The sequence below is a fragment of the Cryptomeria japonica genome, chromosome 8, assembly GCF_030272615.1.
Source record: "Cryptomeria japonica chromosome 8, Sugi_1.0, whole genome shotgun sequence".
Taxonomy (NCBI): domain Eukaryota; kingdom Viridiplantae; phylum Streptophyta; class Pinopsida; order Cupressales; family Cupressaceae; genus Cryptomeria; species Cryptomeria japonica.
The window spans coordinates 381926038-382070216 of NC_081412.1; the positions used below are offsets into that span (position 1 = coordinate 381926038).

The 144179-nt window shown below is 36.1% G+C and overlaps 1 protein-coding gene and 1 long non-coding RNA gene across 3 annotated transcripts; both read right to left on the bottom strand.

Annotated features, from left to right (window-relative positions):
• Positions 1-19877: 19877 nt before the first annotated feature.
• LOC131066857 (uncharacterized) lies at positions 19878-24475 on the bottom strand. Its single transcript, XR_009111738.2, has 2 exons — positions 24219-24475; positions 19878-20124 (listed from the first exon to the last, which is right to left on the bottom strand). It is a non-coding gene; the product is annotated as an uncharacterized LOC131066857 (long non-coding RNA).
• Positions 24476-34299: 9824 nt separating this feature from the next.
• LOC131066856 (nuclear poly(A) polymerase 3) lies at positions 34300-95267 on the bottom strand. Of its 2 annotated transcripts, XM_058001729.2 has the most exons (11): positions 94976-95266; positions 94500-94797; positions 94338-94412; positions 82941-83048; positions 69812-69874; positions 69563-69724; positions 51145-51258; positions 35783-35845; positions 35389-35688; positions 35109-35291; positions 34300-35003 (listed from the first exon to the last, which is right to left on the bottom strand). In XM_058001729.2, the coding sequence occupies exons 2-11, from the start codon at positions 94707-94709 to the stop codon at positions 34635-34637; spliced, it is 1647 nt and encodes a 548-aa protein (XP_057857712.1). In that variant the 5' UTR covers positions 94710-94797; positions 94976-95266; the 3' UTR covers positions 34300-34634. The 2 variants fall into 2 exon arrangements, with proteins under 2 accessions (XP_057857712.1, XP_059065629.1); XM_059209646.1 differs by lacking the exon at positions 35389-35688 and having other exon boundaries at positions 94976-95267.
• Positions 95268-144179: the final 48912 nt, after the last annotated feature.

The window sequence follows — 144179 nt, forward strand, 5'->3', positions numbered from 1 at the left end:
AAGGATCATGACCCATTTTGCCAATCTTCTGGTAAGTGTTTCTTTGCTAAGAAGATATTTTAGCAGATCAATTTTAGCCACCAACTTGACTGAATGTGCTAACATGTAGTGTCTCAATTTTTGTGATGCAGAGACTAATGCCAAGCATGCTTTTTCTATTATAGTGTTGTTCATTTCATAAGACACCAATGTTCAACTGATGTAATAGATAGCTCGTTCCTTTTTATTTTCATCCTGTTGTGCCAGAAGTGCCCCCAATGATGAGTTAGTTGTTGATATGTATAAGATTAATGGTTTACCCTGAATAGGTGGCAACAATATTGGTGGATTGGACAAGTACTCTTTGATTTGTTGAAGATGTTGTTCACATTCATGATCCCATTTGTATATTACTCCTTTCCTCAATACTTTTGTGAAAGGTTGAGCTTTGTCTGCTAGCTGAGAAATGAATCGTCTGATGGATTGGAGACATCCCTGTAAGCTTCTCATTTGACTAATGTTCTTTGGAGGTGGGATGTCCATTATGGATTGTACCTTCTCAAGATCAACCTTGATTCCCTTCTTTGAAATGATGTAGCCAAGTACTTTACCAGATGTCACTCCAAATGCACACTTTTTTGGATTTAACCAGAGTTTGAACTTTTCCATTATGTCTAGTATAGGACCTAGCTCTTGAATATGTGTTGATCTCTTCATAGTCTTCACTAAAGTGTCATCAACATAAACTTCCATATTCTTGTGCATCATGTCATGAAAAATAGTAGTGACTTCTCTTTGGTATGTTCCTCCTATGTTCTTTATCCCAAATGGCAAGACATTCTAGCAAAAGGTTCCCCATGCACAGGTGAAAGTTGTCTTTTCTTGATCTCCAAGAGCTATTTTGATTTGATTATAGCCAGACAATCCATCCATTAGTGAGTACATCTCATACCCAACAGTCATGGCGACTATCATATCAATGTTTGGTAATGGAAAGTTGTCGTTTGGACAAGCTTTGTTAAGATCTCTGAAGTCTGTGCAAACTCTAATCGATTTGTCTGCCTTTGACATAGGTACTATGTTTGAAATCCATTTGGCATAGTCTATAGCTCTGATAAATCCAGCTTTGAGTAGTTTTTCTAGTTCAACTTTGACTAGTAGTGCCACATGAGGGTGCATCTTACGGAGTTTTTGCTTGACTGGTTTAACTCCTGGTGAGATTGAAAGATGGTGCATGATGAGATTGGGATCCAGGCCTGGCATATCAGAGTATGTCCATGCAAAGTTGATCTTTTTTTTTTCTGAAAACAGATGAGTGAAATCGTTCAATTCTTCTGCTGATAGTGATTGAGCTACATGAATGATGTGTGGTGTCTCTTGACTCCCAATGTTCACTGGCTGAGTTGGCTCAATCAATATGGAAGACCTTTCCTGAAAATGACTTTGCAGTATATCAGGTATCTCACTTTCAGGCGCCTCAGAGAGGTTTTCACCCTTAGGTAGATTCTGACACCGCCACAATGTGGTTTTCATCATCAGATCTTTTATTTTTATTTTTCTTATTTTTGCGACTAAGATACTTGATATCTCCTTCAGTCATGTTTTCACTCTATTCACTGGTGGAAGCATCCATAGGTTCAACTGCATTGAGATAATAGACTAATGTATAGTCATTGGAAAAAGTAGGTATACTCATTGGCTGGTTTTGTAAAGTGTAGTCAATTAGTTCTGGGTGTACTAAGGATAAATTTTGGATAGGTTTGAGAGTGTTCACTGTATTGTCATCATAACTGCGGATCGAAAAGTTGAGTTCTATAAGGATGCCTTGCGTAAGTGTCTCAAGACCAGGAAGAGTCAGATCATGATTATTAAAGTTCATGTTAATATTTAGTAGACCTAATCCAATAGATAGGCTTGTAGTGTCATTCGCTACCCCAGACTGGACTTCATATCGTGGTTTGACAACAATAAGATCAATAGACAGGTTTTCATTATTTTCATCAGATGATTCAGAATTTGATGCTGAGTAGATACTGTCCTGAATAGGAATGTTGTTAGATCCGTCAGAGTCATCAAATGAAGTTTTTGAGCCTTCTTCAAGTGATTTAGTGAGTATATGTATGGTATCAACACCAACATCTTTAATGCTACAAGTTCCTTCAAGCTCTAGCTCACTTGTCATTTGTATCTGACACACTTGTTGACATGATCTTGATGTTTCTATGATTTCCTGTCGTCTACTCCATTCAGTTTCCTCTGGACTGATGACTGGTTCTTTTTTTGTAGCTTCCAACTCTTCTTGTGTAGTGCTATACCTGATTTGTTATGTCTTAGTATAGGGGTACATAGATGAAAAGTGTTTTGGTATTCTTCCTTCTGTCAACGCTTGATCATAGTTGGCTTGTCTCTTTTGTCTGATTTCCTATATTTCTTTTTCTAGTTTTATGTGCATTAGCTCTTGAGTATCATCTGTGATGGTAGTAGACTCTGCTAGATTTTCTATATTGGGTGTGTCTCAGAGGTGATCTGAACCCCATTCATACTCATTTGAGTTAGTCTCTGAATCTTCTACCTGTTGTCTACTAGTGTATGTGACTAGGATTTTCAATGGTGTAAACATTTCCCTGAACCTTTCTACTTCCTCTTTCATATCTTCTAAGACCTCTACCTCTTGTAGTCTTGTAGTTGATACCATCGGGACTTGGGCAATGACTGCCTCTTCTCTGTTGATTGTTGGTTCCTCTTGTTCTATTTCATAGGTATCTTGAAGTTTTTGTTGAGTGTTTACCTCTTGTAATGTTAAAGGCAGTTTCTTTTTCTTCCATTTAATCTTAGAAGCATGTTTTTGATCTGATGTTTTTCCTGGAGTGTATCCTAGTCCGGCCTTATCATTTGTGGATTTTGTTTGCAGCTGAATTGGTTCAATAATACCTCCCTTTTGTTTGCCCAGATGACCAGTACCAGAATATCCCATGCGCTGAATCATTTTGTAACCAGGACCATATTGGGTTGGAGAAATCTCACAGTGTCGTACTTCCTCATTTTGACTATCTTCCTTAAAAATCCAGTTAAGAACTACATCCTCTTCTATTTCATCTGCCAGGGAAGTAGAAGACTATACAAAAGGACCATCATATATAACATTTGGAGTTGAAGTATGTGTTCTCATAGCCTCTGATGGTTTTCCCAACTGTTTTGGTGATGGAGGGAGAGAGACTAATGAAAGTATTGGTTCTATTTTGTAGCCATCCATGCCGGTATTTGTGATCTTCAATCTCTTTTCTAAGTCTTTCATCAAAGCTTCTAGATTTTCATTTGTCTAGGCTACCCTATTATGAGGCACAAAAGTATCTGCACCTTTTGTCAATGCATTACAGACGATATTTGTATCAGCAGGAATACTGACTTCAACTCCGTTATAGGGAAATTTTAATCATTGATGGTATGTTGATGGAACTGCCTTCATCTCATGAATCCATGGCCTACCCAGTAAGATATTGTATGAAAAAGGAAGATCAAGTACCTGGAAAAGGACATCTCTTTCTACAGGTCCCACTCTGATTGGTAATGATACCAGACCTTTAGGTGTCCTTTCTTCTTCATCATAGGCTTTAATTGTTATCTTCTTGGTGGGATCAATGACATTTTCAGAGAATCCTAGTTGTGTAAGTAGACTGTAAGTATAGATATTCAACCCCGCGCCTCCATCTATCAAAACATGTTTGACTCTGCGTTTATGGATCATGGCTTCGATATGAAATGGTTGATTATGTGGATGATTTAGCGAGTTGTCATCTTCTTCAGAGAAGGTCAAATAGTGAGGTGAAGTTAGGTGACCCATCATAGACTGAAACTGATCAATGTCTAAATCCTTCGAAACATTAGCGGCGAGCAATGCTTTGTCCAGGATCTCTTTGTGAGCAGCGAAGATTTTTAGCAATTCAAATATTGAGATTTGAGAATTTGTCCTTTTCAATTTTTCAACGACGTTATATCCAGAGGATGATGTTGAAGTTAGCCTTTTAAATTTATCCAAGGTTGATTCTTTTTGTTTGTTTGACGGGGATGGTAAGTCTAATGTTGCTTGAGCTAGGTTGGAAGAACTAGCCCCTTGGAGAGTGACTTTCTTTTGAGAACGGGTCAGAGCTCTTGCATATCATGATTCGTTTGGTTTATCTTGGACTATAATCACATTGTTGTATTCCGATTGCAAAGGCTCAATTATTTTGATAACATTGTCATTGCCGGTATAAGTATAATTTACTTTGGCACCACCTTTGGTCTTTAGGAATCACCTTGTTCGTAAACAAGTAAGCGGTCTTTAAATTATTTGTGATCGGCATTGGTCGGATGATTCTTGACAATGATTTTACCAGCGTCTATGAGATGTCAAATGTTGTATGAGTACTGTTGTAAGAATAGTTGGATTAGTTCTTCAAACGTTTTTATTCCTTTAGGTAGACTTGAGAACCATTCCATGGCTTGTCCTCCCAAACTCCTCGGGAAAAGGCGCATGATATACATTTGGTCATGCATGAACTCCATACAAGTGGCACAAAACTCTCTGACATGATCTTGAGGATCTGAAGTACCATTATATTTGTCAAATTTTGGGATCTCAACTCGTGAAGGAAATTGAGGCATGTATAGATTTTTGTCAAATGGAAATGGGCATATTGTCTCCAGAGAATATTGTTTCGGGGACTTATACTTATTCTTCAATTCTATGATCTCAGTTTGTAAGGTTTGTAATCATCTATGTATTGCAAGTATAGGTGATTCTTCCTTTTTAGTAATGAGTGTCTGAACATCATATCCAATAGGACGTTTGGCACCTTGTTTTGCTAGTTCTAAGAAATAGTCTTCCTTCTCTCTAGCCAGGATAGCTTTCATCATTTTTCTAAAGTCTTTGTCCTTTTGACAATCACAGATTTCTTTTTCTGGAGGTTCAGTGTCTTCTTCAGCTTCACTTGATGAGGAATCATTATCGGTTTCATGAATACTGATGTTGTCTTTGTCATTGTGTTATGTCTCATACCTAGTGGGAGATTCAGGTTCATCAAAAACTGGTCTTCCTGATGACGAAGGTTTGTCAATGAGCAGGTCCTCCATGTAATATGGGTTATCTTGATATGTCAAGGATTGTCCTTTGCCTTTGGCCTCTTTCTTACGAGAAATCCTGGTTTGAATAGGCATTTTTATGGATTAGTGTGACCTGAAGCTTTTTGTGATGCAGAGGTCAAGATCAATTTCAGAGCTAGTTGTTCAGTTAACGTATTGTTTGAGAGAAACAACTAAGATTTAGTTTGGTTTCAGGAAAGATCTATCTTGTATAAGACGTTTATCTAAGTTATTTCAAGCGTAGTGACTAAGATTCGGTATGGTTTCAAGAATGATCTATCCTGTGTAAGACATTTATCTAAGTGACTTAAGTTTGATACGTAGTTGATTGAACTAGCTGAAGGATGATCGACCAAATCGTGCAACACAAATGGTAGAGGTACACTGTCTTGATTTGTTTATGCTTAGGATGATGATAACCAGTATTATGTTCATTGTAGACTGTTTTAGGCAAGTTTGACTATTCTGTACTGACAAAATCAAAGATTCATACAACAGGATTTTATTAGCCGGATGACAATAGAATAGTTCCAGGATGACAACAGTTATGTTTCGTACAAGTTGCTTCCTAGTACCGTACGACAAATGGGTATGTCTTGGATGACACAAGATTCAATGCAATTATGTATCATACGACATAGGATTTAGCTTCAGACAACAGACTACTAGGTTTTGTACGATAGAGGATTGAGCTCAGACAAAAAATTATCAAACTCGTATGACACAGGCAATAGAGCAGGACGATAAATGATCAGTTTTGTACGATTGTTAACAGGACAGAGACTAAAAATTCTGATTTTTTCAATAGCTGAGTATGACCAATTCTGAGATGGATTGATTTTTTATTAGGATAGACTAATTTTGGACATAATTTCAACTTAGGATAGACTAGTTCTGACACGGATAGAGTTTTTGATCACTGAGTTATTTCTTGCTTTCTCCAGTTTTGGTATTCCAGTTTTTGTTTGAGGGATGAAAACATAGAAAACACATAGTATGAATAGTAACTCCAATCACAGCATGCAAACCCTAAGGAATTTGGTGAGGAAAGAAAACCTTTGCTTGTAGACTCAGGTACACACCCAATAGCTAATCAGAATATGGCTGCTGAGTCTCACGTAATGGATTCTCAATAGCGTATTATCTGACTCCAAACGCTAATGGGGGCATGAAATGACAAGTATCTTGGGAGAGTTACTATCTCTTGCACAAATATTATCCACCTTCCAGAGATGAACCGGGTAGCTTCTAATTTTAATTGGATCTAGTAAGGGTTCCGTTCGGCACGTCGAGGTATAAACTCAATTAAGAGGTCTCCTAGCCTTGAAAACCAAGGTTCAATATACCTGAAGGTACTAAGGAGAGCTATTCCCGAGCACTACCATTGACTTGATTTTCATCAAATCATGTTTATTTTATAGTGGGTTTGAGTACTTGGCATCTAGTTGTTCCCACTTAGGTCGTTCCCCTCACACTGGTCGTAAAGGCTTTAAGAGTTTTTAAGCTCCTTGGGAGGGCAAGCCTACTAAAGATGTACAAATCTCAAATAAAGAAAACGCCTCAAGGGTCTGGATTTCTGATTGTCTAGAAAAAGACAAGAGCATACTCTCCTACCTCTCAGAATTTTCTAAAAACACAAAAGACAGATTTGTTCATTAACCAGATAGCAAGTTAGGTGCCTAAAAATAAAATTAAAGAATACACGATGTTTAGTCGATTCTTCTCAGGCAACCTGCAAAGACAACGAATCAGTAGTCATATTGGCTTTGTGCGACAAGCATACTCTTCGACAAGAGTTCTACAAAAACTGATTAGGCTATGAAAAAATCTAAGATAGACACATAAACAACCAAGGTCAGTTGTCAAAATAATAAATTTGAACAGAAAACCAAAATCATGAAATTTTCTTTTTTATCTTTTTAACCAAAAAAAATACAGTATCATACGATAGGGTTTACCAGATCGTACGACACAGGATCCCTGCTTGTATGAAACCTGCAGTTTGTCATTTCATCCTGTGTAAAATGTCATACGATATGACGTAGAGGTTGTACGGATGAAAATACGAAAAGTCAAATATTTGAAAAAAAATAAATAAATAAAAATAAAAAGTCAGTCTTGGAGGCCGAAAAATGTAGTCTTCTGCCCCACGGTGGGCGCCAAAAATGTGTGTGTGAAAAAGTGGAATAAGAATTTGTATCTGTTCAATTAAGTCCTTACATGTATGGTTAGACAGATATAAGCATGAATAATAAAACCATAACAAATCAACTAATTGCCTTCTAAAATATGCGAGTATAAGATTGCTCTCAAATTTGTATAAGCAATACCAGTGACTAGACTACACCAAGATGAAGGATTTAATCTATATGAGCATGATATTAAGCTAAATGGATGCAAGATGGATGAAAGATTCAAGCAATAATAAATTCAAGCAATATGGATTCAAGCAAGATGGATAAAACTAAATATGGATGCAAATAATCTAAAAAGGCAAGCACAATATATTCAATGACTCTAGAGCAAAATCAGCATAATAATAATCTCCAAGCGTATTATCAAAAATCTCTGGGGTGTTTAGAATGAGAGCTGAAGACTGAATTTATAGAGAATTCTCAAGAGAGATGATGAAAAAGATCAATTTAGGATTAATTGAAATAATTGAGAAATCAGGTTCAGTTAACCTGGAGATAGATTCCAATTATAGTTTAATTGAAATGCATTCAAATAAGAAGTTCAAGTTTCCATAATAAATAATATTTAATTAATTCCATGCACTTGTGATAAAAATAAATAATTCTTTGATTTATTCAAGAAAAGAGTCTTTTCAATGCAACTGAACTTCTTTTTCTGAAAAGCTTTGAGTTCCAATTTTAGAGAATAATCAAATTAATTCAATTAATTGCTTTTCTGATTTCAAGTTCTAAATTTAGAAAAAGAAATAATATCTCAAGTTTGATTTCTCTCTCAATTCAATTCTTTTGTTTTATTTTCAATTCAACTCTTGCTTTGTGATTAATTCCTCTTTTGTAATAAATTAATTCCTTTTTTGCATGATTAAATGACAAATTTATTAATTAATCAAATATGCTAGGATATTTAATAAATTAAAATAGGATAATTGATCAAAATGATTTACTTGGAATGATTCAATTAATTAAATAAATATTTAATTAATATTGAGTAATTGATTTGCCATGTGACATTTGATAATTGGAGAATTAATTATGTGCTCAAGATTGATTTAATTGCCTTTGGTTAGGACCTTGGTGATGTTGTCAAGATTAGGGGCCCATGGTTTAGATGACCATTTTTAGGGTATTACACTACCTGGTGCTAAGCACCTATCACCTCTTCAAAAATGGGACCCAAGCCTCTTGGAACTAGTAGCTACCAAGCCACATCTCTCTCTCCCATGGTAGTTTAACAACATTTGCCTCTATCCTCCTCATCCATCCTCCACATCTCCTCCACCATCTGTTTAATGGCTCCCCCATTCTTGGCTTCCTCTAACAACTCTGAGGTAGTCTCTGCATCTGTCCTAAAACTATCTCACTTAGAGATAATGGCCTCCAAGTCCCTGCAAAGAGCATCAACCTCCTCCCTAATCTGACCCAACTCTCCTCATAGGATATTTGCCCTAGTCCTCTCCTGATCAGACTTTGCCTCTCAACCACCAACTGATCCTATAAACTCTATGCCCTATCCCTCTTCATGTCCCTCTCCAAAATGGTCTGATCTAAAATGGTTTGAGGTACCTGCTTGGCTACCTGCTACCCCTCCACTCCTTCCCCTACAAGGATGTTTGTTATCTTTACTCCTACCACCTCCTCCTAATGGGGTGCCCCTATCTACCCTAATGGTGCCTAAACTTGTAAAGGTACCTCTGCACATGGTACTGTCTCCTCCTACCTACCCTTTGCACATGTGGCCGAACTCTAGCTCCTCCTACTACCTCCCCCTTTCTGACCCCATCTCGCTCTCCCCCCACTATAACATCCATGGATAGTGTAATCTCATCCTCCTGCAACACCTCTAGTCTACTCAGATGAACCAACCTATGAGCCTCCCACCATGTTGTATAAGCCCCCGTGCATCTGGCATCATCTATCTTTGGCCTCTCCTCCCTTACCATCATCACTACTCCTATACAACTGAAACACATGTTGAATGGTCCAATGGTATCCCCCCAGGTGGTTGTCTCCCTAGTAATCTGTGGGTGTGTCTTCTCATGACCCACTATATCCTACCGCTACCCAAACTTCTTCATCACTCGATGGGAGAGGTACTAATCTATAATGTGTATGGTCCTGCGAATAGCCAACACTCTCTTTGTACCCAAGCTAGCATATAGTCCCTCCACCACTGCTTGATATCTCTGAAAGGTCGCAATGAGAACTCTCTGATCTCATAAAAAATCAATCTCTAGAACCATTAGGAACCAACTCTGGTATAGTGTAGTAGACCCTTCTACTTATCCATGTAAGGCTATCTAATCCACTGGTCTTTTTCTCCAATTGGAATTTAAGTATAAATTCATAGAAAGACAAGCCTTTGCCATTGTCAAAGGATTGAAAAAGTTTCAGCATTTGATTTCCTGTAACAAAACTATAGTTTATGCCGCACACCCCAACATGCATGAAAAATATCATAGAGGGAGAAATAACTAAGAAAAGAGAAAAGTGGATTACCAAAATCTTGGAGTATGATATTAAAGTCAAGCTTGCCAAGGCAGTCTAGGGATGTTGGCTCAGGAACTCCCATCTGGAGAAACAGTGGAGTAACTTGGCCATGTCCTGATTAATGAAGAGGAATCAAAGTATTGTTGGATCCAAGATAGGATTACATTCATGCAAACTAGAAAATACCCTCTTGATCTTCCCCCTACAAAAGAATATTCTATAGGCTACAACCACAACTATACACTGGTAGGAGGTGTGTAGTGTCTCACCCTGACTCATACTTCTCCTTGTACATTTATAGATCCTATTGACGTAGTTTAGTTTACCTTATGGTAATATTTGATGGATAAAACTATGTGCTAACTCTATTTATATTTCAGATACTTAAAATAATACTTGGTATTGATGATCATGGGATGATGGATTTACACTAACAGTCTCTGTAATACCCTAAAAATGGTCATCTAAACCATGGGCCCCTAATCTCAACAACATCACCAAGGTCCTAACCAAAGGCAATTAAATCAATCTTGAGCACATAATTAATTCTTTAATCATTAAATGTCACATGGCAAGTGAATTATTCTATATTAATTAAATATTTATTTAATTAATTAAATCATTCCAAGTAAATAATTTTGATATATTATCCTATTTAATTTATTAAATATCCTAGCATATTTAATTAATTAATAAATTTGCCATTTAATCATGCAAAAAAGGAATTAATTTATTACAAAAGAGGAATTAATCACAAAGCAAGAGTTGAATTGAAAATAAAAGAAAAGAATTGAATTGAGAGAGAAATCAAACTTGAGATATTATTTCTTCTTCTAAATTGAGAACTTGAAATTAGAAAAGCAATTAATTGAATTATTGATCATTCTCAAAAATTGGAACTCAAAGCTTTTCACAAAAAGAAATTCGGTTGCATTGAAAAGACTCTTTTCTTCAATAAATCAAAGAATTATCTATTTTTATCACAAATGCATGGAATTAATTAAATCTTATTTTCAATGCAACTTGAACTTCTTATTTAAATGCATTTCAATTAAACTATAATTGTAATCTATCTCAAGGTTAACTGAATCTGATTTTTCAATTATTTTAATTAATCCTAAATTGTGTTTTTTCTTGATCTCTCTTCTAATTCTCTATAAATTCAACCTTCAACTCTCATTCAAATCACCCTAGAGGTATTTGAGAAACACTCTGGAGATTTGTTATTATACAGTTTTTGCTCTAGATTCATTGAATATATTGTGCTTGCTTTTTGAGATTATTGCATCTTAGTTTAGCTTTTTGCATATTTAGTTTTATCCATGATTGCTTAAATCCATATTGCTTGAATTCGTTATTGCTTGAATATTTCATCCATCTTGCATCGATTTATCTTAATATCATTCTCATATAGATTAAATCCTTTGTCTCGGTGTAGTCTAGTCACTGGTATTGCTGATACAAATCTAAGAGCAATCTTATACTCACATCTTTTAAAAGGTAATTAGTCGATTTGTTATGGTTTTATTATTCATGTTTATATCTGTCTAACCATACATGTAATGACTTAATTGAAGTGTTGTTTCTTGCAGCTTACAGACTTATTTCACTTTTTCACACACACATTTATGGCGCCCACCGTGGGGCTTAAGACTACATTTTTTGGCCTCCAAGACTAACTTTTTTTTCTTCAGATTTTTTACTTTTCAGATTTTCGTCCGTACAGTTTCTGTGAATTGTCGTACAACATTTCCCATACGCCCAAATGACAAATTGTAGGTGTCGTACGATCTGGTATGGATTATCGTATGATCTGGTAAGAATTGTCGTATGATTCTGTATTTTCCTGGTTAAAAAAAAAAAGCAAATTTCATTATTCTGGTTCTATCCAAATTGATTGTACTGACGCTAACCCTGGCTGGTTATCTATTTATTTCAAGAATTTTCACAGCCTAATCAGTTTTTTATAGGACGCTTGTCAAAGAATATGCTTGTCGCACAAAGACAATATGACAACCGATTTGTTGTCTTTACAGGTTGCCTGAGAAGAATTGACCAAACATTGTATATTCTTTAAATTCATTTTTAGGCACCTAAATTGCTATCTAGTTAAAGAACAAATCTGTATTTTGTGTTTTAAGTAAATTCTGAGAGGTAGGAGAGTATGCTCTTGTCTTTATAGACAATCAAAAATCCAGACCCTTGAGGCATTTTCTTTATGTTTTGAGATTTGTACATCTTTAGTGGGCCTGCCCTCCTGAGGAGCTAATAACTCTTTAGCCATTATGGCCGATGAGAGGGGAACGACCCAAGTGGGAATGGCTAAACGCCAAGTACTCCAACCCACTATAAAATAAACATGATTTGATAAAAATCAAGTCAACGGTAGTGCTTGGGAATAGCTCTCCTCTATACCTTTGGGTATATTAAACCTTGATTTTCAAGGCTGGGAGACCTCTTAATTGAGTTTATATCTCGACATACCGAACAGAACCCTTACTAGTTCCAATTAAAATTAGAAGCTACCTAGTTCACCTTCGAAAGGGGGATAATATTTGTGCAAGAGAGATAGTAACTCTCCCAAGATACTTGTCATTTCGTGCCCCCATTAGCATTTGGAGTCGGCTAATATGGCATTGAGAATCCATTGTGTGAGACTTAGCGGCTATATCTGATTAGCTATTGGGTGTGTACCTGAGTCTACAAGCAAAGGTTTTCTTCTCTCACCAAATTCCGTAGGGTTTGCATGTTGTGATTGGAGTTATTATTCATATTATGTGTTTTCTGTGTTTTCATCCCTCAAACAAAGACTGAAATACCAAAACTGGAGAAAACAAGAAACAACTCAATGATCAAAAACTTTGTCCATGTCAAAACTAGTCTATCCTAAGTTGAAACTCTATCCAAAACTAGTCTATCCTAAGTCAAAATTCTGTCAAAAACTAGTCTATCCTAGTCAAAACTCAGTCCATCTCAAAATTGGTCATACTCAGCCATTGAAAACTCAAAATTTAGTCTATGTCTAGTGAACAGTTGTACAAGTCTGTTTATTTATCGTCCTACTACATACCTTCTATCGTACGAGATTCCATCAATCCTAACAGTCTGTCTTTTAAGCCTGCATTATGTGTCGTACGATCCCTGATTGTCCGTTGTCTGATTCTGAGAATTGTCGTTTGAGGCTGAATCCTGTGTTGTACGATAAATCATTGCACTAAATAGTCTATCGTTCCAGATATACCCATATGTCGTACGATATTAGGTAGCAACTCGTACAAAACACTATTGTTGTCATCCTTAAGCTTTTAAACTGTCGTCTGGCTCAGTAAAACCTATCATACGAATCTCTGATTTTATCAGTCTAGAACAGTCAAACTTTCCTAAAATATTCTATAGTGAGCATAATATTGGTTATCATCATCCTAAGCATAAACAGATCAAGACAGTGTACCTCTGCCATTTGTGTTGCACGATTTGGTCAATCATCTTTCAGCTAGTTCAATCAACTACTTATCAAACTTAAGTCACTGAGATAATGTCTTATATAGGATAGATCATTCCTGAAACCAGACTGAATCTTAGTCACTATTCTCGAATCAACTTAGATAAACATCTTATATAGGATATATCTTTCTTGAAACCAGACTAAATCTTAGTTGCTTCTCTCAAACAATACGTTAACCGAACAACTAGCTCTGAATTTGATCTTGACTTCTGTATCACAAACAACTTTAGGTCACACCAATCAATAAAGATGCCTATTCAAACCAGGAGTTCTCATAAGAAAGATGCCAAAGGAAAAGGACAATCCTTCACATATCAAGATAACCCATTTTACGTAAAGGACCCGCTCACTGATAAACCTTCATCATCAGAGATACCAGTTTATGATGAACCTGTATCTCCCACTATACATGGGACAGAACAAAATGACGAAGACAACTTTAGTATTCATGAAACCGACAATGATTCCTCATCAAGTGAAGCTGAAGATTCTGAACCTCCAGAAAAAGATATTCATAAATGTCAGAAGGATAAAGATTTCCGAAAAATGATGAAGGCTATCATGACTAGAGAAAAAGAAGACTATTTCTTAGAACTAGCAAAACAAAGTGCCAAACTTCCTACTGGATATGACATTCAGACGCTTGTTACTAAAAAAGAAGAATCACCTATAATAATGGTACATAGACAATTAAAAGCCTTACGGACTGAGATCACATAATTGAAAAATAAGGATAAGTCCCCAAAACAATATTCTCTGGAGACAATATGCCCATTTCCATTTGACAAAAATCTATACATGCCTCCATTTCCTTCACGAGTTGAGATCCTAAAATTTGACAAATATGATGGTACCTCAGATCCTCAAGATCATGTCAAAGAATTATGTGCTTCCGACATGGATTTCATGCACGATCAAATGTATCTCATGCGCCTTTTTTCGAGGAGTTGGGAGGACAAGCTATGGAATGGTTCTCAAGTCTACCTAAATGAATAAAAACTTTTGAAGAACTAATCCAGCTATTTTTACAACAATACTCCTATAACATTCGACATCCCGTGACTATGATCAAGCTTTGCAATACCAAACAGAAAACAAGGGAGCCTTTTCTTACTTTCCTCCAACGTTGGAGAAAGATGTTCTCTAGGTATTCACGGCCTATCCCAGATTCTGAGAAAATGGATATATTCGTCAACAACTTGATCCATGAATTGAAATATAGTATCCAAATGCAAGTACACCCATCATTTAACAAAATGGTAGATAATTATATTTGAATGGGTGATGTGCTTATAAAGAAAGGAGATATCTCACCTTGGAAAGAAACACAACTAGGATCTACCTCTAAAGAAAAGAACAAGTATTGGAAATATGACAAAGACAACAACAAGAACATTGTTAATGACGAAGTAATAGACACTGTTAAAACCAACTCAAAGCCCATGATATTCAACTTGGCTAGTGGTACATAAGCACTCAAAGCAGCTGAAACTGCAGCAAAAAATCCTCTGAAGAAAGCAAAAGAGTGGTTCAAAGAGAAACCTTGGTTTTCCAAACCTAAACGTGACTTTACTCCTCTCAAATAATCATACGAATTCTCTTTCAAAACTCTATTGGCAAACAACCTGATAACGTTACCAGATAATTCTAGGCCATGTGATATAGAAGTCAAACCAAAATGGTGGAGAGAAAATGAATAATGCAACTACCATCAGAATAAAGGTCATAACACAAACAACTGCATGAAGCTCAAGCATGAGATTTAATATATCATAGACACTGGTAAAATTATTGTCGGGAATCACCCGACCAATGCTGATCACAAAGAATTTAAGGACCCTTTACCTGTTTACAAACAAGGTGATTCCTCAAAGACCAAAGGAGGTGCCAAAGTAAATTATACTTATACCAGCAATGACAACGTCAACAACATGACTCGGCCTTCCCAATTTGAATATTACAATGTGATTATAATCCAAGATAAACAAAATGAATCACGATATGCAAAGGCTATGACCCGTTCTCAAAAGAAAGTCACTCTCCAAGGAGCTAGTTCTTCAACTCCGGCTCAAGCAACATCAAACCTACCAGCCTCATCAAAAAAACAAAAAGAATCAACATTTGATAAATTTAAAAGGCCAACTTCAACATCATCCTCTGGATATAGCATTATTGAATAGTTGAAAAGGACAAATGCTCAAATCTCAATCTTTGAATTGCTAAAAATATCTTCTGCTCACAAAGAGATCCTGGAAAAAGCGTTGCTCACCACTATTGTTCCAAAAGATTTAGATATTGATCGGTTTCAGTCTATGGTGGGTCATCTAACTTCACCTCACTATTTGACCTTTTCTGAAGAAGATGACAACTCGTTAAATCATCCACATAACCAACCATTGCATATTGAAGCCATGATCCATAAACACAAAGTTAAACATGTTTTGATAGATGAAGGCACGGGGTTGAATATCTATACTTACAGTCTGCTTACACAACTAGGATTTCCTAAAAATTTCATTGATCCCACCAAGAAAATAACAATTAAAGCCTATGATGAAGAAGAAAGGACCTCTAAAGGTCTGGTATCATTACCAATCAGGGTGGGACCTATAGAAAGAGATGTCATTTTCTAGGTACTTGATCTTCCTCTGTCATACAATATCTTATAGGGCAGGGCGTGTATTCATGAAATAAAGGCAGTTCCATCAACATACCATCAATGCTTAAAATTTCCTTATAACGGAGTTGAAGTCAATATTCCTGCTGACTCAAATCTCCACTGTAATGCATTAACAAATGGTGCTGATACTTTTGTGCCTCATAATAGGGCAACCTCTACAAATGAAAATCCAAAAGCTCTGATGAAGGACTTAGAAAAGAAATTGAAGATTACAAATACCGGCATGGATGGGTACAAGATAGAACCGATACTTTCATTAGTCTCTCTCCCTCCATCACCAAAATAGTTGGGCAAACCATCAGAGGCTATGAGAACACAGACTTCAACTCCGAATATCATATATGATGGTCTTTTTGTATAGTCTTCTACTTCCCTGGTAGATGAAATAGAAGAGGATGATGTTCTTAAATGGCTTTTCAAGGAAGAGAGTCAAAATGAGGAAGTACGACATTGTGAGATTTCTCCAACCCAATATGGTCCTGGCTACAAAATGATTCAATGCAAGGGATATTCAAGTACTGGTCCTTTGGGCAAACATCAAGAGGGTATTATTGAATCGATTCAGCTGCAAACAAAGTCTACAAATGATAAAGTTGGACTGGGATACAATCCAAGAAAAACATCAAACCAAAAACATGCTTTAAAGACTAAGTGGAAGAAAAAGACACCGCCTTCAACATTACAGGAAGTAAACACTCAACAAATTCAAGAAGGCTATGAAAAAGAACAAGAGGAACTAGAAATCAAGAGAGAAGAAATAGTCAATACTCAAGTTCTGATGGTATTAGCTACAATACTACAAGAAGTAGAAGTCATGGAAGATATGAAAGAGGAAGTAGAAAGAATCAAGGAATTGTTTACACCGCTAAAAATTCCAGTCACATACACTGGTAGGCAACAAACGGAAGATTTAGAGACTGACTCAAATGAGTATGAATGAGGTTCAAATCACCTCTTAGATACATCCATTATAGAAACTCCAGAAGAGTCTACTGGTATCACAGATGATACTCAAGAGCTGATGCGCATAAAACTAGAAAATGAGATACAGGAAATTAGACTAAAAAGACAAGCAAACTATGAACAAGGGTTGAAGGAAGGAAGAATACCAGAAAGTTTTTAATCTATTATATACCCTTCTACTAAGAAAGAAAAAATTAGGTATAGCACTACACAAGAAGAATTGGAAGCTACAAAAGAAGAACCAGTCATTAGTCCAGAGGAAGCTGAACGGAGTAGACGACAGGGAGTCACAGAAACATCAAGATCATGTCAACAGGTGTGTCAGATACAAATGATAAATGAGCACAGTATTAAAGATGTTGGTGTTGATACCATACATATATTCACTAAATCACTTGAAGAAGACTCAGAAACTTCATCCGATGACTCTAATGACTCTAACAACAGTCCTATTTATACAATATCTACTCAGCATCAAACTCTGAATCATCTGATGTAAATGGTGAAAATCAGTCTATTGATCTTATTGCTATCAAACCACGATATGAAGTCCAGTTGGGAATGGAAAACGACACTACAAGTAGGTATATTGGATTAGGTCAACTAAATATTAACATGCACTTTAATAATCATGTTCAGACTCTTCCTGGTCTCAATACATTTATGCAAGGTATCCTTCTGGAACTCGACTTTTCGATCTGCAATTGTGATGACAATACCATGAACTCCCTCAAACCTGTCCAAAATTTATCCTTAGTACATCCAAAACTAATTGACTGTACTTTACAAGACCAGCCCATGAATGTACCTACTTTTGCCAATGACTATATGTTAGCCTATTACCTCAATGCAGTTGAACCTATGGACTCTTCCACCAGTGAACAGAGTGAAAACATGACTGAAGAAGATATCAAGTATCTTAGTCGCAAAAATCAAAAAAATAAAAAATAAAAGAGCTAATGGCGAAAATCACATTGTGGCGGTGTCAAAATCTAAAAAAGAAAAAATAAAGGACGTACCTAAGGGTAAAAACCTCTCTGAGGTGCCCAAAGGTGAGATACTTGATATACTGCCAAGTTACTTCTAGGAAAGGTCTTCTATATTGATTGAGCCAACTCAGCCAGTGAACATTTGGAGTCAAGATACACCACACATCATTCACTTAGCTCAATCACTATCAGCAGAAGAATTGAAAGATTTCACTCATCTATTCTCAGAAAAGAAGATCAATTTTGCATGGACGTACTCTGATATGCCAGGCCTGGATCCTAATCTTATCATGTACCATCTTTCTATCACACAAGGAGTTAAACCAGTCAAGCAAAAACTCTGTAAAATGCACCCTCATGTGGCACTTCTAGTCAAGGTTGAGCTAGAAAAACTGCTAAAAGTTGGGTTTATCAGAGCTATAGACTATGTTGAATGGATTTCAAACATAGTACCTATGTCAAAGGCAGACAAATCTATTAGGGTTTGCACAGACTTCAGAGATATCAACAAAGCTTGTTTGAAGGATGACTTTTCATTACCAAACATTGATATGATAGTCGATATGATTGTTGCGTATGAGATGTACTCACTAATGGATGGATTCTCTAGCTATAATCAAATCAAAATAGCCCCTGGAGATCAAGAAAAGACAGCTTTCACCTGTGCATGGGGAACCTTTTGCTGGAATGTCATGCCATTTGGGCTAAAGAACACAAGAGCAACCTACCAAAGAGCAATAACTACTATCTTTCATGACATGATGCATAAGAATATGGAATATTATGTTGATGACACTTTAGTGAAGACTATGAAGAGATCCACACATATTCAAGAGCTAGGCCCTATACTAGATAGAATGGAAAAATTCAAACTTCGGTTAAATCCAAAAAAGTGTGCATTCAGAGTGACATCTGGGAAATTACTTGGCTACATCATTTCAAAGAAGGGAATCGAGGTTGATCCTGAGAAGGTCCAAGCTATAATGGAAATGCCACCTCTGAAGAACATTAGTCAAATGAGAAGTTTATAGGGACGTCTCCAATCAATCAGACGCTTTATTTCTCAACTAGCAGACAAAGCTCAACCTTTCACAAAAGTATTGATGGGATAGATTAAAGAACTGGTAGCCATACCAAGTTTGAGGGATGGTCCATATGTTATCACATAATGCAAATAGAATAATGCATTCTAGCTTTCTAAGTTGGATGGAGAGGTGTTTCCAATCCCTATCAATGAGATTCACCTCAAACTGTGTTATTAAGTACTAGCAGTTTGCATATGTACATAGTATAGTAGAGTAGTTCCAATTTTGTTTTCAGTAGTTTGTCAGGCCCAACTATAAGTCGAGTTGGATTAGTTTGATTTAAATAAGTGTTGTTCAACACTCTGCAGTTTCAGTTTTTCTATTTTGAGTGTTGACTTTTAAATTTCAGCAAGTTTTAGTTCAATAAGCACTTTCAACACTTTGTTGTTTTCAGTTTCAGTGTCAGAGCTCAGTTGTATGTAGAGCCTTTGTAGTTTCATTTTCAATTTTCTTTAAGTGTTGGGTTGAAGTTCTAGATTTTCAAAAGGGAAGATTTGACTCAATGCCCAATGGATATGCTAGGCTACTGGATTCTACTTGTTTAGCAGCAAAACACCCCTGAGAAGTCACCAAAAATGTTATCAATTTTTTATCACACCTAAATTTGGTTACCTCTTACAGGCCTCATATATTGCAGTTAAAAGAGGTGCAAAAAAAAATTAGTTTCTCCATCTTTACATCATAGTTTGAAAGCCAAAAGTATGTTTCAAGATATACAATAATTTTAATTAAGTAACATCAAGATTGCATTGGAGAGAAGTGGAAATATATAAATTTATTATTGCATTCATAAATAAACATGTATGTTATACAAAGAATTCATTTTCAAATGTTCAATTGTTTAAACCAAATAAGAGATATTCAAGTTCAGCATTGCATAAAATACATTTTTATTTATGAAAACAAATTGTTTACAAGATCCCACACAAGTCATGGGAATAGCTGAGAAAAGATCTCATTGATCATAGAAACGTAAACACAAAAGAAATAAAAGAATGTATGAAAAAGGAAAAGAAAGAAAGAACACATCATTGCCTAGATAGGTTGATTAGTTCTGAAGAAGATTCTTTCGATCAGCTTCATTGATCCAAACATCTTGCTATCCACTCCATATGATGACCTGAAAGAGAGAGATAAAATAGTTTTGTTAAAGCTTTGGGTTATTCCTTTCACTCCTACATACACAATGATACTCCTAGTGTGCCTACACTACACTGCTATAATCAAATTGAGAACATAAGAGAAATGGTACAAATATGATGCCATGAGGTCTGCAAGAACCATGTTTGTATCTAACTTGTTTGTTTCATGTGCAGAGATAGGTTTCCATTTCATGAATGTCAAGTATGTGGGTTAAAATGGGCTCCCAGAAGGGTTGAGCTCAGCATACCGATCATCACTCATGAGGTGACTCTAATCATCTCTTTAAACAAGGAATACAACAATATCCACGGTCCCATGTATTCCACTCAATGATAATATAAACTGCCATTCAATGACAGCACATACAACAATGAATAAGACTGCATTCAATATTTAACAAGTGACTAAAGCCATCACAAAAGTGTGAAAGAACAACAAAGTAACAATGGATAGAGAACACAGTCATAACATTGTACTAATAGATGATAGTCATAATCATAAGCAGTGAATGCACCAAAATTCATGTAGTCCTAGAACAACTACAACACTCTGATAGAAGGTCAATGGATAGAAAGGACAGTCAAAGTGTATTCAAAGAAGCATCTTCAAATATTAAAGATAGTCCTCATTGCATTCACATGGGCAATCATAAGCAAAAGGTCACAATAGAGCTCACTATCAAAAGGTCAAAAGAATCCAAATCAGGTATGAAAAACAAAAAAGAAAAGGTGTGGTTATAGTTTTCAAAAGTCGTCACATAAGCCACAGTGAATAGCTAAAAGCGTCATAATCCATTCATGAAGTAAGAGGTGACTTTCAGACTCTAAACAGTGAGAGAACAACTCCTTTAACAGTGAATCCATGCTCCAATGATAGACACATAGCATACATCATAATCAATGAAGGATCCCTTAGCAATCATTCAACAGACAAAGCAAAATCATGGTTATGACAGTTAGAGGATTTATCAAACTTTGCAAAGATTTCACAAGCAAGATAAATTAGAAGTTTTTGATAAGTGACAAGACAATCCATGAAATGAACAGTGATAGTGATTAGTAGAAGTGGTGAGGGTAAGGATGTTGTTAAAGAGCTTCACAGGAAATATAAACAGCTAGATCCAACAATAAAATATCATGTGAGTTTTGTGCCTTCAAACCCTTTAGGGTTATCTCAGAAAAAAGAGAAACAATATTGTTATAAAAATCTCATCACTGTCAACAGTAACCAAAGACTGTCATGGAATACAAAGAGTATCAAACTCAGACAATAAGTTGTCATAGCAGAGTGTAATCTAATACAATAACAAAGAAAAACCCTTTGGAGGAGTAAACATTGATTCAAGAGATCACAAACATTATATAAGATAGTATCTTGAACACTATTCAAAGACTTTACAAAACATCTACAATTGATAAGGAATGTTGATCTAAAAGATAACAATATACAATCTTTATTGGTAATAAGACATTGCTAGCATAGCCACTTATCAATATTAGAGGACAGTATAAGGAGTATGGAGGTGTAATGGAATGAATGTTAGTCTTATTATGTATTAAATTATTCATGACAGTCTTCATGGTATCAACCACAACCAATCAAAAGAGCTCAAAGGTAAGATACAATCATAAGTCTTACCAGCCATAACACCATAATGAAAATATGACATACATGATTGTTATTTCCTAACAAATCTTCAAGAGGGCAATGACTAGTAAAACAGATTAGGTACAGTCTAATTCACAGTGACAATGAGATGATTGAAACAAGCGATAGTCTTAAGAGAATTTGAATATAGTGAACAGCTACAGCATAGATAATCTTGATTGTCATAAACTTTATAGAGGCACAGTTAACAGCCAAGTTAGTTCACAAAAGCAATGACAATCACCAGTCACATAGTCTCCAACACTATCCAAATACCCCAATTATAGCAACAAAGAAAACTCACAAAGATACTCTTCTTATTATAAGAATGTAGTCAAAATGATATTGTACTACAGTTAGGTCATCCAAGGCAAAGATGCATCATAGTGCCAAGCTACACAGTCAATAATAGTGAATCACAGTCACCTATAGGCTTTATAGCAGCCCAAAAGACTAATATAATTTATCAGAGGTCTAAGGCAAAATCAAAGATTTCGACTATCATATAAGTAATAAGGGCAGTATAGCAGTAAGTAGAGTCATGAATAATGGGAGCACATGGAAGGATATGGTTAATCCCCTAGAGCACAAAGTTTCACAGAGAAAACTTTCTTGTAGAGAAGGCATAGATTTCATAGTCAATATAGATCTTCCATTCGGTTAAGCCATGTTGAGAGTCGCCCAAGAGTTTAAGTGGTGATTTGAGCAAGATATGAAGAAACATTTGAAGGACATAGCTACAGTCCATGGAAAAGTATTTAATAGTGTCATTTATTATGATAATACTAGAAAATTGAATCGGGACTACAATCCAAGTAAATACCACAAAGCGGTACTCAATGGTGAACAACTCATTTAAGATAGTTATGTGGTGATGCAAGCATAAAAATATAGTAGCTACAAGATCCAAACATGTGAATATGATAAAGATTCATAATAAACAGAGGTCAGAGATGTTAATGAATATATGACAATCAAAGAGACTGTTAAAAGAGTGATATTCCTCAAGCAATAATCATTCATTGTAAAGCAAAGTTTTAAGTTATAGTGGTATAGCCCTGAAAATAGCAGTCCTGACTAAGATAAGTTGCAACAAAAGTATGAGAAATATATGATAGCCCTCTGTCCAAAATATGGTGATCTTGCAAGCTAAAGATCAGAGAAGCTATATAGAGACAAAGTGCAGCGATAAACCTGCTAAAAGTGTTGTAGTTAGCAACATTTTCAAACTTCACAGTTACTGTCAAAAAAAGATAAAATAGCATAACAACATTGATGGCCTTTATTGCAATCAAGGTGCAGCTCATAAAGAAAAAAATTCTATAGTAATATGAAACTTTCTCTGCCATAAACAAATCATAAAATCTTACTCACTGAAAGAGGTACTGAGCAGCATATAAATCAAGAGAATAAACCTCTCCAATCAGGGATATGAATCAGAGACAGTATGAAGTCATTGCACAGAGAATAAATAATCACAGATGCATAAATTCAATGTCAAAAAATAGTCCATAATATTCATAGATGTAATGTCTAATGTACCAAGTAGGAAACCAAGGAGACAAGGATTCCAAAGCTGCAAATACAGTGGTTACAATCAAAAGTGATAACCTCTAGAAGTTAAAGGACAATCATTTCTTTAAGAGTTTCAATGAATAAATAAAAGTTATACGGAGCATGACAAAACATAAGACACAGTTTTTAGCAATGAAATGAATCTATGAATATACAAAGACCTTGCAAATATAAAGCCACGGGATGGAGTTAGATGGTAAGAAGCAACAAACATCACTATCATCACTTTGATAAAGGTAGTAATATGATTTCTATTAATAATTTGTGTGTATTGTTATGCTAACAATGTAATCACAATGAATATTCAAGAGTATAGGTTTAGAATTTTCTTTTAGACATGCTAGATATAGAGATATGAGATTAAAAAAGGAAAATAGCAGAGCAGTGATGTTCAATATAGGCTATAAAGACACCCTGATGATGAATAGACAGTCAAGAAGCCTTAAATTCAATGCGTGGATAAGGTAATGAATATAGTGGTACCACTGGGTTCACATGACTAAGATGCATCGAATATCAAACATTGAAAAGTGCAAACTTGCACTACAAAAGCAGTCCACAGTATATTAATAGTACTTTTCAAAGAGATGATAAGAGATTTGTAAGTTCTAACAAATCGTCAAAGGCATCACGATCACAGTGCAAATCATGAAGCTATGGGTATAAACAAGTTCAGAACAATAGTCACAGTGAACGATTTATAGATGCACAAGTCTAAGATTGCAACCAAGAATCAAATCATGGTTAACAACAACATGCAACCTCTTTGTGTTAACCTCCATGACAAAGCAAAGTATATTACCAAAACCCTAGTTCAGCCCGAAAGAGAGGGATAAAAATAAAGTATACCGTTCTTTTACCGAGCCTTTAAGACTAAGTGGATGCCTCAAGAATTTTTCTCAAAAGCCTTCAAACCATTATTCGAGCTTCATCAAACAACAAATATAATGCATATGGCGGCCAACAAAGAGCTCCTCCAGCAGTTTCCAGAAAGATGAAAAGATGAAATGTGCCAAAATTAGGGTTCAAAGTTATGTTGCATGCCCTAAAATGGGCTTTGTATTTTTTTATTTTTTTTTGTAGAAACAAACATCGCATGTAATATGGTGTGGGGTCATGACTTAAATGTCATAAGACCTAGTTCTTCATTGTATTTGCCCACGTGCCAAGGGCTAAGAACCTTGTGTTCTATATTTTCCTTTTGTTCATTGCATATTATAATTTAATGCATGTTAATTAAGATCTAAATCTTTTCAAAATCTTAATTAATATGTATTAAATTATAATAAGAGTTTAAAGTTTTCATCATGCTTAAATTATAATTATAATTAATATATATTTATTAAGATTCATCTTAATAAAATCTTAATAAGTTTATATTAAATTATAAGAATAATACAAAAGGGATTAATGATTTTATTTTAAATAAAACAAATTATTTTATTTAAAAAAGACTTATTATAAAGAAGAAAGGAAGGCATGCAGTTTTAGCAAAGGGGATGTTTTTCTTCAGCAGCATGTAATATCATGAAGGGGGTTTGTTTGTTTCTTCTCAGCTATATTTGGCAGTGATCATGCAGTTTTCACTGGAAGGAGTTTTCTTTTTCTCAGAGCTATATTTAGCAAGGGTAACATGCAGTTTCAGCAGAGGGGATGTTTTTTCAGTTCATGACCTATTTTTGGCAGCATGATCATGCATAGTTTTTGAACACGGAGTTTACTTTTTCATGGGAGTTATATTTAGCAGCTCGGAACATGTAGAATTTTCAGAGGTTAATGCTTTTTCAAATGAGCTATTTTTGGCAACAGAGGTGACAGTTCTATTTTTAGCACAGGGGTCTTTTTCATGTAGTATCAGTGGAAGACCTATTTTGAACATTGTAGGCTATTTTCGGTAGGGTTATGCATGAGTTTTTAAGGCTATTTTGGGCAAATTCACCCAAGGCTTTTTCTCATGTAGATTTTTTTTTAGGGTTTTTTTAAGGAGTCTTCTATATATTCATTTCTCCTCCTTTTTTCCCTCTGGTTCTTTCTTTTTGCTTACACATACAGCAAAAAGCATTGTATCTCAGTACTTATCAGTTTTTCAGTTATTGTAATAGAGTTATATTTTATTCAATTTTGTAATACAAAGTTATTTCCTTATCAGTATTTCTTGCTTTCTCATTGTCAGGTGAGCGATTTGACAGATTTATTGTGATTTTTACAAGCCTTTTCTTTGTCTCACTTTTGCTTTGCAGGAGTAGGATAATTTCACAGTGATTCAGGTTGTGGGTTGTGTTCACTTGGTTTCCAATTCCTTCCATGTTGTGAAAATTCACTTTTCCTACATGCAGAAGTTGGATAGCTTCGAACCTTTTCACGAATTGTTTATGAATTCGGTGGTCTAATTTATTTGTGAAGTGTTTTCATTTTGTATTGCAATTGTTATAGTTTTAGTGCAGAAATTTAAAACTCCATAATTTTGGTGTATCACCTCCATTAGGATAGGTTTTTCATCACATGCAAGCCTTTTACCCTTTTCTCATAAAAATTTAGTTGAAGGAGATCCATCAAGACAGGAAGTCGGCCTGGTCTCCGGAGGTCTACTTTCAAGATAGGCAACCCACAGGCATAAAAGTATTCCCATGTTTCACAAGATTGCTAGGTTTCACACTTAGCGTTTTCAGGTGCAATCCTTCATGACAACAGGAACAATGAACAATACCTCTCAAGTAGTAAACTACTAAGTAGACCAAGAGTGGGTATGAGAATCATCATCAAGCTATCCAAGTCATCATGACTCAAACTAAGAGAAATATCCTCTCAAGTCTATACCAAGTGAATTCTCCTTGGTCTTCCTATTGAAACCATCAACCATCTCAATGCATGTCTCTAATAACAAGTGAATACCAGCATCACCTATGTCTTCAAGTATCCATGAGTAACTTTAACCAATAAATCCATGCCAAACTCTAAATGCAACATAGCATCACCATGAAGTAATGGTGCAAGAGCATCCTTACAACCTAATATGCCTACAAGAGGAAAAGTTAATATTTTTTCTTTTTTTGGTGTTGTTTAATATTTTTAAGGTCATTTCTGACCATTCATGATCATTTTGGATCATTATGTCAAGTTTTGAGTCGTTTGGATAAAAATTGTAAAAGTTGCTCAAAAGTTGTCAAAATTGTCATGACAACTTTTTTAAAGTTTGTTAAAAGTTGTTTATGCGTAGTTGTAGATTATTTGGGTAGTTGAATATGATGAAAATTGTATAAATTTTGTTCACAAACTTGAATTTGGAGGTTAGAGAAGGTTGGAGAAGGACGGAATAAAGAAGGAAGTTATTTTTGTAGCATCCTTACATTGCTTTCTGAAGTTTTTTATAATTTACAGTCTGAAACATGCCATTGTACGACATTTTTATGGCCTCATATTGAAGAGTGTAATATATAGATGTAAATATATTTGTTTCTCATTTCCAAATATTTTTGTCTCATTAAATTTGATTGAATTTTGTGTAAGATATGGCGATTTTGGTGAAGGCTATCTTGAATGACTGATTTTTCTATAATAAACTGAAAGAAATGTATGGTATGGATGGGTAAGATATAATAATGGGTTGAAACCAATATGAAAATGTGGATAAATGATTCTAGTTTCATTTCCTTTTGATCTTATCCAATTTTATTAAGTTTTGAATGAGTTATGATATTTTTGGTGAGAGAAGGTTTATGATAAAATTAGGGTTTCTAGCAAGCATTAAGAAAACTATATCTTTGTAATGCATCATATCAAAAGGCTCAAACTTGTTGAGATTCTTCTTTAAATTTTTGCACAAGTCTCTTACAAATTTATTTGGTTTATTTGATCATTTGGGAAAGATATGGATGTTTGTGTGTGTCTTTTCATAGTAAATATTATCATGAGGGTTTAATAAAATAATACATTGTTGAGATGTTTGATGTAATGATGACTTGTGTGCCATAAAAATCCATAGTGAGAGGCCATGATCAGGCCAATATTATATTCCCTTGCTGAAGTTTAGATGATATGTGTGAAACAGACCAAAGAAGCATTTTATCCAAGTGGTGTAATTGGAATGCACCTTGAATTCATTTAAGTATAACTTGTATGTTGATTGATGTTACTACCAAGATCAATGTCAAAGCTCCAATCACAGAATCATGAGAATAACATGAAAACATGAGCTAACCATCCCCTCCAAAGAGATAACGTGATCCATATGAACATATCAAATAACCATATCATGCCAAAACTCTAAACTAGTATCAAGATTTCACCATGACATAATATCAACCATCCTCTCAAACAAAGATAACATGTCAAATGAAAGCATAAAACCACACCTCAACCAAGGACTCCTTGAGCCCTCAAGATGTCAACATTCTCAAGTATCATGAAAATAACCATCTCCTACAAATGTACCTACAAATGTGAAAGACCCTTTTGCAACAACGGGATCTAAGGCATCCTCCAACATCTACACACTAAGAAGATCATCCACCATCCAATGGTGAATACACATCACTGCCATAAGCTCCCACGGAATCGTGATATAAAGCTCTCCATAGCATCGTGATAACAATCTCCTAAATGAAGATCATCCAGGTCTACACACATATACTTGAAAGTCAATAACATCAAGTAAACCATGAACTCCAAACCAAGAAGATACAAAACCCTCAAAAAATAATCAAGAACCAATCCTATATCGCCACATCATCACTATCAAAATCTCCTACTAAAAGTGTAATTAAGCTATCCATGATATCATGATAAAACCATCCTCTAACATAAGAATCAACCAAAGCCATCTAATAATCAAAGAACTCAAGGTTAGCATCATGAGCTCCCAAAAGCCAAAGTAGCCATGATCCTCAAATAAAAAGATGCATCGTCATAACCAATCAAGAATCCAAATCAAATCATCACCTATCAACAAATCCAATCGTGTCATCCCAAAGTCCCTAAACACAAGGAACAACCATGGAATCATGATCACCTCCACAAAACAAGCATCCAACTCCCATTGTATCCAACTTGTCAGCATCACATAGTCAACACCATAGGTCCTCCATCATGATTGTACCTGGTAACAACATCTCTCCTCAACATGACAATAAAATCAACATACCATATGACTAAACTAAGCCACCAATCTGAATATGCATCATCAATGAAAGGTCTATGTCCATAGACAACCCATATCCAAGCCATAAATGCAATCATGTAAGTATAGACCATCTACAACACTGCACAACTTGTAGACCCAACAATGTAACATACATACTCAAACCAAAACTAATAACCATGTCAATATGTAAGCAATTTGAGATACAATACTTAGTGTACAATGACATAAACTCCAAATCTCCAATATGTGACATGTCATAAACTTATAATGTCACCACAGTCAAAAAACCCCATAAGCAGCTCAGGTCAAAATATCAGCAATTAAATCATATCAAACTCACTCCAAACCTGAACCAAAGTGTAGCTCTCTCCAAGAGCTTTCCATCGACTATTTGAAGTCCAAAATTTGACTTTATATGCCCAAGTTATGACCTCTCGAAGCCATAAAGGTAATTGTCACTTCTAGATGACATTTCACTACCCAAACAACAAAATTTAAAAAGATTGATCATATAAACATGAAGTACACTAAACCATCTTTCCAACAACAATAAGAAATCAAAAATCTGACACCATACACCCAAGTTATGCTCCGTGGAAGAAATACAACCTATCACGCTATATGCAAGCATGGACTCCAAAACTTTTGCCAATATGCCTCAAAAAATATTTTCCAATTTTTCCCAATATGCCATAAATTCCTTTTTCATAAAAAACAAATCAGCCCTTGGCTAGACGTATCCACATATCAAACATAGAATATAAAAGAATACATGGCGTTTAATAATTTCATTGGCGACAATTACAAAAGTTTTTTATATAAAAAACTTTATAAAAACAAATATAATTTTTTTATTAAAAAGTCATGGCGAACATTTCTTATTTTTGTTTTGGCGAGGGTTTAAACCCCACCGCCAGGGTTTCCCCACAAACAAGGGCCCCTATCGTTAGCACGTGGTGGTGCCACTATAAGCAGGGCCGACAGTAGGTACCGATAGTGGTACCAGCCATTGTCGGCCTACACTTGTTGCAAGGTTGTGGGTCGTGAGGGATCTGCGGACCCCCACCCCACAATATGTTTTTTTTTCTCTCCTTACGCCTTTTTCATTTTTATTTTTTTTTCTAATATTTTTTCCAAAAACAAAAAAGTCGATGAGTTTAGCAGGAAATATAATATATTTTTTCTGATGACACCATTATGTAGGCACGGTCGTACCATCTAAAAAAAATTCAAACTCAAGCCTCTGTCACCAAAATGGGGTAAATTATACATCAAAATTCATCTCTCCGCCTCCCTGATCACAGCCATGGGGTCCATTTTGTCCCATGGGGTCAAATGTGAACTTCATCCCCAAAACCCCCAAAATGCAAATCCATGAAAACCCATTTTGAAACAAATTTTTATAACACCAGATCTACAACAAATGCGCACAAATATACAACCCCACAACCTACAACAAACCCTCATATCTTGCATTGTCTAACATTCTTTCATGCATTCATAGAATCAACCTAGGGTTATAACACCATAAAACCATAGCTCTAATACCACTTGTAAGGAAACTTGTAGCCAACTTTATGTCAATTTTCACATAACCCAATTGAGATTTCAACAAAATAAACTCATAGAATCCACATGCAAAGAATAAACAACATACCCATCAAAGATGACACAAGATATACCCTGGGAAAACCCTCATGAGGGAAAAACTCAGCCTCCAAAAGCATCCATGTATATTTCAGCAATGCAACATTACAATACATCCATGAAAGCTTCTAAAACGCCAACCATCAACAAGAAATCCATGTGAACAAGCATGTAGCCACACATCCCATGAAATGCTTCCAACCTCCACAAATACTAAACCCGGCTCACTGGCTTACTGGTTAACCCAAACAACTACCCTTGTGGTTGCTTTTATAGACACAAGCTCCCACAAAACCACCAAGCAGTATTACATCAAAACCATGTGCAAATACCATGGGCTAACTACCCCATTGACCCCACATCTAATATTGGGTACTTTATTAATTTACATTCCCTAATATTAAATAAATATAATATACAATACAACTTATCAAATAGTCCTAAGAATATTCCCAATGAATCTCTACATGTTACAAGTCCATGTGCAACATCAGATAAATAAATATCACATTACATGGTAATGGGAAACTCACATAATAAATAAATATTACAATTACAAGCATTATTATGCAAGGTGTACAACACCTATTTTTCCAACATCCCTTTGCTAACTATATTATCATTTATGGGGACCTTTTCTCGACCTCTCAAATTGAGATCGCTAATGGGATTAATTCCATTGTAAACTCTATGTAATATCTTTTTTTATCAATATAGGGATCTACCCTCATAATGGTAGTACTTAACTAAAAAAAAAAGTCTTTAATTTATTTAATTATTCATTCTTTTAAACATAGTTTCACTAAAAATTAATAAAAAATTTATTTTATTTATTTATTCTTCACATGCACTCAGTTAAATATTTTTTAATTATTTACTATTGGTTATATCTTCACTTCCATCTCTCAACTAACACTAAGTTCAACTGATTAATTAATTTAAATTTTTAAATCATGCAATTAGCTATGTCTCAATCAATTCATCTCATTGAATTTCATCCATTGATCTTAATTCATTCTCATCAGATCTCCATCGTTTATCAATATCAAAAATCTATAAAAGCAATCTTCATCATCAATCATGAACAACCAGTCTTTGAGTTTATGTATGATCATGTTGCTAAAATAGTACTTGTAGTGTCATAAAATTGTGACCCTTGCAATTTGCGACCACACTAGGGTCCTCACGTTGGCGATTCGAATCCCCAAGCTTGATCGGAGACCCGAGACTTGCTCAACCCCTAGAAATTGTCTTGTTCTACCCTTCGCACTGCCTAAACCTGCTTCATGTCCTGAGACAAGGGCAAGACAGGGGCGTGGCCCCTAAGACAGGGGTGTGGCGCCCCTGTCCTCCTAGGACGAGGGCGTGGCACCATGGTCCTTGCCCTATTTTGGGGGCCCCTTTGTCCTATCTTTGCATTGGACTTTGCATAAAGCGGGAAAAACTTTCCCTGTGTCGGCCTGTGACGGAAAATCAGTCAATTAACCCTAATTGACAAGTATATATACCACATTTGTCCTTCCCATTTGTATAATTAAAAATTTGGATAAGTCAGATACATGAGATCACGCATTCAAGCATTCAAGAGCATTCAAGCATTCAAGCATTCTTTTCTATCATTGAGCATTCTCAAGTCTCCCTTCAAGGCTAGGTGTTGCATTCAAGTCAAGGATTCAACCAGGAGATCCCTTTCAACATTCAATTTCATACAAGAAAATCTACCTACATTCTATCTACAACCTCCCTTGAGGTGACTTTCATTTCAGTCTTTCATTTACATTTACTTGCAAGTACTTTCTTTCATCATTTGGTTAATTCCAAAACTGGGGTTTGACCTGAAAGCAAACCCCCCAATCCCAACCCCTTTTCCTCTCTTTTCTGTGTGTAAGTTGCAGGTGTGCATCTATGTTTGCAGATTCGGACTCCATTTGCAGAGGCAGAAAAACCCTTTTCGTTTCGTGGATTTTTCGAAGGACCATGGACACTTTCAGCATAGTCCTAACAACTTTTCCTCATTCGCAGGGCAACTTCGTCTTGACATATTATAGCCAGATCCAGGTGCACAACTTCATCTTGCGCTTCTATCTCGAGTTATAATCAATTCTTTGCTACTTTTACACTTAGTTCTACAACACATAATTCAAACATCTTCCATTCTAAAAGAGGGGTTAGCTTATCATTTTTATCCCATTATCAATTCATTTAGTATTCAATCTCTACCCTAAGAGATTGGATCTAGTGAATTCCCCCCTCTTTTAAATGTAACGTGAATAAGGTGTTTGAAGGGAAATCCACAATGAAACTTTCATCTCTCCTCGGAGGGAAGAAAAGCTTTCCTCTTGATCGCTCCATCATTCACCCTTTTTCACCATTACAGTACTAAGAGGCAATTCTCACAGCAACATTATCATAGATCACGAAAGTCAAGAAGAGCAATGGAAGTAACACTGATGCATGCTTGAAATGCATTATTGCTTTTTTTCATTTGATTCATTGCATTGCATTTAGATATTTCTCTAATTATTTTGTGACTTAGAGCAATTGTGTGTTTCCTAAGGTTTTTAGTTACCCATTGATGTTCACATTGATTCCCATTTATGATAAAAGCATTTACTCATTATAACAATTAATAAAATCTTAAACTATTATTAAAAAATAATAATTTATTAATTATTAATAAAGGTAATTTTTGAAAGAGTATATTAGCTAATTTTTTTAATATGTTATCATCCATTCTAAGTTCTCAAACATATTGTCGCAAAAGGAGTATTAAAAAGAATTTAAAAATTTGTACGAGAAAATTAAAGTTTATGAAAGTGTGGTGAAACATATACTTAGATTTAATCTATCATTGACGAATTATTGAAATGTTTTTAATAGTAAAATTTGTATTTATATAATTTTTTCTTAGCAATAATTTCACATAAATTGATTACTTTACAAATTCATATTTAATTTATCTTCATTTTATTTAACATTTAAACTTTAAATTAATATTTATATTATAATGATTATAAAACTTAAATATCAATGGCTTTTATAGTATAAACAATTCCAAAATCCATTACTAGGATGGGATGCTAATAACTTCTTTAATTTCTTAGCCATATAGATTTATGCAATTTACAAAGTGAGGCCTATACAAAAACAAAATCTCAAAAAAGAGGACATGCCGAAATTGGAGACAAAAAGAGCAACCTTTGAGTTCAAATTTTAAAAAAAAAATCTCATGAACAATTGATTCCAAGGCAATCTATTCAATAGATCATACCAAAAATGACCTTAAGAAAAAAAGTCTTTTAATTTTCCTATATACAAAAAAAAATCTCAAAATTGCCTTGTGATGAAACATGGTCATCTATTCTAAGAACTTTTCATGGGCAACCCACAAGTTCTATACCATACGAATTGGGAATTAGATTTTCACCATCTGCATTAACTTTGTGCATTAAATCCATTCAAAAATGCAAGAAAATTTGGTTTTTAAGTTGTAAGAACATTAGTTCATTTAATATCAAAACTTTGAAATGTTAAAATCAAGCCCCTTGAAAATAAAATCATGTTGTGGTAAAATCTGAGCGAACTGCTATTTGCACTTTTGTTTCATTGTCCACAAAAGGGGATAAATAATAGAATTTTTCACTTTTGTCGATGCATACATGTGTAGATTTATATAAATACATCTCTATATATAATCTATTTAATGTATATATGCATTTGTGTTTATAGACATAAATATATATACAAATGAATATGCGTTCATATGAACATGTATGTACATGTATTTGCACATTTTCATACATTAAAAAAAGTGCTCATGTACATGTACACATACATTTTGTATATGTATGCATATATAGATTCTTGGGTATACATATATGCTTGTATGTGTTATATGTTGGTATATATGTTCATACATATGTTCATGTTCATTGATGTATATATTAATGTGTATGTAATATATACATACATCTATATATTGATACATGAACAATATCATGTGTGTATAAATTATTTATTTTAATTAAGCACATAAAAAAATTGAAAAATCTTTAAAATGAATCGTCAATTGCAATTACACAAGCATACTGAACTGTATAAATCTCAGAATCTTGAAGAACATTGTGTCTTTCCCCTATACAATTTTCCAAAAAAAAAGCTTCATATAGTCAATTGCAAGTACACAAGCATACTGAACTGTATAAATCTCAGAATCTTGAAGAACATTGTGTCTTCCCCTATACAATTTTCAAAAAAAAAGCTTCAGTTTACTTTCAAGTAAGAAACCGAGCATCACTATCTCATTTGACTGACATTTACAATTCAGATTACAAGATTCGATTGGATTGCAAACTATATTGCATTATATTCACTCCTATATGCATGCCGAAATTTCTGTGTTTATTCACTTCACAAATCAAATTACTCCAGCTCTGAAATGTAATTACTCAAGTCCGTAAGTTACAAATTTCAATTTTCTAATTTGCAGTGTGCAATGGAACGTAGTCAAGAACGTAGGTTGGTAAATATTGCAAAGTTCCATTGTATTGGTTATAGTTTTCATTGGTCCAGTATGGTTGCGAGCGCTGTCTACGTTCCGACGATTTGGAATAAGCAAATGATGGTAACTGAAAGCGATTGAGTAAGGTCAAATAAACATCACATCCAGGCCGACCTTCATATCCATTGCTGAGATATACCCTGAACCCTTCCTCCAAAGCAGCCATATCCACACAAAGATTTTTCGTGAATATCAAACCCCAGAAAAAATAACAGTGAGGCTCCCTCCCATTCTCATCAAAATATGGAGCTGGACTTGGATCACAATATGCTGGCAGCTTTTCAAACTGCATGCCAACAGGCACAAATTATGTCTGTTTTGCGAAGACTGGTATTCTTAAAATCAACAAGACATGATGCAAAAAATTAAAAAGGTAAAGAATACAATGTACCTTCAAGAGAAGATGGCGGAAGCGCGATTCAGCCCAGCCCCTCCAATTTCGCAAGTCATCCACATCTGAAGCTGTTAGATATATTTGAACAAAATACTCATAGCTCGAGAGGAAAGGAAACGGTTCAAAAAGACCCTCCCACTCGGCACTATTTGGTAAAGATCCCCAATTTCTCTCAATGCTCTGCAGAAGAATTAGAAAAAATTACACGCGCATACATACATATAATGAAAAGCTCTTTTTATATTATCGGCAAGCAAACTAATAGGAAAAGGCCCACCCTGATTATCTCCCGACCACGCAAAAATTCTGACACGAGCTTGGAAAATGTGCTTCTTGTAACATTGTAACTGCAGCAGGTATAAGGGTGCACTGGTATGATAATTGGCATTTGATGATATCGATCACTATCTGATTGTTCGCGTTGGACATCAACCAATGTCACTGGATTTGGCCATGGCCAACATGCATACAACTCAAAAAACCTGGACACCAACATACTGACAGAGGCATATCGGAACATCTGGCAAACACGTGCAACTAGAACAGCATAGTGTACTCCTCCAAGAAACCCAAAAGTCTAAAAACAATTACAAAATACAATTAATAAATGAGAACTGGCTTTGAAGATCTTTATGGATTATTTTCATCAGAATAGCTGAGTTGTATCTTACATGTGAATATACTCCTCTCCTCTTAGCCCAGAACTTGATACATCGCAGGGTTGAACGGAAGGTCTGCAAATCCGATGATATACGTTGTCACATAGCTGTAAATGCATAACCACCCTAGAGAGGAAGATATAGAACAGACTCAAACTTTTATACTGCTGAACAATATATAGCTACTCGAAACATGCATACTGTGCTATGATTATTGATACTTTTTTGAAACAACCAATATGCTGCCAATAAGAGAGAAATATAGCTATTACTTCTTCATTTGAATGTGGCAAATATATTGTTAAAATGGACACTCCACATTTATTGAGGACATTTTAGTAGCAGAAGCAATTCTGATACACTTTTTTTAAGGCATGTCCAATTAGAGAAGAAAGCGAATTTTTTAGGAGCTTGTCAGAAGAAATTTTTTTAATTCTTCAGCCACATAAGAGGAGAGTGGTAGCTAAATACGCAAGCATACTGATCTGCAATCAATTAACCATTATATCAACCAGGGCCACTTCCATTGTGGCATCATCCTCATTGGCATAAGGATCATGGTAGATTGGACTATGTTTGTTGCTACAGACCAAGCCTTGAACCAGTGTTGGATTAATTTTTTGGATGTAGATATGAGAATTTTTTAATCATAAAAACAAAAATAAAACACTCTTTTTTACGTGAGAGACTTTTAGAAAAAGAAATCTGAGTTTTTTTAGAAGCATGTAAGAGTAGTTTTTTTTTTCATCACAGAAGAGGTGAGAGGAGACTAAGCAAGCAAACATACTCATTTACTACCAATCAACCATCACACCCATTGCAACAATGATGATGGAACCAATGTGGAATTAATATATCCAACTTGAGGGTATAGATATTTTATAAGCTTGAAGAAAGTGGAGAAAATATAATTCAGTCACAAAAAAGATGGGGGAGGCCAAGCAAGCAAACATACCCATCCACATTTTCACATTTTTTTATTTTTTTTTTTGGCAAAAGGCCTAAGCCTATAATATATTAAAGATAATAAAGTAGAAACATTACAATGTGTATAATATAAAATGGAAGGGAAAGATGACACCCTCGACAAAAGATCCAAGCTTTGAATCAATGCCAAATTATTTTTTTGGACTATAGATATAGACTTTCTTAGAAGCAAGTTGCAAGACATTTTTTTTAAAGGCATATCCAATTTGAGGGTCCCTTTGAGTTACCAACACATATATTATACCATTGGCTCTTGTCGGCTTTACTTGCATATTTGAATGTGCCTTCTAAACATAGCTTGTATCTATATTTAGTTAGGGCCCTCATGGGTCATCACTCCCATACATACTCTTTTAATGGTGTACACTGTATATGCCTCGCACCATATCAAGGGACCTTCAATATGTACTTTCATTTTTCATGTTCTATATTAAGTGAAACCAATATGTCTCTTCGTATAATTATGAAGTCCGTTTTATTTGAATATGGATTTATGTCACTACTCTCATATGGCATCAGATGACATGTCTCTTTCCACTTACGGTTGGCTCCCAGCGCAATTCATATATAAGGGTGTATTAAGTTATTAACACCACCCAAAAATATATTAATTAATAAAATATCTAATATATATTAAACAATAAAATAATAAATATAAAATAATTAGTAAAATAAAATAAATAAAACAAATTCAAATTCTCAGTTTTGGAGCCCAACTTAGGGCCTAGGATTCCATTCTACGGTCAGCTATTAAACCTATCCAAGGCCCCATTTAAAGATATTTTCGAAAATTGATTTTGTTTGGCTCTTGTAAGATAGCTTTGGTGCCTGGGCTAGATTTAATAGCCTTATCCACAGCCTACAGCACAGACTTTGCAACCCTGCTGCCACATCACGCATTCACAAAATCAAGGCATCTCTTTTCGAAACACCTTTTAACACAGCTGGAGATTGCGATTGTAATCTAGTATATGAAGACAGATCCAAGCACCTGTTCAGGTCAGATCTATATTAATAACCAGGTCGTAGGAGTTCTACTCTTTTTAGAAACAGTTCGCTGCTGAAAATGGGGGTTTCAGGTCTTATGGGTGTATTGATTGAAAGGAGAATTAGTTTTGCAAGAGATAAATGTCCAATGTAATCAGTCCTCCTATTACAGGAGACTAGTAAGACTTATTTCAAACTCTGTATATATGTTTATCAGAAATTAAATCAGTTTTTTTTTGTATTGGGCTCTGCCACTCGCAGTTTGAATTATCTGTGAAATTTCTAAGCAGCCTACAGTGTTTTAGTGTTGGAGATTTTGCTTGATATGCAAGGGTTTATTTGAATCTGTGGTCTGAAATTGATTAAGTTAGATTGTAAAACCCTAAGGATCTTACATCAGAGCTTATGATCTAAAACATGCCTAGTTTTTGGTCCTTTGCTACTGCAAAAGAGTGATGATATCTTATTGTATATTAACAAATTCAAACATTAACAAAACCAAGTAAAACTCACATAAGAACAGGGTGTCAAGGGAATGAAGGCAACAATGAGAAGAGTTTTTCAAGATTATCTCTAAAGGTGCACATATTCGCGCCCAATTTGAACAGTTTGCTTCTGGATCATGCAGCTTCATAAATATTATTGGACCTGAAAATCTAGAAATAGAGAAGTTGTAACTCATTGCCATAACAACACTAAAATGAGTTGCTGGTTCTTCAACTACACATCGGAACTAGAAAATGGGTAGCTTCATTAACTCAATGTACAATAGACTGGATTCAAGGTATGCATTATCTTAGTATCTATTGTGAGTTTTATTTTAAAATATATACAGTCGATGACTTCCATGTAACTTTAGAGGTTTTAACAAATAGGTCTATGTAAAATTGTGAATACTAAGGCAATGTGGTACTTTTGTGATTTCTAAAATTTGGAACGTTCGCAATTCAAAAACCTATAAAAACAACTATACATGTCAATATCATTGTGGCCTGGATGCATTATCTTAGTATCTATTGTGAGTTTTGTTTTAAAATATATACAGTCGATGAGTTCCATGTAACTTTAGAGGTTTTAACAAATAGGTCTATGTAAAATTGTGAATACTAAGGCAATGTGGTACTTTTGTGATTTCTAAAATTTGGACCGTTCGCTATTCAAGAACCTATAAAAACAACTATACATGTCAATATCATTGTGGCCTAGCCTCAAAGGAAATCCTGAACCTCACATTCTTTATGCATGTATGAATATACACAAAGGGGTAACTGTAAGACCAATTTATAGCCTTTATTTGAGAAAATATACATGTATATAACTATATTTAGAAAACACTAAACATATTCTTATTTTCATTGGTTCATAGTACCTCACAAATCCCTAGCTATATCGAGGATGAAACAATTATGCAATATGCTCAGAGATTGATCTAATACAGAAGCTGCAGCAGAAATTGCTTCTGCCAAGGATTCACATCACTGATTTCAATTGTGGGTACTTTTGACAAACTTCTCTATATCTCAGAAAAATTTTAAATTTGCAAGCTTACCAAGGATAGTAATTGAAAAATGTTTGTTAGCATCCTTCCTAGGCAATATAAAGATACTAGTCATTTGATGGGCCATTATGCGACTCGATGATTTTATTAAATGTTGTTTGCTTGTGTGTGTGCATGTACATGAATGTGTGTTCCTTTTGCAATAAGTCACCATAGATCTCCTTGTTGGCCTGGCAAGCTCATATGAGGTAACACGATGACATTATTCCCAAATATTCACTGTGTCAACTTGGCAAACACAAGAATGCTTAGAGGATCAAGAGCTGTTCATAAACCATGCTTCATGTCCAAATCAATCTAATGGGGTGTATTGGTTTGTTAACTAAGTTGGATTTGATTTGGACTTGATGTTGGTCCACTTAGAATACGAGCTAGTCGGGTGGATTGGTTTGTTAACTAAGTTGCATTTGATTAATCCAAACCAAATATATGCCTTATGTGGCAGTGTCTGTGTTACTCTGTAGACTTGAAGATGAAGGTCATGATAATGAGAGCGCTTTATTGCAAAAATGATCATCTACAGCATTATGTATCTCTTCCTGTGCTCTGACTGAAATACTTACAACAATTGAAGATCTTTCCCAATGCTCTCCACTATGTTCAACATTATCAAGTTTACCCATACAGGCTGGCTGTACCCCAATCTATCATGGGAGACTGTTTGAGCCATGCAATACTGTTTAATCATCCCAATAATTATTCTGGATCCCCTTTAATAAATAACTTTATGAGATATTTACTTATAAAATGAACTAATTGTGTTATGAGCTCCACAAAACTAGTGGTTTAGACTTTGATCCACTGATGATAGCATAGGAAGGCTTCACTTTCACTATCTATTATCATGTCTCCACAGCCTGCAGAAACTACGCTGTTTTTAAAAGCTTAATCAAAGCTTCACATATAGTACCCTTGTGGGATAGGATGCACTTGGACTTTGATCCAGTGCAATTTATATTGGAATAGAAAGTTCCACTCACAGGCAATTTGGCATCCAGTATGTTAGTAAGTCCAAAATACCTTGCGTATTGGTCTCGTGAAAAAGATCTGTGCTTTTTGATTAACCTTTGGTCTGTCAAATGATTTGAACCAACGGCTGTGGTATTGTTCAAAACTCAATTGCAATTTTTTTGGTAACAGGTGTCATACCATCACCATAGATTAATCTAACAATATACAATTCAGCAAATAATCCATTCCATTTTATACTCTTCTAGGGTACAAAGTCAAGTGATGATTTTCTGGATCAATGTGAGAAGTGGGAGATTGATGGCCAAACTTCTCATCCATTCGTTGCTGCATATATTAGTCTAACATAAATGAAACCATCCCTCAAGCAATCAGGACATATAGCAGGGCCTACCTAGCATGTCTTTTGTATATTGTAGACTATGAGGAATTTTCCACAAAGCAGCCACAGTGTAATGTCCCAAATGTCTTTTGTATATTGTAGACTATGAGGAATTTTCCACAAAGCAGCCACAGTGTAATGTCCCCTTTTGGGGATATACGTGATTTTGCCGAAAACAACAAATTCCCACAATACAATTTATATACAAATAGTATTCTAGCACATAATTTGCAATTCAAATTTGAGAAATTTGTAATCAATTAATATCAAGGATTTATGATCACATATACAAATAATTCCTATTGAAAACATAGTATCCTAAATGCATTGAATCCAATTCTTAGCATATTTCCAACTGCCAGCCATATAGAGGAATTTAATGAGAAGGCCCGGAAGGATACCCGGAGACTGTTCCTCACAACTAAGCCCAAGAGTGCGGAACAACCAAGCAAGTTAATTCGACCTCTTGGCCCACAAGCTCACCAGCTTGGGGTGGGCTACTTATTTGAAGGAAACTGGTACTGCTGCACCTCCCTACCCTATTTCACATTGATTCCAAACATGATTGCTGGTAGAAATTAAGTAGTCAATTACGTATCTTATATTTCTTGATGGATTTGCAATCAGTAACTTCAAACAAACTTATTTAATGATTCTTGAGAAACTTGCTAGAATTATACATGTATATGTATATTGATGGTTCTTCAGACTTTCCCAATTAAATGGACAATCCTCTTGACTGAAACTTTATCAATGATCTGAAGTACTGATCTGTTCTTATTCTCATTCCCTGTCTTGCATATTAATTTCTTATTTCCTTTATACCTTCATATCTTATTGGGGAGACAGATCTTCTTTGTAAGAAGCTGTTCATTTAGAGGATCATGTCTCCTGATTGATGCCTTATTATTCAAGTCAGATCTGTTTTTTCTGATTATAGATCAAATGCCTATTTCCATTCCTTACCTCCTCTTTCAAATGATGCTCCCTTCCCTTTATACCCATTATGGTGGAAAGGGACATACCTTTGTGTCATGAAAAGAGACACCAGTTTTCATTGAAATGATACACCTGTTTTGCAATTGCTGTCCTTTCACTTTACAACTGCTGCCTTTTAATGATCGCAGCTATTAAAGAAAGATAAAAGATATTTAATATTAATCAAGGGAAATAGCCGACCAGCAATGACTAATATTCCTTTCTTTAGGCACTGCTAGTGACATGTTTTAATATTCATATTCTTAGGGCCGGCCCCTCTTGGGATTGCCACCTTGTAAATATTTTATTTTTAAACCAGTCGGCCCTTTTGGAATTCGCTGCTTAGGAATTATTTAATATTTATCCTAGCCGGCCTCCTATGTTATTATATCCTCAGTTTGATATTTGCGATCTGATTTAGGGGCATGACACAAGAAAGCCCAGATTTTATGCTGACAGTTACTGCCAAATGTTTTGGCAATCGTAAAGGCTTTGGATGAACATGTATTGAACTTTGACAACAATGTTGGATCTATCAGCAGTTTATGGCACGCTATAGCAGCCACTAGGCTTCACATTTGTGCAACAACTCTATCTGCACACTTCATCATCCACTGCCCACATACTTCATCAACCACTTTGTCAGCCACTGCCCACACACTTTGTTAGCGACTGACAACACACTTCATTAGCCACTCTGCCTGCACACCTCAACAGCCATTGCCTGCATCTTTCAATAGCAAAGGAATTGGACAGCTGGTGATAAATAAAGCTTGTTAACATGTATCCAGCAAGACAGCTAGCAACATCTTAGCTGAGTTGGCACAATATATTAAGTCATCTTTTAAGCTAATTGGATTTTCTATCCTTGAAAAGAATATCTTGTATCGCTAAACAGCCTAAACTTTTTCCCTAAGTTTAAGGGATCGATAAAACTCTTTTATGCTATTATTGTATGGGGTTTTCATTATAAATACAGCTAAATAGCCATGTAAAACATATAAAATGATAATAATATAATTGTCCATGGTGGTCTCTAAGAAGTATTTCTTGTTTCTGTTCATTGATGCTACGCAAGAGGCGGTTTTGTTGGAGAGAGCCAATTCAATGGCTGAGCCAGTCCTTGGATTCCTCTTAGTTTTTTAAATATTTATTCATATCATTCAATGTGGTTTACTTATGATTTGGAATAGACTGTTCAAATACTTAAGTGGCTGAGTTTGTTTGACTGCTAAGTTGTTTAGAAAAAAAGAACATTCTTCCTTTGTTGATTATTCCCACATGCTTTAGTTATAAGCATTCTTCTATCCTTGCACCTTATTTCATTAAAGAACTGCATTTTCATCTAGGCTTCTAAACTGAATACATATTGCTCCCAGCATAGAATTATCATGACACTGACATCAATTTACATCCCCAAGGTTCAACATTGTGTTAAGAAGCGTTTAGTCTTTAAGTTTTGAAATTTTCATTCAAATTGCATTTTGATTAGTTAAATCAGAGGTGTAGGGAGACACATCTCTGACCCCTTCGAACGCATATCAGGGACTTGGATGTGTTTATAGTACCAGAAATGCATATGGAGATGTCCCTACCTGCAGAAGACATCCCACCAACATTTCCCTAATTTTTCGTCAAAAAAAAAAAAAATCTAAAGAAATATAGGTTTTCTTTTTTTGAAAAGAAAACAGAATCAAAAAAACTGGACAACATTGCACAAGGTTGTTTTGCAAGGTTTTGAGAAGATATAATGTGGCATGAGGTCATTTTGTAGAGTTCTGGGCACATGTTATGTAGCGTGAGGTCATTTTGCAAAGATATCAATTAGTAGACACGATTCTTTCCGAAATTGTTGTTAATTCAAATAAATAGTAACTACACAGAAATCAGTTATGTATTGCAAACAAATTGTAGTAGTTACAACAATACAAACTATTTCCAAACAAATCATCATTTCCATTCATTGTCATTGCTAGAAATTAAAAGCCTAAGCAATTTGCAAATAAAATTTCGAAGTTTCAATGTTCCTCGTCAGGTCAATTTTGGCATGTCATTCCATCTTACCATGTCCTAATGTCTTCCATCTTACTAGTCTTAATGATTTCCATCTTCTCATCTTTACTCCTTTGGTAGTTAAACTTTAAATTATAATAAAACCTGAATCTGTAAAATATTGTTCAATGTCCAATATATTTTAAATTTAGAATTTTTGAATTTTTGATTGAATTGGTTGTTTTTTATATTTAAATTAATAATTGTATTCGTTTTCCATTTAGAATGTCAGGTGGAAAAAACAAGGCTTGTACTGATTGTGAATGTATTGCAATCTTGTTCCAAGGCCAAAGGGTACGTGTGGAACAGCTAGCATCACATGTAAAATTTATTTAATGTCATGGCAAGGTACTTACACGAGGGTGAAGGCTCATTTCCTTCACATACCTGGAAAACGTGTTGGTCCTTGTCAAAATGAGATGAACGATATAATGTTGTTAAGGATCAAGAAAGGGCTGACGGGAAAGTGTCTAATTTGAGCTCTCATGCTTCAATAACAAGGGCATTGTTGAAACTCAAAATCAAAATAGAGAGTCATGAGGTGGATGTATCTTCTAGAGAAGTTCATGTGAGAACAAAAGATGTAGCAATAGAATATTCTCGCAAAAGATCACACAATGGCAGTTCAAACCCCATTGGAAGATTATTTGAGGTGCAAGGTTGAGAAGCGATTGATGCAGTGATTGCACACTTCTTTTATGCAAATGAATTACCGTTTAATGTTGCTCGCTCACCTTTCTATGGAGAGATGGTCCGAGCTACCAATAATGGACCAACTGGGCATAAACCACCTGGGTATGGCAAGCTTCACACTACTCTAATTGATAAAAAAAAAGTTTGATTAGAGCAACAAACTGCACCGATGAAAAGAGTGTGGTCTGCAGTATTGTAATGGATGAGTGGATAGATGCTAGAAATCACCCACTACTTTATATCATGGTAACATGCAACAAAGGGCCTTATTTTTTGAAGGCAATAGATTGTTTAGGTAAAGGAAAAAATGCAAAGGTCCTTCATAAACAGCTGTGACAACATTGAGGAGATGGGGACATCACATGCAGTCCAAGTTGTTAGAAATGTTGCCCCTGCTTGTAAGGCAGCAGACATGTTGGTCTAAAAAAAGTACAGGCATATATTATGGACACCATGTGTGTGCATTTGTTGAATAATGCACTCAAAGATATTGGCAAGTTCAAGTGGATTTCAAATCCCATTGAAAATGGCAGAAAAATACAGATGTTCATACATAACAATCACCACGCACAAGCCATTTATCGAAATTTGCAAAGGTGGAACTTCTCAAACCTGCTAGTACACGTTTTGTGTCTTATCTTATTCTTCTTGAGTGTCTCTGTTAAGTCACAGGAGCTTTGTGTTCAGTAGTAGTTAGTGATGCATGGACCGCTTGGAGATAATCTACATCAAATACTTCAGTTGGGGTGAGAGCTATGGTCCTTGATGGCCATTTTTGGGTTGATGTTAAATTTGTTGTGCACTTTATTAAGCCTATATGTGAGGTGATCAAAATTGCTAATTCAGACAAGCCATGTTTGAGAGATTTGTGAAGAAATAGATTCCATGTGTGAAAGAGCTTAAAAAAATAGCAGATGCAAGAGATCTTTCTCTATATCGTTCGATAGAAGAAAAGATACATGGAAGATGGAACAAACTTAACACACATTAAATCCTAAAAGGTGTGATATATGCGTGACCAATAAGAGGGCTCCATATGAAGATAGAGAGGTAATGAAAGGGTTTAAGGAATTTATGTTGTTTTTATGCAAGTGAACTTAACACACTAGGACTCTGTGAAACATTTAATAAAATCATCATAAAGTAAAACAATGCAATCTAGTCTTTCATTACAAATAACAATTCGGAAGTTGATCTGTCGCTTGTCCTCAGACACTATTAAGCTATGCTTATATAGTCAGGCATAATATTTCCACAGTCCATGCAATTGAAATCATGAATGCTTCCGGATGCAATTGTCTTGGTGTTTTACATTAGCATTGAAATTGATAGCCACAAAAAAAACACATGTTTATCTGAGTTTGTAGGAAGAGGGGATGTGTTTCCCCAACAGTTAAAGAAATTCTGAATTTTGGGAAAAACAAAGGTAAAGCTTGATGATGGTGAATTCTCTTTATTATAATGCAAGAAAATTATTTTGAAAAAAACATAACTAAATAATTTATGTCTTAAATATTGCATAACTAAATTGTTACACAGCATTAAACATTCTGAAAAAATGAAATTCAAATAGCATTAACAGATTCAACATTCAGCACTGACCATTATAAACTGAACTCAAAATTTATGTAAGCATAGAAATACAAGTAGGAAATTATCAGTCACATGAATATTTGATTGTTTGAAATTTTGAATGTTAACAATGATTATGATGTGTCTTCCCCTTTTGCTTTTCAAATTTTACAATTATGTTACTTTTACTGCCTTTTTAACAATTAATGTCTTAGGGATATTTCCAGCAGATTGTTAGCACCCTTCAATGTCTTGCAATTTAAGGACATGCTCATGTACCCCAACTAAAACAAGAAATATCCTTGGGATGCTGTTGTGACGTTTTCACACATCGCCCCATTGCAAATGGGGACCCATTTTTTTTATTTTTTTTTTTGCTTTTTAGGGTTTGTCTTTTTAGGTCTTTTAGGGTTTTGTTAGTTAGCCTTTGAATTTTGAGTGCTGTCGGAGAGATCAATAGGGTAGCAAGTCCGGCTTGAGTGAGGTCCTGATCCTGAAATTTGGCTAAGTCTGGAATGTCCTGATCCTGAAATTTGACTAAGTCTGGAAACTGAAAAACCTCAAAAAACTAGATTTTGCAATATAACTCCTGGAGGTCTGAAACCACTCTCAAACATCCTGAAAGTATATATGGAATATAAAAATTATCCTGATAGAGAGTTCGAAAAGCCAAATTTCGCTCCTGTCCTTCACTGAGGATCCAGAGCGAATTTCGCTCCTGTCCCTCTCAGGAGGACCAAGGCGAAGCGCTCCTGTCCCTCACCAAGGGACCAGAGCGAAAATGCTTAGTAGAGTCATTCCTGACCTTGTTTGGACGAATTGAGACATCAAAGGCATGGTGAAGGACGAAATGAGCATGATAGAGCACCCAGACTTGATCAAAAACAATGAAATGATGAAGTTTTTGCCTAGAAGGTCAAATTCGCTCCTGTCCCTCACTGAAGGACCAGAGCGATTTTCTTTATATGCACATTTTTAGACCTTTTTTGGACATTAACTTTTATTCATAGCATGAGGCAGGATGATATCTTCCCTAGCAAAGACATTTCATGGTGAAAAGTGAAGCATTTGGGCCTGGAGGACAAAAATCGCTCCTATCCCTCACTGAAGGACCGGAGCTTGAAATCCAAAATTTCCTTGTCCTTGAAAGATTTGAACGATTTTGCAAATTGAGAAGATCAAAGGAGATACATTTTATCAGTTGAATATAACTTGAAAGCGCAATCATGAGGAAAATTGACCCTAGAAGCAAAATCGCTCCTGTCCCTCAGCCAGGGACCAGGGCGAATTCAGTCTTAGCTCCCGTCCCTCTCCCAGGGACCAGAGCGAAATTCCTCATAGGGCATATTTTGGGCAAAGATCAAGTGGATTTTGAGCTTGAGGCAAACAAAGAAGGTGAAATGAACCCGTTGAAGACAAATTGAAGATTGCAAGATGCATAATGAGACCCATATTGGCCTAGGCGCTCCTGTCCCTCAGTCAGGGACCAGAGCGATGTTTGTCTTAGATGAATTTCTTGCCAAGTTTGAATGATTTCCAAGCCAAAGATGAATAAAATGGGGCACAACAAGACTATTGAAGATAATTTTTGAAGGTGGCAAAGTGTAGTTGAGCTTGAAAGTACAAATTCGCTCCTGTCCCTCAGTCAGGGACCAGGGCGATTCTCACAAGATCCTTCATTTTCCTTCAAATGCATGTTAATGCAAGGTCACACAAGATCGAGGACACCATTTGGAAGGCGATGATCAAAGAACAAAGGTTGAAAGATGGCGAATTTTGGCTAGAACTTCAGGATCGCTCCTGTCCCTCACCAAGGGACCAGGGCGATATTTGCCAAATCACTTGTTATCCTTCGAAGATCATGTCAAAACAAAGATGCGAAGGGTTTAAAACGCCGTTTGGAAAGCAATGAACGAGGAGTTAAAATCAAGAACGAAGAATTTCAAGCTAGAGCACTAAGATCGCCCCTGTCCCTCTCCAAGGGACTAGGGCGATAATCCTTCCAACGTCTAAATGCCTTGTAGAAGTCAAGAAAGACAAGCGTGGAATGAAGAAACAATGTTATTATTCGCCTTATGATGGAGATTGGAGATCGAAGATACGAGATCAAGGCTAAAACATCTAGTTCGCTCCTGTCCCTCTCCAAGGGACCAGGGCGATTTCACATCTAAAGGGCATTCATTTGCGAGGACAAGTTTGTCAAGTTCGAAATATCTAGCTAAAATGCCGATTCAAACGTAAGGATGAAGATGTTGAACGTCAAAAGTGCAAGGATCAAGACCAAGTTGATGGATCGCTCCTGTCCCTCAGTCAGGGACCAGGGCGATGAGGTTTGTACTTTTCCATTCTCCAATTTTGGCGCTCAAACAATTTTTTTTGAATTTATTTAAATGCCAAAAATCGATAACTTTGAAAATTCAATTAAATTGGCATTTAAAATTTGCGCAAAATTTTAATTAATTGATTATTTTTGCCTTGTAAAAAATCGAATTTATTAATAAAAAACGATGGCATTTAATAATTAATTATTAATCAATTAAAAAATTAAATGGAGCGCTTGGTTTATGAAGGTCGGCCCTTGTTATTTATTTTAAAATCGTTTTAATTGCTATATTTTGCAAAAGTCGGCCTAGAGGGATGAGTGGTATGAGCGCTTATAAAGGGAGGTGAAGATTTTTATTTTCACATTATCATTTTACCATCTTCATTCAAGTGCGAATTGTGTTTGAAGAGTGCGAATTTCATTTCAAGCAAGGGAAGGCGCGAAGTATTATCTAAGGAGGTGCGAACTTGAAATTTGAATTAAGGCGAACTTGCCAAAGACTACGTCAAAGACATCTCCAAAAGGTGGCGAAGTCGTTAGCTTGAGAGATCACGTTGAAGGCCATCTAATTTCAAATTTTGTCTAGGCGAATTCCTCTATTTTGCATTTTAGTGTTAGCTCTCTATTGAGGTATGGCGATATTGGTTTTATTGTTTTAAATTTTGTACATTGATCGTCATAGCTTAAATTTTGAAATTTTGAATTTTGATTTCCCCTAGCTCAATCGTTTTTTAGGAAATGATAACTCTAAGACTTATCATGATGTTTCCTAAAATTATTCTTTAATCTAGTTATTCATTGCAAAATCATGTTACTAATTTTGAAATGTTGTGTAGGCATCAAATGGAGATCTCATCAAGGAAAATCAAGCCGGATCAAGGACAGTCTTCGCCGGGACGATCAAGCCAGAACATGGGCGACCTCTTTCAATCCAGCGTTCCAAGGCGAGGTACATCATCATCCTGCACATCAAGGACACAAGGAGTTAGAACAAGGGCTCGTTGAAGAAGTAAATAGTTCCAGATGAATTAATTAAAGCAAGCTTCTCAACAACATCAAGTTGAATATCTACTAAGTTACAAGTGTCAGACGAGGTGGCATCCTAGTCATCACGTCTCCAATCAGTGAGGTACACTTCAGCATGTCCAGATTCAATGTACTTAACTCATGGAAGGTGGCACAAACTCCGATGTACCTACCCCGGCTATCCATTGGTCGATTTTTCTAGAGGGGACATGTGTCCAAGCAATACAATTTTATCATTGGTCAAACATTAAATGTTATGTAATGGTTGTAACAAACCCTAATTAGGGTTTTCATTGTAAAATCTTGGCCATTGATCTCGAATCGATCTAAGCCATCAAATTGTATTGTGGGCACTATATATAAGCCCTGACATTTCATTTTGTAAGGGGGAATGATAATTAGAGATAGTATAGAAATAGTTGAAAGCAGTTAGTAGATAGAGAGTAGTTAGAAATTGATAGAATAGCAATTAGAGTAGAATAGGAGGACAAGGCAAGAAATTGTTGCCATTGATTGTAAACAAACTCCATTTTCATTGAAGTAATGGTGAAATATGTCGTTTTCTTGCAATTTGCATGGTTTCTTGTTGAGTCTTCAATCCTAGATGGTAGATGATTAGATGAATGGAGGAAATGTGCTTGATTGATGGTGAAATTTGTATATCCATACTACTAGCAGTTTGTTGATTGCAGACTTGCCTTGCGTAGTCAACTGGATTTATTCAGCTTAAGCTCAATTTCAATTTGTCGCTTCTTCATTGTTATGCATCAACTTGATGGTGTCTATGCCTGCAGTGATGATTTGAACATCATAAAGCTTCCCTTAGAAGATCGCACTAGCCTTGTGGAGATGGTCCATTGATGTCAAAACAAGACCTAGTTAGAGTTTCATCAAAAAAATCAATCATTGTTCCTACATTCTTAGTATTAGGATTAGATACTCTCTTCGCCCTCATCCTTTTTTCCTTTTTTCAAATCTAAGCTAGTAAGAGTCTGTGTTCCAGCAAAGCAGATCGGAAGTTCAATCATCAAATGTAAGTCCCCTTGTGATTCCAGCAAATCACATCATACCACTGGAGCTTATCCACACGTAGAGACCCTACATACAGGAACCTTGAAGTCATCCCGATTGATCCTTTTTGCGACATCTTCAGCATTCGGAGACTTTATTCAAGAGAGGATAAGGTACCCTTGGGTATTTTATTCTATGTTAGGCAGTGTACAAAATACACGTCAACAGATGCCAAAACAAATCTGAAACAACTTGGGGCTTGAAAAAATAAAGCAAAATAAATTGAGTTGCAGGATATCAATCCTTCCAGAGCAGCCCTAAACAGCAGGGAACATGTCCCCAAGCTATTGAAGTTTATCTTTTCTTTTGTGTCAATCTAGCATATAGGAAATTGATAACACATACCGACCAATATTATCTTCTAACAAGATAGACATTTACTGCAATCCTCCTTGTCCTTTGTTACAGTACATATCTCCAAGTATCAACAATAATACAGGTCGTCAATATGATATAGTCTTTATATTTAAACAACTAAATGTTTTCAACTCATTTTCATGTAATATATTATATTACTAGAGACTAACAAAGTTATGGGCAATATGTTATATTCCTGGACACCAACAAACTTATGGAATATATGAAAAATGTTAGATAGAAACAAGAAGATTATGTTCATTACGTAAGTCTATTCTTGCGTTTCAAAGGTTCTATTATAAAATGATTCTCTGTAAACCAGTAACAGATTCACTTTTGAATAGCAAGTGCAGCACTTCTTGTCATATACTCTTTGACATTTGTAAGTCATTCAAATAAAGAAAAACCATAACAGTTACCTCAAGATTGGGTACAAGCTGTTGAATCCGTGCAGTACCTATGCGTCCTCTCAAACTCTTCATACTTGTGTCATCAAGATTCTCCATCAGCCTTTCATCCAAAATTTCTATATCCTGTACCATATCACATGATATTAGGTTCTTCCAGAAAAATAGAATGAGACTTCTGATGCATATTAAATATAATCTAATTGTTATAAAAATTGCAACCAAATATTGGTTTTAAAGAACTGATTCTAAATTTGCTTTGACAGCAAATAATTGAATGGTTGTACATTAGTACCTTCTAATAAAATTACCAAAAAATCAGAAACACTTCCATCCATAAAAAATGAGTAAAAAGAACTAAATCCCACTCATGCAAATGCTTTTCCATGCCATAGTACATCTACAGTCAAAAAATGAAATTTCAAAAACCAGGCCTGATAGAAGAGTTTGACAAATGGCTAACATCAGATAATACAAAAACAATTCCATAAACTTACAATCATAGTTCGCATACAAAGACTCCACAAACAAAAATTTCCCAACTCTACAAAACACAACTTAAAAAATACTTAAGTTTCTTAAAATAATTTTTTACGCAAAACATTATATCAAATGAGTCAGGTGTGGGTTTGGGGATAGCACCCCTAGCAGAGGTCTATGGGCAATGCCCCCAATGGAGTCAAATGGCAACACCTCTAACAATGCCCCCGATGGAATCAGGTGGCAACACCCCTTGCAGGGATCTAGGGCCAACACACCGGGTGGGGTCAAGGGGTGTCATGCCTAGAACATCACAACCCCACCACCAAGCCCAAATGAAGGATTTCAAGACCAGACAAACCTTCATAACACATGCCATTTTCATAATTTCTAAAAAGAGAAAAAATCATGTTTTTTGGGTATGAAAATCGAATTTCCACACTGTGCCAAGTTTCTGCGAATACTCACTGCCTTTTTTCCCTATGACTGACCAAAACTCATCCTCCAAGAGCTGCTAGTTAACTTCAAGAGTACCTGCCTACGGAAAAAATCCACGAGTACTCACTAAGTTTGTATACTATTCTTACAATGATAAAACTTGATGAGATTTAAATCATTATTATCGTTATTAATTTGTATTTACATCCATCTTAGTCCATAGATCAAACACTTGCTAGAAATGCACATAATTACCCATTTACTCATAGGTGAGTCTCAACAAGTAGCAAGCTCAAACTCACAATATACTCATGAACTGTAAACTAGGCGTAGCGACCCACCCATTTTCTCACAAGCACATCTAGATGAGTTGCATGCTTGAACTTGTGGCAAGTTTGAGTCTACAACCTGTCCCTACATTTGAAACGCGTTTTGCACACAATAACGTACTAAAAATGTGATTTTGTCTTTACAAGCCCTTGAAACCCTCACTTCCTTCTCATATAGAAACCCTTTGCCATTAAGCTCTACTCATGGTAATGTTAGGCAATTGTGGAATCGAAATATAGAAGATTTGAAGATCTTTTAGCTATGTTGTTGTTTTACATTTCTGAATTTTTCAAAGCATATAGATATATAATTTCACACATAAATTCATGTTTTACATGCATTTGAAATAATCTATGAAAGTTTGGGTTCTATTTTTCTGAACTTTGTGCCTTTTTTCAAATCCATATTCTACAACTTGCTAATTTTTCAATGCTAGGGTTTGCAGCAACTAAATTTGTTTTTTATTTTTCAATGCCAGGGTGTGTACTTTGCATCAAATGGTAACAGGAAGTTGAAATAGATGCAGAAGCATTGGAAGAAAGGATGTTGTTAGAAGCATGTCACACAAAAGCCAACCTTTGGATTGATCATTTACAAGTTTGCAACTATTGTGGGTTGAAAAGGATTGGAGGCATCAATCACCTTAAATACCTCCTTGCACCAATTATTGGCCACAACATTAAATGGTATCCAAACATTCAATCTGAGTATTGTTGTGCGTTGCACACACTCCCTGTCGCCGACAGGGCCTCCTCTTTTTGGTTGTCAGCCTTCGTCCTAGTGAGTTCTGCGCGGAGAGTCTCACGTCATTTTTTTTGAGTGCCCAAAATCAGTCTAAAGACAATGTTGTCATAAGCGTAGACCTGGAATCTGCAAGATGAGTTTAACGCTTAAGGTTCAAAACTTGCAGAATGTCCTTTTTCACCAAAATCGCCTAAGCTAAGCTAAAAGTTTAAACTTTGCAAAAGCTCTATTTTCGCCGAAATTGGCAAGTAAAGGGTAAAATGTCAAAATGTGAAAACTTTGCAAAAGCTCTATTTTCGCCGAAATTGGCAAGTAAAGGGTAAAATGTCAAAATGTGAAAACTTTGCAAAAGCTCTATTTTCGCCGAAATTGGCAAGTAAACGGTAAAATGTCAAAATGTGAAATCTTTGCAAAAGCTCTATTTTCGCCGAAATTGGCAAGTAAAGGGTAAAATGTCAAAATGTGAAAACTTTGCAAAAGTTCCATTTTCACCGAAATTGGGAAATAAAGGAGAAATCCTAAACTTCAGCAGATATTAAGTAAAATCGCAAAAAGTTTAAACTTTGCAAAGGCTCTATTTTCGCCGAAATTGGCAGATACAAGATGAACTTAGAAAAAGTCAAACTTGGCAAATAAAGGAGAAATCCCGAATTTCGGCACATAGGGGAAGAATGTTAAAAAGTTAAAACTTTGTGAAAGTGGTTATAATGCCGAACTTCGGCGTTAAACATGTAAAATGCAAAAGCGTTTAAAAACTTTGAAATCTCGCTCAACCCCCCGAACTTCGGTGATGCAAGTTAAAATGCCAAAATGTTAAAGTTTGCAAACAAGCCGTAGAAACCCGAGCTTCGGCGAATGCAAGTTAAAATGCCAAAACGTTAAACTTTGCAAAGTCACGTTGAAGCCCGAACTTCGGCGTTACAAGGTTAAACGTTAAAATACCAAAAGTTTGCGAATGCCCCGAAAATCCCGTATTTGGGAGTTAGGAGGTTGAATGCAAAAGCATTTAAACTTGCAAAAGTTGGAAAAACCTCGAAGTTCGGCGACAACAAAGGGAAAAGCGTGAAGCCTAAAAGGGTTTGTATAATATCCATGTCGCCTAAAGTTCGGCGGATAAGGGTAAAGCGCCAAAGAGCAAAATCTGCAAAAGAAAGTTAAAGGCTGAAGTTTGCAAAACCTTTCGATTTCGACCTCCCAAAGCTGGTTTTTGCCAGAATGATGAAGCGTTGAGCTTTAATGTTTGCGAAGAAGGCTCATAACCCCAAAACCCCCAAAACTTAGGTCAAATCGCTAAGGGAAGGCTCTTCTTAAACGTCTCCCTCAGTTGAAAGGAAGTCACACAAGGAGAATCGTCAATCCGCAGTTTGCAAAACCTTGCTTTTCCCCAAAAATCGCCCCTATCCCGAAATTTCAAGGATCACACTTTGCTGAAGGTCATTTTCGGCCGAGGATCATATCGTGTTGGGCAGTCCGTCAACTAGGGTTTGATTCTCTCCTTCTAATCGTTAATTTAGGCAAAATTGGTCATGATTTTTGAAAGTATCAAGCGTAGCATGCAATAACAAAACCGGCTAGGAAAATTAAATCAGGAATGCAAATTTCAGACTTGGGAAATTTTGAACCTCATTCATTTTTTAAAACTGAACTTAAAGACTTTGAGTGCAAATTTAGCGATCATTAAACACCCAAGCCCTTGAACTGCAGCCGAGTAGTAAATTTTAAAACGGAGAGCTTAATAACATTTCATGTCCAAATTAATCAGGGTCTTTTACTGAAGCATCGTGCTTTCTTCAAATTTCGGTTTTCCATTGATCCTTATGTGCTAACGTATCCTTTTTAACTAACCTGTTTTGTTTCCTTCGTCTTGTCTCGTAATCCGCATCTGATTGTGCAGGATAGATGCCTAAATCTGCGGTAGAATCCTCAAAGACGCTTGGTGCAGCCAGAACATCTTGGGCTTCTAAATCGGACATCCCTCGCAAAGCGAGAAGATGAAATACCCGTATTAGAGAGGAGGACTGAGGGAGTCAAAGATCCAGAGCATATGGGAAAACATAGGCGATACTGACTTGGACCACATAGACATTTAAGACTTCAGAGACAGGGTATATTCCCCTAACGCCTATGGCAGGCCTAGGCGGATGATGGAAAGTGGTATCGCCCAAGCAGCAGGATTTCCTCCATCAGTGCAGAATTATGAGCTAGTAGTTGAGGCTGCCCAACATTATCAGCCAGAGACCAGATTAGTGGTTCTGGAAAATGTGGTCCTAGCTGACTTCACTCCTTAGGCCATTGGCGACGCATTCGACATCCCGTTCCCGGATAACCCCATTGCGACAACCATAGATGAAGCACAAGTTGCATACGACATGAACCCTGCTAAATGCAGGACATTGATAAACGAGGAATGGTATAAGGAGAGAAGACCTCCGAATATTAGAATTGGGAAAAAGACCCCCAGAAGTGACTTTCACAATGAGCATGGAGATATGGTCACCTTGCTTAGCCAGGTTATGGGACTCCCCCAGTCTAACTTTTTTGAAGAATGGATGTTCTACTTTACGGAGCAGGTCTTTGCCAGGAAATCTAAGTTCGACTGGGCCCAGATCATCAGTGATAATATCCATACCTAGTTGGTCGAACTTGAAGAGAAAAAGTACTTCACCATGACCTCTTACCTAGTTTATATGTTCGCCCGACACCAGCCATTGACATGGTTGATCAAGAAGGGTGAAATCGAGAACGGGCCCAATCAGGTAAAGGTGTACGACTGCTATCCTCAGCTACATTACTAGGATATAGCTCAGAGGGAAAAGAACAACCCTGCTTATGCTATTGGTCAGTATGAGCGTCAATGACGCCTTCACAATGTGCCTAGTCAGGCTAATGCATGGGGGGATTACACATAAGGCTCTCAGAGAAGGCTACCATTTTGGTACAAAGGTACGACACCTGGTTTATTCAATTCCCTAGGTTCTCCTATATCCGGATAGCCGGCTTTGAAGGTGCTCCGTTTCGACTTCCACACTATCCAACAGACAAAGTAATTCTTCTGGAAGTTGCAAGGCAAGCACGTCCGGCGGGCAACTTACTCAGAGACAAGAAGCAGTCCAAATTCACCTTCCCTATGATTTTGGGTAGCCTCAATGTGCATTTAAAGAATGCAGCGCATGTCGATGAGTCACTTGCTAAATTAGCCTCTTACAGCCTACAGGAACATTTCCCAAGGAAATGTTTTGGTCATGACAATTTAGCAAAAAGAGCCTATGGCAGGCATTACAGAGCAAAGGAACCAATTGAAGACTATTGGAAAAATTGTTCTGATGACTATGAGGTCCGACGGCATAAATATTCAAGGTTAAGTGTGCAGCAAATGCGACTTTATGAATACTATCGGGTCCCGGATCAAGTGACAGATTCTGGAGATTGCTTGCAGGTTCTGGAGTTTGAGGCAGTAAGGCACCTCTTGCCGGGCATTGATTGGTCTCAGGATCCAATTACTAATTTTGAGGCAGTTATGGCGGCCCCGGGAAGGTACACCGATCATTGGTTACACCAGCAGATTGAGCGACTAATCCGTAAGGGAGTTCAACTCACATACCATATGATGGGTAGTCTTGATTCTCAATCCTCGGAAGATGGGGGAACCTCAAGTGCACCAAAAGAAGAGGTTGAGAAACCCGAAAAGAGGAAGAAAGCCAGAGCTAATAGAGGGACTCGGACGTCAAAAAGGACTAGGAGGGAGAAGATCCCTATTAGAAGACCAGAAGTCACTTCATCATCCAAGGACCCCAGTTCCGATGATGATGTAGTTGAACTTGATTATATACCTGCTCTGCCCTCCCAGAGCGATGTTGATGCATTCAAGGCTAATAATCCTCCAACAAAAAACGAGCTAAATACAGAGGTGAGGATCATTGATTCTAGCGAACCTGAAAATCAAGTTGAGGAAGGAGAAATTTTGTCCAATCAAGAGGCTGATGTACATGAACTCAACCAGGGGAGTCGGCACGAGTTGCAACTGCATAGTACCGGCAAAGATGACACCACCATCGAAGGAGAACGAAGGGCGGATGAGACCCATGGGCCCGACAGAACTAAGGAGCAACCATCACATGGGGATACCCGACAGTTGTTCAGTGAGGTAGGGGAGAACTCAACTATAAGCAAAGGGCTGGATACTGCCTTTGCTCCTATGACAAATTAATTGTAGATATGCAATGAACCAGCTAAAACCTCTAAGGAGCAAAGTGGAAATTTGGCCATTACATCCGAGCAAACCATACCTCAAGACTGGTTAGTTGCTCATGCACAACGAAAGGCAGCCACCAAGCCACCTATCGACTTGGAGGATATTTTCTCTCGCATAGGGGAAACAAAGTCCAAAGGAAGAAAAAGCCTAAGACCTACTCCCGGATCACCAAGGATGAGCAAAGGAACCACATCATCCATATCGCTACCCCGCCTGTCAATAAGCTAGCAGATCAAATTGCATTGGCCGATTATAGCATTACAACTGTCCCGATAGGGCGAGCCACCAAAGAACAAAAAAGGGAGGAGTTCAAGGACTCTATGCAAAATATGCTCAGGCAACTCGACGAGATAACTACTGAGAGAAATATGTACCAAGTTCGTGTTGAGCAGGTCGAGGGGTACGTTGATCACTTGCTTAGGCCATTGCATCATGCCCCCGAATCCCATGTTCCTCCGTCAGCATTGGCGCAAAGGACTACAACAGAGTTCGAAGGAGTATGGGATACCGCCAAGGCTGTCAAGGAATGGATTTGAGACATTAAGGAAAGGGGAGAGCTGATCATTGAAGATGTAAAGGAAATGGCCCACCACCGAGAGACCATTTTGGTCAAATTGTTCGAGGTAAAGAGGGAGTGCCTCAAGGTTCATGAGGTCGTTGCTACAACTCTTCCCCTCATGAGGGCTCTTTTCTGGACCCATGCGCAGATTCTTACATTGTCTGCCATCCTAGATCCCTATGACATTAGCATTTTTAAAGAATGGTACTGGACCGCCACCATGAAGAGTGAAACAAAAGATACCATTAATAAAGAGCACGCAAAATGCGAGGAAATCTTGAAAGACATGAGGGACCTTGGTGGGAGGATCCTCCGATCAATGGTTTTGGGCTGGAAAAATAGTTTGTCCGATGACATAGTACAGCCGAACTGGGAGGATAGATTGAGAATGGATAGGGTCGCCTACTCCACGGAGGACCTGGATTTTGCCAGTAGATTGCATTCATATATTTTGTGTTTTGAGGCTCATCGGTCCGATTGGAAAGATGGGTTAAAGCATGTAGATCGTCATTTGGAGGGCATGCAATATAAGATACGTCATCCTCCTATGCCTCAGTTCATGGTGTTGTTCCAGCTGTGCATCAGATTTCAAGAGTATGTTTGGGCAGAACATGCGGCAGGTCGGGACCTCTAGAAAGAATATTTGCATGCCGAGGATGAATTTCTAGAAAAGGGGTCTACAGCAGAAAAAGAAAAAGTGCCTTCATAAAGTGCATAATTCTTTTAAAATCTAAAAGGGCACTTTTTGGCCATAAAGTTCATGTCTAACTGCCAAGTCAGCTGTAAATTTTGAGCTCCGTGTATGTGCACTTTTTGAGTTGCTTTTTGGTAGTTATTAATTGCCTTTTTAGGTAGTTATTATTCCTCCTTGGGTGGTTGTTGATATTTTGCCTCCTATTTATGGGCATGGGTACTATGATTGTATGGATGAATCTGGGCCAATTGTTTTGTTTTGATCTTGGCCATTCATCTAATTTTGAAACTCTATTTAAAGGGGTTGGTTTTCCCTTATTTTGTAAGAAGTCTAAGATTGTTACCGAAACTCTGGCGAAATTCATACAGAATTAATGGAAATTCAAGTTGTTTCATTTCTTTGTGAGTGCATGGTCTCCTTCTTCACCATTTAATATTCTTGTTATGCATTTTGTTTTCAGATAGTATTTTTTAGGATAATATTTGATAGAAGCCTTGGTGTTCATACCATTAAGGATTGGATGATTGCCACTCCCCTTGCATGGTTAGTCTAAACCCATTTGTGTGCTTAGTTCGATTGTTAAACATCAAGTGAATGGATGTCAAATTCTACATTTATGTTTAATAGCATGAAAATTCAGCTCCCTTTGAAGATTGCGCTAGATTTTACTACATTGTGCTTTATTAGTTGATAATGCTAAATCTGGTTTTTTTGAGGTTTCTGTCTGTTTTCCTGAATATGTTATCTTAGATAAATTAATTAGATTTTCTCCATCTCTTTTCCCCTTTCCTTTTTCCCCCCCTTTTTTTAATCAAGAAGAAACCATACAGTCAAGCTGAGATAATATCAATCCAAGTGAAATCAAATGATATAGGACTGTTAAACTTTAGGGAACTCGCTCGAAGCCGTCCGTCTAACCTTAAGTCCCCTTTGTGTTTCCAGCAAAACACATCAAACCACTAAGCTATCCTACAGTCAAGACCTGACAACCGAAACATTGAGGTAATCCCCATTGATCAATAAAAAAAAAACAGCACTAGGGATTTCCTTATTTCAAGAGAGGATAGGATTCTTAGTATTCTATTCTGCATTGGTTGGATGGAATTGTAGTAATGCGATTTCATACACGTCAACAAGTATGTACAATATGGATGTGGCTTTCAAAGCAAAAAAAATAGAGTAGATGAGGACAGTTGTAGCCAGAGCATGGCCCGAGAATCAAACAAAAATAGATAAAAAAGATTGTGGTCTCCTTTCCTTGTCATTGGTATTTTGTGTTCCATGAATCACATTGAGTTCTAGTTCATTAAAGGTATAGGTTAAAGCAAGGAAAAGTATGATGAAGCAAGCACGACTTGTGCAAAGTTTTTGTACTATGACAACCTTTTGTTTTTCATGGCAAAATCCCATATAGGGAGAACTCGGTCACAACCTTGATCATTGCAAAGAAAAGGTCCAAGGTGCCTAGTCCTCACGATTTAATTGAACCATTGCTCCACAAAGCAAAGACAAATACAAAGACAATTGTGGAAGAGCAAATAATAAATTGGCACAAGAATGGTTGCACAATATTATTAGATGGGTGAACAAAATGAAGGAATTGGACACTCGTCAATCTTCTCATGACTTAAAATAGTTAGATGATGTTCACGAGGTCCATCAGTGCCTCTTAACAAGATAAAGAATGGTGAGAATCAAAATCAGATGTTGGAAGAGGTTGTCCTAGAGATTAGCATAGAAAATGCGGTCCATGTTATGACAAATAATGCAGCAACATATGTGATGGCAAGGAGACTATTTAAGGAGAGGCAGACAACTCGTTTTTCAAGCCCTTGTGCTGCCCATAGCCTTGATCTTTTGTTTGAGGACATAGCCAAACTTGACTGAGTGAAATTCGTAGTGAACACCAAGAACATCACCAAGTATATCTACAATCAACATTAGCTGCTAAGCTTGATAAGAGATCACACCAAGGATAAAGAACTTTGTGCAAGTGGGTGCCACATAGTTTGCAAATAACTTAATCACCTTCTAGAGCGATTATGGGTTGCCATTACCTTTGAAGAAGATGTTCGTGAGCCAACAATGGATGGATTCTTCTTACTAAGTTATGGGTTTGGGTTAGGGTACGCCGGTACGGCAAAATTTTGAAAAGGGGTTTGGGTTCATTAGTACAAAAACATGTAAATTTTATATATATATATTGATATTTGTGAAGCCTATAAGCATGAATTAAAATTTGCATGTCACAAAGCATCATATAAACAACAAAACAAACATAAGCTTGTAATCATAGCATCATGATGATATCATAATAGCATCATATACATCAAGTTTAATATCAAAATGACAAAATATTCAAGTATCATTGTTTCAACTTGAAAAATAAATTGAATGAATGATTCAATAATCAGATAATCTATTCAACAATATACAAACGTATATAAAGAGATTACAAGGACGACGTTCTAAATTAAGAACAAGTAGTTTAAAGTGAACAACTAAAAAGCTAAACGCTAAATAAAGCTTAAAAGCTAATTAACTAAAAAGAAAAAGCTAAATGCTAAATAAAGCTTAAAAGCTAATTAACTAAAAAGCTAAATGACCATAAAACAAGGAACTAAATATAGGTGACTAAAATATAATTAAATATTCTAATACCCTCCCTTAATGTTCATTCTATCTACTAACTACCCTACAGAAGACATTGCAGGTCTTTTGATCACAAACGAAAAGAACACTCTGCTGCGGTGGAGACCCTCCCTGGATCTGAAAAGTGTTAATGACCAAGAAATACCAAAATCCATCCAACCTGACATTGGGTAACCAAATTGAAACTTGAAACCATGATTTTGAGGAAAATCGGCAAACCCTTTTGCAGAAGAGTATCAACTCCAAAACTAACTGCAAGATACCACGGTTGCAGATGTTTGCCCTAGCAGGTGCGACCCAAACTAACTGCAACAAAGCACGATTTTGAGGAAAAAACAGTCAAACCCTGAAATAGGAACCCTCGAAAAGAGAATTTACGATTTTGAGGAGAAAATCGAAAAACCAAGAAATCTGAGGTTACAAATCATCGTTTTTGTGAAAAAAAAAAGTTAACGCCCAGATAATTAAAATCTTACGTGAATATCACGGATTACAGATGAGATAATTTTTAAGGGAAAATTATAAACCCTGCGAACAATTTTTGAGGAAAAAATCGTGAAAAACCTCCCATGATTTTTTGTGGAAAAAATCAGAAAACCGACAGACAATTTTTCAGGAAAAATTGTGAAAACCCTAGGACCTGTAGGACGAGGTCTGGCCTAAATCAATCTGATCAAGGCAACAATATTCAGATATCATGAACATGCACTGTTTCCAGGTGTTGTGGCAGCTGTTGAACTTTTGTCTGTGTTCCAACATGACGTTGGTCAAAGATGCCATCACAAAAATGGAGGTTGAACGAAGTCAACCTAGTGAAAGCATGAGACAGAAGAATCTGATTCAAAAATCAGAATAGAAGCAACTGCACAAAAATATCTAAAACCCTGGAGAAGAATTCTGGCACGAATTCCAAGGTGCAAATTTCGAGGTTTGGAAGAAACCCAAAAATTAAAATTTTCTGCAAACTTAAAACCTGAAATTTTTCCTGCAAAAAATTTTTAAAAAATACCTCTGATTTTTTTTGTAAAAAAATTTGAAAAATATAGACAATTTTTTTTTTTGCAGAAACCCTAGGCTGAATGTACAACATAAACGGCGCCCAAAAGACACCAAAATTCCAGACGTCCACAAAATTAGTAGAAATCGCTGACTGTTTTAAATTCCAAGGCAAATTCGCTGGAACAAAATTTGAGGCACGGAAAACAAGGCACCCACAAAAATCTGAGACCAACCCAAAAAAGCTCTCAAAAAACCCACCAAGAATCTGAAAATAGAATGCAAATCCAACAGCTTAAAAATCAAGGCACGGAAAACGATGCACCCAAAAAAATCTGATGATGACCAAGTTGAGGTCTCGAAAAACCCACCAAGAATCTGCAACCAAAATAAAATTTCGACTTGAACTGAAGGGTCAAAACCTTAGTCGAAAATTACAGAAACCCTAGGAAAATTTTCAATCTGCAAAAAAAAAATCTTCATGTTGCAGGCTCGAAAATCTCAAGAACCCTAAAAAAACATGAACTGCTGCCCAACACACAGAAATTCGCCCACGAACCAAAAACCCTCGAAACCCTCAAAAAGCCTTAAAAAAAGCAAAATCGTTTTTTATAAAATACAATTAAAAAAAATCTAGAAAATATTCCAGAAAGAAGGCCATGAATTTTTATTCGCCAAACTTTAAAGAATCCCATCGACTCGCTCTGATACCATGAAAAATAAATTGAATGAATGATTCAATAATTGAATAATCTATTCAACAATATACAAACGTATATAAAGAGATTATAAGGACGACGTTCTAAATTAAGAACAAGTCGTTTAAAGTGAACAACTAAAAAGCTAAACACTAAATAAAGCTTAAAAGCTAATTAACTAAAAAGAAAATGCTAAATGCTAAATAAAGCTTAAAAGCTAATTAACTAAAAAGCTAAATGACCATTAAACAAGGAACTAAACATAGGTGACTAAAATATAATTAAATATTCTAATACAACTTTCAATAATATAAAGTTTAATCATCCAATGGATCATCTAATTCATCGTCCTCCTCATCCTCCTCCTCCTCCTCCTCATTGACATTGACATTAGATGAGCCAATGCCACTTTTAGAGGTGAAATGAGTGAATATAATATTTTAGAAATCACTTTTAGGGTATAAATTTCACTTTTTAGCAGGCAGAATTCAAAAAAAAATTAAATTTTGCATATAATTTTCTTTTTTGGGCCGCCCAACTGCCCAGGTTCGACCTGGGTCCACCCGGGTTCGACCTGGGTCCGCCCGGGTTCGACCTGGGTCCGCCCAGGTTCGACCTGGGTCCGCCCGGGTTCGACCCAGGTTCGACTAGGTTCGACCAGGTACGAACCACCTCAGGGTTTTTCGAACCCTGGTCGAACCCAGTCCGAACCGGACCCGAACTAGGAACCCGTTCGAACCAGGACCGGTACCAGGGGGGTCCAAGGGCAAACCCGGTAAGACATGTTATGCCCCAACAAAAACATAATTTTCATGATTAAGGCCAACCTTACCTTATAGGGTTTGATCTTGGGCCAAAGTAGTCTCATATGGTTTGATTTTGGAACAACTAAATTTAAATTCTAAGGAAAATATTTGCCTAAGATTATTGTTTATTCACATTCATTCTCTCTTTCCAGCTGGATAAAGGCAGCAAACAGTAGATTCAGCAATCAGGGAGCAGAATTAGGTATTTGTTTCTCTACAGCATAATGAAGACCGTTTCAGCAGCTAACAGCAAATGGCAAAGTTCTTTAGTGTGCACACCTACACAACTGGAATGCAGCCAAGAGACCTAAAGTGGTCACCCATCACCTTTATGCTTGGTGGAGACTCTTTTGGTGTATGCCTAGGGTGGCCCAGCCACATGCAATCTCCACCTAACACATAGAACTTAAGTCCTCCAATTCTCTGCCCAAGTAATGTGGACACAATTTGTTAGTGGTTTAGCCATCACTGGTCCATGACCAAGTCATAAAGATTGCTAGAAGCAGATTTAAGTACTGCCAAGGACAAGTTAAAAGTGGCTAATTAGGAAGAGAGGTGCACTAGATAAGGTTTCACCATGTTTTTTTTTTGAAAAGTGGTGACAATGATACATTATTCCACCCAAAGCTTCATCCAACATTCAACATAACTTTGGCACACTTTTAGCCAGGCCTAGCCACCAGAAATTTCCACTTAAGTGAAGGAAAAGGTAGCAGAAATGAGCCTTGTGTGTGCCTAACGTAGCTCTGCTATGGTAAAGTTCTGCCCAGCAGTAGATAAATGGTAAGTTGATAAAAATCTCCACCTAAGATGGCAAAGGTAAGTGAGGAGTATGCCCTAGATGTTTCTGCCCATTTTTAGATGATTTTGACATAAGAAACTGGCATATATGACTGAAATATCCACCTGGCTCAGGTCCTAAAAAATACCGCCTTGGACTTAAGAAGAGTGGGCAGGCAGAGAAATGAAGCCTAAATAGGGTTTCAGTGTCTCAGGGGTGTAAACAAAAATGTATTTCAGCTTCCATAGGCAGCCATGACTGTGTTTCACTGTTTTCAATCATTTTGGGCAGCAATTGTTCAATTTTATACACTGGCAGTTTAATACACAACCTTGATTTCAAGCATATATAAATAGTGGAACAGTATGAACAGCAGAGTTTTTACTTATTGAAAGTATATTACCATAGTCAAATAAGAATTTCCCATTTTGTGTATCCCATACTTATGCACTTCATGCAACCTGGAGTAAGAAAAACAAAGTGAAATCCTTGTGCAATGGAAGGTTGAAGAATAAGGATTCTTATTTTTGTGTTAACCCGAGTTTCTAACTCTTCTTAGAACCAGTCTACTTATACCTTCATCCACTCTATTAAGAGGAACAAGCTTACCTCTAGGAGGGCAAAGAAATTTGTGTGTTTAATGTCTTGCATTTTATTGACCACAGCATACTTATGTACAAGAAGAGCCTATGATGACGATGCAGCACAAACAAGGTTGGTCAGTATTAAATTGGAGAAGCTTGTCCTTGAAAAGTCCAACAACTCCAATGATGAGAAGTCAAATAGAATTTGGGGATGATTAGAGGCATTGGCCATGTTGACTCCCAAATCCATTGCTCCAAAATCCTAGAACCCAACTCAACTATCTAGGCGAAGGGTGTCTTCAAATAGCAGAGTTAGGGATCATTCACAGATTATGGAGGGTTAATGGTGAATTGGTGAGAGTGATTGATCTCCCCTTTTCACTTGGGGCTCAGTCTAAACCCAACAGAGTGTTGCTAGAGGTCTTCCTTAGCAAGCATTCAAATCAAACAGAATGACCTTCACGGCAACCGTACACAAATGTGAGCTTATTCTCAATAGCAATCACTAAACTAAACTCAACTAGTTGCAATAAAGCCTCTTTATAGCTAATAATACGTTGCACATGCATCTGCAAATAAAACCATATTTGTGTATGGTTGCTTATCAATAAATCTACAAAACAGTATTTATAGAACAATATTTAAAGATATTTGGAGATTGTAGAGGAGCTAAATCAATAGTTATAGATAATAAATCTATAAATCAATTTATAGATTTATAGATGAGCTTTCATGCATACAATTTACAAATGTGAGTGTGTATAATGCCATGCCAAATACTTCGTACATAAATGGGTCTCCTTTTTTTTTAGGGCATCCAAGGTGGGGTACAAGTTTCCCACATTCTGAGAGGAATATCCTCCCCAAAAACAGTTTCCCTTCTAACATTCAATAAAAATAGAATATTTAGCTATTTTCCACTTCATGGCTTTGTTGTGACCATTTCACACATCGCCCCATTAGAATGGAGACCCCCCTCTTTTGCTTTTGGTTTTGTTTTTCTCTCTGCTTTTAGGATTTTGAGTGAGTGAGTGGTCTGTCTGAGCTAGCTGGATTAGGGCTAAACCTTGGAAGCTCATTTTTTAGGGTTTCATTCAAGTTAAGTCTAACCAAGTTTTGGAATTGTTAATAGTCTACCTGAAGATTCAAGATTGTCGGAATGAAGTATACCTTTCAGGAGAGTCAAATTGGTTAGGTCGAGGGATAGGACAGGTCTCAGGTCAGGTCTAGATTGAAGGAGGGTTTTTCTGGGTAAGGACCTGTTTGTTTCTGAGTCTGAGTCAGCTAGGCATGGTCAGTGAAAAAAGGGAGTCCAGTCGGCCAAGTTAAATAGAGAATGAGATGGATAGAGGGCCTAAAAACATAAATTTCACTCCTGACCCTTCCAAGGGGCCCAGAGCGAAAGTCTTTAGTAGATTGGATTCCCTTCACAATTTTCGCTGAGTTTTGACATGTTTGAGGATGGATTTATGTGTTCTTGCCTAAGGATGAATTTGACCGATTTTGGAGAGCCAGATGATGCCTAAAAAAGGATTTTCGCTCCTGACCCTTCCAAAGGTTCCAGAGCGAATCACATCCTAAACACTATTTCTTGCCTTAGATGAAATTGCAAACCTGTTCTTAGCCTGGAAAATGACCTGACTTTGCCTTGTGAGGTAGTTTGAAACTTAAAGATTGAGCAATTTGGCTTAGAAAAGGGAATTCACTCCTGACCCTTCCAGAGGGTCCAAGGCGAAAATTTTATTTGAGCTTATTTTTCACTCACTTTGGCTAAATTGTGATGTGCAAGGCATCTTGGAGGAAAGATTGGACGTCATTTGATACATTTGAAGATTTGGAAGCGTGCAAAATGAAGAGTTTTGGACAAGGAAGGTAATTTTCGCTCCCGACTCTTCCAGAGGGTCCAAGGCGAAATTCCCAAATGATCCTATTTTGCAGTGAAAAAGGTCAAGTCTGTGGCATGAATGAAACAAGAATAACTTGCTTTTACCTATTGAGGTTGTTTTGACTTGGAAAAATGAAGGATTTTGCCTAAAACCAAATTTTCGCTCCTGACCCTTCCAAAGGGTCCAGGGCGAAATTTCTTCAATCACCTGTTTTCCTTGCAAAATCAAGTCAAGCTTGGGTTTGGATGAGAGAGGAATAGTGTCTTCTTTCTTGGAGAGGTGAAATCAACTTGAAATGATGATGAGATAAGCCTCAATTGAGAAGTTCGCTCCTGACCCTCCCAGAGGGTCCAAGGCGAAAATCTTAGTAGAAGACATTTCTTGCTCAGTTTAGGCGAATTGGAGTATCAAAGGCGTGATGAAAGGTGAAATGAACATGATGAAGCCCCTAGGCCTGTTTGGAGATGAAAGAATGAAGAAGTTTTGTCCAGGAAAGGCAATTTCGCTCCTGACCCTTCCAGAGGGTCCAGAGCGAAATTCCTTCTAAACGCATTTTTTGGCCTTTCTTGGACATGAAATCCTATTCTTAGCACAGTGCAAGATGAAATCTTACTTAACAAAGAAGTTTCAAGGTGAAAAGTGAGAGATTTTGGTCAAAATTGCAAAATTCGCTCCTGACCCTCCCAGGAGGTCCAGAGCGAAATTCTCAAAAACACCTTTTTCATGCAAGATCAAAACGATTTTTGTGGTTGGAGTGGATGCGAGGAAGTATGTTTTGTCCTTTGAAGATAATTTGGATAGTCAAGAAGAAGCAACCAAGCCTAGAATGGGAAAATCGCTCCTGACCCTTCCAGAGGGTCCAGGGCGAAAATCAAAAAGCCTATCTTTTCTTCCAAAGTTTGAGCAAAGCTGAGCCTAGGCATGGGTTTAGAACAATGTTTGGATTGCCTTGAAGTGAGGAGAGATTGTTGAAAGTGAAAGTTTTGAAGCCAAGAAGGAAATTCGCTCCTAACCCTTCCAAAGGGTCCAGAGCAAAATTTCCAAGTCCTCCCCTTTTATTGCAAATTCAAGACAAAATCTTGCTATTCATGACTTAGGTGGGAGAAGGACGTGATGTTTTATGCCTTAGAAGTGATTTGAAGCTAAAGGAATGAAGGAATGTGCCTAAAAACTCAAAGTTCGCTCCTGACCCTCCCAGAGGGCCCAGGGCAAAAATCATAAAATCAACTTATTCCTTTTGTGTTTTTGCTAAGGCAAGGATGCACTAAGGTAGAAATAACCTTTAAGACCATGATGAGTAATTGTTTGCTTCAAAAAACTTGATGATTCTAGGCAAGGAGGAAAAATCGCTCCTGACCCTTCCAGAGGGCCCAAGGCGAAAATTTGAAAAACCCCTATTTTACCTTGCAGAAACAAGACAAACTTGGGTGGAATGAATAAGGAAGAATATTGCCTAGCGATGAGTGAAGGATTCAACGAAAGATGATGAAGGAATTAGCCTAAGGAGGAAAAATCGCTCCTGACCCTTCCAGAGAGTCTAGGGCGAAAAACTCTAAAATCACACTTTTCCTCCTAAGTTGAATAAAACTAAGTCTGGAATGCAATGAGAGATCCTACAACGAAGAACCTTGAAGTCATCCCGATTGATCCTTTTCGCGACATCTTCAGCATTCAGAGACTTTAATCAAGAGAGGATAAGGTACCTTTTGGGTATTTTATTCTGTGTTTGGTGGTGTACAAAATACACATCAACAGGCTTTTCTCTGATTCATTTCCATGATAGAAAGATCAACCATTACTATTTCTCTAGCATTATAAAATAGAAGACTCCTTTTGTAATCAAGTTTCAAGGAAAACCTTTGCAGCAGGGATTCTATCAGAAGATGCCTAAGAGATGAATATAAAACCCCACAGCCTATGTATCTAATGGTACTTGACCTGAAATGTTTTTGGCATTCCCTGCTTGCCGTACTGCTCATATTTAAAGATAGTTTCAATGTATTGCAACATGCACAACAACAGAAATATAAACTCATGCATCCAATATTATTAGGAAGGGTTAATAGCATTAAAAGAAGATCATCTCCCTAAATCTGGCGAATTGGACCTACACAACTAAACTAACTTCAACAGGAATATCGCCATTGATCAAGAGAAAAGAATTTAAGACTACAGAAACAGTTAAAACTGGCATGCTTTATCTAAAATTAAATTTGTTCAGTTTAGATTGGAACATGCTTCTCATTCTTTCATAATCTAGGCTACAAGAAAAAAGTACTTCTCATTCTTTTATCACCTGGGAACGAATCAAGCACAAGTTCCTTGTATGGGCCAATGTATCCATATGCCTCAGTTTCTTTTTATTTTTAATAAGATAACCAATAAACAAACCTAACAATTCTTGGCTATTCCTATAGCCTGCATGATTTTTTTTAATTTTAAGAGAGTGAAACTATGCAGCATTATCTGCACCAGAAATCAGAGGGAATACCCATTATGTTAATTCAAAATATATATATAATCAACTTACTTCAGGTATGGCTCTCAAAGAAAGCCTTGCATATACAAGATCAATCGAAATTCCAGTGAATTTAAACCGCATCAAAGGAACATTTGCATTCTTTACACATTGAACCTCTGAAACTCCAGATGTGTTCTTAAGCATGTTGCACAATACAATGAAAAAATCATCCTGCATAGAACATCATTTTCCGCTTAGAAACAGTACTGAATCAATTTCTCAACCCAGAAGAGGTGTAAGCCACAAAAAAAGATTTACCTCCAATGTTGCATAGCAAGGTCCAACACACAAAGCATCAATATCTGCTTCCGGTCCATGAACCTGATTATTTTCCACAATTCATCAGTTAAACTCATTTTGTAAGTGTCATTAAAATGCTAATTTTTTTATAATATTTCCAAATGTTCCTAGATTAAAATTTGTACTCTAATTTTTTTTATTTAGTAATAAGCATCAATACGATAAAGGTAAACCCTTAAGTGCCCTATTATAAGCTTAAATGGTGGACCATGCATACAGTAAAGAGAGCAATGTGCAGACCATGTGATACATTATCTAGTGCCTTATTTGGAAAGGTAACCAATGATTAACCCTATACCAAGCCAAAACTTCAATATCTAATCAGTTAAACATACAGTAACATGATATACCCACTTGCTAAAACTAGTATGCAAGAAATTCGCAATCTCCAGTATACAAATGAATGCCAATCTTACTTTGCCAATTACTGGTCAATTCCAAAATTATAAAAAATGTTTTATTGGTGAAAAGGAGAGCTATATCAAAATTTATAATTTCTGCTTGACTCTTGCAGCTGCCGCATATACTACAGCAACAAAATGTAGCACAGACATTGATAATATCTATTTCTCCTAAAAACATTCCTATACAAATTTACAGAGTTTCCGTAGCACTCAGAAACACCATACTCCTGTTACCACCTGCACTTTAAGCAAGCACATGAGGAAAACGACGGAAAAAAAATGGATTAATGGTGCTCCAAATCTTTTTGCTTGTCATTTCCCAAAATGTGCATTATGTTTTTGCATAACAGCATCATCCTCAAACTGTTCCTGTTTCCCTTAAACAAGATTTTCTTGGCCAATCTATAAAATTGAAACTGATGCTTTCGACTTTATTCCACTATATTGCATACAGCCCTTCAGACCCATGGGAGAATGATGGCATTAAGACCCAGGGATGCTAACAACTTTATGTTGATCTTATTTGCCATCCATATTCAGAACCAACACTTCATCACATTCATTTCACTAACCATGATATTGATTTTGAATCTTGTAGTTAATAATATCCATTGGAGAATCAAGGGAATCCCCTAGGCACTGTCATTAGCTACTGGGTTCATCAACACTGGAATGTCTTGCATATAGTCTCGTTTCTCGTTATCTCAGTTAAATGTCATTCCTCTAATGGAACTTCTGGCATGCTACTGACTTCATCTTCCTATAACACCAACAAAAAATGGCCTTATGTTTTGGCCCTTTGAAGTACCTTTTTTTTTTTTCATTTGATTATGTACTAGCAATGTTACTAATGTCCCTTGGGTCTTGCCAAATAACCTTGACCATAAGGCTCCAAAAGAACACATTTTCATACTCCATTTATTATTTACGGATTGACATTTCTAAATATTTCAACCATATTTGTCTTTAAGCAGCTTTACAAGATCTGCCTGAGCACAAATATATGTCAAGGCAAAGATTGTTAATAGTAGTTGAAAAGATGCAAAACACTCTAACTAGACTGGAGCCAATTTTGCGACAAGATAAAATCAGTTCAAATGTGAATAGATAGATTATACAACCTAATCCAGAATGGAGTAATCATCAGTTTTCCTGTGAAGAAACAAAAGACACAATCCATAGGATCATAAACAAGCCAGACCATCCCAAAAAACCCCATTCAAAATTTGTCGCCTTATCCTATTCCAAATTCAAAGATAACCATGGAAAAGCTACCTATTCTTATTCTGGTCTCCTTAATATTGTTTATTGTCTAGTGATCTTTAATCCAGGCCACGAGATACTTTTCCTTGGACCGCTTGAAAATGAAGTCACAGATCAACATATTCCTGCAAAGATGTTCTGTTTCCAGGTTGATCTCTTTCTGATCTAATCAATTAAAAAATGGTTTTCTGCAGCTTTGTGACACCAATTCTTAAGCCAAAGCCAATTGCCTATCTCACTATCAGCAAATGTTTCAAGGGATACTGTTGTGAGAGCCTCATGTCTCTGCGTGCTCCTATTTGGCAGAATTCCATTATAGGAGAGACCATCCAATCTAGTTCCACTAGGATTCATACAAGAAGACACTTGTTCTATCATTATAAGAAAATAATCAAGACCTGTAAAAACTTGTGGATCAGAGCAGACCATATTTTTGAGATTCAATTTTATGCATGTCTTGAAAGCAATCGAAAACCTAAAGGGAACACTCCATTTTTCCTCTAGTGCTTTGAGGAAAGAAAAAGAAACCCTCTGCCTCCTCCATTGCTGCCTCAATTGTTCTTCCTCCCTTTCTCAACCAGTTCAGCTCTTACCTTCTCATTTACACTGTAAAAAAATTTACTAGCTCAACATCTAGAATTTAACTTTATGAGAAAAACTTGATGGTCAAGTAGGCATATTTTCACTGGCTGAAAAGCATTATTTAAACTCCAAAAGGACTTGATTTGATATTAATGTGCATAAAATCTTTTCCTTGGAAGTTATATTTTTTTTAGCTGAGATATTTTCATTATAATAAATCTTAATTAATAGCATATTTTTACAGAGTTTCCTGATAGGGAAACAAGGAAACGAGTTTCAAGGACGGAGGGACCAAGGGCCTAAGTTTGGGGACGGCGTAGCACAGGCAGCGAGGGGGTGGCACAAATACATATAGTACTTGAAAAATTAGTAATAAAAAGATGTGTAAGGAATAAGTATGAGAATTGCAAATGAAACTTTTGCATACTATGTAAAGTTTAAACTAATAAACATTAAAAACATGACAATGATTGCATTGAATGTTAACAATGGTGGGAAGATTTTTGGAACTTTGGGAGCAAATCAAGAATAAGTATAAGAGTTACAAATGAAACTTTGGCATACTAAGCAAAGTTTAAACTAATAAATATAAAACAAATGGCAATGATTGCATTAACAATAACAATAGTGGGTGGAGGTTTGGGCCCAAGGTGCAACGCTCCATCTCTGGCAGGGGTAAGAGGCAGCACCCTTGCAGGGGTTTGGGGGCAACCTCCCTAGTGAGGTCAAAAGATGGTGCCCCTTGTAGGGGATTGGAAGCAAAGACCAAAGCAAGGTCGAGGGGAAACGCCCCAAGAATGCTCCCATACAAGACAGAGTTTGGGGCCAGAACCCCCCACATGGTCAAGGTTTGGCACCCCTTGTGTGGGTCTGGGGGCAAAGCCCCCAGCAAGGTCGAGGAGTAGCGCCCCTCACGATACAGGGCAAGGGGGGCAGTCCTCGCCAAGCTTGCAAAACCTCACTAATGTCATTTTCACAACTTTATCACCATTTTTTGTTTTCACTTGAAGCTTTTGATTGGGGGCTACAGGAGATGCATAGGCATCTCTAAGACAGTCAAGGGACTATTGGGAGTCCCCCATATGTCCCAACAACATCCCTACAATGGTGGCACTACAACGAGGGGACATTTCCCCCAAGTTCCCGCATCCCTAAAACATCCCCATCCCAAAAATGGGGATATTGGGGGGGATGCATGCCCATGGTTCACTAAAATTTACTAGTAAAGCCACTAGAAATGTTACTAGTGAAGTCACTAGAAATGTTATGGTGGTATAATTTCTAAGCTTGTTTAAAAGAGAACTTTTGGTAGCCAAATTCCATTTTCTAGTGGCTTGTTTTTATTGTTTTGGGTATTTGTTTGTCCTGTACTCAACTTGCATACCAAAAGTTGAAGCAAAGCTTAAAATAGTATTTTGCTCAAACATGCATTAGAAAAATAGGGAAAAAATCCAATATATTCAAAAATTGATCAAACCCTTGAGGTGGTGCAACGCCACACAATGCTCTTAAATGGAAGAAGTCACTCCATACTATATCTCCATGTGAGATCCATGCACATATAATACTCTTAAAATATCCTCTCTTGCCTAAGCACCACAATATATCACACTCACCTACTTACAGTTTATAGTATATTGTTCATTTATTGGTTGTTGATTATTGTTTACTGTTTATTGTTTATTGGTTATTGATTATTAGTTATAAAATGTTGTCTTGTGATTCATATCATTTATTGTTGAATTGATTATTTTATTGTTTATGGTTTGAATGGCATACCTTTTATTGTTGTCAAAATGATGTTACCGTTAATTGGTTGTGCTAGAGCTTATGTTAATTATGTTTCAGTAAGGAGTTTTCTTTAGATCATTGTGTGAATACCTATGATGTATACTTAAGGTTGCTTGATTGTGGCTGATTTTATTGATGTGGACTTAAGATTTGAATTTTAAATTGTCATTTGATGAGAGTTTGACCATGCCCATGGAAATGTGGATGAAATAAGTGATGTGTGTAGAATATTGTATTGATTGTTCTTCTTGTAATATGGATGCTACCATATGAGTTACTTGCTAAAAGATTATGTAATGAGAATGATTTATCGGCTTATAAAAAAAAATGAAATCCAAATATGATAATTATATTGTTCAGAGAAGCAACAATCTAGAATTAATCATGATTATACCCGATTAATCGGGAATCGGATGTGTTGTCGATTAATTCTCCAAAATCGCCGATTAAAATTGCTGGCCAATCGAAATGATATTCAACGACTTTTTCCTGATTAAAACTGGAATAAATCGAGCAATTAATCTCCCGTAATCGCCGTGGTGTGAAAAAACCCTAATATCGCGAAAATAAGGTGCGAAAAATGTGCGTTTTTCCTTTATAGTGTGCGATGTGGAAGGGTTTCTCATATCGGAGCTGACATAGACTAAGTTTGACACTCTATCGGTTGATCGCGTGAGCTGCTATGTGCAAGAGGTATATCTTCCCGAAGCTGCTACAATTCGTCTATTGTGCCGACAAGAGCCAGGAACACATTTTCCCAGCCATTATTTATCAGGTATTTATGCCATTTGTTTCCAAATTTTTTACAAATTTTCTTCATCAAAATGCGTTGTAGATATATAAATTTACATTTAATAGTCACTGTATTAGTTGTTGATATACAGACAGTATAAGTTATTGTTAACATGTAAATTACAGTATAAAATAATTGTAATGTATACTGTTAGGATAACCGGTGAACAACTGAGAGGGGGGGGGGGGGGTGGGGGGGGTGAATCAGTTGTTAACAGATTATATCATTTAATCCACTTAATAACCTTTAATCAGATTAAGTACCGGTAGGGCAAAAACAGATACTGGTAAACAATACAACTTAACAATTAAACCTAAGTTACCGGGTTCGCCTCTGGGCCCCCCTGGTACGGGTCCGGGTTCGACCGAGTCCGTGGTACGGGTCCGGTTCGACCTGGGTTCGACCAGGGTTCGAAAAACCCAGAGTGGGTTCGACCCTGGTCGAACCCAGTCGAACCCGGGGTCGAACCCAGTTGAACCCGGGCAGACCCAGTCGAACCTGGGTGGCTGGGCGGCCTGTAAAGTCAAAAAACAATGCAAATTTAATTTTTTTTTCAATTCCGCCTTGTAAAAAGTGAAAGTTATAACCTTAATAAGCAGAAAATTAGACGTTTTAAAAAAACAGAAAACTGATGCACGCCATGGAGTTCCGGGTGGGTTTGAAGGTTGTGATTTGGTGTTGGCGGCGGGGGCGCTGCCCCTCGACCCCGCCCTGTACCGCGACAGGGAGCGCGCCCTGGGCGCTGCCCCGGGACCCTGCAAGGGGCGCTGCCCCTCGACCCCGCAAGGGGCTCTGCCCCTTGACCCCGCTGGGGGCGCTGCCCCCAGACCCCCGCAAGGGGCGCTGCCCCTTGACCCCGTTGGGGGCACTGCCCCCAGACCCCCGCAAGGGGCGTTGCCCCTTGACCCCGTTGGGGGTGTTGCCGGCAAAATCCAGGTCCTCAGTTTGAAAAATTAAACTTGGATGTTCTTAGTTTGAATCCATTTAATGATCAAACTTTAAATTGTTGAAAGTTGAAACAATGATACTTGAATATTTTATCATTTTGATATTAGACTTGATGTATATGATGCTGTTATGGTATGATCATGATGCTACGATTACAAGTTTATGTTGGTTTTGTTGTTTATATGATGCTATGTGACATGCTAATCTTAATTCATGCTTATAGGTTGCATATATATATAATTTACATGTTTTTGTACTAACGAACCCAAACGAACCCAAACCCCTTTTCAAAATTTTGCCGTACCGGGTTCTTCGAACCCGAACCGGTACCCGAACCCGAACCGGTAACTTAGAATTAAACAGATAATCAATGCAAAGCAACCATACCACATAACACCATGATTTGTATGTGGAAAACCTGGAAAGGGAAAAACTACGGTGGGAAGCCTACCCACAGTCAGATGATACTTCTACAGAAAGTATGTGTTACAATGAAGGCACTGCACATGCGGGAAGGCACACTGCCTAGAGTGTACTGCTCATTACAAAAGAGTCTCACTGACTACAGAGGTTAAAACCACCTCAAGATATATGGCCAACAATCCAAAATAATGAACTGCCAGAGATAGCATCTACCATGCCTAATTACAGTCCCGGTTAAGCTCAATACCAGAGGGCTTTGACCTCTTCCTTAATCCCAATTCGATCACCTATGATTGACCAAATCTCCTTCGCATATGATATTGCACTCCAAGACCACGACACTTATTCCATTCCCATACCACGATCTACAATGAGATCTTACATCATTTTATACCAACCCTAAGGCCTAAACCAATTAGGTCGGCCACCTAAAAGATATTACAATAAGACCATTACATAAATCCATATTACAATGATATGCCATGTCGGCTTAAGGCCAAAACAACAATAACCAATCCATAAAACATCCTAGTAACGTGTAGAGAACACGTTATCATGATACCGGTCCATAACCTAGATAGGTACCGGACCTATTCTGGGTCCACCACGCCAAAGCAATGTCTTCAAGCAATTGAAGCATGATCAAAGAACATCTTCAGCATCTTGAAATCCATCTAGAAGTTGTACCAACACCACTTATGCATCCTGTCAAAATACCTCAAAGAAAGCTCTGCCGGTAGAGCCTTAAACCAATGCCGGTAAGGGTTTACAAGAGTGTATGATAGCATCCAATTACCAAGTCAATACCAACTAACAAAAACATGCTCAAGGAACATATAACACATAAAATCAAACATATTTCACTGATCCAAACATGTCGGAAGTGTCCAACAGATATTCTCTTCTGTCGGTAACACTAGATCTTCTACCGGTAACCAAAACCTGTCTATCGATAACCAACCATAACAGCTAGTGCTGACATCAATGACAAAACATCAATGCAACACATAATCAATTCATCCATAATGCCGACATATACATCATGTAATTTACATTTTACACTATAAAATACATCATGTAATTTACTGTATTTTGTAATATATTGTATTTTATAAGTTTACATTTAACAATAACTTACTGTATTTTGTAATATACTGTTACTGTTACTGTATCTTACTGTTAACTTATACAGTATATTACAAAATACAGTAGGTTACTGTTAAATGTAAATTACTGTTATAATGTTATTGTATATTATATGTAATTTGATATATTGTATAAATATTTATCCTGTATACACAAATTATAGTATAAAATTTACAATTTTATAGTATATCAAATATTTATACACAAATTATAATGTTTCTGTATTATACTGTAACTTAAAATGTAATTTGTGTATAAATATTTGATATACTGTAAAATTGTAAATTACAGTATAAAATATAATGTATAAATATTTTATATTTTATATTGTAAATTACATTCAACGGTTAAATATTACAGTGTATTTTATACTGTAATTTGATATATCAAATATACAGTTACTGCCTGTAATTGATATATCATTTTTTTTTACTTATTTTGATGAAAAAGAATCATACATCAAAATAAGTATTAAATATATCAATTACAATATGTTAACAATAATTTGATACACTGTAGTTTAATTAGAAATTTAGAAATTGCTGTAATTTTATGACTAATTTCTAAATTTCTATTTAATTACTGTATCACATTAAATAGAAATTTAGAAATTACAGTAATTTTATCAGTAAATTTAGAAATTACAGTATCACATTAAATAATTGTTCAAGTCGCTTAACTTGCTCCTTCAAAGTCTGAATTTTTGTCTCCATTCTTGTCTGATTAACCAGATCATAGGAGTAACATGTAAAAAAAGAAAAGATCTGAAAACTAGAGTTTTGGGACTACTGCTATATATTGAAATCTTCAAGCATGGCATACATTTGTCCTAGAATGTTTTCATTAACATCAAATAACTATAGTAGAAAATTCAAGGATAGTTTGAACTTGAAGAGTTGTTTTAGAGAAAACTTGTTGAATTATTTCCCATATTGTTTAAGAGTTTGAATCCCAAATCAAAATCAATAAGAAACTCAGAAAGACATGTAATGGTTTATGCTTTAGTGACAATTTGATATTTTTTAATCAATTTGTGTTTTGAATTGAACACATGGTTTACACTCTACACAAATTTTTCTAACATGTTCAAACCAGCCAAACCCATCATAACCTACTGCATCAAAATCCTCAACTCAACAATCTGATTTTCTCACTCAAAAGTTAAAGATTGTGTGTAATGTTTTTGCAGATCTGATTCTTGATCAGAATGTCACGTCAAAAAGACTTTGTGTGGACACATTGCACAACAATTCCAAGTAGCACGAAGGTCAAGTGCAATTGGTGTCTAGAGGACATCAACGGTGGAATTTATCGTTTCAAATGGCATTTGCCAAAAGAACGAGGAAATAACACCGAGATATGCAAAAAATGCCTTGCAGATGTCTTGTATCAGGCAAAGCAATCTCTTTGAGGGATTGCTGAGAATAAGGCCAAAAAGGCAAGAATTGGAATTGAACTAGGTTCTAGTTCTACAAATCCTACGATGAACAATTTGGGTGAGGATGGTGAAGATGGGGGTATCAGGGAATCTGGGTCGACACATAATTCTATAGCACGTGGACCAAACACAGGTGGAGGAAACATTAAAGCTTTCTTCCAACCTCATACTACACCAGGATCACAAACCACTTTGGAGAGTAAAGGATGGAGGAAAACTATCACTGAACAAGCAAAGAAGGCAATTGCTAATTATTGGTACTCCTCTCACACGGCATTCCATGCTTCCAGAAATCCATATTGGCAACCCATGGTAGATGCTATTGCAGCTGTAGGTCCTAGGTTTCAAGCCCCATCTTATGAATCATTGAGGGTTGGTATGCTAAAAGATGTAGTAGAGGATGTTCAAGATGTTGTTAAACAACATCGGTTACAGTGGGCTAGAATTGGTTGCAGCATCATGTCAGATGGCTGGACAGACAGAAGGAACCGAACTCTCATTAACTTCCTTGTCTCTTGTGAGATTGGCATTGTTTTTTTTAAATTTGTGGATGCATCTAATATGATGAAATCCACAAATGTATTGTTTAAGATGTATGACGTGGTAGTTACAGATGTAGGGCCACAAAATGTGGTTCAATTTATCATAGATAATGTTGTTGTTTGTGTTGCTGCAGGGAGACTTATGACAGATAAATACCCTTCCATGTTTTTTACACCATGTGCAGCACATTGCCTTGACCTAACCCTAGAGGACATTGGAAAAATTGAGTGGGTTAAGGCAGCATTTCAGAAAGCTCACAAGGTTACCAAATTTGTTTATAATCACACGAGGGTTTTGGCTATAATGCACTCTTTCACAGGAGGCAAGGAGCTAGTTCGACTAGGGGTGACAAGATTTGCAACATATTTCTTTGCATTACAAACATTATGCGAACAAAAAGGTAATTTGAGGTGAATGTTTGTTTCAACTGAGTGGATGGAGTCTGGTTTCACAACTCAAGCAAATGGCATAGCAGTGGCAGAGTATATGTATTCTACCACCTTTAGGAATCTATTGAACAGATTGTAGAATTTTCAGAGCCTTCATTAAAAGTTTTGAGACTAGTGGATGGGGATAAACCCCCCATGGGATATGTGTATGAAGCCATGGATAGGGCCAAGGAGGTGATAAGGAGTAAGCTGGAAAATAATAGAGATAGGTATATGCCATTGTGGGACATAATTGATAGGAGATGGGATGGACAAATGCACACTCCTCTCCATGTTGCGGGATACTTTCTCGATCCTTTGTTATTCTATAAGACTGACTTCATGGAAATTGATGCTGAGATCAAACAAGGCTTCTTCAAGTGCATAGAAAAAATGTTTCCTGACTTGGAAAAATTTGATGCAACTACGATAGAGTTGGAAGTGTAAAAGCATGCTAAGGGTTTTCTCTCTTCTAGGGCTGATATACAAAGCAAAAAGACCATGCAAAGGTAGACTCTATAAACTTTTGACAATCTCTTTATTTTGCCAACATACTCATTAAGTTTGTTAAGATTATAAGATATTCTTAGTCTTACAATATCATCTCCATATAGTGTGTTTTTCAGCTGCCTGGTGGACTTCTTTTGGAGACGAAATACCAAATTTAAGGTGGATGGCAGTGCGCATTTGAGCCGATCGTGCAAATCATCAGCTTGTGAACATAATTGGAGTGTTTTTGAACACATTCATTCCAAGAAACGCAACCGCCTATCACAACAATGGCTGAATGACTTGGTATTTGTTCATCACAACCTCCGCTTGAAATTGTATTCACTATTCATTGTGTTTTTCACTTGTAAGGGAAACACTAATTTCTACATGGGCAAAATCAGGAACTATTGAGGAAGGCTTGCCAAATGACCTCAAAAAGATATATCCAAAGTGTGAGTTGATTGTTGCTGATGATGTTGATGATGATTATGTTGTTGTTGATCGTCCGCTTGAGACTGAAGATTTTGATATCATGAGGCAAGCCAACTTTGGTCCTCAATGGGTTGAACGAATTAGGACAGGCTCTCACCCGAGAGCTTCATCATCAGGGCCTCCTGCCCTCTAGCATGTCATTGCCTACATTTGATATTTTGGAATTTTGTACTTAGTTTACAAGTTGACTTTGTTCAAAGTCACAAACTATATTGTAATTGACATTTTGACATCTATCACCATCTAGATATTATTTATGTAGTATATTTTGTGCAAAATAATCAGTGATATGAATATAAACAACGAAAATCTATTTCCTGCAATTCATGTGTTCAAGTGTCTATTTTATTTACCTACATTATCTCTATGCTATGGAAATGCCCTAAAATATCAAAAAAATATAGTTTTTGATTGTTTTTCTGCAATTTTTTACGTTTTTTTGTAAATCCGATTTTTCCCCAATTTTTTGAAAAAATCTTGTACTTTTGTTTTGCCGATTAATTACCCAAACAATTATTGCTTCCTTGATATTGTTTATGAAATATTGTGCGGTTGAATTTAGTCAGAGTATTATACACATCTTTTTTTATCATGTTGTGTACTATGCTTTTGATTTTATATATGTAAACATAAGAAAAAATAGGTAATTTATGGTTCATACTTCATCGTGTGGCAACTTAGTGACTCATTGGGATGGATCTCTACATTAAGCTTGTTGAAATTCATCAACTCCGAAAATAATTGGATCTGAATTGATCATAATAAATGAAAGCTTTCCACTGAAGAGATATATAGAAAATGTCAGAACTTTCAAATGGTATTTGCATCCAACGCTCTTCCTGGTACAGCTTGAAGCACATCCAAATCCAAACAAACAAGTATATGCATCATCAGGTACAGCTTGAAGCACATAGAGGTTGAAAGAGAGACATCATTCTAGTTACAAAATGGCTATCCCAATCTTGACAACTGTTGACTACCTATATCACTAACATTAAAAAGACTCCTCCAAATTCACACTAGTTCCATTGTGTCTGTATAGTTTCATTTCAAAGTAGCCTAAACTGTAAAGTAAAAAAAAAAATTATCATTAGTCATCAGACACTCACTATATGAGCAACACGGTGTCTCTGACACAGTGTTGAATTGCATCATATTCCCAATTACTTAGAACATATATGGTTTCATTCTGAAACCGCCTAAAATGTAAAAGCAGAAATTACCATTTGTCACCAGACATTGCCTTCATGAGAAACATGGTACCTCTCTCAGATTGTTGAATTACAAGATATTCCCAAATACGTGCTTGAATCTTTAAATTCTACCATGTTATGAATGCTAGATTGGATTGAAGCAAGGTTAAAATCTTTGGATCTTAGATTAAGACAATAAAACGTAATATGAAACCTTTCTGATCATTTGAATAGCTAAGGAGAAAGGCCAAGAGGCACAAAACAAAACATTAGCCTTGAAAAATATTATACAATTTCATAAAAAGGTAATACTGCTTATTTACGCTCCAAAACTTGTCACATCTAATAAAATCATAATAGGCATATTTAGTAAACAAGGGAAACCAATAGAACAAAAAAGTGAGATTTTTAAAATGATAAAAAAAAAAATACACATGGCATAAACTTTAAGGAAAACTAAATGCAGGTTCATGTTACATTTCAAGCATGAAATCTTTTCCATGTCCTTGTTCAATGTTGTATATTGTCAACTGGAGAAATGGCATTACACATGATGATAGGAAACAGCAGGATGAGTAATTTTTTGTTGAAAAACTACAACATTAAAAGTTTGAATGCACATGATATTATAGATCATGCTAGCTTTGTTTTTTTACAGAGCTATGACAATGCTCAATAACTAGACTGCAACCACACTAGGAATAAAACATCACACTCACTCAGCGAAGGGAAATTTACAATGGCAAGAACAAATTTGATAGTATTGTTTCTAACATAATTCAATATACTACTTACAATCACCAAGTTTCCCTCAAAAGCTCAATATTTGAAGGAACCATTCATACATTTTCTACTCCATCTTAGAGCTTTCCTCTCTTTTCCTTAGCAGCCGCCTATGAAGAATAAAAACATCTCTACCGTACCAAAGATGAAATCAAAGGCCAAGCAAATTTCATAGTAATTTAATTTCTTATATAATGTTATCTAAGATTTTTCCATTCGTCAGCACCTGCAAACCTTGTTTACTGCTTCAGCTCAGATATTTCAAATGGAATGTTATCATGCTTATGGTACACAACATATTGATCCTACCCAAAAGACTAAAGAGTCAAGACTATAATAAAGAATGTTTAGAGAGTCAAATGTCTTACCCCTAAATGATAAGATCCAAAGGGGAATATTTTTGCATTAGAGCTTTCTTTCAGGTCTTCTGAAAGTCGTCTTTGCCAAGCTACTTTCTTCACCCAGCGTTTCACAATCTATAAAATGAAAACATAAGCGTGTTATTGATTTTGTGCTCTACAAATTGTCCCAGCTTCCCAACAGCCTATTTCCTTTCCCCTTACGGAAATAAAATCCCCATCCATCATATAATATTGAATTAAAAAAGACATTGAGAGATGCATATTTAATAGTCTTATCCAGAAATAAGCTAAAAGAACATGTAAAGAACAGTAAGAATCAATAGATACTTCCATTCACACATTAGATAATAGATATATTGACCTTACAATTTCATTAAACTTAACATAAGCCCAAGCTAAGATCCCTCTGAATAAGACTAGCTCACTTGAAATTGCTACACATATGCCTCTATAGATTAATAAAACAGTTTCACCATTTCCAAATTTCACAACCTACAATATATTGGCAATGTATGAATCTTTAATTGTCTTCAATATCTACTTAAAAAAAATTCAATAGAAGTGCAATGAAACAGTTTCAACGTTTCACAAACTAATGCTGCAGTGTCTTGGCAATGCATGAACCTTTAATTGTTTTCTATATATTTCACCGTTTCCAAATTTCACAACGTAAAGCTACAGCATCTTGACATTCCATGAATCTTTAATTGTTGTCTAGACTCTATATGGCATAGATTATTAAAAGAGTTTCAACATTTTCGAATTTCACAACCTAATGCTGCAATGTATTGGCAAGGTATGAATCTTTATTTGTCTTCCATATCTGCATAAATTTATTTTCAAGTTTTCAACAGAAGTGCAGTGAAAAAAAGTTATTAAATAAAACATTAGTAAAAATTGAAGGATACTGACTCCAGCCAAAGGTTGAAATGTGGAGATAAATCTGCAGCACTGCCATTTTCAAATCCTAATGGAAGTTGCAGAGCCTGTTTGCAGACATTGGAGATGAAGTTGTGTAAAACCATTCTACTGCTGTACAGCCAAGATCAATCTGACAACATAACCATGATTTTTCTATTCTCTTCTGATTGAATAAAACATGGAAGTGTTAAGACTGAGCAATGACAACTGCTTGGATCCCAAAAGTATATTGAAGAACAAAACTACTTTCAAAAAGGATTTACTGGATCACTGACTTAACCAAAACTTAACAGTAAAAGCCATGCATCGTAGGGCCAGAAGAATGACAAATTGTGCAATTCTTTTCCTTTGAAAAATATACGTAAGTTTATTTTTCAAGATGACCACTATTTTTACAGCTAGAAGAGCTTGAAACTTTTGGCATCTGAAATTAGCAGACCATATAATATCTAGAATGGAATCATTTGAATTAATATTGACTCTTTGCAAGTGAGAGGCAGGGCAGGGTTGGAAGATCTCCTTGCTTTTGTGCAGAGGGGATCTTGTAAATGTGACCCTTTATCTACTTTTCTTTCTTTATTTGAGAGATATATGATGCCTTGTTTCAAAAAGAGAACAAAAAGAACAACATCTAAAAGAGTATAATAAAAATCGTTGCTAAGATATTTGTTTAAGTAAAAGCTCTTATATAGTGATTTGCATACTTTTAAAGGCATAAAAGACATAGGACTTCTTACAAATGTTAAGTATTTAGCTCAGTTTGGAACTTCTGCACAGGTTCAGCGTGAGCATGCAAGTAATTCAAGTGATTTGTATTTTGTAATTCACTCAAGTGATTAAAGTGAAAAGTATTTTATTTAGTTAAATAAGTCTAATAAAGTGACAATAATCAAGACTTATCTTCCAAGTCTCTCCTGCCTGAAATAAGATTTTCATTTTGGAAGATTAGATATTTTAGCTGAATAGTATAAATAGATGCACGATATAAGTTCAATAACTCAGAACAGTGTAATATTTCCATGAAACTGAAGTACTAGTTGAAAGTGATAGCTTAAAATGAACTATGCATCTAGTTATAGGGATCCAAACATGACTGGAAAAAAACTCTGAATTGGGAAGATAGCTAAATTTCATTACCAACAAGATCATGTTATGTTTGCAATAGGTGGAGGGGGAGATGCATATTGAATAGGTAGGGAGGGAGAGAGAGGAAAGGAGAGAAATAAAGAGAGGAGAGACAAGCACAAAGATATAAAAGGAGGGAGTGATAAAGAAAGATGGAAGGAGTGAGGAAGAGGGAGAGGGAGAAATAGAGATAGAAAGAGGGAGACAATGAGAGGGGGAGATGGAGACATAGAAAGATAAAGATACAAGAAGTGATATATAGAGAGAGCTAGAAGGATAGAGAGAGAGAGAGAGAGAGAGAGAGAGAGAGAGAGAGAGAGATAATGAGATATAGATAGAGAGGGAGAGGAAGAGATGGGAAGATCAAGCTAGAGGGAGCAAGAGAGGAATAAAGGAGGTAATAGAGAGAAGAAGAGAGAAGGGGGAGAGATAGAGATAGAGATAGATAGAAGATAGAGAAATAAAAAGATATAGAAAGAGGGAGTAACACAGAGAGGAAAGAGAGGGAGAGGTATAGATAAGGAGAGATGGGGATAGAACGAGGGAGTGATAGAGATAGACATAGTGGGAAAGAGAGAGAGAGAGAGAGAGAGAGAGAGAGAGAGAGAAATTAAATGTATTACATAAATTTAAATTTAAATTTAAAATATAGTTGTTCTAATAAGATAAATAATTATAAATTAAATTAATTCTAATAACTTTTAACCATTATTTGTGATTTCATAAAAAGAAAAATAATTAAAAATAAATTTCAAACATAAATCTAAAATAAAAATAAAAATAGAATAAACTAAATGCAAAGTCAAAATATATGAAAATGCAAATATTAATAAAAATAATAATTTAAAAAATTTATAATGAATGATAAACATTTTAAATTGAAAAATAATTAAATAAAAAATAAAACTAATTTTTTCAATCTATTAAAACCAAAATATTAATAAAATATGTACCTAAAAAATATAATTAATAGATTACAAACAACATTAACATTAATTGAATCACAATGTAAATCCCGACCTTAAGATTTATCATATCTTGAATAATGCATAATGCAGTTAGTTAGGGTATGTTCTCGCATTATTTAGATCAAATGTTTGGATATTGTATTGTGTCTAATAACTTAACTATAACTATGGTTTTTTCTTTTTTCAATTGGTTCTTTGTGCACCTTGGGCTAGAATTAAACCATAATTAAGTATTATAAAGGTTATGGTTAGGATTATTATAAATTTGACATTAATAATAAATATTTTAAGAAACTTCAAGTACCAATTCTTTTTGTATGTGTGATTAAGTATTATTGAATCTGAAATTATTAATCAAATGACTGCAATATTTTTTAAGCTTACAATTATCTCTAAAATTATAATAAATTGTAATTTTTAAAATTCATAAACATTTATTATCTAATACAAATAAATTAAATTAAATTAAATCTTCATTTGAAAATAAATCAACAATGACTAATTATAATTTTAGAATAAGTTAAAACTAAAATATAAATTTTAAACTAACTTTCAATTCTAATTTATTCCTTTTTGCATGCAAATAATGTCATATTAGAACTTTTAAATGATTAGTAAATTAAAAAAAATTAAATATATCATATATAAAATAGATATATATTAACTAAAAAATATTCTATAAAAAAATCAATTTTAACAAGAAAATTAACTTTAAATAAATAAATAAATTATGAATCTAATTATAAAAAAACATTGTATTTTATCAAATGAAATTGTTTTTAAACAAATTCTAAGATTTAATACTGTTTTAAATAAAATTTTGTGGGATTTTTGTTGCTTTTTTATCTAATAGCTATAAACATTTCAAATGTCTTCCACGCCTCTAAGATGATATCAACCATGGATCCTCCAATTGAACTTGTAAAGCTCACATAGGGAACGACTTCGGTGTAATTAACAATGTGACAGTTTCATGAGAAAATGTTGAGAGACTAAAAAGTTATGCATTAACCTTCATTTGATGGATTGGTGGATTTATCAAACAAACCGATAAGGTCTCCAAGTGTGACATTAAGCACTTTCCAAATTTTTGGAAACTCCTATTAGAATCCAACAGTGCAAGTGATTGGCATCGACAAAATAAAAATCATTGTGCTACTATCTCTTTCCAATGAGTTGCAAGTAAGAAATCTTATATCTCTTCGCAAGGCGTAGGTTTAGGTACATTATTTTCCCTTGTGAAAAATGAAGGTAATATGAAGCTTTAAAATAGTAGACTTTTGTTGAAGGCATGATTACAATTATTTTGATTTTGAGCTATCATTTACGGAATGCAATGATTGCATCATATATGAACAATGGTCGTTTTGCTCTCCCAAAGCAATACATTTGGAGGAGGCATATTAAATGCTTGTTTTAAAGTTCCAAAATTATGAAGAGCATTCCAAACAGTTATGAAAGGATTTGAACACTTTGTAATTATTTATATCATAATAATTGGTAATCAAAGAAGTTGCGGATGACAATCAAAATTGTTGTTGAAGTTGTGAATTCCCCTCTAAATATCAATAACAAAGGCAAAATTAAAACTCATAGGCACTTAAAAAAAAGTTACTAATCTCATAGGCACGGAAAATTGATGAGTAAATTCACAAATAAAGTAACCCATCGGTGGTAGCTTACAAGTTTGACCTACTCCAGATTGCCGACATGAGTTGTGATGTTGTGAGAGTTGTTTTATCTAAGTTGGCCAGTACTTCCGGAATGCCAATGAAGCCTATGATGTTTTGAATTGCATCTGAAACGCTCATAAAGGAATCTATGGAAGAAGATATCGGTTTCAAGTTGTGAATTGCTTGTGGAATGTCAATGAAGAGAATCAAAACTATGTGAAGAAGATATTAAGCGGTTATAACTGTCCATGTAAAAAAAGAAAGCCTTCAAATGTCTACAACTGCCATCAAAGCTCAGGTATAATGCCAAATTTGCGACATTCTCCAACATCCCCGCAGCCTGTGACAAACTGAGAGCTCTAGAATACGATGTAATTCAAAGAGACAAGGAATGTGGACCTTTCTCAGCTGTTGTGGTTGCAACTGCTCTAGTCAACATGCATGCACGTGTGGAAGCGGAGAAAAAGCTTGTGAATTGTTTGTCAGGAATCTTGTCATCGCAAGGCATGCTATGATTGCAGGTCTGCACAAAGTGAAATGTTAAATGGCTTGAGAAACTTTCCAGCAAATGCAATTCACAATTGCAAAGCCGAAATCCATGACCTATGGCAGCATCCTCCCTGCTCAAGCCAAAATGAGGGCCAAAACAAGAGTTTTAAACAATGTATGAACATCCAACAAAGCACAAAGGATAGAGGAACTTTTTCAGCTGTTGTAGTTGCAACTGCGCTGGTAGACATTTTGCAAAATGAGAAAGAATAAATAGGGTGCAAGCTGTCCGAAAGAATGCCTCAACGAAATGTGGTCTCGTGGCCACAAATGCAAGTAAAGATTACTGGCAATGCTAAATAAAACAATCTGAAAAATAGGTTTGCATTATAATAATGTGCATTGCATTGGATATCTATTATAATAATGTGCATTGCATCGGATATCTAGTATTAATGAAGGGACATCCATCAAAGCATAACAAAAGGTGGGATTTTTGTCAGATGTTACGATTGGGAATGCTCTGGCCAACATGCATGCAAAATGGAAGCTTAGATGAGGTGAAGGAGCTGTTTGAAGGCAGCAATCTCATAGTATGCTATGATTGCGAGACATATAAAAATGGATCTATTGAGACAAGAATGGGTAAACAAGTTTATTCAAAGCGCCGAAACAAAGGCAAATTAAATGTGCATCGCTGTTTTGTGCAACTTAATAACTCTATTCAAGTTGCCAATGTAGGTTGTGGAGTCTATTAGAATAATATCTTTCTCTTTGTGTTATTAATGGTCATTTAAGTTGTTTCTAATTTAGCCTCTAGTTAACGATTATTTAGAAACATCGTCTTTGTAACTCTATATAAAGGAGCTTTGTCTCATTGATTAATTGAACAACATCGATTCTTTGAAATCCATATGCTTTTGCATCTGTATTATGTTATCAAAGCCTTGGTTATTTTTGAAATAATTTTTCAATTAAAAATTCGTCATGAATTTTTAACAGTTTTTTTTGAAAAATTTCTTTGTTTATTCGAAATTGCTACTTTGGCAGTTCGTTTTGGCTACAGCTACTAGGGTTTTTTGGCTATTTCCTGCCCTCTCCCGCAACCCGTCTCTCCTACATTTCGCGCAACCACGCAACTTTCCCGCCTGCAGATTTATTTTTTTTCTGCCTTTTTTGGACGAAAATCTGCATTTTCGGCTAGGGTTTTGACCCTCCGGATTCAGTCGAAAAAAATTTCTGAGCACAGATTCGTGGTGGGTTTGTCGAGATCTCAACTGGGTCGTCATCAGAATTTTTTGGGTGCTTCGATTTTCGTGCCTCGATTTTTGAGCCAGTGGATCCAGATTCCGACAGCAGATTCTTTCTGGGTTTTTCGCAAGGATTTCTGGGTTGTCTTTGGATTTTTCTGGGTCAGCCAGAATTTTTTCTTGAAATTCATGTCTGTCCTACTTCATTTTTTGAAGTTTGTACCTGCATCTGCCTCTATTTCTGCATTGGGATTCGATTTTTTTTAATTCCGTGCCAATGCCTCTTCTCAGTTTTTTCGTTTTCCATGCATTGGGAAACGTGCAAGATGGTGTCATTGACCAACTTGGTGGTGGAAGGTAGTAAGGTTTTGTGTACTTAGCATCTTCTTAGTACCTCGTTTTTCGTGCCTCAAAAAGCGTGAAGATGGCTTATGGGCATCGATATTCGTTTCGGTTTTTAATATTTTTTAACCTAAAAAAAATTCTGATGGGTTTTAATATTTTTTTCCCTTGAAAAAATCTGTGGGTTTTAATAATTTTGTCCTAAAAAATTATCTGTGGGTTTTTAAATATTTTTTGTCCCTGTAAAAAAAAAAAAAAAAAAAATCACGAGGGTTTATGATTTTTTCCTGAAAAATTGTACTTTGCTGCAGTCTGTTTTTAGTCGCACCTGGAGTTGTGCGAACATCTGCACTAGTCTCTTATTTGCAGTCTATTTTTGGGCATCTTGCTCATCTGCAATAGTTTGGAGGTTTGCCGATTTTTTCCTCAAAATCGTGACAGCTATTCTTGATCTGTCTCTGGTTACAGGGAGGGACAGTTCTCCAACATCAGGTTGGACGGTTGGTGTTGTTTTGGGTATCTCCAGAAGTTCTGCAGTTTCTGGGAGGGTTGGTGGCAGACTCTTCTCAAGTGGCAGAGTTAGCGGCAGGCTCTTGTCTTTTGTTGCAGCATGTTCTGAGAAGAAGGGGGCAACCTTCTTTGTTATTTCTGTTGGTAGTTAGAACGATGACCATTAAGGGAGGGTATTAGAATAATATCTTTCTCTTTGTGCTATTAATGGTCATTTAAGTTGTTTCTAATTTAGCCTCTAGTTAACGATTGTTTCTTTTAGAAACATGGTCTTTGTAACTCTATATAAAGGAGCTTTGTCTCCTTGATTAATTGAACAACATCGATTCTTTGAAATCCATATGCTTTTGCATATGTATTAGAGTCGCCATTAAATGCAAATGTTCTGTATTAGAGTCGCCATTAAATGCAGATGTTAAGTGAATTTAGTTCCAAAAGCACTCATCAGTCTCCAAAAAAATTTTAAGAACTTCTAACATGTCGAGGAAGACTTGAGAGATAACATTGTAATAACATTATTTTGCTTATGAAGTCGTATATTTTAGAAGAAGAAAAGTTAGTTACAGCTATCAAAGAAGCAAGAGTGATTCTTATTCTCACACAAGCCACACAGGGTACCTTCAAAATGGATTTGTTGAAAAGGTTATTGAAACTTTCAACGCATGCACTTACAAATAGGGAAACACAAGGCATGTGAGTTGTCTAGCAGAATGCCTCACAAAGAAATGTGATCTCATGGGATGCAACGATTGTAGTATATTCACAAAATAGATTTGTTGAAAAGGCTATAGAAACTTTCAAGCAAATGCAATCAGCAGGGCCATCTTTGAAAGCATATAATTATGACAGTGCTCATGGAAAGATAGCTCTCACTATGATGAACGTGGCTATCATGGAACAAGGTGATGCACCAGTTTTACCTCCAAATTGTTTATCTGAAGACCCAGAAAGAGTTAATAAATTTCAGAGGAAGGCAAGGGTAACATTGATCTCAATGGAAATCATTAGGGATGTATTTCCAGATACTAGAGAAACCTTAAGGGTTCCCCAAAAACTGTACATGTGGATCAAATGTCCGGTGCGTCAACTACTCTGTTTACATTACAAATTGAACGTGGAATTGAATGGGGCTCTATAAAAGAGTTGTTGGATCAAAACATGAAGAATTCTGTAAACTCAGAAGATGGTAGATTTTATGATGCAAGATGGGAATGACTTGGTAGAAGGCATTGTTTGCTAGCAATCGAATGAATGGCTTCATCTCCAAAAACATATAAAAAAAATTGACCTGCATGTGGGGAGGTTTTGAGAGAAGTGTCTCTTCTCGAACTCCGAGCACAATATACAAAAAAAACAAAAAAAAAACCAAATTCACTACAAATGGCAAGCACACATTGGAAAGAGGAGTTTGAAATATCAGCTAAGACAATAAATGCAGTCACCATGCGGTTGCATATAAAAGCCTTACAAGGTAATATTGATATATGGCATTTTCTCTACCTCTGTGATTAAGTCTATGACAGAGTGAACCATAAAAGAAAAGTTTGGAACGTCATGCTTTATTAGCAATGATGACAAAGTTATGCATTTCAACAAAGGAGAAATACCGTTGCTCCCGTCTTTTGGTGGAGGTGCACTTGATATTCTTTATGTCAATCACTAACATACCAATCTATAGGCATGTTGCAACACTTGAGTTTTTTAATCCTTATGGAGAACCTCAGGATATTCTATTCTTTTCAACAGAAGGCTGTAAGTTTTAAGTCCTTAACTACCTTGATGCTGAGATGGTTACAAGTACAAGTGGAGCTGACAGAAATGGACAAGCACCCTGACAAAACCAATATCATGTTCTTTCTTCAACGTATTGAGTTTTAAGTTGCCTTTTGTAAAAATGACTTATGTTACTCATTGTAAGCAAAGGTTAGGAAACAAACCTTATTTCTATAAAAATGGTGTAAACCTTAACCCAATAAGGATTATTATTTACTGAAGCAATTGTATATCAGAAAGGTAGTTATTGGGTAGTTGCTAGGTAGTTGATGGGTAATTATTAAGAGGAAGCCTATAAATACAAGCTATTTTGTACTGTGAAGGGACTTTTTTCAGAGGGGAAAAACTTTGGAGAACTTTTTAGAAAGGTTATATTAGGACTTTTGGCTTGACACTTTGACCTAAGGGTTTTTAAATTTGAATATTTTCAAAATGATAATAAAGTTCATGCATTTAAATTGTAAGCCCTGATTATTATTGCTGATTTCTCCTATGTTAAATTAGTAATATCTTTGTGTAATTGTGGAATCCATTGGTTTTCAATTCAAATGATATATGTAATTGACGAAACACAAACAAACCCTGGTATCTTGGTTTGAATGTGTTAAGATAACTTGTTTCGTTGTATGTTGAAATTCATTTTCCTCCTTTCATCTTTATTGCATATCAAACATATTGGTTATAGTACCCTTTTGTAATTTAATATCGATTAGAAATTATCAATCGATATTCAATGATTCATATGTCTATCGTTAGATCTTTTGTTATTCATTTTCCCCTAGTTTTGTCTTTCCTCCTTTTTGAACTTTCAGGTTAAGAGTACACAAAAATCTAAAAAACCCAATCATACAAGGGAGCTGCCCCTCTCAAACACAGAGGAAGATTGAGATTTTGTTGCAATCTCTCTAACTGTTGGCACATTTGTCACTACCCATTGGGCGAGTCACTTTAGAATCTACAATAGACAAATCTGTTTACCAACACAAAGGCAATAATCTTAATGAAAAGGTGTGACTCTCTGAAATTGGAGGATATAAAGGGGACTGCCTTTCATTTGTGGAAGACATCAGTGGAGAATAATTGATTCAGAAATTCATCATAGAATATTAATTCATTCAGCTATGAACAAAATCAGAAATCAATTTATAAAATCATCACTCACCAATACATCAAATCATCAAGCATTAAATCATCACCAATGAATCCATCAAAGGAAATAAAAAAATCAAGCAAACAAACCAACAATCAATCAATCATACAAACATCAATCATTCAAATATCCATCATTCAAACATCAACTATTCAAGAATCAATTCATTCAAGCATCATAAGCATCCACTCATCAATTCTTCAAGAAATGTCAATAAAGAGAAATCAAGTGGTCAGTAATAATCTAGCACATGCATTAAGATATCGGTTTTGAATTTCTAGTTAGCATTTGCAAATCGGAAGGGCAAAATCCCTTCCGGACTCACAAGAATTGGAAGGACGAAAACACTATCATGCTCTTATGGAGTTTGGACAAAAACCCAAATCTTGTCCACAAGGACGAAAACTCTCCAAGGTGGGCTAAGAGTTGGAAGATAACAATATTTTCGTGCTCTTTGGCAAGCTAGGGATGAGATCCTAGGTATTGTCACTGTTGAGTTAAGGACGAAACCCTCTAATTGAGCAGATTTGCAAAGTATTTCCGAAGAATTCACAATTTGATTAATTGAGTATTGTGTTATGATTTATTGATCTGAGTATTATTGATCTTTGACAAGCCATTATCATCAAAGTTTGAAGGGGAATTATAGCAGAAAATCAAGATAAGTTCTATTTTCAGAATTATTCATAGATTTATAAATTGAAATCATAATAAAATTTCATCATTTTTTATAAAGTTATATTTATAAATATAATGCAATTCGCATCTTAAGTTGGAAGTATTGTTTTAGGGCAAAAATCAAGAATATCCCAAAAAGGGACATTACAGCTAGTGTAATTCTTCTTACTGTATTCCTTCTGAGGTTCAATATTCTATTATTCTTAGTTTCTTACTAATTCTTTCATAGCTGTTGTTTTCATTTTAATTGAATTTATTAATGTTACTTCCTATTCTACATATACTCGTGAGAGATATGTTGCACCCTGTCTTTCAAGTGAGTTAGCATATTTGGTTTAATGATAATTCAAGTGTGATTTCAAATTTTGAGCTAGAACAACAATTTGAGGGCCTTGATTTGTCTACTTTCCGTAGCAACCATTAAAATTAAGGTGCTATCAAAACAAGTGGAAGGGTCTACGAAATTCACAGCATTACTGATTATAAAGGACGAAAACCCAACAAGAAAAAAGAGTGAACATAACCTGTTCCAGTTGATGCAGCACATTTCGCCTCTTGGTGGCTTCTTCGGTTGAAATCAGTTCTGCGTCACCCAGAAACTGAAAGGCAAATAAGGAAAAAATTAGAGAAACAAACAAACAGGCAGAGCAAATGAATAATCGTGAACATAGAGAAAACATACGCACCTTTTCCAGAGCATGTGTCCTGACAATGTCCATTTCCGAAGGAAAATCCCAATATGGTGCTCTAGGAGGAGGAACATCGAATAACATTACTCTAGAAGCAGGAGGAGGTACTGCTATGAAGGATGTCGGTGCTGCTGCAGTTACATGGGGCGGAGGCATGATATTCACACTTCGTCCTCCTGGAATATTATGTCCCATTTGGGGTCTCATGATGGCTCTCTAGTACTAGGATTAGCACCACTCTGCCCCCTCTCTACTATTTGTACTAAATGATGATGTCCCCGCTTTATCTTCTTACCTTCAAATCAAATCATTCCAAGAAATGCAATGAATGGGCTGCTCACAGCTAAATCACTGTTTCAGAGAATTGGGTTTACAGTAACGCATTCTAAATGTAATAAGCCAAGAAAACCATCAATACATTAATCATTGCATTGAAACAGAATTGGAGCCACAAACTCTTCATGTATTGTTACCTGCACTATGATGAAGAGCAGAATTGTTTGAACGAGAGAAGCGCAAAGGGTTTTAAACTTGACAATTCACGCTTAACCCCTCAAAGGCAATCGCGATGGCAATAACCTTGGTCTTTGGCAAGAGAAACAATTATTCTGTATGTACACGGATATATACAACTCCCAGCGCCCAGAGTGATTGCCCGATTTCACTTTCTTTTGGATTTGAATTCACAGACCTAGGTGCCTACGCGTATGCTTCAAAAGAAAATAATTGTTCCAATTAAGTGGCATAAAAATGCCTAGCGCATCTTTCTCTTCTTCCGATCTTTCTAGTTAAACGTAACCTTCCGAAAGTGATGGGTAAGTTCTTGCCAATGTAATATGTTTGAAAAATAATATTAAAGTTTATAATTATTTTGTTCAGCTTATATATTTTTTTAGATTTATTAGAAATATAATTATTAAATGTATTTTGTGATGATTCATTCAAAATATAGATATATGAAATTTGTATTAGAGTTGTCTTTCCTTGTCAATTTTATTGTGTTTTGTTTTTTCTATTTTATCATATTCATTTAATGCTTAGATAAATTAGCATACACTCATAGTAATTTATGTAAATGTGGTAGAACGTTTATAATTGAATGTATTTATATTTTATCATAATTAGGTTACAAAGGTGATGCAACTATAATAGAATTAAACGTATTTTGTTCTTGTAAAATATTAGATCAACTCAATTTCTTAAATATGAAGATGTTGTAGTGATTAAGGGCGTAAATAAGAATTTATCTAATTTAGGTTTACTTGAAAGATTGCAAAATCATAATACACTATAATGTATGTTCTATATATTGAAATTAAGATAATATAAAAATAAATTATGATTAATAGGTTCGTATTAAAAAATCAAGAAGAATTTCAAATTATAACAATATGATGCATAATAAATAATTAAAAAATGTTAAGAATTTAATAAAAAAATTATTAAAAATATGATCTAGATAGAAAATGAGAAAGGAAGAAATTAGCATGTCATGGACCTACATGGTATAAATGTAGAATTGTCTAGGATTTAGATTTAGTATTATAGATAAAATTACAAGTTGTTGGACATAAAATTAGATTTCAGAGTTTAATTTTAGGGTTACAGATATATTCTAATGAAATTTATAATAAGAATTAAATTATTTTCAATATTATAAATTTAACTTTAATATTTTATTTATTAAATATATTTTAAATACTATATAATTGATATTAATAATATTTAATTGTTTTTTATATTAATAGCACCAAAACATGGGTGTTGTCTCAAAAAACAATGGCTCAAAGGGTGTACAATTAACCATAAACTAGTAGCAACATATTAATAGCATATTAATCGCAAACTACTAGAATTAAAACTAAACCATATCAGCACTTACAAAACCCAGTCTTAGATATTTTCAAACCAACACCCACAATACTAGCATTACTACTACATATTAGCATACTTAATATCAAAAACATACTTAAAACCAGTCTTAGAAAATTTAACCAAACTACTAAAGTAAACCATAAACTAGATTCTTTTGAGTCAAGCCAAGTCTGGCATAAAGCAGTAAAAGAGAAAACATAAGGGATCATATCCCTAGCGATTCTTTCCAATCTTGCATCCTGCCTATTGCAGCACATTCAACCAATCTTCAGTTAGGAACTTGAAGAGTTCCTTGTAGTTCTCATCCACTTTGTCATTTTGTCCAATCATCTCCTGTTGAAGGAGGAACAGAGTGGTGCCCAAGCTATGCATCACTCTCAAACCAAACCTAGAGAGGCTAGCCATTTTGCTTTCCAACTTGGGCAATCTCCCATTGGTTTTTTTCAGCTCCACTTCCAAATCCCCACATTTTAGATAGGTCGCCAACTGATTCTTTCTACAGGTCCCTAGTGAGTTCCTTACAGTCTCTTCTACCTAGCTTGGTATCATTTCCTAGGTAAGATCAATAGGACCATCATTGCCAGAGTCAGAAACATGTGTTGATCTATTGGCAGTCTCAAAGTCCTCCCCATCTTTCTCCTTTTTCTTTTTTGATAGCACCTTTTTACATTTATTTATCATCTCTTCATTCTCATGATCTTCCTCCTCCTTCGACCTTGAGTTTTCAATTGTTCTTTTCCTCCCCTTCGTAACAGGCCTAGAAGCGAGCCTATTGGATCTTCTTGGAGTATTGGTTTCCTTAGCCACTTCATCATCAAAACCCACTTCCTGTATGGTGAGTTTGGCTCTCTTGGTCGTGATTTTTCCCTTCTTGTTAGGTGAGGGAGTTTTCCGCTTTCCTTTCACTATATCGAACTTTGTGGCTTTATGAGTAGGGGGTTTCTGGAGGGCTTTGGCCAGACCTAAGTTTCGGCTTTTTGATGCATTTTTTCGGCTAGGTCTCGGGGTGTCTAGAATGATAAGAGAGGGGGGAGGCAAGTTTGGGGCTTCCTGAACCATAATTGGTCTTGGCGGGTAGAGGGCCAAATGAAAGTGATAGAGGCGAAAAATAAGGCCTTGGTGAATGGGAAAATTGTTATGTATAAAATATTATTTATATATATTATATTGAAATGCAATACCAAATATTATAAACATAATCTTAAATTTATAATAGTTGATTTTTTAAAATTAAATTATATTAAATATTAATGCTCTTGCTAATCTTACATAATTAATATAGATTTATGTGGAGGAAAACCTATGAAAAAACTCCACCAAAATAGATAAATTTATTTAATTAACTACAAAGAAGTTAGAATATATTCATGTAAATATTTGCCCTTTTCTATTATTTAACTGCTTAGTTGATTTGAGAACTTAACACTGACTTTTCAAATGTTTCAGAGTGTTGCCAGATCGTATCATTATACAAATAAATGCAGTTCATGAAGCAATGTCAATATTTTTTAAAGTATCTCTGGCAGTGACGGTGTTGAGGATAAATATTGTTTTCTATCTGGAAGGCAGCAACTTTATCCACATGCTCATTAAAATTTGAGTTAACGTGCATCGTAAAAAAACAAAATATCGTAAATTTTTTCCACAACCTAAAATTTCTGGTGGTGCAGGAGCATCCCTAGTCGATGAGCAATCTTGCATCAACCAAAAATATTTGTTTTTAGTTTTGTTCATGTTCTTGTTTTGTGTTGCAGTTTCTGTGTTACTTCTAGAGTTCTTTGATTGGTGTTCATTTTTGTTGCGGATCATATTGTTGGCTTCAGGGCATGTTCTTATTCCTTATTCCAAATTTCCAGTTCATTTGGACTCTTTACCGACGAGTTAGCGCTTTCGGATTGGTTATTTCTTGGTTCCCAGAGCAGTTTTGAGTTTAACGGCTAGTTGGAGATTTCTTCTCTTGTGGAGCGATTTCTTGGCTTGCAGATCTAATTGGCACTTCATTCAATGTTCCTAAGCCCTTGGTCGACATTCCTTGGTGGTTTGCACTTCATTTGTATTCTTGGTGGAGGAGATCTTCATGTTTTGGGTCCGACCTATTTTACACATTTCATTTCCCTGTCTTGAAGAATGCAATCTTTGTGGTCGACCCATATGTGTTCCAGATGCTATATATGTTGTTGTATTTGATCTTTTTGAAGACAAGCAAGAGATTGTATGATATTGATTTAGGTTATGTAATTTGGATACCTCTTGGAGGTCCAGATGGATTGTTTTCTAGAATGTAAGTTGTTCTAGGCCTGTAAGCATGTATGTATACTGGATGTTGTTGACTAGTTTATGATGAATCTATGATGTTGTGGATGTCTGAATTTGCATTTTCTCTATGATGTGTTGTTGCTTCTATTGTGTTACTCTTGCTGCATGATCTGGATTGTTTTCTTTGAGGACCCTTCGGATCATCGTTGTCTCAGATGGTATTAGAGCAAGTTGTGAGCCTTGAGGCATTCCTTTGGGTGAACAAATCATCGATTGGAGGTAGGCTGCGAGTGTGTTCAATAGATCGTCGATGGAGAGGCAATTGGAATCTTGTAGTCAGATCGTCGAGTTGAGGCAGTTGCACCAAAGCAAAGGAGGAGATGTCGCCAAGAAGGATGAACCCTTGAAGGACAAAGCAGATGATGGAGGATTTTAGAAATGAGATGAGGAATGAGATCCAAAATGCATTGGCTGGTTTGCGAAGAAATCCAAAATCGGAGGATGAGTATGAAGAGGGGGAGAGGAACTAGAGGTCGAAGAGGCTGAAGGACCGAAAGATGAAAGAGAAGAAAGATTCCTTAGAGTGGTGGCACAAGTGAGTAAAGTTCATAAAGTTGAGGTTTCTAACTTTTCTGATACAGTGAATCTGGAAGACTTGATAGATTGGATCGGAGAGTTGGAGGACTACTTTGAGTTTGAAGATGTTAAAGACCCACAGAGGGTTCGATTAGCACAAACCAAGTTGAAAGGGCATGTTTCTTTGTGGTAGAAAGAGTTGCAGAGGGATAGAGTGGAGAATGGTCAGATGAAAATCACCCAGTGGAGACAAATGGTTGCAAGATTGAAGGCTAAATTAATTCCGGGAGACTATGAGTTGGAATTGTTTAAGAAGTTGCAGAACTTGAAGCAAAAGGACATGAGTGTGAAAGAGTATACTAAGGAATTCTACAAGGTGATGATCAAATCCGGTCATCGAGAGATGGATAGGGAAAAGGTGGCTAGATACATAAATGGGCTTCGATTTAACATTCAGGATGAGATGAGTATGTTGAAGATTTCTATAGTTGAGAAGGCTTACCAATATGCTTTGAAGGCAGAAGATAAGGTGAAAAGAAGATAGTAGAATAACTCTAGAGGAAAAGAGAGACATGCAGCGAATAGAGGGCAGATGAGTACCAGTATGGAGAAATAGACCACTGAAGAATCAAGGTCTAAATGGACTAAAGAACTGAAGTAGAAGACACAGAGGAAAGGAAATGGTAGTAGTAGTAGGGAGTTCTTGGGCAAATGTTTCAAGTGTGGGGAAACCGGACACAAATCTTATGAGTGTTCTCGAGGAACTGATAACAAGGGAATGACAAGGAATTTCATAACACATGAGGAACCAAATGTTGGGGCTGTAGATGAGAGCGTGATAGCACTAGAGCAGGGAGAATCCCTTATCTTTAGAAGAGTCTTGGTGGAGCATAGTAGAGAAGAAACCGGACCTACTCAAAGGAAGAATCTTTTCCAGACTATATGAAAATCGGGAGGTAAGTGTTGTAATATTATTGTGGATACTGGAAGTACTAATAATTTGGTATCAAAGGAAATGGTGGAGAAGCTTGGCTTGAAGAGGCTTGAGCATCCTTGTCCTTACAAGGTGAGTTGGTTACAAGATGATCATAAGATAGAGGTGAGAGAGCAGTGCTTGGTGAATTTTAACATTGGACCTTTCAAAGATGAAGTCTTGTGTGATATTGTATCTATGAGTGCTTGTCATGTTTTGTTGGGTAGACCTTGGCAGTACGATAGAGGAGCTATCTATGATTGTATAAGAAACCTAGTCACTAAAGAGAAGCATGGACAAAAGTTTACTTTTGCTTCTTTGAAGGAGAAAGAGAAGGAAGTGAAGAACTTGAGACTTGTAAGAGTTACAGTGCAAGAAGCAGAATGCAGAGGTTATACTGGATAATGGCATAGATTTGAAGAAGGATCTTGTGGATGGGTCTGTTAGCAAGAGGGTACTGGATGGTATTAAGGTTAGAGTTGTGATGGCAGACAAGAAGAGTTCTGGTGGAAGAACTAAATCAGATTTGCAGAAGAAAGAGAGTGGTAATAAGAGACTGTGTGTGGATATTGTAGACACCTAAAATTGTCCAGTCTAATTAAATAAATATTTTATTTATTTAATTATCTAAGCCTAATTCTTCTATTAATTAAATAAATTTTTATTTATTTAATTAATTCATTTATCCTCTTCTACCCTTATTTCTCATTTAAATAAATACATTTATTTATTTAAATTATCCCTTTCCTAAATTAAATAAATATTTTATTTATTTAATTGTCCTATTTCTTCTACTAATTAAATAAATCTTTATTTATTTAATTAATTCATTATCTTTTTCTACACATGACACATGTCATTCATCTCTTAATTCCTACACTACCTACCCCTTTCATTATTTTGGTATTTCTTTTACCTACCCTCTAATCCTAGCCGACCTCCTTTTTTACACCTCTCAATCTTATCCCTCCATTTCATATTGTGTCTTCTATTTAAGGAGATGCTTTCTTCATTGTCAAACCCTAATGACTGATCCTAATCACTCATGCTAATGATCTTTCATGCAACTTGCTACACTACGATCCTACTTGCAACCACATTCCGTTCTTTGTTGAGCTCTTGTGCATATAAAAATCTGAGAGCAAATATATCCAACAAGATCAATGGAGATAGGAAGAATGGAGATCAAAACCCTATTGGACATGTGATGGTATAATCTTTGTGATTTTGAGTTATTTGCATTGTCTTAGGTAATCTTCATATGTTATGGTGGATCTTTGTTCATTGTTAGGCTAGGGTTTTGTGGTTGGATTCATTTAGCCTTTCAATATTGTTGTTATTGTTATCCATTTTCACCATATACATTTTGGCATGCCTGGTGGGACTCTTGTCCCTTTGCATTTAACCTTTTTGTTGCAGATTTTGCATTTTTGAAGTTGCAGATCGGACATTTTTCGACGGCATTTTAGGTATTTCTGCGTCTGCGAGCGTTCGGATCGCGTCTCTAAGTTTCAGAAGCGTCTGCGAAATAGGAAATCGTGCCTGTGTTTCTGCCAAACTTTTATTTTGCAGGTTTCTGGAACCGCGTCTGTGTATTCGGAACGCGTATGTGTTTCATCTGATCGCGTCTGTGTTCAAAAAGGGCGTCTGTGTGTTTTGAGCGCGTCTGTGCATCACAGAACCACGTCTGTGTCATACAGACGCGTTTGTGTACGGTTTAACAGCGTCTGTGTTTACTGTTTTGAAATTTTTTCAATTTTCTTTGATTCAGTTTTTCGGATTTCGCGCTTAGGGTTTCAGATCTGGTTTATATTTTGGACTAACCCTTGCAGATCTAGCTAACCAAGTTTGTGCAGCTTGTTTTGGAGGCAAAAACGTTTTTGTTGAAGGCCCCTTTTTCACAAAGTCTTTTGTGTTTTCTAAAATTTACCTAACTTGTGTGCTTGCAGGAAGGGGTGATCATTTGAAACAACCCAAACTACTAACAAATTTTGTTGCAGGGCCTTGGCTAGGGTTTTGTAATTTTGTTGTGTGCCTTGTTTTCATAGATTAGCAAACACTTCCATTGGTGCACTAAAATTGAATCATTGTCTTTTGTGTCTTGAGCAATAGGCTCTTTTTGTTTAATCTTTAGAGGGCCTGTCTTCCCGTGTGGTCATTAGGACTACTAGTGAGAAGAGAACGACCCAAGTGGTAGCAAAAGAAAAGCCATCTTCTTCCAAGCCACTATAATCAAATGTATTCGTGGTGAAAACTATGAATAACGTGTGCTGATTAGTTCATACCGACACTATGTCTCCCCATAAACCCGTTTGATCAAATTTATTTGATCATTTGTAGGGTGTAACCCCTACCGGCTGGGAGCCTTCTGTATTTACAGAGCTGAAAGTGTCGCATGTATGGCCACACGAGCGGATGCCCTTACTAGCACCTTTTTGTTTTAGAAGCCCAAATCCTTCTAGTTGTTGAGGCAGGAGGTCGGACCTCTGGTAGCGGCCCACACACATACGGTTCTTAGTAGAGATACAAAGTTCGCCATGGGGAGTTTTCATGGGGACTGATGCTTGGCTAACCCGAGAAGTGAGTGCCGAGGGTGGAGCCAGTGAGGTCAAGCATCTAAGTATCCACTCTGAACAGTGTAGCCTCGGGGGTAAAACCCTATGTGGGATCAACAACTATTGTCTTGGCCAACCATAAGAATTGTGCTTGTCTTATGTTAAACATTCAAACATTCAAGACCAAACAACAAAACATTGTGTCTTTTGTGTCTTCAAGTGTATGCAAAACATTTTACATCAAACAACACACTTTTGGAGTCTAAACACTTGTAAACATTGAGTCCTCATCAACATTGTGTCCTCTTGTCACGAAAAACAGTCAAACAGTCGGATTTGGTCACAACAAAACAACTTTACAGATCAGAAAAATTGCACTAAGTTTACAGAAACACGTCTGTGTCTGTTCTAACCGCGTCTGGGTCATCTAAGCACGTCTGTGAAGGGCAGAATAGCGTCTGTGTTTTTATCAGCGTCTGTGTCAAACAGAGAAGCGTCTGTGTCTGGGAATCGCGTTTGTGAAGTATACAGAGGCGTCTGTGTCAGGAATTGAAAATTTTTACAGTCCAGCAAACAAGAGAAATCAGTTTCGGCATACTTGAGCTTCCTAGGTTGTCTCTTCAGGTTTCATCTAGCATTCAACCTGTTCTTTGGGTCTCATACAGTCCATCATTGCTTTACATCTCATTTTACATTCATACTTGTCTAAACTTGGGTCAAAAAGGTCACTTGCTTGTCCTCACTATACTTTTTCAACACATTACATACAACTACACTTTGCTAAGTGGTCCCTCATCAAGGTTTCTTACCTTTGGGTCTCATTTGGTCTTACTTAGAGTCAAGGTCAGCTTACCTCATCAAGAGAAACTATCCTCTCTTTAGAAGTCACACCTACTCTACTACTTACATATTTGGTCTTACACTTTGGACATTGCAAGTACACCTCAAGATTCATTTACACTCCATACAACTCTTGGTCTTTCATACTCTTTTCATTTTGCATCTAGTCTCTCGCAACTTGGTTGAAACACCTAGTTCATGGTTGAAACCTGTCTTCAAAAATCTAGGAGAATAGCTAAAGAAGCTCAAGAATCCGCAAACATGAGTTCTTATGAGTATGACAATGATTTATTTTACAATCCTGAGCACACTACATTACCCGACATGGATGTTTATAGAAACAATCCAAATGTGGAAAACACAAACACTACAAACAACAATGCTACACACAATGACAATGTGGACAACCTTTCAATACTATCAGCAGACATAGAAGAATCCATAATGAATCCTCATTTCAATAGATTGGTTGAAGAGATAATGAGGAGAGATCGCCAATACTTCTTACACATGATGGCACAAAGTGGAGCTAAAATACCTCATGACTTTGACATGTCTCAACTTATGGAAAGTCGACCCGCACAACAAACTCAATCCAACATGGATCAAAGGAGACCAAATAGTGGAGGAAATAGAGGACCGAATATGATGCCTGAGTCACCATCAGTTTTGCTTCAAAAACCAGAAATCCCACACACACAAGCTCAAACATATGATACGTACCTTCGAAGACCATCATGGAAGCCTTATGTAGATAGATATGCTCAATCACATGCTCAAGGTATGGATCAATCAAAACAAGTGGATACTCAAAGGCATCCTCAAAATTTTGACACAAGGAAACCTCATGTCAAAATTGGGGGCAACACAATGGAAAATGAAATGCCTATTGAATATGGTATATATGCACAAAATAGATATGGGGTCCCTCAACATGAAGTTATGCCAAGTGCTCCATATATGCCGCATCAATATAGACCTCCATATGGACATGTCTACGATCAGTATCATCCATACATGCAACAAGCTCCTCCTCAAATGGGTGTTTCAAACACGGGGTATGCTACAAGAAATCAATCTCCTCCCAAGAATAATTTGGAGCAACAAATAAGAGATTTACAAAAGAAAATGGAGGACATGAGTACATCCAAACCAACATACACTATGAGAGATATATGTCCTTATCCATTTGATAAGAGCATCCCAATGCCTCCATTTCCTGCACACTTTGTGACGCCAAAATTTGACAAGTATAGAGGGAAAGGAGACCCCAAAGCACACATAAGACAATTCTTCATAGCTTGCATTGAGGTAGCAACAGAAGAAACATACTTGATGAGGTTGTTCCCGCAGAGCTTAGGCGATCAAGCTATGGAATGGTTTTCTCAATTACCGCCCGGTATTAAGTCATGGGGCGACTTGGTAGAGGCATTTATTCAGCATTTCTCTTACAATATAGAAACAGATGTCTCAGTCACTACCTTGTGCAATACTAAACAAAAGGAAGGAGAATCTTTCGCAACATTTTTACAAAGATGGAGAAATTTAGCTAGCAGATGCTCTTGCGAAATCCCACAGAAACAAATGGTGGAAATGTTCACTCAAAACGTTAATAAGGACATTGGATATGATCTCAGGAAAGCTTGTTTGTCCACATTCAAGGATGTTATTGAAAAGGGCCTAGCAACAGAAAAGGTCTTAATTGAACAAGGAGTCATCAAGATATTCAAAGAAAACAAAGAGGACTTTAAAGGAAAAGACAAGCCAAGATTTTGGAATAAGAACAAGAACACAGTTAATGATGGTGTTGTTGATGCCAACACAGTAAGACCCAAGTTCATCTTTTCTGGATCAAGTTCTACAAATAATCAAGTGAACACTCAAACAACTTCTAAACCATGAAGGAAGTACACTCCATTGGGAGAACCACTTGAATCAGTATTCAAAAAGCTTGTGGCAAACAAAGTGATCACAGTTCCAAATTTTCCTCCATATGAACCAAAGGTAAAACCAAATTGGTGGAATGATGATGAGTATTGTGAGTTTCATAAGAGCAAGGGTCATAAGATAGGTAATTGCCATCGATTGAAGAACATTGTACAAGATCTCATTGATAGAGGTGACATTGAGATTGAGGGACATTCATCTAATCAAGAACATGAGATGTTTAAGGAACCATTCCCAAAACATGACAAAGGAAAAGGCAAAGTCACAGATGATCAAGCCAACTATACTAGAGCACCTTATAATTATGATTCTACTATCAATCACATCTCAGTGGACAACCATATCTCTACTATTACTATCAAAAACAAAAATTCTGAGAATCCTCCTCAGCGACCTAAGATTGTCCTAAGAGGTGTTGGATCTTCGTCCGAATCTACCTCCGAATGTCATGTTACAACCCGTCGAGGTAAGATTACGTTGCCAAGTGCCTCTACTAAAAACACTGCTTCTTCATCTACAAAACCTGAGTATGACCTTGTAGAATAGTTAGGGAAGACACCCACACTTATCTCCATCCTTGAGCTCTTACGTATATCTCCTGCTCATAAAGCTATCCTTGACAAAATCTTGAGAGACACTACCGTTCCAACTGATCTGAACGTGGACCAGTTTCAAGCCATGGTGGGATACCTTTCTATTCCACATTCCCTTACGTTCACAGAAGCCGATGACGCCTCCGTAAGTCAGCCTCATAATGCACCTTTACATGTTGAAGCCTTTATACACAAACATCGAATAAAGCGAGTTCTGATAGATGGAGGAGCAGGTCTAAACATTTGTACATTGAGCACCATTAAACAATTGGGATATTCTGACAAGGCTGTGAATTCTACAAATCAAATCACCATCAAGGCCTATGATGATGAAGAGTGCTCATCTAAGGGCACAGTCACCTTACCGCTAAGAATTGGGTCAGTCACAAAGGATGTGGTTTGTCAAGTCCTAGATCTGGATCTCACATATAACATATTGCTAGGACGTCCTTGGATTCATGAAATGAGGGCAGTCCCATCGACATATCATCAATGCATTAAATTTCCTCATAATGGAGTCGAGGTAACAGTCAACGGTGATCCAAATCCGTTCATATATTGCAATAACCTGAGATCACATATTGAGACCATCATTCCCAGTAATCGTGAGGCTGCTCCTTCTTCGGCATACATTGATCCTGAGTCACTGAAACCTTCGACATCAAAACAAGGTGAACTTAGAGGCAAGTTTCAAGACAAAGGCATGGGAGAATACACTTTGAATCAGACCATGTTTTTACGTCAAGTCATGAGTTCTCCAAAAGAATATGGGAGGCCACATCCTAACAAACGAATCTCCATCATGATACTCAAATGGGATCCTACTACCTTTCAAAGATGGGGCGAACTAGAGGAGGAAAACTTATATAAAATGCTCTATAAAGACATTGAAGAGGACATAAAAGATCAGATTACTATACCCTGTGAGAACTATGGCAAAGGCTTCAAGATTCTACAAAGATTCGGGTATGATGGAAAAAGCCCTCTTGGGTTACGTAAAGAAGGCGTCATGGAGCCCTTACAACCTGCATTGACTGTACGAAGGGAACGCTCAAAGGGACTTGGTTTTCTGACTTCCAAGATCCACACTAAAAGGACAGAAAGGACCTCACAAATCAAAATTGCCAAAGTTCAACAAGAGGAGTACTATTCCACGGATTCCAACGAATGGGAATGGGGTTCAGACAAATCCTCCAGTGACTATGAGCTCATTGAGACATTTAGAGAGCCAGATGAACCCACAGAGGAAGAAGAATTTTATAAAAAGTTCAGAGTTGGTCAAGAACCAACCCATAAGGATCCCCCACAGTCTTCGTTTCAAGGTCTTAGGTCGAAATCACATAGGATGAGGACACCTATCCCGGAAGGCGCTACTAGTGACGACAATTTGGATTCGCTCGCGATCGAAACTGATGAGGAGAGTGCCATCGATGACCTCGATGATTGCCTCGATATACCCGAATATAACCACATCTTCACTCTTAGCCCTGCAATCCCTGAAAACATTAAAGACCTTCCCCTTGTTCATCCCCAACTCATTGACTGGGATTATGAAGGACCAGCACAATTTGATACATTTCAAAATGATGAAGCTATTATCGACTATCTTGGTATGCGAGATGACCTTCCTCTTGGGGACCATAAAGCAGGATACGCCATAGAACTCAACAACATGGCATATTTTGGTGAGGGTGTCGGACCTTCCAGTCGCAAAAATGTAAAAATAAGAACAAATCAAGGATCTTATGGCGAAAACCACACTATGGCGCTATCTGATCCCAAAAAAGTGAAAAGAAAGGACGTATCTGAGGGCGAAAACCTCTCTGAGGCACCCGAAGATGGAAGGCTCGACATTCTCCCAACATCATATGAGGAAAAGTCATCCATGTTGGTAGAGGAGACTATAAAGACAAACATTGGTACAGAAGAGGTTCCACACAACATATTCCTAGCTCAATCATTGACAGAGTCCGAAAGGGCAAAATTCATAAGCTTCTTCAAGGAATGACAAATCAACTTCGCATGGTCATACGCTGATATGCCTGGTCTGGATCCGGATTTGGTAATGCATCATTTGACAGTCAAATCGGGGGCAAAGCCAGTAAAACAGAAACTAAGGAAAATGCATCCACAAGTGGCATTACTAGTTAAAGCAGAGCTGGAGAAATTATTGGATGTCGGATTCATACGCCCAATTGATTATCCCAAGTGGATCTCCAATTTAGTACCTATCAGTAAACCAGATCGCAACATCCGAATATGTACAGATTTCAAAGACATCAATAAAGCTTGTCCAAAAGATGACTTCCCATTACCAAATATCGACTTGATAGTTGATCTCACAGCAGGTCACGAAATGTTATCTTTAATGGACGGATTCTCTGGTTATAATCAAATCAGGATTGCACCTGAGGATCAACATAAAACATCATTCACTTGTCCATGGGGAACTTTCTGTTGGAATGTCATGCCCTTTGGGCTGAAAAATGCAGGTGCTACATATCAAAGAGCAATGACCACTATCTTTCATGATCTCATGCACATAACAGTGGAGGATTATGTTGATGATCTCTTGGGAAAATCAATAGACAGAGATACACACTTGGACATACTTTCAGTCGTCTTTGAGCGGTTGGAAAAATACAAGGTAAGATTGAACCCCAAGAAATATGTCTTTGGAGTAACCTCCGGGAAGCTCCTAGGATTCATTGTGTCTAAAAGAGGAATCGAAGCCGATCCAGCAAAAGTCAAAGCTATCTTGGACATGCTGCCACCCAGAAATATCAGTCAACTTCGGTCCTTACAAGGGAGACTCCAGTCTATACGAAGATTCATAGCACAACTCACAGACAAGTGTAATCCTTTCCAACACCTGTTACATAAAAACATCAAGTTCAAATGGGATGAGAACTGTCAACAAGCTTTTCAAACGCTCAAAGATTATCTTTTGAACCCGCCAGTTTTGATGCCACCAATTCCAGATCAGCCTTTGTTGCTATACATATCAGCTACTCCAACAACATTGGGGGCACTCCTAGCACAACAAATAGCTGACGACAAGGAAAAAGCAGTATATTATATCAGTCGCACATTGGTGGGATATGAGCTAAATTACACACCAATCGAGCGTGCATGTCTCGCTGTGGTCTTTGCTTCACAAAAATTACGACATTATATGCTCACTCACAAGACTAAGTTGATTGCAAGAATTGATCCACTAAAATATCTTCTCAACAAGGCTACACTTACTAGGCGGCTGGCCAAGTGGGTAATGATTTCGAGTGAATTCGACATCGAGTATGTGGACAGAAAAGCAATAAAAGGATAAGCAATCGCAGATCAATTAGCAGATGCCCCCATGATAGATGATGTTCCTCTACAGTCAGAATTTCCAGATGAAGCAATTTTAACAATATCACATACAAAGCCATGGCAACTGTACTTTGACGGCTCATACACACAGCATGGGGCAGGAGCTGGTATTCTCTTTATAACTCCTCAGGGCGATTCTATACCAAAATCATACCGCTTATCATTTCCTTGCACCAACAATATAGCGAAATATGATGCATTAACAACTGGATTACGAATCGCAGTTCAGTGGAAGATCCAAGAACTTCGTGTTTTTGGGGATTCCCAACTTGTCATTCGTTAGACAACTGATGATTACCAAACAAAAGATGAAAAACTAATGCCTTACAAACAACTGGTAGATGATTTAAAACATCACTTCATAAAGATAGATTTTGAGCAGATACCAAGAGAGCATAATCGTGCTGCAGATGCCATGGCTACAATTGCTTCGTTAATTGATCTACCGCAAAATGAGACCTGCTATGAGTTCCTGGTAGACAACCTGTTGATTCCCTCATACGAGATTACTCCTACTGAAATGATATGCGTTGTTGGTCCTGAATCCCAGTTATATGGTTCCATATTCACATACCTTCGCGACAATATCTTACCTCCCGATCTATCGAACAACCAACACCGCACTTTCATTCGCCAATCCTCTTGATATGTCATTCTAGTTGATATCCTATACCGACGAGGTCTAGATGGCACTCTTCTTAGATGTTTAGAAAGCGACGAAGCTCAGATTGCGTTACGTGAAGTGCATGAAGGGATATGTGGTCCGCATACTAGTGGTCCTACCTTGGCCAAGAAACTTATCAGGACTGGATACTACTGGCCCACTATGGAAAAAGACTCATATCAGTTTGTCAAGAAATGTAAGCAGTGTCAAATTCATGGAGACCTCATACACGCACCAACACAAGAACTACAACCACTTGCATCTCCTTGGCCCTTTTGTTAGTGGGGACTCGATCTCATAGGCAAGATTCACCCACCTTCTTCCAATGGTCATAAATTCATTATCACAGCCACAGAGTATTTCACAAAGTGGATTGAAGCCGTGCCTCTCACACAAGTCACTGGGAAACAAATTGCTACCTTCATCCTGAACTACATCATTTGTCGATATGGTATTCCCACTTCCATTATCACTGATAACGGACGTCCCTTCAAAAATCAGGATGTTCGTGAACTTTGTGAGCGCTTCCATATCTCTCATCGTTTCTCCACACCATATTACCCCCAAGGTAATGGCCAAGCTGAGGCGTCTAACAAAACAATTCTTAAAATCCTCAAAAAGACAGTCGACGACGCTGGCCGTAACTGGCATATCCAACTCAATCCTGCACTTTGGGCCTATCGTACAAGTGTCCGTACACCTACAGGAGCTACACCCTACTCACTTGTCTACGGCGCTGAAGCCATCTTGCCTATTGAGGTCGAGTTACCTTCTTTATGGGTCTCTTTGAGAAACATAATCAATGATGAAGATTACAGGGTCTCTCGCTTACAAGAACTAGAACTGTTGGATGAACGAAGACACACTGCTTTTAATCATCTCAAGGCTTACCAACAAAGAATGAGTCGCAGCTACAATCACAAGGTGAAGCCTCGCACATTTGAGGTAGGTGACTTAGTCCTCAGAGAGAACCCCAAGAATCAGCAAGACAGAGATAAGAAGGGCAAGTTTGAACCAAACTGGCTTGGTCCTTACATCATCACAACGGTATATGGATCTGGGGCATATCAGCTCTCAACTACAGAAGGTGGACCTTTGGAGGATCCTATCAACAGCATGCACCTTTGCCGGTTCTACACATAATTTTCTGGAATATCCTAATTCAAAAATACAAAAAAATAAAAAAAAATCGAAAATACAAAAAAAATTATAAAACAAAAAAATTGTTACTTGGTGAAAACCTGGCAAACAGGCGCCTTGTGACACAAATTTTTTTTTGAAAAATCCAAAAAAGTAAAGAGAAATAATTTCGTCCAACGGTGAAAACCACTTTGGTGGCGCCCTGGGCAAGTACCATGGTGAAAACTGGGTCACCAGCACCATGCGTAGAGACTTTGCTCCTCCCTCCTTCAGGATTCACTTTCATCCTTCACATTGCACACACTCACTACCTATTCACTCATAATAAACTTACCCATTCCCATCATGGCTTGTTATTGATCTACCTAAGATTGGTTAGCCATTCATAATAAACCCCCTTTCTCACTCCCTTTCCACCCATAATAAATTGGATCCTATCTGTGACTACGGCCAATCCTACGTCTTGTGATGGGTGTGGAACTAAGAACATCACATGTTTCGAGGAGTACTGTTTCTTCCAGCTTCTTTCAGTCTATCCACGCACAATCCGCAATAAAAGCAACATTTGCATCGAAGATCCGCAATAAAGTTTCGTCTTCTCCGCAATAAGGTATCAGTTTCATGGATTCAGTCAGTTTCAGATGAGACACAACAGCAACAATGGGCTACAACAAAATCAAATCTTTCGACAGACTCAGACAACATTATGGTTCGGTGTTGATTTATCCTTTTTGTGAAAGTGAACATTGTGACCACAATCAAACATGACTTATGCAAGTGACAAGAGACACTAAACTTGAGGACTACAGTGGATGTTGGTGTCGAGTCTTGGCTTTCTTTTGATTTTATCTTTTTGGTGACATGTCTTTTAGCTTTTCCAGGATGTCTTTGACTAGAGATTCTATCTCCAGGATGTCTTTGACTAGAAAGGCGAGGATGGGGTATCGTCACCTATTTTGTTTGCTGTCTGTGGATTGTCTCTTAGTAATGCTATGACTTGTCCAAGGATATGAGGACACTGTGAGTCTAGTATGAACTGGGGCATTCCTTGTTTGTGAATGTCTTATCTCCATGCAAACAGGTACAATGACTTTCTGGGTCAAACATATGCCTCGATTGTCATAACCTATTTTGTCATAATAAAGCTCAATGATGATAATGCACAAGAAGCTCTTTCACGTTCATATCTTCTGTCTTCCATCCCCCTTTCTTGATTGACTTACATTGTCCTTCTCGAGTCCGCGTAGCCCGCTATCACATGACTGAGTATAATGACACACCAAAAACATTTGCATTTCATGTAGTTGCACCTGCATCACCACATATAAGCATTTCATACATACATATAGATATCACAATTGCATCACATCCTGCATACAACACATGTTAGCACATCTTACATTGTCATCATGTAAATAATCATTTGCATTATCACATTCATTTGCATTACATACATTCACATTTGCATCATGCATCACATATAAAACATAAAAGAACAAAAATATATTATTGCATCATATCATATAAGCATCCATATCATAAGTATCACATAAGAAGCATCTCATCACATAAGGTACACATGCATATAGCTGCCGCAAAAATGGTGAATCATCTCTCATATATAATCAACTGTGTCATGATACAATGATGTCAAAAGAATCATATGGCTACAAAATCACCCGCAGGTGTCTACAATACAAAAATGGTACATATACTGATACAAAGGGGAGCCCTCTATGGCTATGATGAACTCCCTCCCTCAGAGCCGCCTGGCCTCGACGGAGTCTGAGCTCTAGAAGGACCTGCTCCAGGATCACCCTGCCTATCTGGTGGTGGTGGAGGACCCATGACCCCACCGCTAGATGCCTGCTCCTCCGACTCCCTCCCATAGTCGTCACTGTACGCGATGGTCTATGGAAGCTCCTCGCCCACTGATCTGCTGGCACTGCACCATAGTACAGGTCCCTCCAGTAACCTATCTCCTCTTCGGCTCGCAAGACATATGCGTAGCCTGCCCTTGCGTCCTCTACTGCCTGCCTCCCTGCCCTCAGAGCTGTCTCAGCCTCAGTATAACGCTGGATAGCCTGGTCCCTCTCCCGCTCAGTATCCCTGAGCCTGATCCTGAGTCGATCCCTCTCCCTCTCCAACTCCTGGATCTCATCTGCCTGGCCCTGACAGATCTCCCTCAGCTCCAGTAGCTCATCCTCCTCGGGATCCCCACCCTCAGCCTCTACTTGTGGCTCTCCCTCTGCGGGTGCCTGTGCCTGTACCTGCCCCTCTACCTGTCTCGGTGCCTGAACAGGTGCCTGTCTCTGTGCATGCCTAAGTACCTGTACTTGTACCTGTCTCTGTCCCTGCACCTGTCCTTGTCTCTGTCCCTGTCCTGCTGGTGCCTGCAGGGGCAATCCACCCCGACCCCTCACCACCTGGGCTGGTCTCTCCTGTCCCCCCTCCCTCTGAGGTGCCACTCTCCTCTCCCCCACTACTCCCCTCCACCTCTGTCGGCCTCTGCCTCCATCCCCTCCACCATCATCATCATCATCTCCTCCAACCTCTCCCTCCAGCAGCTCTCCCGGATCTGTCAACCGTGGAAACGGATGCTCTGCCCAATACACGGAGTACTCTGCATCCATACCCGCATCCTCAACCTCCGGCCACATATCCCAGGGTAGTGGCATCATCTCTGTCAGCTATGTGACGACCTGATCATACGACAACAATGGCCCGAACTGTGCTTGATCCCTGACTGTACGGGCATACATACCCGAGCCTCGTGGCATCCTCTGGATCCTGCCAAACTGTCTGCCAACCCTGTCCACCAGCTGTCTCTCCAGTATGTAGGGCGTCCGCCCAATCAGATATCTGCTCTTGAAAGTATACGACAGCTCCACGACATCATCCTCCCACTCCTCGCACCCCAGGTATGGCCTCCAGATGACTACAGCGATGTCATCTATCACACGCCTCCAGTGCTCTAACCTGCCAATCCGAGGCTGTGACGTGATCATATCGTAAAGGTGTACAAAACTCCGCCCATGCCCTCTGCCTCTGAAGTGGATTGACCGTGTGATAGGTAGATGCTCATATGCCCACACCTGTAGTAGTGTCACTCCGCAACCCAGTCCCACTGATCCATGGTAAACAAACTGGTGAAGCTCATAATACAGATGTGCCAAGACACATGGCCCCCATGCATATCTGGTGTGCTCAGTCAACAATGTCTCTAGTGCTCCTCCCCAGCCAACTGCCAACCCCCGTGTAGCCCTGTCTAGACACAAGAACCCACTGATGGCTCCTCCAATCACAGCGGGCAAAGCTAAACTTGTCGCGGTCATGGTATCCCATGCCACATGCCCTGCTCTCATCTCTAGCCCGGGATCCTAGAACACCCGTCTCAGCGCCTCTCTGTCTCCATCTCGATCGTATGGGATTAGCTCTCCATCGATCGGTATGTGCAGTATCCTATAGACATCCTCGAGGGTCACTGTCATCTCCCCCATCGGCAAGTGGAATGTACAGGTCTCGGAGTGCCATCTCTCCGCCAGTGCAGTCAACAATCCCATGTTCGCCCGAAACTCAGGCACATACAATATGTGTCTCAACCCCATCTCCTCGATGGCAGCTCTGTCCTCAAACGACAACTCTGGTCGCAATCTCTGTGTGGACGGGAATCTCTCCCGTGACTCTAGCATAGGCAGATACTCCTGCAGTCAAACAATCGAATCATGTCAGTTATTGTGGCATTCACTGTTTATCACAAAATGCTACTTGCTATCTAAATGCATATGGTTATCTATCCTAGTGACACTCACTGTTCATCACAAAGTGTTGCTATCTATCCTAGTAGTGCTCCCTGTTCATCACAAAGTGTTACTTACATTTGCACTCCCTGTTCATCACAAAGTGCAGCTCATACTTTGGGTACTCCCTGTTCATCACAAAGTACTCTATCCTGGTGCTCCCTATTCATCACAAAGTGCCTTGATCTATCCTAGCCTTCCTAGAGGACCTGCTTGAGTGTATCCTCTCAGCAGCTTATCCAATCGACAGCGTATGTTCATCATAGAACTGCCGATTTGACCTAGAAGACCAAAACCATGCATTTTCTGACACAAACGCGTTTATAACTCACAAACGCGCTTCTAGACTGCACAAGCGCGCCTCCACAACGCAGACGCGCCTATTTGACATAAACGCGCCTAAATTACTCACAGACGCGACTTGGGAACATACACGCCCCTACAGGACATAAACGCGTCTGAAATTCACAGACGCGACCGCATTCAACGCAAACGCGGTCCCAGACACAGATGCGCCTGGAACCGACACAGATGCGCCTGGCGGACACAGACGCGCCTGGCACCGACACAGATGCGGTTGCACGTTTTTGCATTTTTTTAATGCCCTATTCCTAGCGCATTTATTGCTACCTACTGTGCATTAATGACAAAAATTGAAATGCGTGAAAGTACGAGGAGGTTTGGTGGTACTTACCAGCTCTCCTGCCTCTGCTGGCCTCTGAAATCTGCGAACGCGGTCGAATCTGTGTATGAAGGCCATCGCTGCTGACTGTTGCTGCTCTTTTCTCGCTCTGCACTGTGATCTCGTGAGGGTGTAGATGACAATGAGGATGTCTTTTGCCCGTGGTCTATCTTATAGCCTACCCTAGCCCTGGCCTTCATTTCCCGAGTCAGTATTCTTCATCCTGTGACTTTGTCACTTTATCTAGTCAGTCCATTCTATCCCGTCTTTCTTATCGAGAGATTGTCTACAATCTTTTCAGACATTTTCATCCAATCTCTCGAGGGGGCATATTATTCCCATACTGGGGCAACTCTGTATCAGTTCATCTTATTTTCTTTGAAACAACGCGACAAGCCGCATTGTCTCAAAGAGGGGCAAAATGTAGACACCTAAAATTGTCCAGTCTAATTAAATAAATATTATTTATTTATTTATCTAAGCCTAATTCTTCTATTAATTAAATAAATTTTTATTTATTTAATTAATTCATTTATCCTCTTCTACCCTTATTTCTCATTTAAATAAATACATTTATTTATTTAAATTATCCCTTTCCTAAATTAAATAAATATTTTATTTATTTAATTGTCCTATTTCTTCTACTAATTAAATAAATCTTTATTTATTTCATTAATTTATTATCTTTTTCTACACATGACACATGTCATTCATCTCTTAATTCCTACACTACCTACCCCTTTCATTATTTTGGTATTTCTTTTACCTACCCTCTAATCCTAGCCGACCTCCTTTTTTTACACCTCTCAATCTTATCCCTCCATTTCATATTGTGTCTTCTATTTAAGGATATGCTTTATTCATTGTCAAACCCTAATGACTGATCCTAATCACTCATGCTAATGATCTTTCATGCAACTTGCTACACTACGATCCTACTTGCAACCACATTTCGTTCTTTGTTGAGCTCTTGTGCATATAAAAATCTGAGAGCAAATATATCCAACAAGATCAATGGAGATAGGAAGAATGGAGATCAAAACCCTATTGGACATGTGATGGTATAATCTTTGTGATTTTGAGTTATTTGCATTGTCTTAGGTAATCTTCATATGTTATGGTGGATCTTTGTTCATTGTTAGGCTAGGGTTTTGTGGTTGGATTCATTTAGCCTTTCAATATTGTTGTTATTGTTATCCATTTTCACCATATACAGATATAAAGCAAGAAAAAAGAGGAGAAGTGGAAAGGAAGTTGGAGAATTCAGCTGAGTTACTGAAAGAGGTAAGGAGGAAGGACTTTGCAAACAAAGAAGACATTTGGATCAGAAATGAGCATGGGGTCTGTATTCCAAATCCTTTTCAATGTTCATCAGTTGCCTCTCATGGAACATCTCTTTCTACTTGGGGTGTCTGATGCAGGAGCATCCCCAGTCGATGAGCAATCTTGCATCAACCCAAAATATTTGTTTTCAATTTTGTTCTTGTTCTTGTTTTGTGTTGCAGTTTTTGTCTTACTTCTGGAATTATCTGGTTGTTGTTCATTTTTGTTGCAGATCAAATTGTTGGCTTTAGGGTGTGTTCTTATTCCTTATTCCATATTTCCAGTTCATTTGGACTCTTTACCGACAAGTTAGCACTTCCGGATTGGTTGTTTCTTGGTTCCTGGAGCAATTTTGAGTTTAACAGTTAGTTGGAGATTTCTTCTCTTGCAGAGCGATTTCTTGGCTTGCAGATCTAATTGGGACTTCGTTCAATGTTCCTAATCCCTTGGCCTACCTTCCTTGGTGGTCTACACTTCATTCGCATTCTTGGTGGAGGAGATCTTCACATTTTGGGTCCGACCTATTTTACACGTTTCATTTTCCTGTCTTGGAGAATGTGATCTTTGTGGCCAACCCAGATGTGCTCTGGATGCTATATATCTTGTTGTATTCTATTATTTGGAAGACAAGCAAGATATTGTATGATAATGATTCAGGTTATGTAATTTGGATACCTCTTGGAGGTCTAGATGGATTGTTTTCTAGAATGTATTTTGTTCTAGGTCTGTAAGCCTGTATGTATACCGGATGTTGTCGGCTAGTTTATGATGAATCTATGATGTTGCGGATGTTTGAATTTTCTTTTTATCTATGATGTGTTGTTTCTTCTATTGTGTTACTCTTGTTGCATGATCTGGATTATTCTCTTTGAGGACCCTCTGGGTCATCGCTGCATCATCTGACAATCATCAACTAATAGACACAACTTAATTTTTGGCAAAATCCATCAAATTTCTTTAGCATGAGACAACATTCTGGTGGGGGCTACCCCACCCAAGGATGGTCTATCAGCTAATAAATGATAACATGAAATGGGTGAAGAATTTAGCATAGTTAAATCTTGGAAATTTAACATACTAATTCAAAAATATTATTATTCCACAAGTTTAATGTTGCGTACAAGTGATTCAAAATATCGATACACAAAAAAAACTTACATGGTTAAAATTCAAAAACATTTTTGTTTACTTTCATAGACTATGAATATATTATTTCTCTTATGATTTATCAATATCTTCATTATAAATTGGAATCCAAAATCTAAAATAGAAATTACTTACCCTTGAATGGTTTTGCATTTGTTATAATTCTATTAGTAAAATTTGTATTCACTTGCATAGGAGCTCAAAGAAGAATGGATGTGGTTGTGATGATGTATTGGTAGAGTGATTTTGACAAACTGTAAATTTGTTCAAACCATGTATATTGCGTTATGAGAGGAGGAAGCCTATTTTATAGAGATGATTCCAAGAATGAGGGAGTTAGATTAAGAGGTAGAATTGTGACTATGAAATAAGCAAAAAATACGTTCACATGCAAGAGAGGCTTGTCTCCATTGTTCTCCTACCCTCGATGATCTTGTATTTGGTGATAGGTGCTCTTAGATTTATATGTACTTGCACAAGAGATCAAGGAAGAATGAATGTGGTTGTGATGCTGTATTGCTAGAGTGATTTTGGCATAGTGTAAATATGCTCGAATCATGTATATTGTAGAAAATAAGAGGAGGAACCCTCTCTTATAGAAATCTAAAAATAGAGGGTTTATATTAAGAGGTTAAAAGATGAATAGTCAGGACCACATAGATGTAAGAGATTCAATAAGATTGGAGGGTAGGTAAAGATGAAGGGAGTAGATTAAGAGGTGGTAAGGTAAAAGATAAGGGTGAATAGGATTAAGAGGTTAAATTTGAAATGGAGGGATGAGATTAAGAAGTGGGTTGACTTTGGAGAAAACACAAAGTGAATAAAGAGACAATTGACACTTGTCACATGTCGCCAATTTTAGATTATGATCTATGTGAATAAGTTGGAGGGCTAAGATTAAAAGAGGAAAAAGTTAAGTGAATTAGTTAAATAAATAAAAGTATTTATTTAATTAATAATAGAAAGAACTAAATAAATATAATATTTATTTAATATGGGAATGAGGGTTTAAATAGTAGAAAGAGCTAAATAAATAAAATATTTATTTAATATGGGAAGGAGGGTTCTAGATAAATAATAAATATTTATTTAAATTAGAAAGAAGAGACTTAGTGGATTAATTAATTTATTTAAGTAATAGAAGACATTAGGATAAAATAATTAAATAAATAATAAATATTTATTTGATTAAAGGACAATTTTAGGTGTTTACATAAATAAATAAAATAAATTTAAAACATTTTTCTTTTTCTTTCAAATTATTATTTAATAGAAAAATTAGTTAACTTGTTAGAGCATTTTTAACTTCAATTATTCTTTTTTAGCTTAAGTTCACTTAATGGTTCTTTAGTTTAGCTTTAGTTGAGCTTTATTAGCTCCTTCTTGCTTTTCTTTAGTTCTCCTAAATTTAGCTCAGAGAATCTTTTTGCTTTCTATAAAACATGCATTCACGCATTGTAATCTTCATTATGTAATATTTGTTTTTGAATAATATATCATTCATCTTTGTTGCTCTCATTTGTGGAAGGTGTTCTTCATTTATTGTTTGATCTTGTAGGTTCTTGTGTTGCAAAATTCAACATGGTACCAGAGCATGGATTTAGCAAACACCTTCTCAAGCTTTGAAAGTTTATTTTTCCAAAAGCATTGTAGGGTTACTAGCTTTACTTTTTGGGTATATTTGGAAGTGGGTGCATTCTTCGAGGTTACTTTTGGAGGTCAACAAAATTTATAGTCACATTAGGGTAAAACGAACCTCATTATCGCGTTCGTAGTGTCAAAAAACCTAGGATTGTCTATCATTTTGAAAAAAATGAAGTAGTTTTTTTTTAAAAGCCATTATATGAATTTGTGCAGGGCCATACGAAGGTAGTACCAGGTCGTACCTAACAGCACAAGCCCTAACTCCAATTTTTTGGTTAAAAAATATATTAAAATGGTCGAACTCTTAAAAGGGGGAGCATTGAATTTTTACAAAGTACGAAAGTACCCTTCCCTTTCTAGTGTAGGGTTGACTTCTCTAAGCAACAACCTTCTTTTTTAATCTTTGTGACTTTTTTGTGCCATGACAACGATCTTCATGTGCCCATCGGACCTTTGTTCAACCCACCTACTCTTTCTAGCACAATTTCAAGTGGCTTTAACTTGTAACAAGCATTATTCCCCTACAATAGGCAGTTTCGATAGTGGCAAGTGGTTTGAGGCCTCCAGTACGACAACATATTCACAATATCCAAAAGCTCTAGATTTTGACGAATCTTCAAAAAAAAAATTGTAGGTTTTGTAATCAACAAAATCTTTTTTGATTGAGCAAAATATTTTGCATTTTTTGGCGACCCAATTTTTTCTAGTGACCAAATTTTTTTGGCAAGGGTTTTTTTTCAAGCTAGAGGAATATTCTACTAATGTCAACATGAATTTATGCTAACAGATCAGCAATAAAAATGCCCTAGTAACCCCTCCAAGCAAATGCTAACATCAGCAATAAAAATGCTCCTATGGCAAATTCTATTATTTATCTTATGTCCCATAATTATCATACTTTGAAGGATCAAATGACTAAATTAATTGTCCAAGGGATTATGGTCTGCTTTGGATGAGACCTGACCCAACTTGACCCATCAATATGAGATTTTTTAGCACAAACACAAGATGGATGTGGCTATGGGATTGATTACTACTCATGTTTTTAATAGTCTGCTATTTCACCTTGAGTCTTGCATTACTCCTCAACCTATGTGAACTAAGTTCAAAAATCTTTTTGGGACAATTAATGAGTTCAAAACAATGTAGTTGGAGATGGAGTTGACCACATTAGTACTTGATTATTTTCCTACTATCGAGTACTTTTTTCTGAGAAGTTCAAGTCACTTAGATCTATTAGATAGTTTAAATAACTGAAAGACAACTGAGAGGGGGGGTGGGTGAATTAGTTGTCATAGATTACCAGAACTATTAGTAATTAAAAATTTAATACCGAAACCCAAAAACATTAATACCATAATAGCAGTTAAACTAATTAAGCATAAACAATGATCACAGAATAAATACCATCCACATGACACCAAGATTTGTACGTGGAAAACCCGGTAAAGGGAAAAACCACGATGGGAAGCCTACCCATAGTCAGATAATACTTCTGCAGTAAGTATGTGAATTACAATTGAGGGGTCTGCACTTGTAGGAAGGCCAACAACCTAGGGTGCATTGCTCATCACAAAAGGAGCCTCACTGACTACATAGAAATCCAAACTACAATCTGGAGAAGTGTTGAACTGCAAAAGATAGCATCTCCTATGCCTGAGTACAGTTTTGGTTAAGCTCAATACCAGACAACTAAAATCCTCTTACATAAACCCAATTCGATCTCCAATGATTGACCAAATCCTCTACCTGAATGATATTACATTATTCGCACATTACATATCCCTTGACATCTATGTTATCCTATCCCATGATTATCTACAATGAGATCTTATATTATGTATACAAACCCTCGACCATAAACAATTAGGTCAACCATCAGATAATAAACCAATTACATAATTAAAAACCATGCTGGCCTTCGACCAAACAAATAATATCCAACATATAAGACATCCCAGAAACACATCGAGAGGTCCAATCCACACGTTACATAAAAGTCGGTCCATAACCTAGATCAACTAGGACCCAGTATAAGTCCACATGCTACAACAATGATCTCCATCCGCCAAGTCTTGAACATGATCACCAACAGCATCCTAAAACTCCACTAGAAGCTGCACCAATACCACTTATGCAATTCATCAAAGATCTTCATCAAAAGCTCTGTTGGTGAAACCCTCGTCGAAACCAGAAACCAAGCTTCTAAGCAAACAGGATAGCATCCGATCACCAAACCAAAACCAACTTACTGAATATGAGCATGAGTATCATGAACAAGACAATTCTATAACCAAACCATATCGGAGCCTACCAGATCATGCCGAATCCAAAACAACCAAAAACCACTCAACCTACCGAGACTAGAAGGGTGTCGATAAAGCATCCAAACAGCTAGTGTTGGCATCAGTGACAAAACATCAATGCAACACATAATCAATTCCACCAAATGGCCAAAAATCCCCCCCTTTGGCATTGATGGCAACACTAGATGTGAAAAACATCTAAGTACCAAGAAATGCCAAACAAGTCTCGCCCAATGGAAGACAGCCAACAATCTCCCACATACAGATGTAGCAATGAGGTTCTGAAACAAAGACCAAACTCCCCCTGTGAATAATATCTTTGTAAAGCTCTGAATCTCTCCCCCTATCAATATCTCTCCCCTTTACTTTTTATTTTTCACATCAATATCTCTCCCCCTTTGACATCAATGCCAGAAATCTGACATAAATATCAAAGAAAAAACATAAACCATTGAAACTCAAAGCTAACTACTCCCCCTGAGCAGTAGCATCACCACATTAGTGCTAGAATGAATAGTATCTTTGATAATGCATACCGGACTGATGCCAAACCGCATCAATCAAGTCTCTACCAGAGGGGCAGAAACTCCCAATCTGTCTCTCAGGTACTCAAACAATTCCTTGGGCAAAGGTTTAGTGAAGATATCTGCAATATGTTCTTTAGTGTTCACATAAACCAATCTAACTTCATTTGCTTCCACTTTTTCTTTCAAAACGTTTTACTTAATAGATATGTGCTTTGTCTTGGAATGAAATATCGAATTCTTTGATATATCAATAGCAGCAGAGTTATCACAGTGAATAACTACCGGTGCATCACAATCCACCTTTATATCCTTCAACATTTGCTCCATCCATAGAACTTGTGTATAGTTAGTAGCAGTAGCGACATACTCAGCTTCATCAGTAGATAAAGAAGTACATGACTGTTTCTTCCTGATCCATGAAATCAACTTCTTTCCAAGAAAGAAAGCTCCACCTGAAGTACTTTTTTGGTCATCAACATCTCTAGCCCAATCAACATTTGTATATGCACATAAAGTAAAGTGATCATCCTTAGGGTACCACAAACCATATTCTGATGTACCCTGCAAGCATCTAAAAAACTTTTTCACCACAGTCTCATGATTTTCTCTAGGATCACTCTAAAATCTTGAAACAATACAAACATTATTCATTATGTCGGGCCTAGTTTGAGTCAAATAAAGCAGACCTCCAATCATAGATTTGTATCTTGTAGGATTTACTGGTGCAAAAACATCTTTTCTTGTCAATTTCTCACTTGTAACCATAGGAGTACTTACTGGTTTAGAATCTCCCATACCAAATTTCTTCAATAATTCCTTAGCATACTTAGTTTGACAGATGAAAATACCTTTGTCAGTTTGAGTAATCTGCAAACCTAAGAAAAATTTCATCTCTTCAATCATAGACATCTCAAATCTTTTCTCCATATTCTTAGAAAATTCCATGCATAACATGTCTTCACCTCTAAAAATAATGTCATCAACAAATACTCCAATAATCACTATATCATCATCAATGATCTTATAATATAAATTATTGTCAGCACTACCTTTAGTATAACCAAGCTTCAAAAGATATTTATCCAACCTTGCATACTAAGCTCTAGGTCCTTGTTTCAATTCATATAAAGTTTTCCTTAACCTACAAACCATGTTTGTATTATTTGATAGTGAAAACCCATCAAGTTGCTCAATATAAACTTCCTCATCAAGATCCCCATTCAAAAATGTACATTTAACATCCATTTGATAAACCTTGTAGTTTTTATAAGCAACATAGGCAAGAAATAATCTTACAGCTACAATCCTAGCTACAGGTGCAAAAGTCTCTCCATAATCAATTCCTTCCTTTTGATAATATCCTTTACAAACCAATCTAGCCTTATTCCTTATAACTTGACCATCCTCATTCAATTTATTCCTAAAAACCCATTTAGTTCCATTAACATTCGTATTTTTAGGTTGGGAAACCAAAGTCCATGTGTTATTTTTCTCAATATAATGTAATTCTTCTTCCATAGTTTTCAACCAATATTCATCTTTACATGCCTCAATTACAAATACCGGTTCAACTTGTGAAATTAAACATACCTCATTAGTTGTCAGTCTTCTTCTTGTCATCACTCCATTGCTCTTATCCCCAATGATCTGATCTTCTGAATGATTCAATCTCACATACCTAGGAGTCCTTTGACTCTTTGTTCCTCTTCCCTAATCTTCAATTATTGTAGAATTCTTTGATACTTTCGGAGTAACTGGTTCAACGCTATGTTCCAGTAAAGGTGCTACCGGTTCAGATATAATCATTTTCACTGTTGGTTCCTTCTCGTAAATTCTAATTTGACTTTTGTTCAACTCATCTACTTTGACATTAGCACTCTCCACAATTCTCTGCAATCTCTTGTTATAACATCTATATGCTTTGCTTTCATTAGAATAACCAAGAAATATGCCTTCATCACATCTAGGATCAAATTTGCCAATGATATTATCTCTCCTGATATAACATTTACTACCAAAGATTCTGAAATACTTAACTGTAGGTGTATTGCCAAACCATAATTCATGAGGTGTCTTACCGGTTTCTCCTTTGATATGTACTTCGTTGAATGTATAAACCGTTGTGCTCACTACTTCTCTCCTTCAGATATGAGGTAGACTAGCTTCCATCATCATTGTTCTAGTAGCATCCAAGATAGTTTTGTTCTTTCTTTCCACAACTCCATTATGCCGAGGTGTTTGAGGGGCAAAAAATTGTCTTCTTATACCATGCTTCTCACAAAAGTTATTAAACTCATTGAATGTGAATTCTCCACCATGATCAGACCTCAAACATTTAATCTTCAATCCTATCTCAATTTCCACTTTAGCCTTAAAGATTTTAAACTTTTCAAATACCTCAGATTTTTCTTTTAGAAAAGTAACCCACATCATTCTAGAATAATCATCAATGATTAGCATAAAATATCTATCACCTTGAAAATTGTTAACTCTACCAGGGCCACACAAATTAGTATAAATAAGATCAAGAACATCATTAGATTTATCTTGTATACTCCTAAAAGAGGTTCTGACCTATTTACCCATTTGACATTCTTTACATACCAGATTATAGGGCTTCATAATCTTAGGTATATCCCTAACTGCCTTGGTTGAACTGATCTTCACAATGCAATCAAAATTCACATGACACAACCTTTTATGCCATAGCCAACTCTCATAAATTTGTGTAATCAAACAAGTCTTCTCACCAGAGTTCAAATGAAATATGTTACCTTTAGTCTATGTACCGGTTGCAATCTCCAAACCAGATCTGTTAATGATTTTGCATTTTCCATCCTTGAACTATAATTGAAATCCCTTATCCACCAATTGTCCTACACTCAAAATATTATGCCTTAAACCTTCAACATAATAAACATTGTCATCTCCAAATCTAGCTAGACTGCCATCAAATTCTTGCAAAGATAGAAACTTCCCTTTATCTCCAGTCATATGATATGAACAACCAATATCAATTACCCATTCATCCTTGTCTTCAATTTTAGCAGCAAGTGCCTTCTCTTCAGGTACATTCTCTTCCAGTACTGAAACATCTTCCTTGATAGCTAGGAACACCCATTCCTTCCCATTGCCAGAACCACTAGCAAAGTCTTATGTCGGTTCATCATCAGAATCAGTAATGCCTTCCTCATCCACTATGTAGCACAATTTGTCTTTGTTTTTCCTGTACTTATACTTGTTCTGATATCCAGGGTTAGGCTTAAATGATCTTCTAACTCTTTCTTCAAATCTTGAATTCTTTTCAGGATATCTAGATGCAAAATGACCAATCTTATTACATGCAAAACATTTAAAAGGTGTTTTTCCTTCATACTTACTTCCTACCAGTCCTTTAGGTACTCTTCTAGCAAATAGTGCTTCAAGTTGCTCAAACTCATCATCTTATCTCTTCATATCTTCCAATTCCTTTGCATATAAAGCTTTCCAATATTGCTTACCGGTTGCAGATGTAGATGCATGAAAAGCAGGTTCAATCTTCACAGCTCCAGAAGGTCCAAATTCTTCAAGCTCAAAAGCAAATAGTTTCCCAACCAAAGTATCTCTGTTGACATATGTATTAGCCATTGTTCTCAACTCATTAATAGCAGTATCCTTCATTTTGTAAGCTGGTGGTAGGGCTCTCATAACTTTAGAAACAATTTCATCTTCGCTCAGAGTTCCACCACAACATTGAATTCCCATAACAATCTCATTTACCCTTTCCATGAATGCAGTAATCCTTTCATCTTCTTCCATCTTTAGGTTTTCATATCTCACCCGGTAACCATCAAGTTTAGCAATCTTCACTATAGGGTCACCTTCATTAAGAGTCTCCAACTTATCCCATATAGCCTTTCTAGATGATTTGTTAGTTAATCCCATTATTTGTTGATCAGAAAGTGCACACAAGAGGGCTTCTCTTGCTCTAGAATCATTCTCAAGCTCCTTATCCAAGTTTGCCAAAGGAGGATTGTTAGATGCTGGATTATGAGGTGTGACACCATTCTGTGTGATCTCCCAAATTTCCTTGCCAAGACATCTCAGATGAGTCTCTATCTGAATCTTCCATACTATGTAATTTGTTCCATCAAGCCTAGGAATATCTCTTTGAAAGATAGCTCCAGATGAATTGGATGAAATTGAACTGTTAGTCGCCATAGGATCTTCCTCAAGTAGTTAAGCTTTCTGCAAAGAGTACCAAATCTCTGATACCTATTGTTAGACAGTTCAAATAATCGGAAGACAACTGAGAGGGGGGGGTGAATCAGTTGTCACATATTACCGAAACCATTAGCAATTAAAAATTTAATACTGGAACCCAAAAACATTAATACCAGAATAGAAAGTAAACCAATTAAGCATAAATAACAATCATAGAATAAATACCATCCACATGACACCAAGATTTGTACGTGGAAAACCTGGTAAAGGGAAAAACCACGGTGGGAAGCCTACCCACAGTCTGATAATACTTCTGCAGTAAGTATGTGAACTACAATTGAGGGGCCTACACTTGCAAGAAGGCCAACAACCTAGAGCGCATTGCTCATCACAAAATGAGCCTCACTGACTACATAGAAATCCAAACTACAATCCGGAGAAGTGTTGAACTGCAAAAGATAGCATCTCCTATGTTTGAGTATAGTTTCGGTTAAGCTCAATACCAAGGGACTAAATCCTCTTACATAAACCCAATTCGATCTCTAATGATCGACCAAATCCTCTACTTGAATGATATTACATTATTCGCACATTAAATATCCCTTGACATCTATCTTACCCTATCCCATGATTATCTACAATGAGATCTTACATTATATATACAAACCCTCAACCATAAACAATCAGGTTGGCCACCAGATAATAAACCAATTATATAATTAAAAAACCATGTCGACCTTCGACCAAACAAATAATATCCAACACATAAGACATCCCAGAAACACATCAAGAGGTCCAATCTACACGTTACATAAAAGTCGGTCCACAACCTAGATCAACCGGGACCCAGTATAGGTCCACACCCTACAACAATGATCTCCATCTGCCAAGTCTCGAACATGATCACCAACAGAATCTTGAAACTACATCAGAAGTTGCACCAACACCACTTATGCAATTCATCAAAGATCTTCATCAAAAGCTCTACCGGTGAAACCCTCATCAGAACCAAAAACCAAGATTCTAAGCAAACAAGATGGCATCCGATCACCAGACCAAAACCAACTTACTGAATATGAGCATGAGTATCATGAATAAGCCAATTCCATAACCAAACCATGCTAGAGCCTACCAGATCACATCGGATCCAAAACAACCAAAAAACACTCAACCTATCGAGACCAAAAGGGTGTCCGTAAAGCATCCAAACAACTAGTGTTGGCATCAATGACAAAACATCAATGCAACACATAATCAATTCCACCAAATGGCCAACAAGATCTTTGTTACATGGTTATGGAAAGGACAAAACTAACAAAGAGTGTGTCTTCTTAATTTTTCCTAAGCTTCAAGGGCCTTTCTAGGTCCCCTCTTCTATATTTTAATCCATCATGGATGTTATGAGATCTACCTTCACTTTTCCCTCTTTTGAGGTTTTTTGTGAGCACTTGACATGGGAGTAGGCTTTGTTGACTCAATGTGATTCACTTTTTGGTCCCAACTCTTAAGCCTTGGTTGAACAACCCTTTAAGGGAAATTAGAAGAAGAAATCAAAGCCTAAGTCACATTCTTTATTAGGAAGTGAGAGTTCTAAGCCCCCTAAACAATTAGTTCAAAGATCCAAATGCACTCCATCACCTACTAATTCTTCTAAGTGTAGTGAGTTTTCCTCCAAGATGAAGAAGAAGAAGTTAGGCAATCCTTGTAATTTCTATGGCAATGAGGTAAATTCAGTCACCAGGTGTTGGTAAAGACTAAAGGCTTTAGAGGAGACCATGCAACAACATCACATTTTGGGTCCTAAGTCTTCTTCCTCACCCATAGGCAAATGTAAGGCTCTTTTCTACATGTGCTTTATCTTTAGCAACTACTTGGATACTTGACTCTAGTCCTTCTCACCATATGACACTCTCAAGACCTAGTCAGATCTCTCTTTCAGATTGTAGCACTTCACAAATTATAGTGGCAGATTCTACTAAGATTTTAGTTGTTGGTTTGGGCCTTATTCAACTTGAGGATGATTATCCTCAAAATGTTCTTGTTGTTCTTGACATCTCCACCAAGCTTCTATCAGATTTGTCATTTTAGCACAAGTAAGATAGTTGAGTTCACATGACATGATGTGGTTATCAAAGACCTCCATGATCCTAATGTTATTTTTGTAGACCTAAAATTGTCCTCACCTAATTGAATAAATATTTTTATTTATTTAATTATTTCCTTCTCTTCTATTAATTAAATGAATATTTATTTATTTAATTAATCCATTTATCATTTCTAGGCCTTTTTCTATCCTAATTTAAATAAATATTTTTATTTATTTAAATTATCTTTTTCCAAATTAAATAAATATTTTATTTATTTAATTTATGTGGCCCCTCGCTCTATTAATTAAATAAGTTTTTAAATTTATTTAATTAATTCATTTAGTTTTTTCTCTCATTTATCTTAACCACTCCCTTTATTTTATTATTTCCTCTACCTACCCTTTAATCCTAGCTGACCATCTTTTATCCCACCTCTTAATCTCAACCCTTCGTTTCTAGGATGTTCTCTATATAAGAGGCTTCTTCCCTTCTCTTTTCCATAGAGAAATCATGGAGCATACTTACATTCTGCCAAATTGAGTTTAGCCTACATCAAGCTACATCATCACAACCACATCCATAAACCATTGAGCTCTTGTGCAAGCATAAAATCTGAAAGCAAAATATTAAAAGTAAAATCAATGGAGATAGGAGAACAATGAAGATCAAACCCATTGAATGTGTGAATGGTATCATTTAATTTATTTCATGATTTTGCATATTTTATAACTCTCCATTGATGTTCTATTGGATTTTATTATAGATCTAGGGTTTTTATGGTTGAATCTTGTTAGGATTTACAATATTAAGAGTTCAAATTTGACATATACATTTTGGTACGCCTAGTGGGACTATGATTTCTATTAGATCTATATTTTTGTAGGTTTTTTCTCACCCAATATTGTTGTTTTGCAAAAAAATTTGGAAACTAACATTTTGCAACTAGGGTTGGAGACACAAGATTAGGGTTTTAGAAATATTTGATCATATCTCACAAACGAATGTGAATTTTTTCACAAAAAAATTTCTACAAGTTGTAGATGGTATAAGGAGCTCTAATTCCAAAAATCAAAATTTTTGGATTAGGTTTGAATTATTTATAATTTTTTATGATTTTACATTAAAAAATCATTTTGAGAGAAAATAAGAAAAAAATTCAGATTTTATTATATTTTTGGAAAGCTCTGAGAATTCTAGAGGGGGTTTGTTCTTTGTTCTTTTAATTTTGATGAAAGATAGTTAGCAAAAAATCAAATATTTTACAATTAGGGTTTTGAAATTATTTGATCATATCTCATAGACAATTGTGAATTTCTACACAAAACTTTTTCTGCAAGTTTTGAATGGTGTATGGAGATTTCAGTCCAAAAATATGATTTTTTTGGATCATTTTTTTATTATTTACAGTTTTTTTAATGAGTTTTCATATAATTTTTTTTGGAGTAAGTCAACAATTTTTTTGAATTTTCTTATATGTATGAAATTCTATGAAAATTATAGAGGGGTCCTTTCTTTGTAATTTTAATTTTTTATGAAAATTGTCTCAGTAAATTTTTTTGCAAATAAAATGATTGAAGTATTAAGTTAACAATCTAAGCAAAACACAAAACAATCAAACACTCAAGATAAAGACGCTTAAGAAGGGAAATTAGACTAAATAAGAAGAAAGCAATTAAAATGCAAACCAATAACCCTTCCATGATGGTTGGATATGCAAAAAATTAAGCTAAATTGGATGCAAAGTGTATGGATGTGAGTAATTAAATTGGTGTTATAACGGTATATGATATCATGAAAATATATGGATTGTGAAGGAAAATGAGGGGATTAAATAGGCCAAGCTAGGAGAAGAGGAGACATGAAAATGAGACACTTGTCCTTAAGAAGGGCAAGTGTTATGGATGGAAATGACAAGTGTCCTTGAGAAGGGAAAGTGTCCTTGAAGACACATGCCTATTTGAGAGAGAGACACCCAAATAAGAAGGTTTCATTCTAAACATGAAGATATTTCCAAATATCAAGATAATTAGGAAAAAATTTCAAATTTTAAGAAATTTCCCCAAATATTAGGAAATTCAAGATATTTGAGAATGTGCACACATATGGGGAGGGAAAGAGGATAAGGTTGACTAAAACCTATGGTATAGCACGTGTCCTTGAGGACACATGCCTATTTGTGTGTGTGTGAGAGAGAGAGAGACCCAAATACAAAGTTTCCAGTCCAAATATTGGGATGTTTAAGATATTTCCCCAAATTTTAGGAAATGTCCCCAAATATTAGGAAATTTAAGATATTTAACAATGTGCACACATATGGGGAGGGAAAGAGGATACAATTGACTAAAACCTATGGTATAACATGTGTCCTTGAGGACACATGCCTATTTGGGAGAGAGACACCCAAATAGGAAGGTTCTATTCCAAATATGAAGATATTTCCAAATATTGGGATGTTTAAGATATTTCCCCAAATATTAGGAAATTTAAGATATTTGGAAATGCGCACACATATGGGGAGGGAAAGAGGATAATATTGACTAAAATCTATGGTTAGCTAGGTGGTTTATGTTAGAGGAAGAGTTAGATGAGGGTGGGTACCTACAAGAAGTTGAGTCCACTTTTTGGCCAAAAAGTGGAAGTGTTTTCCCTGTTTTTTAGAATTTGTCCTGTTTGACCTAAAAATTTGAAGCACTTAAAGAATGAATCTTGAAAAAAGTTATTAATAGAAAATGTAATGTTTGAAGTCTAGTTTCAAAATATGTAATTTGTTTTAATACCTAGATGATAGAAATCAAGTTTGAATAGGCATTACTAAAACCTATAGTTTTAAAGTCACTTTTTCAGGACCATACCATGCCCGTGTACGACAAGCATAATTTGACTTAAATGAAACTATTTTTTTGAATCTTTTTTAGAAAATATTTGTAACTCACTCACCTTTGATGAGGATTTTTTTTGTAATTTTTTTCTGCATATTTTTTTTGTTAATTTTTTATTGGGCATAATTGTTGTTTTGAAAAACCCTCGTGTACGACAAACATAATTTGACCTAAACTTAACATTTTTTTTTTGAAACTATATAGAATTGTCTCTAGTTTGATGTCATATAATCTTTTTTTCATAAAACTTAAAAACAAAAAAGTTATTTTAAAAAAACTAAAAAAACCCTGTTATTTCAAGTTTATGGACCTCTTTCATTAGAATTTTTTTTTTTAAATAAAAAAATTAATCCATTTTTAAAAAAAATTACATATTTGGAATCTAGATAGTCTCTTCTGTAATGGGTTTTCACTGTTTAAAAAAATTCTGAAAATTTGGTGTTCAAATATATGTCCAAAGTCATTATTTTGTATGGAGATTGATTTGGTCTTCAAGTTGCAGGTCAAACTAGGTCCAAGGAAAAGGGTCAGCACTCCAAGCCATTTCCCAAACCAATTTTTGAAGGGGAAATCGAGGCAAATTTTGAATTTTTTGCAAATGGGATCCCGTTTACTAATCAGGATCTCGTTTTATTTTTTTAAATTATTAAAAATATATTTTGCAAATGAGATCTCCTTTTGTAAATAGGATCTCATTACATTTTTAATCTATTTAAAAAAAAATGTATATATAGAAATTATTTTTTACTAAGATAACATGTTCTATTGTACAAGTTTTATGCATTATTTTATGATCTAGTTGTCTTGTGGATGCTCTTTTCTTGCAATATTATATCCATTTTTTGAAGGTGTCAATCATTGCATAATTTTTTTAGTCATAGGATCTAAGCAACGTCAAAAGAAGAAACAAAGGAGGGACATGACCGCATAGGAAATTCAAGCACAAAGAGAGAAGGCAAAACGTCAAAGAGATAGAAGAATGAGGATTCAAGAAATGAATAATCCTGATGCTTCTGGATCCACGACAATGGAAGAGATAAACATTCAATATGATCCCTTGGGGGACAAGATGGACGTAGATGATGCAATTATGGATGAAGTTGATGTGGAAGATAATACGGTTATGGAGACTTATCCTACTATATCCTCAAATCCAGGTACATCTTCAAATTTACAGGTACATCTGTAGACACCTAAAACTGTCTCATTGATCATGTACTAATTATTCCTCTAATTGATTAAATAATCTTTATTATTTAATTAAGATAATTAATCTTATTCTTCTAAATTCTTCTAATTTCACATTTCTTCATAATCTTATTAATTATTCTATTTTCTTATTCTATCATCATTTAATCATTTTCTAAATATTAATTAAATATTTATTGTTTAATTAATTCTGATTAATTTCCCAATTTAAATAATCTTTATTATTTAAATAAATTACTAATTATTCAATTTCTATCTCCAATCATCTAATCATTCAACTCTTTTCTAAATATTAATTAAATATTAATTATTTAATTAATTGTGATTTAATTCCTTTAATTTAAATAATCTTTATTATTTAATTAAAGTCCATTTCTAACACAATTAAATACTTTCTTTAAATTATTTAATTAGCTAATTAATTCTTCCAATTCCAAATCCCCAAATGCTAATTTTATTTAATTTCATATTCTTCTAATTTCTTCCAAATTCAATTACATGTGCATGATTTCAAAAACCAAATTGAAAATCAAAGTCTAGTTCTAAATATATTCAAATATTGAATTGAATTAAATAAATTCAATTATTTGAATAATATCTCATGCAAAGATTAAATTGAAAATTCAAATCTAAATGCAAGCACATGCTAAATTAATTAATTCAATCAATTAATTAATTAAATCATTTATCTCTCCAATCTCTATTTTCATCTTTCAGTTAGCTTTTTCTAAATTAAGCTCTTTGTGTCATCTTCTTTATTTCCTCCAATCATTCTTTTTCTTCCTTCAGTTAACTCTTTCATCAATCAGTTGACTCCATTAATCTATTCAATCTATTGAGTTCACTCCTACAATTAGCAGTTCAACTATTAATTTGCATTTGAGCTCACCTGAGTTCACACCTCTTGATCATTCTGTTCCACCTTTCAATCAATCTTATCCAATTTTCTATAAATTGAGCATCCATTCTCCATTTTCAACAATCACAAACTTTGAATCTTTGTGTCACTTGCAGGTTACCAGCGCAATATCTGAGAGCCATCATACCACGAAGAGGAGAAGAGCAATGGAAGCAATATGCAAATCTTGGAATAGGAAATTTTATTTGAATTGATTTATAATTCCTATTTTATTTGATCTTCTATCATTTCATTGTTAGTTTGTTAAATTCTTTGATTAGAAGGGATTCGTGATCTCCCTTGTTTCTAATTGAATTACTTTGTTAATTTGAAGATGAATTTTGCATCCCACAACATCTTCAAATCCTTCTTTGAAAGACATGGATAATGTGATTATAAATGATATTCATGGTGATGATTTATTAAAAGCTGGATATAGCAATGTTGAGATTTATATTGTTCGTGACAAAATGCAACAAATTAGAGATATTGAAAATGAAGACCCTTGTGTTGGTGAAGATGAAATTCCTTTGAATGTTGAAAGTGAAAATCCTCCTATTTTTGAAGATCATGAAAATATTTTATAAAAATTGAAAAAAATGTTTTGGATAATCTTCCTGGTAAGATTTCTTGGAGACAAATAAAATTTTATGGCAATAAAATATATAAAGATTTTTTTTATCAAAAAAAATTGGCAATTTAATGTCAATTGATGATGTAATTGATGAGAATGTGGAAAATGAGAAAAGCGATGAAAAAATTAGGCATCTTTGTTAAACCAACAAAAAAAGATGAATCATTTTAGCATGTTATTTCTACAATTGCAAGTGATATTAAATCTATCGTAAAAAAGAGTCTATCTAAAGATAAGAATGCGGCATGAAGAGCCATAACAACTGCTATAGTGAATAAAACAACCTTTAATAAAATGATGGTAAGCAACATTAGTGGAATTTTAAAGATGCATCCTAAAACATTTGTAAGAGCAACAAAAAGAAGAGAAAGTATTGAAAATGATCCAATCAACCAAAGTTGGAATTTCAGTGGTCGACTTCCAAGGTTAGATATGAAATTGAATATTGAAGTGAAATCTTTGGTTGAAAACTTTTGGCATGATAATACAAGGGTATCGTCTAATGCTAGAGACATTTTGAAGTTGAGAGAGGGGTCGAAAATTCGTGATCCTCATCCAAAACACCTATTATACACAACTCAAGCTGAATTTTATAAAAAAAAAATTGGATGATGTTGTGTTACTTGGAAATATTACCATAATTCAAAGATCATTTGAGAAATGCAAGCCCTAATATGTGAAAATTATTAAGCAATGAATCTCTTGTTGTTGTAAAATATACATGCAATTTTGTTATTAGTATGATGTTTCTCGATATATACGTTGTGTTTTGCATAGTAACATGATTATCCAGGAATGTGGTATTGATATGCCACCTGAAACAATCAAGGAATTTGTGGCAAGTTTATTTTGTGAAAGATCTAATGGGCAATTATTTTATTTAAGTTCATGTATCTCTAGACAATATTCTACTTGTGGCGATTTTTCATTATTAGTAGAATGTATGCATGACAGTAGTGAAAATGATTTTGGACAACAACTAGTGGATCTTAGAAGATTTAAGAATGTTGAGTATCCCTTAAAGGAAGGGAAAACAAGAAAGCGTGCCGATTTAATCATAGAAAAGGTTAGTGTACATGCAATCATGATAGAATTTAAGAGTAAGATTGTACCAAAATATGTGACACACTCTCAACATGCTAGATGGCTTGATGCTCAATTTTGAACATGTAGAAATTCATTTCCAGTTGGAAGTATACTATCATTGGTGAAATTTGCAAAAAACTATACTCTTAAGCCACAAGAGGAAATTCAATCTTAGTATTACAATTCCACTCAGGTTGCTATTTTTGTTCATATTATTTATAGACATGCAGATGATAGCATAAAGGATGATAGAATTTTTTTAAGGGAGTACCATTTTTATGTGAGTGATAATTAGATGCACTCATCAGAGTTTGTTCAATATTGTTTCAACATATTTTATACATATTTAAGAGAAAGAGGAATCTAGATGACATAACATCTTATATGGTTAGATAATTGTACAGGATAATTCAAGAATGCTCAAATGTTTTATTGGTTAAGCAGGGCTCATAAGGAATACAATATCCAACACATGGAGTTTTTTGAAGCTAGACATGGTAAAGGAGAACATGATGGAGTTGGTGCATGTGTTAAAACAATTCTTGCTAAAGAGCAATTAAAATTTGAAGATAATGTGAAATTTAAAGATACACATGCAATTGTGGATTGGTGCAATACAACATTATCTACTAGATCAAGTGTGAACTCTACAATTCAAAGATTCTTTTGGTTAGTTGAAGAAGAGAACATTGTGCCCAGACTTAATTGTGAGACAATTAATAGATCAACAAAATGGCATTTATTTAAGAGTTCAAATGTAAGCTCATGGACTATATAGACAAGGGAACTTGCATGTTTTTGTCAATTTTGGAATTAAGGCAATTCTGATGTATTTGAGAATATTGAATGGGTTGAAGAGTGGAAGCAAAGATTGTTGACAATTGCTTAAACACAAGATCAAATTGACACAACAGTTGAAGATAATGATAAAATGTTTGCATCAGATGATTATGTTCGTGTTTTAGACCTTGTACAAAAAGTTAAATTTTAATTATTTTGTTTCAAATTTTGATGCACATGTTTTTAATTAATTAATTAATTTATAATTAATGTAAAAATTGGTGAAATTTTATTAGAAATTGATAAAATTAATTTTGTTTTTAGGATATGTGTATGTCATTGTTGCACCCGAGGACAATGAAGAGGAAACAAAATATTGGTTGGCTCGATGTGTTGAGACTAAACACAAATTAGTTAAACCTTGTGAAGATGATGATGGCTATCATTATCCGACTGATTCAGTGGTGGTTGTTGGAACTTGGCTAAGGAAATATCTGATAAGGAAGAATGGTTTGCCTACTTTCAAAGATTATGAAACACATAAGAAGATTATACACTACTCATGTTTGATTGTTGCAACAAATATACAACTAGTGAGATATCACAAGAGACAGAGTTGTGGATAATTTTAATGGAAGATCACGAGACAATTATAGATTCTTTGGAAAAAAGAAAGGATGCAGATGGTACAATAGAATAAGTAAATAGAGATATGTACATATACATACATACATACATATATTGTAAAGGGTGGAAAATTAGGGTTTCCACAATTAGATGTACAATGAAAACCACTAATTTTTTATTACATTCAAAAGAGGGGTGAATCTAATAGATTCAGTCATAAATTAGTAATGATAAGGACTAAATACTAATTGGATTCAAGGGGGTGTGAATTGATTTTCTCTCTTTTGTGAGTTGAAATGTTGAAATTAGGGAAAAGTGTTGAAAATGAAGGTAAAAATGCAGAAAAAGTGAGCTACAATCATCAAATTGAGGCACACACCTAGATTTGAGCAATATATGTAGATTCAGACCAGATCCTCGAAAAAGCTCCAAAAATGTTGGGATCAGAGCACTCGTTGCTTTGGTCCTCCTAACTTTTCACACACCAAAGATGGTTGATTCATCTCTGCAAATAATGCTTATTTTGAAGATCACAACTCTGTACCTATTTCCTGCACACAGAAGGAAAGGGAAATAGGTTGGGAATAGGGGCTTTCCTAAGTCAAACCTCAATTTTGGAATTAACCATGAAATAGAGATAAAAGATAATTGAATTGTTGTAAATGAAGATACTCCTTTTGAGGGAAATGTTGAATAATAATTAAAAATCAAATGATATACCTCTTTGTGAAGTTTTGTTTGTCTCCATAAGGGATTAGGGTTTCATGAAGTCTTTGATAAAATATGATGTAAATCTCCACTTCAATGCTTGAATCTTGACTTTGTTATTGCTCCAAGGCTTGAAGGAAGGTTGATTACTTGATCAATTGTTTGAATGCTTGATCTCATGTGTGTATAATGATTGTCAGATTGATGTGATCTCCAAATGAGAGGGGAAAAACCTCCTTTTATACTTGCCCGTGGAAAACTTGCTAATTTATCGACATGAGTGGACACGGAGTTGGAAATCTCACTCAAATTTAAAATAGGGAAAAGGGTTTGAAAGGGGCCCAAAATAGGGAGGATCAAAGTGTGGCGCTCTGGGCCCAAAATAGGGAGGACTAGAGCGTGGCACTTTGGTTCTACCCCATTTTGGGGTTAGGACAAGGTTCCTAGCTTATGAAAAAGGTAAAAAATAATGTCATTATTTAAAAATATGAGTAGAATCAGGTCCCAAATAGGTCTAGGGGCGCAAATGCTAAGGTAAGGACCTAATGCGGTCAAAATTGTACAAGGGTGCAATTTTAGGACGCTAAATTTAGCCCCCACTTTAGTAGGAGTATGAATCCAATCATACTCTTGGTAAAGTACAAGGGTTCAGATTGAAAAACTTTCACCAAGACACCAAGAAGGCAAGATACACCAAGCCCCTAGTGTACTTTAAGATCTTACAACTTCAATGAAAAGATAAAAGGGACATCATGAGAAAGAGAAAGAGAGAACCATGACTGCAAACTAGTAAGGTTCTCCTACTATGAGTCATGAAAGGAAAAATACCAAAATTATGAAGCAAAAGATAGTTTGCTAAGTAACTTAAGTATCAATATGTGACAAAGAGAGAGACATTGAGTGGAGTGTATGCCCCCACATTAAAGTGATTTTGTACACCTTGTCAAGAGCAATTCCTTTAAGGTAGGATACATCAAAAAAGACAAGCACGTTATCACAATAATATGCCCCCAAGAGAGGACAAATCAAAGGATAATGATCACAAGACAAAAAACAAGAGGTGGTTTTGCTTAACTCTGGGGTTAGTATGCTTTTTATGATAAATAATGTATATCATGTATATATATATGCATAGAATTGTCCTCATCCCCCAAAGAAAGAAAAACCACCATGGAAGAAGGGCACATGTGTCTTTTGAGTCAACATGGGAGAGACCAAAAGAGATCTCAACACTTTGCATTGTCCTCAAGTAGACAAAACTAGGGACAACAAATAGAAAAATTGAGAGAAAAATAGAAGAAGATCACAAGCAAACAAGAGAGGATAGAAAGGGATAATCTATGACATGAGTGAAGCTAATCATGCAAACCATCTCCCCCCCCTTTTTTATCACTATTTAGGGAAGGTGGATGACATGCAAGAGAAGAAATGTCGAGCACAATAGATGGAGCTATCACAAGTTCCAAACAAGGACCATGCTCTAATGATGAGTCACTTTGTTTGTCACTAGGAGCTCGGATTAATGCTTTTGAAAATTATTTAGATAAATCATTGTCAACATCAACATATTCATATTCATCATTTGAAATATTAGGATTGACATTTTCATCATGAACAATATTCTCATCAAGATTATTAAAAAGAGGAGCTCTAATAGGAATAGAACTTGAACCATCATTTGTTTTAATCATTTTGCATCTTGAACCAAATGGTATTATATCAAGACTTGGTGTCTTCGGGGAAGAAGTATTTTGAGAAGCCAGTTCATGAGCTCTAGCACGACATCTCCATCGATGTTCTATCACACAACGGTTTCGTTTAGTTTTAGCCGAAGGTTGTGAAAGTTTAGTTTCATCAGGTATGGCCTTCTTTTCTTCCTTTAAGGAAGGATGCATGGGAGAAGGTTTCTTAGGTTGAAAAATAGGAGACGTCGAATGCTTTCCTTCATAAGATGCAAGAGGCAGAAGCACACCATATAAAGGAGGGATAGAAGGTGTGGGAAGGAGACCAAGTCCATCATGAGGAGGAGGGATAAGTCTATCCTTAGGAGGAATAATATGTTTATCCTTGGAAGGAGGAATAGATTGACACTTAGGAGGAAGATCTTTTCTATCCTTGCGAGGAAGAATAGACTCATCCTTAAGAGAATCTTCCTTAGGGGAAAGAATATCTCTATCCTTAGGATGAAGAATAGACTTATCCATGAGAAGAGGCATATGATCATCAGTTGGAGGAAGACTAAGTGTTGGATTTCTAGGTGATAAGATTGAAAAAGAGAACCACTTCTAGGTTTAAGAGGTTGGAATTATTCGAACCAAAAATAATCAAGATAAAAATCTCTTTTCCTAATCGTGGGTTGGTACATGCTATGATTGACAGTTATGATCTTGTCATCAAGAGGGAATTTTAAGCATTTATGAACATTAGAAGGGATCACTTTCATGGAAGAGAGCCAAGGATGTCATAACTTCACACGAAATTGTTCTAATGTAGGAATTATAGCAAAGTTAATATTTAAAGCTCTAGTACCAACCTCAACGGGAAGAGAAATATAACCAATGGTGGGGCAAGAGAAACCATAAAATATTTTAATCACCACATTAAATTTATCATATGTTACTTGATGCAATTGTAAGGTATAAAGAAATTCTCCAGTTATCACATTAACCATACAAGTTGGATCAATGAGCACCCTCAAGAGGGTATGCCTTTGATTCTCACTATGATATATAATGGGCCATCAGGTGCTTCAATAATCTCACTAGGATCAAATGTAATGCATAAGTCCTTAGGAGGTCCATTTTTATCAATGACATTCACCACATTATTAGACTTAAGGCCAACATCATTAAGAAAGAAGGCAAGATAATCAATATCAATCACATTAGTGGAATGGGAAGGTAAAGGATTAGTGAAAATTCAAAGATTTTAATTAGGATGCTCTATGGATTTATTTCCTTTATCATTCACACCAACCATAGATATGACATTTCTATCAATCAAGTCTTGAATCTTACTCCTTAAGAAACAACACTTTTTAGTGTCATTACCAAGTTGACGATGACATTGGCAAAAAGATTTATAATCAAAGGCAAGTGCCAAAGGCTTAGTTGTGTCAATTAGTTTAATAGGGGGAGGCTTCAACATATCACTTTGTAACAATTATGACATAATATTATGCAAAGATTTTTATTAAAAGGAGTGAATTCTTTTCTAAAGAATTTGGATAAAGGAGACACACCTGTTGTTGCAGCTGCTACTTGAATGTTGTTGTTGTCATTGAAATTAATGAATCCCTTATTTGGTTTTAACTTCACAAAAGGTTTTTGAGAACTTTCACTTTTATCATTCAGAGCCATTGAAGATGATTGCTCCAATTGACTCATAGTAAGGTGATAATTGTGAAGTATCACGCACAATTGCGTAAAGGAAGTAAACTCAAAAAAGAGAAGTTTATCGCTAATATCTTTTTGCAAATTAGAAATGAGTTTTTTTTTAATATCTTGATCAGGCACAGGAAAGGAAATTTGAGAATATAGATGTTTATATCTACCAATAAAATCAGTCACTTTTTCTTTAACACCTTGCTTGCAATGCATCAAATCAGTCAAAGTAATCTTAGGACCAATATTATTGTGAAATTGTTGAATAAAAGCATTAGCCAATTGTTGAAAATAAGTAATAGAGTAAGGAGGCAAAGAAAAATACCATTTCAAAGCTTTATCCCTAAGTGTTCTAGTAAACAATTTAGCCAACAATCTTTGGTCATGAGAAAAGTCACTACACAAAGTTTGAAATGTTTTAACATGAGTCAAAGGATCATATTTTCTATTATAAAGCTCCAATTGAGGGAATTATAAATGTTTAGGAGGAATATCTTGGACAATGTCATTGGATAATGGTTTTCTACATCAAATGTGGGCACATTATACTCAGATGGATTCATGGAAGCTATTTGTTGTTGTAAGGAAGACACTTTTTGGGCTAGATTATTGATGGTAGCTTCGGTGGATGGATTGAAATTAGACATGTTGGATTGAGAAGGAGGGGTAACATTTTTGAATGAAGGAGGAGCTTGAGAATAAGGAGGTGGGACACTATTATAGGTAGGTATAGGAGATGATTGGGTAACAAATGGAAGACTCATAGGAGGAGGTATGAAGGAATTATGATCAGAGGAGTTACCCCCTTGGCTAACATGGTTAGGTATGACATTTTGTGTAGAAGTAGCCATGATGCTAGATGTAAAGGTGGTAACACTAGTCATAGGAGTAGTCAAAGGAATAGAATGATTAACTTGGCTAGGAGGTTGTGTATAACCAAGGACTTCAACACAACTCTTCATAGGCATAATATTAATATAAAAAATATGAGCAATACCACACAACACATCAACACCAAGTTTATCACGTTGAACCATTATTTTTAATCCTAGAATCAATGGTAGAGCTTCACTTTCCAGGTATTTTGACTCATCCATTGTTGAAGATTTTAAAATTGATTATCAATCTTTGCCAATTGGTCAATGAACACCCTAGTTAGTGATTCATCCAGATCATGAGTATTAAGGAAAGAATGAGGATAAACAAGGTCATTTATAGGATTAGCAGAACCACCAACATGCTCATGGAATAAGTTATCCAAATTAGGCTCCATCTCCTTGGTAATTAAACCTTGGGAAATCTTAATTCTACAACTTCTTCTCATGGGGATATTATAGGTTAGACTAATAGTAGTAAAACTCATGCACTAATGGAGAGAAATTTGAAATTTGAGAATTGAGATTTGAATTTTGAAATTTGCAAAATAATTAAGTAATGCAAAGTTTTAGAAAAAAAATGATCATTTTGTCCAAGGGGCTGTGTTCTATTGGTTAAAACATTGAGTTCTCATTGTTGAGATAAAAGTTCAAATCCCAAAGGGACATCTAATATGGAATTAAAAGTTGTGACTCTTAGTCTTCCACAGTTGGCTTCTAGGTGATTTCTAATAAGTGGATTCTAATTTGTGACTCTTGGTCTTCCATAGGTTGATTCTAGTGTGGTTGCTCGAAATGAGCTAATGGTGGTTTCTAATAAGTGGATTCTAATTTATGTTCTTGGTCTTCCACAGGTTGATTTTAGTGTGGTTGCTTGAAATGAGCTAGTATTAGCGTCATGGTTGTGATTGATCGATATGAGCAAATATTATTGTCATGTAATGGTCTCCAGTTGATGCTCGTATGAGAAAAATATTTGTAAACGATCTAAAATATATATAAAAAATGACCATTCAATTAAATAAGCAAATTGATTTTTGATTTTGGAAAGATAAAGAATAATTGTGAAAAAATCATGCAACCCACTAGAAAATTGAAATTTAAAATTAGGGCTTTGTAAAAATAACCTCTTAATTTTAAAATTTAAATTCAAAATTGGATCTAAGGTTGAAATTAAAATGATTAATCCAAAATTGGGCAACCCACAAGGCTAATTTAAATTTAAAAATTAGGGTTCTTGAAATTAACCACTTAATTTTAAAATTTAAATTAGAAATTTGATCTAAGAGTGCAATTTTGAATTTGAATTTTCTCTAAAATGATAAATCCAAAATTTAAACAACCCACGAGCTCAATTTTAAATTCAAAAATTAGGGTTTTGGTGAAATTAACCTCTAATTTTTAAAAAATCACTTGGAAATGAAACTTGTTAATGAAAATATGAATCTTAAATTGCATAAAAACTCATATTTGAGAACATAAATTAGAAATAGGGGCATAAGGAGTCAAGTTTACCAAAATGTAAAGGGTGGAAAATTAGGGTTTCCACTATTAGATGTATGAAAACCACTAATTTGCCATTATATCCAAGAGAGGGATGAATCCAATAGATTCAGTCACAAATAAGTTTTGATAAGAACTGAATACTAATTGGATTCAAGGGGGTGTGAATTGATTTGCCCTCTTTTGTGAGTTGAAATGCTAAAAGTAGGGAAAAGTGCTGAAAATGAAGGTAGAAATGCGAAAATAGTGGGCTACAGTCATCAAATTGAGGCACATGCCTGGATTTGTGTAGCATATGCAGTTTTAGACCAAATCCTCAAAAATCTCCAAAAATGTTAGGACTAGAGTGCTCTTCGCTTTGGTCCTCCTAACTTTTTCACACACAAAAAATGTGATTTCAACAAAATAATCACATATAATCCACATGCAAAGAATAGACAATATACCCATTAAAGATGAAACAAGATATACCCTAGGAAAACCCTCGTGAGGGAAAAACCCATCCTCCATAAGCATCCATCAACATGTATTATTCAACAATGCAACATTACAATACAACTGTGAAAGGTTTTGAAACCCCAGGCAT

What these genes read in the sequence shown, in the direction of transcription:
- LOC131066856 (XM_058001729.2), bottom strand. Translation starts at nt 94,709, where the DNA reads ATGAGACCCCAAATGGGACATAATATTCCAGGAGGACGAAGTGTGAAT. An exon ending in AGCTTGTACCCAATCTTGAG is followed by an intron (nt 35,846 to 51,144) that starts GTAACTGTTATG and finishes TCGGATTTGCAG; the next exon opens with ACCTTCCGTTCAACCCTGCG. An exon ending in TCCGCCATCTTCTCTTGAAG is followed by an intron (nt 35,004 to 35,108) that starts GTACATTGTATT and finishes GTTGGCATGCAG; the next exon opens with TTTGAAAAGCTGCCAGCATA.